Source organism: Scyliorhinus canicula, chromosome 12 (assembly GCF_902713615.1).
Source record: "Scyliorhinus canicula chromosome 12, sScyCan1.1, whole genome shotgun sequence".
Taxonomy (NCBI): Eukaryota; Metazoa; Chordata; class Chondrichthyes; order Carcharhiniformes; family Scyliorhinidae; genus Scyliorhinus; species Scyliorhinus canicula.
Genome location: NC_052157.1, coordinates 161,054,325 through 161,169,965, shown reverse-complemented (window position 1 = coordinate 161,169,965; position 115,641 = coordinate 161,054,325). Strand labels below are relative to the sequence as shown.

Sequence of the window (115,641 nt, the reverse complement as noted above, 5' to 3'; positions counted from 1 at the left end):
TCTTTCCAGTGAAAACATTCAACCTCTCCTCATAGCCAAGACTCTGGAGACCAGGCAACATCCTGGTGAACCTTCTTTACACTCTCTCCAAAGCTTCCGTGTCCTTCTGATAATGTGGTGACCAGAACTGCCCGCAATACTCCAAATGCGGCCTAACCAAGGTTTTATACAGCTGCAACCTGATTTCCCAACTCCTGTACCCAATGCCCCGGCTGATGAAGGCAAGCACGCCATATACCTTCTTCGTCACCTTGGCCACCTGTATTGTCACTTTTAGGGAACTGTGGACCTGCACACCCAGATCCCTCTGTACGGTAATGTTCCTAAGGGTTCTGCCATTTACAGTATAATTCATACCTAGATTTGATCCTCCAAAATGCGCCACCTCACATTTGTCCGGATTAAACTCCATCTGCCATTTCTGTGCCCAAGTCTGCAATCTATCTATATCCTGTTGCATCCTAAAATAATCCTCGGCACTATCAGCTACTCCGCTAATCATAGTGTCATCCGCAAACTCACTAATCAGACCACCCACATATTCCTCCAGATCATTTATATATACGACAAACAACAGAGGTCCCAGCACTGACCTCTGCGGAACACCACGAGCTACAGATCTCCATTCTGAAAAACACCCTCTAACCACTACTCTGCCTTCTGTAACCAAACCAGTTCTGTATCCATCTGGCCAGCCCACCCCCAATCCCATGTGGCAATTTAGTTTTTGTGCCAGTCTGTCATGTGGGACCTTGTCAAATGCCTTACTAAAGTCCATATAAACTACATCCACAGCCCTTCCCTCATCAATTTTCTTTGTCACCTCTTCAGAAAACTCAATCAAGTTGGAGAGACCTGACCTTCCCCGTACAAAACCATGCTGCCTGTCACTAACTCGTCCATTTCCCTCCAAACGTGCATGATGGAACCATCAATTCACCAGACACGTGTTTCCGATATGAATCTAGGCTTTAATCGACTTACTTCAGAGCCAGCCTGTTACCCGTTGATGAACTCTTAGTGAAACTCAGGCTGACTCTGGACAAGGGTATTTATACAGCGGCACTAGGGGGAGGAGTCATGGGCGGAGCCAAGGGTGGAGCCCAGTACAAGTTCCTGAGTACGCCCAGAGCTACTCCCCCTAGTGGTAGGATAGCGCTACTGCGCTTACAGAGACAGTGTGAATTATCATATATATATATACATATATTACATTCACCACATTGCATACATTCTGTCCCTCAGAATCTTTTCCAAAAGCTTCTCTACCACTGATGTCAGGCTCACCGGCCTATAATTTGCTGGATTATCCCTGTTCCCTTTCTTAACAAGGGAATAACATTGGCTGTTCTCCAGTCCCCAGGAGCCTGGCCTGTTAGGTTGTGAAGTCTAACGAGGTCGCAGCCCTGGTGCTGAGATTCTATAATCGAGGTCCTGCCTGCGATATGTAGCCACCTAAAATGGACGCTGAGCTGCAAAGTAAGCCAAGCGCTAAGACTGCAGGGAAAAAGGCAGTTTAGCCAAAACAGCAGTCTGCAAAGAGAGCATTTTGCATTCTGCAAGTAGCAGAAACCAGTTTGGGCTCAGGTGAGAAGACCTTAGTTAGGTGCAAATGGCAAAACGCTTTGCATACTAATGAGGCAATCAGACCTGAACACCCACACAATAGAAACATTTGACTCTGAATGGACACATTTGAACCAAGGCCCAGACATCGAGGCACCAGAAACCTCCAAACAAAGGGGCATAAGAAACGCCCCCCCCATCACGGAGACCCCCTCGCATTGGGGAATTCAAACAGTATCGATGAGGAATTGACCCAATAGATAACCAAAGGTAAAGCCCGCCCAAGAAGAGGGAAGGACATTGGGATCCCTATAAAAGACAGGGACCTCGTGTTGTCCGGTCTGTTGTTCCGTGCTCCGGCCCTGACCAAGACCTTGAAGCTGTATCCTGACTCCAGCCGTTGAGCACCAGCCGCCGAACCGTAAGTGCCAGTACGACGCTCGCTACGCGAACTAAGCCCGCTAAACCCCCCAGTGACCAGAACGCTTGCTGAAGGTTGCAGCCCAAGACCGGGACGAAGGCCTCGCTCCCTGACCTTGCCTGTTCCTGTTAGATAAGTATTCTGATTACTTTAGTTTAGTCATAGCTTAGTCTCTTAGTGTGTGCATGAGTATTTATTATAATTGTATAATAAATATTGATCGTTTGGACCTTACTAATCGGTGTATCGTCTTTATTACTTTGAACTTGACCTTGGAATACTCGTGACGGTGTCTATACGGCGCCTGGCGACTCCTGAGCTGAATAAATACATAGAACAGAGCCTAGTGGTGTTAAGCACTTGGAAGTTAATACACCCCAATAAACGCGTTTTGCACTCATAGCAAAACGTGCAACATTTAGTGGCGACATCCTGACGGGACACGGTTACAAGTGGTACCCCCACTCCGTCCAGGACCCTGAAATTTGAATTAGAACTCCAAATTACAGAGAAATTAAGAAAGCAAAGAAAATCACAAGTATTCAAGGTGTTCAAACTAATAAGCGTAATTCGGAAGTGTGTTTAGTGCATGCGTACTAACAGGGCTGTAAGGTAAAACTGAAAGCATTTTTGTTGCGACAAACCTTCGGTAGTTTTGTGAACGGAACATAGTGTAAGCCGTACCCGTTTCTTGAAACACAACCCCAGCAACCCCCTGTTCCAAATTAACTAAAAGAGAGTCAGAGAAAATGGCCATGCAGGCAATGGAACGTCTGATGGATCCAGAAAGGTTTGTGGTCGCAGCGACCAGCAGCAGTAGCAGGGTAGGTCAGTGTCCCACGTGGGAGCTGGAACTCCGCAAGTATCTGCAAGGAAAGGGATGGCCCCTTTGGAAAGAGTTTTGTTTGAATGAGGAGACAGGTCCCGGAAGTATAGGACATACTTGGTGGGAGAACCTCTCTCAAATTCACAAAAAGAACCTTAGTAAAGCACGTAAGCCGATGGCAATCGTGTCCTGTTTGGCACAGTTGCGAGGCACAGAGGAGGTCGTCAGGACGCTCCGGGCAGAATTAGAAGAAAGGAACCGAATGAGTAAGGTCGATGTCAGGGACATTGAAAGGGAAAATATGGATCTAAGAGGGAAGTTGGCAGAGAAAGGTAGAGAGGTGGATGATGCCAAGAGGGCACATCAGTCTTGTCTAGCCCATCTCAGCAGTTCCCAGACCCAGTACGAAAAGGCTTATCAGGACGTGCAACGTGCCGTTCTGATAAGAGACGAATCTGACAAGCAGGTAGAGGCTTTGCAGAGGAAATGCTCTGACCTTAAAGCAGCTTTGAGAGCACTCCATGCTGCAACCACAGAGCAAAGGCAAAGTACAGTAGACCACGCGAAATGCAGGAAACAGATTGCAGAGCTGCAATCGCTGCTTTCGGTGCAAAATGGGTTTCAAAGCACCTTTGGAACACAGTTAGATGGAGAAAATGCCCCAGATTGGCAAGAATTAAGTGAGACAGCGCAGCGTTATGTTCAGGGAACATGTGCGCCAGCAGCGCAACAGAAAAGGCAAGCACCCCCACCCCCCACAGATCAGATCATAACCGCACCCATGAATCCCGTAACCACGCAGAGAAAAGCTACAACAGAAGGCGCACCAGATATAACCTACACCACCCCCTTAACTGTAACCCAGCTCAGGGACGCATGTGAGAAGATCACTCCGTTCCTCCCCACCGCAGACCCCCACCAGTTCTTTGCTAAAGTAAAGCAACAGGCGACCATGTACGGCCTGGATGAGAGAGAGCAGGTCAAACTCACAGTTCTGAGTTTGGACCAATCGGTTGTAGCAGCCCTCCCCGACCCACAGAACGTTGGCGGAGGCACCCTAGAGGAAATGCACACCTCCATTTTAGATGCCATAGGGTATAATCGAGGTGACCCCGTAGAAGGACTTAATAAGTGCCGGCAGAAGAAATCCGAGCACCCCACAGCATTCGCCGGAAGGCTGTGGATCCATTTTAATGCAGTATTTGGCGATTTAAATAGAGCCCATTTGAACCGTGAAAACATGGTTAAATGGACGCGCACCATAATTTCACATGCAACAGAAGCAGGACAGAGCGCTTGCAACAGCTATGACCCCTCAGAGGAAGCCCATAATGAGAAGTGGGTCCTGAAAAGATTGTCCCGCATTTGGCAGCAATCCGTCCACAATAAAACAGCATTTATAAATCCCGAAGAGCAGGCAGATGCAGACATGAATCCAGTTAAAACACATCAAAACCCCGCATGTGTAAATGAGGGAAGGAACAGCCCACAGCAGATCAAGTCAAAGGAATGTTTTAACTGTGGACAATTAGGACATTACGCTCGAGAATGTCAAGCCCCCCCGAAACAGCAACAGAATCAGCCCACCAATGCCCCCCGAAGCAGCAATGAAACCAACAGCCCAGACCCCCCTCTCAGGGAACAGTACACAAGGGAACAATGCACCAGAGTGCCTGCTCCGCCTTATGTGCCTCAGGGGTCATGTTACAACTGTGGGCAGCCAGGACACTTCGCCCGAGATTGCAGGAGACCCCCAGCACCAGCTAGACCCGCCCCCAGATATGAAAGAGAACACCACCCACAGCAGCTACAAGGTCCCAGCTTCCCCATGCAAACTATGAGCGCTTACCCACCACTTCTCATGGCAGGGATACCTCAGCAATGCCAGTTCATTTTTGTTTCTCTCCTTCCTCCCTTCTTCGGTCACACTGCACTGGCTCCATATGCTAGTTACACCCCCAGCCAAATGTAATTTACAGTATCCTTCTGTCTGATGGAACCTGTACGATATTCGTTGCATGTTTGTTTGTATGTGTTTGTTAAATGTTCAGTGTTTAAATTTAAACAGCTTTTCACAGCCCCACGCCACCACTGATGGAACCTGCACGCATGTTTGTCTATCGTTTTATGTTTGTTTGTCTTTCAGGAATGTAAATGGTTCAGTTGGAGGATGGACATCTTCTTTTCAGTTGTAAGGATTGCGACCACCTCGCAAGCACGTTAGCTTGTCTGCCGAAACTTCTGAGAACTTCAGTTGTATCCTCTGGTGAACCGACACGGTTCACGACTGGTTCCCTGTTTTCAGATGAAGGAGCATCTTGGTTCCTCCATTGTTTTTAGGTGCCCCTCTATTCGGCGAATAGAGGCTGCAAATCCATGATAAACACATTCTTGCCCGTTTACTCCAGGTTACTCAGGCAGTGGACAAACGGCACTGAGGACCCGCCCTGTCTGAGAACCCACTTTGGTCAGCCAAGCTCGGGTATGGCACAGCACGCCCTACCCGGGGATCCCATCCAACTCGTACCCGTAGCGGCCCATACGCAACCCATTCGACCTTTCATTTCAAATTTGTTTTCATTTTTCGTTAGGCAGCCCTTAGGCCGCCATCCCACATGCTATTTACATCCGGGAACATTCGGATGGTAAACTAGCAAAGCCTGCGAGACGGCTCGCAGGAGAAGGATTGTTAGGTGTATTCTGGTCTTCAAATTCGCTTTTGAAAAAAAAAAATGAGGGGAGTCACAGGGTGTGACTTGGCCAGTCATTTTTAAAGGGTCAATTGGAATTTAAAAGACAGATGCACTAACAGGTAAAGATCTTAAACTGTGTATTGACAGATACTGTGCTTGATCCCATAGCTTTCGAAGGACGAGACAGGGATCGAAGCAAGGATTGTCCATACAGGAGGAAGAAAGAAGGAAGAACAAGTTGAAGATGATGGAAGCTCACCTATTGCTTTTAAATGTTATATTTGTATGGGTGGAAGCAAGACACGTTTCCCCCACAACCCCCACCGTAAATGTTTCCCTTACAGCCACTCCCCAGTGCTCAGCTCTGATCAGTGAGGTTCAGACCTGGTGCACAAAATTTATGACATGGTACTCCATGTCATACGTGATTGAATCACTGCTAGTGATTGCGATCCTCGCCATACTTGTACAGACCCTCAGGTTGAGGAAGTGGAAGAGGAGAGCCTCCCGTTCCTGCCCCTCCGTCTATGGAGTTCGATCTCCTATTTTCCGATTTCATCAATCCCCTTTGCCCCATGATGAATAAAGCACTCTGTAAATAAAATTCGACCCTGTATTATATTGTCCTATACTCGACTGCCGAGTTAGGAAGCGTGATGTTGTGGTGTGAATGGTTAAGGTTTTAGAGTGTGAGGAAATGTTTAAGTTAAGTTAAGGATAAGTGTGATAGGTAGAGGTTCCCAGTTTGGTAATGCATGTCCCCTTTGACATAGCGCCAAGTAGAGATGTAAGGTAAAAAAATTTTCTTCCCATAGTTTAAGATAGAGTAGCCCAGGAACTGGCAAGAGGTCAGGGAACACAAAGAAGGCAACCCAGATGCACTCAAGGCAACGTACATAGGTGATCCTTCACAATATTTTGATTGTGAGGATCACAAGGAGGGAATGTAGCCACCTAAAATGGACGCTGAGCTGCAAAGTAAGCCAAGCGCTAAGACTGCAGGGAAAAAGGCAGTTTAGCCAAAACAGCAGTCTGCAAAGAGAGCATTTTGCATTCTGCAAGTAGCAGAAACCAGTTTGGGCTCAGGTGAGAAGACCTTAGTTAGGTGCAAATGGCAAAACGCTTTGCATACTAATGAGGCAATCAGACCTGAACACCCACACAATAGAAACATTTGACTCTGAATGGACACATTTGAACCAAGGCCCAGACATCGAGGCACCAGAAACCTCCAAACAAAGGGCATAAGAAACGCCCCCCCCATCACGGAGACCCCCTCGCATTGGGGAATTCAAACAGTATCGATGAGGAATTGACCCAATAGATAACCAAAGGTAAAAGCCCGCCCAAGAAGAGGGAAGGACATTGGGATCCCTATAAAAGACAGGGACCATCGTGTTGTCCGGTCTGTTGTTTCGTGCTCCGGCCCTGACCAAGACCTTGAAGCTGTATCCTGACTCCAGCCGTTGAGCACCAGCCGCCGAACCGTAAGTGCCAGTACGACGCTCGCTACGCGAACTAAGCCCGCTAAACCCCCCCCGTGACCAGCACGCTTGCTGAAGGTTGCAGCCCAAGACCGGGACGAAGGATTCGCTCCCTGACCTTGCCTGTTCCTGTTAGATAAGTATTCTGATTACTTTAGTTTAGTCATAGCTTAGTCTCTTAGTGTGTGCATGAGTATTTATTATAATTGTATAATAAATATTGATCGTTTGGACCTTACTAATCGGTGTATCGTCTTTATTACTTTGAACTTGACCTTGGAATACTCGTGACGGTGTCTATACGGCGCCTGGCGACTCCTGAGCTGAATAAATACATAGAACAGAGCCTAGTAGTGTTAAGCACTTGGAAGTTAATACACCCCAATAAACGCGTTTTGCACTCATAGCAAAACGTGCAACAGATAACACAAAGATAGAAAGGCCGGATTAAAGTGGACTGACTGGGCCTCGCCTCAGTGTGAGGGTGTGACTGCAGATTGCGCTCTCTCCCGGTGAGATGGTGGGCCGGTCCTGGAAGCCACATCCTACTGCAATGGAGGCTGTCCCTTCAACCCTGCAGCTGTCAATTACATCGCAATGCCATGGGGGGGGGGGGCGCAACCTCAGGGTAAGGCAGTCAGGATTGAGGGAGGGGAGATATGGGGGGGGGGGAAGAGTTGAGGAAGGGGAGAGGTGGGGATGGGTGTTGAGGGAGGGGAGAGGTGGGGGGGTGATGAGGGAGGGGACAGGTGGGGGATAGAGAAGGGGAGAGGTGGGGGGGTGACGAGGGAGGGGAGAGGTGGGGGGGTGACGAGGGAGGGGAGAGGTGGGGGGGTGACGAGGGAGGGGAGAGGTGGGGGGGGTGACGAGGGAGGGGAGAGGTGGGGGGGTGATGAGGGAGGGGAGAGGTGGGGGGTAGAGAAGGGGAGAGGTGGGGGGTGACGAGGGAGGGAAGAGGTGGGGGGGTTGATGAGGGAGGGGAGAGGTGGGGGGGGTGATGAGGGAGGGGAGAGGTGGGGGGTAGAGAAGGGGAGAGGTGGGGGGTGACGAGGGAGGGGAGAGGTGGGGGTGATGAGGGAGGGGAGTGGTGGGGGGGTAGAGAAGGGGAGAGGTGGGGGGTGACGAGGGAGGGGCGAGGTGGGGGGTGATGAGGGAGGGGAGAGGTGGGGGGGTTTTGAGGGAGGGGATAGGTGGGGGGGTGTTGAGGGGGGATAGGTGGGGGGTGTTGAGGGAGGGGAGAGGTAGGGGTTGAGAAGCGGAGGGGTGTTGAGGGAGGGGAGAGGTGGGGGGGTGATGAGGGAGAGGAGAGGTGGGGGTGTTGAGGGAGGGGAGAGGTGAGGGAGGGGAGAGGTGGGGGGTGTTGAGGGAGGGGAGAGGTGGGGGTGTTGAGGGAGGGGAGAGGTGAGGGAGGGGAGAGGTGGGGGGGTGACGAGGGAGGGGAGAGGTGGGGGTGATGAGGGAGGGGAGTGGTGGGGGGTAGAGAAGGGGAGAGGTGGAGGGTGACGAGGGAGGGGAGAGGTGGGGGGTGATGAGGGAGAGGAGAGGTGGGGGTGTTGAGGGAGGGGAGAGGTGAGGGAGGGGAGAGGTGGGGGGTGTTGAGGGAGGGAGAGGTGGGGGGGTGATGAGGGAGGGGAGAGGTGGAGGGGAGAGGTGGGGGGGTGAGGGGAGTGGGGAGGGATGGCTTTGATAGGCTGGGTCGGTGGGATTTGATTGGCTCTTTCCACTTCACATCTACCTGGGCTTGAGGGGGGGGGGGGGGGGGGGGAGAAGAGAGATGGGGGGTGGGGCTGTAACCCTACCTATCCTGCCAGGATTCTGCACAGACATCACTGGTGATATTTCTGATGATTGAGATGTCTGAACAGGAACAGGTTGGCACTCAGCCCCTCTAATCTGTTCTGCTATTCAATAGGGTCATGGCTGATCCGATTGTAACCCCAGCCCCACATTCCTGCCCACCCCTGATAAACTGTCACCCCCTTTTTAAATCAAGAATCTATCTTGTGCAGCTTTTAAAATATTCAAAGACTCTGCGTCCACTGCCTTATGAGCAGCAGAGTTCAGGCAATCTCACGACTCTCAGAAAACATTTCTCCGGGCAGCACGGTGGCACAGTGGTTAGCATTGCTGCCTCACGGCACCGAGGTCCCAGGTTCGATCCCGGCTCTGGGTCACTGTCCGTGTGGAGTTTGCACATTGTCCCCGTGTTTGCGTGGGTTTCACCCCCACAACCCAAAGATGAGCAGGGCAGGTGGATTGGCCACGCTAAATTGCCCCTTAATTGGAAAAAATGAATTATAAATTATAAAAAACATTTCTCCTTGTCCTACTTTGAATGGCCGATCCCTTATATATATTTTTTTATAAATGTTTTTTATTGGGTTTTTGAACAAAGTATATTTACCGTTATGTACACAGAATAAGATATACAAGGGCGCACACACAAACATACCACAAAAAAAATAAAAAATAATGTAAAGTAACTGGTAAAATATTACGCACCAACTCAACAGCAGCAAATCTGTACAATTGGCAATATTATTTACAACACAAAAGTAGACATCTGTCTGTGTGTGTGGGGGGGGGGGGGGGGGGAGGAGAACTGGGGAGGTAGATATACATTTGGGTGCCGGAGAAACAATAACAGAGGGCAATAAGCGAATGGGTCTGGTGTTGGTGTTGTCACTTGCTTCTCCCGGACGGGTTTCGCTGCCGTGGCCGTCTCGCGTTCACCTCCGCTTCAGCCGTTCGTCCCGTCTTTCGCCTGGATTCTCCTTGCTCTCTGTTCCTGTAGATGCCAAGTTGTTATCGTTTCCCATGCCCTCCTTCCGCCTATCATTCCCCTGCCACCCCCCTGGTTCTCTATTGTTCCCAGTCTCCTCACTCTCCCCCCCCCCCCCCCTCCTGTGGTTGCCCTCTCTTTCCTCTTAGGTTTAGCTGCCCTCCCATCCCGTCTATCTCTCCCTCTCACGCCTTGGCTACTTTCCCCTGATTCTTGGCTACCTGGCTATTTTTCTGCTTGTACGTTGGCCACAAACAGGTCCCGGACCAATTGCATGAATGGCTCCCACGTTCTGTGGAAGCCGTCGTCCGACCCTCGGATGGTGAATTTGATTTTCTCCATTTGGAGAGATTCCGAGAGGTCGGCCAGCCAGTCTGCAGCTCTGGGCGGTGCTGCTGACCGCCAGCCAAACAGGATTCTACGGCGGGCGATCAGGGAGGCAAAGGCAAGGGCGTCCGCCCTCCTCCCCAGGAATAGATCTGGCTGGTCTGAAACCCTGAAGACCGCCACTATCGGGCATGGCTCCACCCTCACCACATTGGACATAGCCTCGAAGAAGGCTGTCCAGTACTCCGCAAGTCTGGGGCAAGACCAGAACATCCAGCAGAGGGCAGCAGAGCAGAGCTACTGATCAGCTGTTCTGGGGAAATTTGCATACGTGCAGTGCGGTCAGCCTAAGTTGAAGGTGGAGCTGCGAAGGAGACCCGAGGAGTTTGAGTGAAGGCAATCATCCAGCAGAGGGCAGCAGAGCAGAGCTACTGATCAGCTGTTCTGGGGAAATTTGCATACGTGCAGTGCGGTCAGCCTAAGTTGAAGGTGGAGCTGCGAAGGAGACCCGAGGAGTTTGAGTGAAGGCAATCATCCAGCAGAGGGCAGCAGAGCAGAGCTACTGATCAGCTGTTCTGGGGAAATTTGCATACGTGCAGTGCGGTCAGCCTAAGTTGAAGGTGGAGCTGCGAAGGAGACCCGAGGAGTTTGAGTGAAGGCAATCATCCAGCAGAGGGCAGCAGAGCAGAGCTACTGATCAGCTGTTCTGGGGAAATTTGCATACGTGCAGTGCGGTCAGCCTAAGTTGAAGGTGGAGCTGCGAAGGAGACCCGAGGAGTTTGAGTGAAGGCAATCATCCAGCAGAGGGCAGCAGAGCAGAGCTACTGATCAGCTGTTCTGGGGAAATTTGCATACGTGCAGTGCGGTCAGCCTAAGTTGAAGGTGGTTTGTGGAGAGGCTGTTGGCAAGAGACAGTTAAACCTGAAACACTTCGTGCGTGTTTCCCACCCTACCTCCTCCTCTAACCAACCCCCCCACCCCACGGTGGTTGGGAAGTGGGAGCAGGGGCCTGTCGTGAAGGTGAGTGAGTGCCTTTAAATTTGCTTAACTTTCAGCGGGAGCAGGGTTTGAGGTAATATCAGGTAAGCTCTTCCTTTCTTTTTCTTTTTCTTGTTTTTTTTTAAAATCTAGAGGTGATGTCAGGGAAGGCAGTACAATGCTCCTCCTGCAGAATGTTTGAGGTGAGGGACGCCGTCAGTGTCCCTGCTGATTTCATCTGTGGGAAGTGCACCCAACTCCAGCTCCTCAAAAACCGTGTTAGGGACCTGGAGCTTGAGCTGGATGAACTTCGGATCATTCGGGAGGCAGAGGGGGTCATAGATAGGAGCTTCAGGGAAGTAGTTACACCAAAGACTAGAGATAGATGGGTAACTGTAAGAGGGACTGGGAAGAAGCAGTCAGTGCAGGGACCCCCTGCGGTCGTTCCCCTGAGTAACAAGTATACCGTTTTGGATACTTGTGGGGGGGACGACTTACCACGGGTAAGCCATGGGGTACGGGCCTCTGGCACGGAGTCTGTCCCTGTTGCTCAGAAGGGAAGGGGGGAAAGGAGTAGAACATTAGTAATTGGGGACTCAATAGTCAAGGGCACAGATAGGAGATTTTGTGGGAGCGAGAGAGACTCACGTTTGGTATGTTGCCTCCCAGGTGCAAGGGTACGTGATGTCTCGGATCGTGTTTTCCGGGTCCTTAAGGGGGAGGGGGAGCAGCCCCAAGTCGTAGTCCACATTGGCACTAACGACATAGGTAGGAAAGGGGACAAGGATGTCAGGCAGGCCTTTAGGGAGCTAGGATGGAAGCTCAGAGCGAGAACAAACAGAGTTGTTATCTCTGGGTTGTTGCCCGTGCCACGTGATAGTGAGATGAGGAATAGGGAGAGAGAGCAATTAAACACGTGGCTACAGGGATGGTGCAGGCGGGAGGGATTCAGATTTCTGGATAACTGGGGCTCTTTCTGGGGAAGGTGGGACCTCTATAGACAGGATGGTCTACATCTGAACCTGAGGGGCACCAATATCCTGGGGGGGAGATTTGTTAGTGCTCTTTGGGGGGGTTTAAACTAATTCAGCAGGGGCATGGGAACCTGGATTGTAGTTTTGGGGTTCGGGAGATTGAGAGTATAGAGGTCAGGAGCACAGATTTGACTTCGCAGGAGGGTGCCAGTGTTCAGGTAGGTGGTTTGAAGTGTGTCTACTTCAATGCCAGGAGTATACGAAATAAGGTAGGGGAACTGGCAGCATGGGTTGGTACCTGGGACTTCGATGTTGTGGCCATTTCAGAGACATGGATAGAGCAGGGACAGGAATGGTTGTTGCAGGTTCCGGGGTTTAGGTGTTTTAGTAAGCTCAGAGAAGGGGGCAAAAGAGGGGGAGGTGTGGCGCTGCTAGTCAGGGACAGTATTACGGTGGCGGAAAGGATGCTAGATGGGGACTCTTCTTCTGAGGTAGTATGGGCTGAGGTTAGAAACAGGAAAGGAGAGGTCACCCTGTTGGGAGTTTTCTATAGGCCACCTAATAGTTCTAGGGATGTAGAGGAAAGGATGGCGAAGATGATTCTGGAAAAGAGCGAAAGTAACAGGGTAGTTGTTATGGGAGACTTTAACTTTCCAATATTGACTGGAAAAGATATAGTTCGAGTACATTAGATGGGTCATTCTTTGTACAATGTGTGCAGGAGGGTTTCCTGACACAATATGTTGACAGGCCAACAAGAGGCGAGGCCACATTGGATTTGGTTTTGGGTAATGAACCAGGCCAGGTGTTAGATCTGGAGGTAGGTGAGCACTTTGGAAACAGTGACCACAATTCGGTGACCTTTACGTTAGTGATGGAAAGGGATAAGTATACCCCGCAGGGCAAGAGTTATAGCTGGGGGAAGGGCAATTATGATGCCATTAGACATGACTTAGGGTGTGTTGGTTGGAGAAGTAGGCTGCAAGGGTTGGGCACATTGGATATGTGGAGCTTGTTCAAGGAACAGCTATTGCATGTTCTTGATAAGTACGTACCAGTCAGGCAGGGAGGAAGGGGTCAAGCGAGGGAACCGTGGTTTACCAAAGAAGTGGAATCTCTTGTTAAGAGGAAGAAGGAGGCCTATGTGAAGATGAGGCATGAAGTTTCAGTTGGGGCGCTTGATAGTTACAAGCAAGCGAGGAAGGATCTAAAGAGAGAGCTGAGACGAGCAAGGAGGGGACATGAGAAGTCTCTGGCAGGTAGGATCAAGGAAAACCCAAAAGCTTTCTATAGGTATGTCAGGAATAAAAGAATGACTAGGGTAAGAGTAGGGCCAGTCAAGGACAGTGGTGGGAAGTTGTGTGTGGAGGCTGAGGAGATAAGCGAGATACTAAATGAATACTTTTCGTCAGTATTCACTCAAGAAAAAGATAATATTGTGGAGGAGAATGCTGAGACCCAGGCTATTAGAATAGATGGCATTGAGGTGCGTAGGGAAGAAGTGTTGGCAATTCTGGACAAGGTGAAAATAGATAAGTCCCCGGGGCCGGATGGGATTTATCCTAGGATTCTCTGGGAAGCCAGGGAAGAGATTGCTGAGCCTTTGGCTTTGATTTTTAGGTCATCATTGGCTACAGGAATAGTGCCAGAGGACTGGAGGATAGCAAATGTGGTCCCTTTGTTCAAGAAGGGGAGTAGAGATAACCCCGGTAACTATAGGCCGGTGAGCCTAACGTCTGTGGTGGGTAAAGTCTTGGAGAGGATTATAAAAGATACGATTTATAATCATCTGGACAGGAATAATATGATTAGGGATAGTCAGCATGGTTTTGTGAAGGGTAGGTCATGCCTCACAAACCTTATCGAGTTCTTTGAGAAGGTGACTGAACAGGTAGACGAGGGTAGAGCAGTTGATGTGGTGTATATGGATTTCAGTAAAGCGTTTGATAAGGTTCCCCACGGTCGGCTATTGCAGAAAATACGGAGGCTGGGGATTGAGGGTGATTTAGAGATGTGGATCAGAAATTGGCTAGTTGAAAGAAGACAGAGAGTGGTAGTTGATGGGAAATGTTCAGAATGGAGTTCAGTTACGAGTGGCGTACCACAAGGATCTGTTCTGGGGACCGTTGCTGTTTGTCATTTTTATAAATGACCTAGAGGAGGGCGCAGAAGGATGGGTGAGTAAATTTGCAGACGACACTAAAGTCGGTGGAGTTGTAGACAGTGCGGAAGGATGTTGCAGGTTACAGAGGGACATAGATAAGCTGCAGAGCTGGGCTGAGAGGTGGCAAATGGAGTTTAATGTGGAGAAGTGTGAGGTGATTCACTTTGGAAAGAATAACAGAAATGCGGAATATTTGGCTAATGGTAAAATTCTTGGTAGTGTGGATGAGCAGAGGGATCTCGGTGTCCATGTACATAGATCCCTGAAAGTTGCCACCCAGGTTGATAGGGTTGTGAAGAAGGCCTATGGTGTGTTGGCCTTTATTGGTAGAGGGATTGAGTTCCGGAGCCATGAGGTCATGTTGCAGTTGTACAAAACTCTAGTACGGCCGCATTTGGAGTATTGCGTACAGTTCTGGTCGCCTCATTATAGGAAGGACGTGGAAACTTTGGAACGGGTGCAGAGGAGATTTACCAGGATGTTGCCTGGTATGGAGGGAAAATCTTATGAGGAAAGGCTGATGGACTTGAGGTTGTTTTCGTTAGAGAGAAGAAGGTTAAGAGGTGACTTAATTGAGGCATACAAAATGATCAGAGGGTTAGATAGGGTGGACAGCGAGAGCCTTCTCCCGCGGATGGAGGTGGCTAGCACGAGGGGACATAGCCTTAAATTGAGGGGTAATAGATATAGGACAGAGGTCAGAGGTGGGTTTTTTACGCAAAGAGTGGTGAGGCCGTGGAATGCCCTACCTGCAACAGTAGTGAACACGCCAACATTGAGGGCATTTAAAAATTTATTGGATAAGCATATGGATGATAAGGGCATAGTGTAGGTTAGATGGCCTTTAGATTTTTTCCATGTCGGTGCAACATCGAGGGCCGAAGGGCCTGTACTGCGCTGTATCGTTCTATGTTCTATGTGGGCGTGGTTGGCCAGGCCTCCTTGGCACCGTTCATATCTGTCCTCCACCTCCGGGAAGAACCTACTCATACGGGTTCTTGTTAAGTGGGCTCTATGTACCACTTTTAGTTGCGTCAGGCTGAGCCTTGCGCACGTGGAGGTGGAGTTGACCCTATGCAGTGCTTCGCTCCAGAGTCCCCACCCTATCTCCATCCCCAGGTCGTCCTCCCATTTCCTTCTTGTTGCGTCCAGTACGGTGTCGTCCCTATCTACCAGTCGGTCATACATGTCACTACAGTTCCCTTTATCTAGGATGCTTGCGTCCAGTAACTCTTCCAGTAATGTCTGTTGTAGTGGTTGTGGGTATGTCCTGGTCTCCTTTCATAGGACGTTTTTGAGTTGCAGGTACTTTAGCTCATTCTCCCTGGCAGCTGGAATTTCTCCGTCAGGTCATCCAGTGTTGCAATCCTGCCGTCCGTGTATAGGTCCCTAACTGTCAGTGTTCCTCCGTCCTGCCCCCACTTTTTAAAGGTGGCTTCGGTCAGCATTGCATGAACCTATGGTTGTTGCAGATGGGAGCTTTGTCCGACATTTCGATCCCTTATATTTAAGCAGTGACCTCTATTCTAGATTCTCCCACAAGAGGAAACATCCTCGCCACATCCCACCCTGTCAATACCCCTCAGGGTTTTATATGTTTCAATCAAGTTGCCTCTTACCGAACCTCTCCAATCTTTCCTCGTAAAACCCACCCATTCCTGGAATTTCTCTGAACTGCTCCCAACTCATTTACACCTTTCCTTAAGGATACCAATACTATCCACAATACTCCAGATGGGGCCTCACCAAAGTCCTGTACAACTGAATCATAATCTCTCTATTTTTGTATTCAATTCCCCTCACAATAAATAACGTTGTCAGCTTTCCTACTCACTGACTGCACCTGTATACTCACCTTTAGTGATTGATGCACAAAGACACCCAGATCCCTCTACACCTCAGAGCTCTGCAATCCCTCACCATTTATAAAAGCTTTATTCTTCCTGCCACAATGGACAATTTCACATTTGCCCACACCATGTTCCATTTGCCAGATCTTTGCCCACTGACAACCCATGTCCATTTTTAACCTCCTTACGTCTACTTCACTATTTACCTACCCGTCTTTGTCATCAGCAAATTTAGAAACCATACCGTCAGTCTTATGGTCTCGCCAACATTGTCCATGTGTCTGACACCTACAGGCGGGCAGGGTGCACTGCAGTCCTGTGGACCAGGATCTTGGTGCTGTGTTTGAGCTCTTTGTCGCCAAACACTTTTCCTCACATGGCTGAAGGCTGTGCTGCCACACTGGAGGTGATGTCGAGTTTCATCATCAATGTCTGGCCTCACCGAGGGGCGGGGAAATTATTTACGTTGTCCTCTGGCTTGTCGAGGATCTTTATAGTCGGGGGTGGGAATGTTGTGCAGTGGGGGCAGGCTGGTAGAGAACCATTGTCTTCCAGATGCATAGCCCAAGCCCTGTTCCTCCATCCGCCTCTGTTCATGCATCGACGATAGTTTGGAGCTCGGTCTCGTACGCAGGTGTGGTCAGCAGCTCAATGACAAGAGGTCGGAGTGATCTTGGCTCTGGAATGGAGAAGGCGTAGATTGAATAATTTCCCACTCTATCTGCAGGGTGGCTCCCCTCTGGCGATGGGGTGGAATGTTGCAGCGGGGAAGGTGGAAGCGTGTGCTGGTACGGTGACACAGCCTTGTTTACTGGCCTACGTATGGCTTACATGTGACTCCAGACCCACAGCAATGTGGTTGTCTCAGCAAAGCACTCAGTTCACAGGCAATTAGGGAAAGACAGGAAATCCTGGCCCAGCCAGCGACACATCCCATGAAGGAATTAAAACAGGCACCTGACCCTTGAGGAGTGAAAGCAGGGGGCACATAGGCCACCCCCACATTCTGGGAGAATCAGGAACTCTCTCCAGGAGGTTTGCATGTTGGAGTTCAAGATTGAGACAGATTTTGTGATGGATAGAGAGTGACGGAGCCAAGGTGGGTGAGTGGAGTTGAGGTCTAGAACATAGTGCAGGAGGCCATTCGGCCCATCAAGTTTGCACCGACCTACGTAAGCCCTCACTTTCCACCCTATCCCCATAACCCAATAACCACTCCAAACCCTTTTGGACACTAAGGGGCAATTTAGCATGGCCGATCCACCTAACCTGCACATCTTTGGACTGTGGGAGGAAACCTGAGCACCCGGAGGAAACCCACGCAGACATGGGAGAATGTGCAGACTCCGCACAGATAGTAACCCAGTGGGGTGCTACCGTGCTGCCCCAATGATCAGCCATGACCTGGCTGAAAGCCTCCTCTTGTTCCCTCGACAACTGCCCTTTCCCCACCTTTACAGGGCATCGGGCATCTTATCTCTCAGCCTCAGTACTGGGAACGGAGTTAGGTCAGTGAGGGCTGCACATTCCTGCTCTGATGTGACACTGCTCCCAGGTGCACTTACACACAGACAGAATGAGACACGATTCAGGTGCTATTGGACTTTGTTTTATTATTGCGTGAGTGAAACAATTAAAAAAATAGGTGACACTTTCTTCGAGAAATGAAAAAAAAAGTTTACAATATGAGCGAGTAAGATATTGATTCAGAGAGATGCAGAGAATATAACAGATTTCATGAAATAAACTCTCAGTAGAGGTGACGTCGGGGGGTACAGTGGGGGCGGGCGGGAAGGGGTTGTGGGGACTGTCGAGTGGGGGGGGGACACATTACTGAAACTCAGCCCTGAGATACAAACCTGGGTCTGGGTAATATAACACATCCAGATACCAGCCACAGAACCAAAGCCCATTAATAACAGGCAGACACACCCGAAGCCTATATCAGGCGGCCCAGGGTCATTTTTAAGCTGCGTCCCCAACACTGACGTTGCCAGACCCTCCTCCCACATTGACCTGCCCCGGCTGACTGGCGGGATGGGGGCAAAGGCTCTGAAACTACCCCTTCTGCCCTCCCCTCTTGCGCCACCACTCCATTCACCACCAACCACACTTCATTTCCTCATTAATATGCCTGTGCTTCTGGAGAACAGGGAATGCAGGCATGCTCCAGACTGGGGAGCTTGGGAGCATTTTATTGCACTTAAGACAACCAAATAAGTTAATGATACACTAATAAATTAACAAGAGTTAATAGGTTACTGATACATGAATGGAAATGAGGAAATAACTAAGAACAGCACATCATGGCCACTCGCTGGGAGAGATCAGATTGGTCGTCATCAAGAAACCACAATTAGGTTTTGGTCCAGACACACAGTATATTATTAACAGCACACAGCAAATTCTAACACTCAATATATTCTGTATGGGATAAAATTTAGTGCTTTGTCCTTTAAATTTCTTTGTCCGCTCACAATCAATTTCTTCTAGAAACATCTGAAGATTTGTTAGAAATCATCCTATAATTGCGGTGATGGGGATGGTTTATTGGATGAGCAGAGACATCTCTCAATGGCTGGGGGTGTTCGAGCCTTGGACACAGACTTCAAGAAGCTTTTCAAAAAGAGAAAGAAAAAAATTGAGGTCAAAATCAGTTAAAATTTCTCAAGCAGTTTCTCCCTCCCTACTACCTCCTTCAACTGGGACAGTTCCTGAAGGTGCTGACTCTCACTGGGACACAGTTCCTGAAGGTGCTGACTCTCACTGGGGGACAGTTCCTGAAGGTGCTGACTCTCACTGGGACACAGTTCCTGAAGGTGCTGACTCTCACTGGGACACAGTTCCTGAAGGTGCTGACTCTCACTGGGGTACAGTTCCTGAAGGTGCTGACTCTCACTGGGACAGAGTTCCTGAAGGTGCTGACTCTCACTGGGACACAGTTCCTGAAGGTGCCGACTCTCACTGGGACACAGTTCCTGAAGGTGCCGACTCTCACTGGGGGACAGTTCCTTAAGGTGCCGACTCTCACTGGGGGACAGTTCCTTAAGGTGCTGACTCTCACTGGGGGACAGTTCCTGAAGGTGCTGACTCTCACTGGGACACAGTTCCTGAAGGTGCTGACTCTCACTGGGGGACAGTTCCTGAAGGTGCTGACTCTCACTGGGGGACAGTTCCAGAAGGTGCTGACTCTCACTGGGGGACAGTTCCTGAAGGTGCTGACTCTCACTGGGACACAGTTCCTGAAGGTGCTGACTCTCACTGGGGGACAGTTCCTGAAGGTGCTGACTCTCACTGGGACACAGTTCCTGAAGGTGCTGACTCTCACTGGGACACAGTTCCTGAAGGTGCTGACTCTCACTGGGACACAGTTCCTGAAGGTGCTGACTCTCACTGGGGGACAGTTCCTGAAGGTGCTGACTCTCACTGGGACACAGTTCCTGAAGGTGCTGACTCTCACTGGGACACAGTTCCTCAACGTGCTGACTCTCACGGAGGTTCAGGAGCTTTCCATCTGCATTTCTCGCCTTAGTGTTTATTATGTGGTTAAATGTTGACCTCACTGAGTCTTTGTTCCGATTCTCACCCTCTCTGCTACTCCCCTCAGGCTCAGTAGTGATCTGGGCTGTGGGGTTTGCCCCGGCAGCCTAGGGTAATTGAACACTCACTTAGGCTCTTACCATTGAGGGCTCTAGGTATCTGTGCAAAGTCATACATTGGTCAGCGTGAGGCGGGCTAGCCCTGCATGGCTCAGAGGCATGTGACTCGAGATGACAGTACTTCTATGGCCCTACAGTCTCTCTGTCCCGCTCAGCTCCGGACCCTTCCTCAGTCTCTCTGTCCCCCTCAGCTCCGGACCCTTCCTCAGTCTCTCTGTCCCCCTCAGCTCCGGACCCTCCCTCAGTCTCTCTGTCCCCCTCAGCTCCGGACCCTCCCTCAGTCTCTCTGCCCCCCTCAGCTCCGGACCCTCCCTCAGTCTCTCTGTCCCGCTCAGCTCCGGACCCTTCCTCAGTCTCTCTGTCCCCCTCAGCTCCGGACCCTTCCTCAGTCTCTCTGTCCCCCTCAGCTCCGGACCCTCCCTCAGTCTCTCTGTCCCCCTCAGCTCCGGACCCTCCCTCAGTCTCTCTGCCCCCCTCAGCTCCGGACCCTCCCTCAGTCTCTCTGTCCCCCTCAGCTCCGGACCCTCCCTCAGTCTCTCTGTCCCCCTCAGCTCCGGACCCTCCCTCAGTCTCTCTGTCCCCCTCAGCTCCGGACCCTCCCTCAGTCTCTCTGTCCCCCTCAGCTCCGGACCCTCCCTCAATCTCTCTGTCCCCCTCAGCTCCGGACCCTCCCTCAATCTCTCTGTCCCCCTCAGCTCCGGACCCTCCCTCAATCTCTCTGTCCCCCTCAGCTCCGGACCCTCCCTCAATCTCTCTGTCCCCCTCAGCTCCGGACCCTCCCTCAATCTCTCTGTCCCCCTCAGCTCCGGACCCTCCCTCAATCTCTCTGTCCCCCTCAGCTCCGGACCCTCCCTCAATCTCTCTGTCCCCCTCAGCTCCGGACCCTCCCTCAATCTCTCTGTCCCCCTCAGCTCCGGACCCTCCCTCAATCTCTCTGTCCCCCTCAGCTCCGGACCCTCCCTCAATCTCTCTGTCCCCCTCAGCTCCGGACCCTCCCTCAATCTCTCTGTCCCCCTCAGCTCCGGACCCTCCCTCAATCTCTCTGTCCCCCTCAGCTCCGGACCCTCCCTCAGCTCCGGACCCTCCCTCAGCTCCGGACCCTCCCTCAGCTCCGGACCCTCCCTCAGCTCCGGACCCTCCCTCAGCTCCGGACCCTCCCTCAGCTCCGGATCCTCCCTCAGCTCCGGACCCTCCCTCAGCTCCGGACCCTCCCTCAGCTCCGGCCCCTCCCTCAGCTCCGGACCCTCCCTCAGCTCCGGACCCTCCCTCAGCTCCGGACCCTCCCTCAGCTCCGGACCCTCCCTCAATCTCTCTGTCCCCCTCAGCTCCGGACCCTCCCTCAATCTCTCTGTCCCCCTCAGCTCCGGACCCTCCCTCAGCTCCGGACCCTCCCTCAGCTCCGGACCCTCCCTCAGCCCCGACCCTCCCTCAGCTCCCGACCCTCCCTCAGCGCCGACCCTCCCTCAGCCCCCGACCCTCCCTCAGCCCCCGACCCTCCCTCAGCCCCCGACCCTCCCTCAGCCCCCGACCCTCCCTCAGCCCCCGACCCTCCCTCAGCCCCCGACCCTCCCTCAGCCCCCGACCCTCCCTCAGCTCCGGACCCTCCCTCAGCTCCGGACCCTCCCTCAGCTCCGGACCCTCCCTCAGCTCCGGACCCTCCCTCAGCTCCGGACCCTCCCTCAGCTCCGGACCCTCCCTCAGCTCCGGACCCTCCCTCAGCTCCGGACCCTCCCTCAGCTCCGGACCCTCCCTCAGCTCCGGACCCTCCCTCAGCTCCGGACCCTCCCTCAGCTCCGGACCCTCCCTCAGCTCCGGACCCTCCCTCAGCTCCGGACCCTCCCTCAGCTCCGGACCCTCCCTCAGCTCCGGACCCTCCCTCAGCTCCGGACCCTCCCTCAGCTCCGGACCCTCCCTCAGCTCCGGACCCTCCCTCAGCTCCGGACCCTCCCTCAGCTCCGGACCCTCCCTCAGCTCCGGACCCTCCCTCAGCTCCGGACCCTCCCTCAGCTCCGGACCCTCCCTCAGCTCCGGACCCTTCCTCAGCTCCGGACCCTTCCTCAGCTCCGGACCCTTCCTCAGCTCCGGACCCTTCCTCAGCTCCGGACCCTTCCTCAGCTCCGGACCCTTCCTCAGCTCCGGACCCTTCCTCAGCTCCGGACCCTTCCTCAGCTCCGGACCCTTCCTCAGTCTCTCTGTCCCGCTCAGCTCCGGACCCTTCCTCAGTCTCTCTGTCCCGCTCAGCTCCGGACCCTTCCTCAGTCTCTCTGTCCCCCTCAGCTCCGGACCCTTCCTCAGGCTCTCTGTCCTCCTCAGCTCCGGACCCTCCCTCAGTCGCTCTGTCCCCCTCAGCTCCGGTCTGTCCCCCTCAGCTCCGGACCCTCCCTCAGTCGCTCTGTCCCCCTCAGCTCCGGTCTGTCCCCCTCAGCTCCGGACCCTTCCTCAGCTCTGGACCCTTCCTCAGTCTCTCTGTCCCATGTTAAAGATGCTCCTGGAAAAAAAACTCTTTATGATCACCTGACCGTATATATTTTTGAGGTTTGCTGCCAGCCTGGATATTGCTGAGGAATGTGACAGTTAAATGTTAATCTGAACAGCAGAGTGACTCCTCGAGTCAGCACGTGTGGGATAATGTGGAGTGTCAAATCTCCTGTCAGGGTCTACGCTGGAGGATCTTACAGACTGCAAGAGCCAATTGATCAGAGTTTCACTCTGTCAGTCTTGCTGTAAACCCTTAAACAAAGATACACCTTGTTTAATTAAATGTAACTGCATTTTTCACAGTGGCAACATTTCAGAATTACTGCTGAATATTCACGGCGATTGTTGTATCTTTTAACAATTACAAACTTTCTATTAGATCCAAGACAGTCTAGAAGGTTAAAAAGTGACACGATACTTACAGCAAAACAGGAGATTGCTGCTAGTCATCAGTAGCCGTCAGTCCCCTAACCGGACCGTTCAAAATCATCTGGAGACAGAGAGAGAGAGAGAGAGAGAGGACCCTGGAGTAAAGTCATTACAGACACCCCCACCCAAACCTCGCCCCCAACCCCGACTCACCGCACCCCCCCGACCCCGACTCACCGCACCCCCCCGACCCCCACCCCCCAAACCCCGACCCCCACCCCCCCAAACCCCGACTCCGCCCCCCCAAACCCCGACTCCGCCCCCCCCAAACCCCGACTCCGCCCCCCTCAACCCCGACTCCGCCCCCCTCAAACCCCGACTCCGCCCCCCTCAAACCCCGACTCCCGCCCCCCAAACCCCGACTCCCGCCCCCCAATCCCCGACTCCCGCCCCCCAAACCCCGACTCCCGCCCCCCAAACCCCGACTCCCGCCCCCCAAACCCCGACCCCCGCCCCCCAAACCCCGACTCCCGCCCCAAACCCCGACTCCACCCCCCAAACCCCGACTCCACCCCCCAAACCCCGACTCCCCCCCCCAAACCCCGACTCCACCCCCCAAACCCCGACTCCACCCCCCCAAACCCCGACTCCACCCCCCAAACCCCGACTCCACCCCCCAAACCCCGACTCCACCCCCCAAACCCCGACTCCACCCCCCAAACCCCGACTCCGCCCCCCAAACCCCGACTCCCGCCCCCCAAACCCCGACTCCGCCCCCCAAACCCCGACTCCCACCCCCCCAAACCCCGACTCTGACCCCCCCAAACCCCGACCCCCCCAACCCCGACTCCGCCCCCCAAACCCCGACTCCGCCCCCCCAAACCCCGACTCCCACCCCCCCCAAACCCTGACTCCCACCCCCCCAAACCCCGACTCCCACCCCCACCAAACCCCGACTCCGACCCCTAACCCCGACTCCCGCCCCCCCAAACCCCGACTCTGACCCCCCCAAACCCCGACTCCCGCCCCCCAAACCCCGACTCTGACCCCCCAAACCCCGACCCCCCCAACCCCGACTCCCACCCCCCCAAACCCCGACTCTTGACCCCCCCAAACCCCGACCCCCCCAACCCCGACTTCCCACCCCCCTAACCCCGACTCCGGCCCCCCAAACCCCGACTCCGGCCCCTAACCCCGACTCCGGCCCCTAACCCCGACTCCGGCCCCTAACCCCGACTCCGGCCCCCAAACCCCGACTCCTGCCCCCCCTAACCCCGACTCCCCGCCCCCCCAAACCCCGACTCTGACCCCCCCAAACCCCGACCCCCCCAACCCCGACTCCCGCCCCCCCAAACCCTGACTCCCACCCCCCAAACCCCGACTCCGCCCCCCCAAACCCCGACTCCGCCCCCCAAACCCCGACTCCCGCCCCCCCAAACCCCGACTCTGACCCCCCCAAACCCCGTCTCCCGCCCCTCCAAACCCCGACTCTGACCCCCCCAAACCCCGACCCCCCCAACCCCCGACTCCCACCCCCCCAAACCCCGACTCTGACCCCCCCAAACCCCGACCCCCCCAACCCCGACTCGCCGCCCCCCAAACCCTGACTCCCACCCCCCAAACCCCGACTTCCGCCCCCCCAAACCCCGACTCCGCCCCCTAAACCCCGACTCCGGCCCCCCCAAACCCCGACTCCGACCCCCCCAAACCCCGACTCCCCGCCCCCCCAAACCCCGACTCTGACCCCCCCAAACCCCGACCCCCCCCAACCCCGACTCCCACCCCCCCAAACCCCGACTCTGACCCCCCCAAACCCCGACCCCCCCAACCCCGACTCCGCCCCCCCAACCCTGACTCCCACCCCCCAAACCCCGACTCCGCCCCCCCAAACCCCGACTCCGCCCCCCAAACCCCGACTCCGCCCCCCAAACCCCGACTCCCGCCCCCCCAAACCCCGACTCCGACCCCTAACCCCGACTCCCGCCCCCAACCCCGACTCCCGCCCCCCCCAAACCCCGACTCTGACCCCCCCCAAACCCGACCCCCCCAACCCCGACTCCCCACCCCCCCCAACCCCCGACCCCCCCCAACCCCCGACTCCCACCCCCCCAAACCCCGACTCCCACCCCCCCAAACCCCGACTGCCGACCCCCCCAAACCCCGACCCCCCCAACCCCGACTCCCACCCCCCCAAACCCCGACTCCCACCCCCCAAACCCCGACTCCCACCCCCCCCAAGACCCCGACCCCCCCAACCCCGACTCCCACCCCCCCAAACCCCGACTCCCACCCCCCCAAACCCCGACTCCGACCCCCCCAAACCCCGCCCCCCCCCAACCCCGACTCCCACCCCCCCAAACCCCGACTCCCACCCCCCCAAACCCCGACTCCCACCCCCCAAACCCCGACTCCCACCCCCCCAAACCCCGACCCCCACCCCCCCAAACCCCGACTCCGCCCCCCCAAACCCCACTCCGCCCCCCCCCCCCCCAAACCCCGACTCCCCCCCCCAAACCCCGACTCCGCCCCCCCCCCAAACCCCGACTCCGCCCCCCCCCCCCCCCCCCCCAACCCCCGACTCTGCCCCCCCCAAACCCCGACTCTGACCCCCCCAAACCCCGACTCCCACCCCCCCAAACCCCGACTCCCACCCCCCCAAACCCGACTCCCACCCCCCAAACCCCGACTCCCACCCCCCAAACCCCGACTCCCACCCTCCACACCCCCCCAACCCCGACTCCCACCCCCCCAACCCCGACCCCCCCCCAACCCCGCCCCCCCAACCCCGACCCCCCCAACCCGACCCCCCCAACCCCGACTCCGCCCCCCCTAACCCCGACTCCGACCCCCAACCCCGACTCCGCCCCCCCCAAACCCCGACTCCGCCCTCCCCCCATAACCCCGACTCCGACCCCTAACCCCAACCCCCGACTCCATGCCCCCCCCCAACCCCGACTTCCGCCCCCACCCCAACCCCGGACTCCCGCCCCCCCAACCCCCCGGCACGCCGGAGAGGACCGACTCACGCCCCCCCCAACCCCCGGACTTCCGCCCCCCCAACCACCGACGGACTCCGCCCCCTCCCCCAGACACCCCAGACTTCCGCCCCCCCCACCACCAACCCCTCCCGGACCTCCGCCCCCCCCAACCCCCGACTCCGCACCCCCCAACCCCCGACTCCGCCCCCCCACAACCCCCGACTCCTGCCCCCTCCCAACCCCCGACTCCCGCCCCCCCCTCCAACCCCCGACTCCGCCACCCCCCCAACCCCCAGCTACTCCGCCCCCCCCCCAAACCCCCGACTTCCTGCCCCCCCCCCCAACCCCCGACTCCGCCCACCCCAAACCCCCGACTTCCGCCCCCCCCCCACCCCCGACTCTCCGACCCCCCCCTCCCCAACCCCCGACCTAATCTACGCCCCCCGAACCCCCGACCTCCCGCCCCCCCCAACCCCCGGACTCCGCCCCCCCCCAACCCCGACTCCGCCCCCCCCCCAACCCCCGACTCCGCCCCCCCCACCCCCGACTCCGCCCCCCCCCAACCCCCGACTCGCCCCCCCCCCCAACCCCCGACCTCCGCCCCCCAAACCCCGACTCCGACCCCTAACCCCGACTCCCACCCCTAACCCCGACTCCCACCCCCCAAATTCCGACTCCCACCCCCCAACCCCGACTCCCACCCCCCAAACCCCGACTCCCACCCCCCAAACCCCGACTCCCACCCCCCAAACCCCGACTCCCACCCCCCAAACCCCGACTCCCACCCCCCAAACCCCGACTCCCACCCCCCAAACCCCGACTCCCACCCCCCAAACCCCGACTCCCACCCCCAAACCCCGACTCCGACCCCCAACCCCCGACTCCCACCCCCCACCCCGACCCCCACCCCCCAAACCCCGACTCCCACCCCCCAACCCCCGCCTCCCACCCCCCAAACCCCGACTCCCACCCCCCAAACCCCGACTCCCACCCCCCAACTCCCGACTCACCGCACCCCCCAACTCGCACCCACAAACCCCGACTTGCACCCCCCAAACCCCGACACCGCCCCCCCAAACCCCGACACCGCCCCCCCAAACCCCGACACCGCCCCCCCAAACCCCGACTCTGATCTTTTGATGCATCCTCATTATATTTACCCCTTTCCATCCCTCTGTGTTTGTCTGTCTTGGTGTGCTTGGTTCGAGGTTGGGACAGTAGAAGTAGGGGTAGTAGGTATTAGCTTGTTGTTACCCAGTTGTATTTGCTGCATATTTCATCATTATTGTTAAAATAAACAGTAATTATGTTACATTTACAAACCAGGTGACTGCAATTATTCGGTAGCCAAGGGCCAAAGGTTTTGGGAATTTTTATAAGAATTGTTGGTTAATTGACTGGTGTTGTGGCCCCGGGGCCTGTAGGGCTGGAATTGACCGTGCACTTGCCCAGGTTGGGGTAACACTGCGCAATGTACCTCCCAGATCTCCCACAGTCTTCACATCTCCCCCACACACAACAGAAGCTGCATTCTCTTCCCCCCCCCCCCCCCCAATAGACCTCAACTCGCACCAGAGCAAGATCCCTGGCAATGCCATTTCAAAGAAAAGTGGGAATTAAAAAATCAGATTGGTAGAGCACAGAAGAGGCCATTCTGCCCATCATAGCACACGTGTATCAGCAATAATAGGCCCATTATCTGGACTGCAGGCTTCCTGAGCTCTTTTTAAGAAAGGCACAGTTTAAAGAAGCTCACTGGTGATCAGAGTGGGGAAGGAAAGGGTGAGACACCTCCGTGCGGGAAAGGGACCGACTCTGTTGCCTCACAACGTGGGTGGGCAACCGGAACAAGACAGGTAGCCCAGGGAACTCAATCCCTGTTCTCACTTATTCTCAAGCTGCTGATATGACCAGATCCCAATGTTCCAGGTTTGGAAGGAACAGCAGCAGACATTCCAAGACAGCCCATTCCAACCCTCCAGGTCCAGGAAAGCCATACAGGACTGAAACATCTGACCTTGGTCCCTGGTCTCCAGGCGGTGAGGTGGGGTTGTCACCACGCCCTGAACCCCGGTGATGGTGGGGCCCAGCAGGTAGGGGAATGATGCCAAGGTGAATTCCACCAACTGGAGATGGTTTGGGTTGGCAGGTTGCTGAATATTTCTGATTTAACAGGCCGTGCTCTCAGGGCTCCACGGCCAATCTGAGCTCAGGCTCAACCCACCTCATCCAATTCCTTCTTGGTCTCCTCCTCCATGCGCCGAATGTCATCCATAGTAAGCCCGATCCACCTGTCCATCCAACAGAACAACTGCCGATGGAAGACTGTGAATAAACGTCTTTCTTGCTGCACTCAAACAGACAAAAAAAACAACTCAACAATCACAAACAAACAACTGGACAAGATTATTTTTCAATCTGAAGTCGATGCCCTGTGTCAGGCTCTAGCCGCAGCAGAATCATGGGGGTCACACAACGGAGCTCAGTCCACACGATGCACATTGATGTAGTGGTTCTAATAATTCCAGGGACTGGGCAATTGGCACTGCTCCACTGAGCTAATCGGGATATCTGCTTCATTTTAGTTCCAATTTTATTCTATCCACCAATAAGACTAGAACCTAATGGCAGGTTCTAACCAGAGAATGATAAAGCACGAGAGGAAACTATTCAACTCATCGCTTGTGCTGGCTCTTTGTGACAAGCTATCCAATTAGTGCCACAACTGTTTAAATCACACTTCTAAAAAGGTGCTTCACGGTAACATTAAAGAGAATTCAACACCGAACCACAGGAGGATTAGGACAATGACCAAATGCTTGGTGAAAGAGATGGATTTGAAGGAGTGTCTTCACGGAATAAAGTGAGGGATTTCCAGAGTTCGGGGCTCGGGCACCAACAATGCAGTGATCGACAAGGCCTGTACTTCCTCAGGAAATTTGGCATGTCCAGATTAACTCTTACCAACTTTTACAGATGCACCATTGAAAGCATGTCACAGCCTGTGGCCCCGTCACAGCCCGTGGCCCCCTCCCAGCCCGTGGCCCCCTCCCAGCCCGTGGCCCCCTCCCAGCCCGTGGCCCCCTCCCAGCCCGTGGCCCCCTCCCAGCCCGTGGCCCCCTCCCAGCCCGTGGCCCCCTCCCAGCCCGTGGCCCCCTCCCAGCCCGTGGCCCCCTCCCAGCCCGTGGCCCCCTCCCAGCCCGTGGCCCCCTCCCAGCCCGTGGCCCCCTCCCAGCCCGTGGCCCCCTCCCAGCCCGTGGCCCCCTCCCAGCCCGTGGCCCCCTCCCAGCCCGTGGCCCCCTCCCAGCCCGTGGCCCCCTCCCAGCCCGTGGCCCCCTCCCAGCCCGTGGCCCCCTCCCAGCCCGTGGCCCCCTCCCAGCCCGTGGCCCCCTCCCAGCCCGTGGCCCCCTCCCAGCCCGTGGCCCCCTCCCAGCCCGTGGCCCCCTCCCAGCCCGTGGCCCCCTCCCAGCCCGTGGCCCCCTCCCAGCCCGTGGCCCCCTCCCAGCCCGTGGCCCCCTCCCAGCCCGTGGCCCCCTCCCAGCCCGTGGCCCCCTCCCAGCCCGTGGCCCCTCCCAGCCCGTGGCCCCCTCCCAGCCCGTGGCCCCCTCCCAGCCCGTGGCCCCCTCCCAGCCCGTGGCCCCCTCCCAGCCCGTGGCCCCCTCCCAGCCCGTGGCCCCCTCCCAGCCCGTGGCCCCCTCCCAGCCCGTGGCCCCCTCCCAGCCCGTGGCCCCCTCCCAGCCCGTGGCCCCCTCCCAGCCCGTGGCCCCCTCCCAGCCCGTGGCCCCCTCCCAGCCCGTGGCCCCCTCCCAGCCCGTGGCCCCCTCCCAGCCCGTGGCCCCCTCCCAGCCCGTGGCCCCCTCCCAGCCCGTGGCCCCCTCCCAGCCCGTGGCCCCCTCCCAGCCCGTGGCCCCCTCCCAGCCCGTGGCCCCCTCCCAGCCGTGGCCCCCTCCCAGCCCGTGGCCCCCTCCCAGCCCGTGGCCCCCTCCCAGCCCGTGGCCCCCTCCCAGCCCGTGGCCCCCTCCCAGCCCGTGGCCCCCTCCCAGCCCGTGGCCCCCTCCCAGCCCGTGGCCCCCTCACAGCCCGTGGCCCCCTCACAGCCCGTGGCCCCCTCACAGCCCGTGGCCCCCTCACAGCCCGTGGCCCCCTCACAGCCCGTGGCCCCCTCACAGCCCGTGGCCCCCCCACAGCCCGTGGCCCCCTCACAGCCCGTGGCCCCCTCACAGCCCGTGGCCCCCTCACAGCCCGTGGCCCCCTCACAGCCCGTGGCCCCCTCACAGCCCGTGGCCCCCTCACAGCCCGTGGCCCCCTCACAGCCCGTGGCCCCCTCACAGCCCGTGGCCCCCTCACAGCCCGTGGCCCCCTCACAGCCCGTGGCCCCCTCACAGCCCGTGGCCCCCTCACAGCCCGTGGCCCCCTCACAGCCCGTGGCCCCCTCACAGCCCGTGGCCCCCTCACAGCCCGTGGCCCCCTCACAGCCCGTGGCCCCCTCACAGCCCGTGGCCCCCTCACAGCCCGTGGCCCCCTCACAGCCCGTGGCCCCCTCACAGCCCGTGGCCCCCTCACAGCCCGTGGCCCCCTCACAGCCCGTGGCCCCCTCACAGCCCGTGGCCCCCTCACAGCCCGTGGCCCCCTCACAGCCCGTGGCCCCCTCACAGCCCGTGGCCCCCTCACAGCCCGTGGCCCCCTCACAGCCCGTGGCCCCCTCACAGCCCGTGGCCCCCTCACAGCCCGTGGCCCCCTCACAGCCCGTGGCCCCCTCACAGCCTGTGGCCCCCTCACAGCCTGTGGCCCCCTCACAGCCTGTGGCCCCGTCACAGCCTGTGGCCCCGTCACAGCCTGTGGCCCCCTCACAGCCTGGCCACACCAGATTCAAAAACAGCTTCTTCCCCGCTGTTACCAGACTCCTGAACAACCGTCTTATGGACTGAACTGATCTCTTCACGCATCTTCTCTACTGAGTAGTACTACACTCCGTATGCTTCACCCGATGTCTGTATCTATGTATTTACATTGTGTATCTATGTATGTCCTGTGTTTTTCATGTATTGAACGATCTGTCTGGATTGTACGCGGAACAATACTTTTCACTGTACCTCGGTACACCTGACAATAAATCCAAATCAGGGGATGCTCAACATGTCAGAATTAGAGGAGCAGAGAGGGAGGAGACAGAGAGGGAGGAGACAGAGACAGAGAGGGAGGAGGGAGGGAGGGAGGGGGGAGGAGGCAGAGAGGGAGGAGACAGAGAGGGAGGAGGGAGGAGACAGAGAGGGAGGAGGGAGGAGACAGAGAGGGAGGAGGGAGGAGACAGAGGGAGGGGGGAGGAGGGAGGGAGGAGGGGGGAGGGGGGGAGGGGGGAGGGGGGAGGAGGGAGGAGGGAGGAGGGAGGAGGGAGGAGAGAGGCCATGGAGTAATTTATAAACAAGAATGAGAATTTGAAAAACAAGACACTGCTTGGCCAGGAGGCCATGCAGCGAGTGAATACAGGATTGACACGTGAACGGGACTTGTTGTGAGTTGGGACTCGGACAGAGTTTTTGATGAAGTCACAGTGGTCTGCCTCTGTGCCAGACTGCCTCCCACCCGCCCTTACTCAGCCACTCAGTCAGAAGATTGTGGGTGCGGCACCCCCTCCCAAATATATCTAGGTTAATACTTTGAGACATCAGTGACAGGCTGCTGCACTATCAGAGGTGCATAATACTGTGTTCACCTGGTATGGCAGCCAAAATGTGTCCCTCCCTTGGAGAAGCTGCAGGTTGGCCGATGATGCAGAGACTCGCGAGGCATTTGACAGAAGTGTTCAAACTCGGGCAGGGTTTTGACAGAGTAAATAAGGAGAAACACTCTCACCTGTCGGGAACCAGGGGTGATACAGATTTACAGATTGTGGGTAACTTTCAAAAGGACCAGAGAGGGGGAGGAGGAGAATCTGTTTTACGTGGCAGATTGTTGCGATCCGGAATATGCTGTCTGAAAGGCCGGTGGAAGCAGATTCAATAATGACTTTCAAAAGATAGTCAGACATTCCTCTGGGAGAAAAAAGATTCTGCAGGGAAACTGGGACTAATTGGATCGCTCTTGAAAGAGCTAGCACGGACATGGCCAGCCGAATGGCCTTGGTCTGTCCAATATTCTGGTAACCAACATAACCAACAAAACAGATCTCCTGACCATTTCCTGACCACTGTTAATGAAAACAAAACAGCTGCTGGGCCCTTCCTTCCCCAATCCAGATTGTTACACTGTGAAACACTCCAGTTACCCGTTCGATGCTGTGTAACTTCATCGCTTCACTCTCTCTGACATTTGGTTCCACCTGGCCCTATCCAGCAGCTATTGGCTCAGTGGGAATCTCACTGCTGTCCTCCTGCTCACTCACCTTCTGGATGAAGCTCTCCACTTTATTCTGAAGGCCCCACCATTTAAACTTCACCGTCACCAGTTTGTAAGCACACATGTGCGGCCAATCTCTCCTCTTTGCTAGTTCTTTCTGAAACAGAATGGGGAGAGATCAGTGGTGAGGGGACCCTGTTTTACTGTGGCGGATTTTAAAGGATTCAGTTTCAGGATCCCCATCACCCACAGCCCCGAGAAGAGATACAAGAGCTTTCCCGATTCATAGCGCTTCAATATCACAGTGTTCTTCCAACAGCCAATCGAGAAGGCAGGTGAAAGGGAGGGATGTTTTTAGTATCCAATCAGTCCTGGGAGTGTTTGATGGGGACAGTGTACAGGGAGCTTTACTCTGTATCTAACCCCGGGCTGTACCTGTCCTGGGAGTGTTTGATGGGGACAGTGTCGAGGGAGCTTTACTCTGTATCTAACCCCGTGCTGTCCCTGTCCTGGGAGTGTTTGATGGGGACAGTGTACAGGGAGCTTTACTCTGTATCTAACCCCGTGCTGTACCTGCCCTGGGAGTGTTTGGTGGGGACAGTGCAGAGGGAACTTTACTCTGTATCTAACCCCGTGCTGTACCTGTCCTGGGAGTGTTGATGGGGACAGTGTAGAGGGAGCTTTACTCTGTATCTAACCCCGTGCTGCATCTGTCCTGGGAGTGTTTGATGGGGACAGTGTAGAGGGAATTTTACTCTGTATCTAACCCCGTATCTAACCTGTCCTGGGAGTGTTTGATGGGGACAGTGTAGGGTGAGCTTTACTCTGTATCTAACCCCGTGCTGTACCTGTCCTGGGAGTGTTGATGGGACAGTGTAGAGGGAGCTTTACTCTGTATCTAACCCCGTGCTGTACCTGTCCTGGGAGTGTTTGATGGGGACAGTGTAGAGGGAGCTTTACTCTGTATCTAACCCTGTGCTGTACCTGTCCTGGGAATGTTTGATGGGGACAGTGTAGAGGGAGCTTTACTCTGTATCTAACCCCGTATCTAACCTGTCCTGGGAGTGTTTGATGGGGACAGTGTAGGGTGAGCTTTACTCTGTATCTAACCCCGTGCTGTACCTGTCCTGGGAGTGTTGCTGGGACAGTGTAGAGGGAGCTTTACTCTGTATCTAACCCTGTGCTGTCCCTGTCCTGGGAGTGTTTGATGGGGACAGTGTAGAGGGAGCTTTACTCTGTATCTAACCCCGTGCTGTACCTGTCCTGGGAGTGTTTGATGGGGACAGTGTAGAGGGAGCTTTACTCTGTATCTAACCCCGTGCTGTATCTGTCCTGAGAGTGTTTGATGGGGACAGTGTAGAGGGAGCTTTACTCTGTATCTAACCCCGTGCTGTACCTGTCCTGGGAGTGTTTGATGGGGACAGTGTAGAGGGAGCTTTACTCTGTATCTAACCCTGTGCTGTACCTGTCCTGGGAATGTTTGATGGGGACAGTGTAGAGGGAGCTTTACTCTGTATCTAACCCCGTATCTAACCTGTCCTGGGAGTGTTTGATGGGGACAGTGTAGGGTGAGCTTTACTCTGTATCTAACCCCGTGCTGTACCTGTCCTGGGAGTGTTGATGGGACAGTGTAGAGGGAGCTTTACTCTGTATCTAACCCTGTGCTGTCCCTGTCCTGGGAGTGTTTGATGGGGACAGTGTAGAGGGAGCTTTACTCTGTATCTAACCCCGTGCTGTACCTGTCCTGGGAGTGTTTGATGGGGACAGTGTAGAGGGAGCTTTACTCTGTATCTAACCCCGTGCTGTATCTGTCCTGAGAGTGTTTGATGGGGACAGTGTAGAGGGAGCTTTACTCTGTATCTAACCCCGTGCTGTACCTGTCCTGGGAGTGTTTGATGGGGACAGTGTAGAGGGAGCTTTACTCTGTATCTAACCCCGTGCTGTACCTGTCCTGGGAGTGTTTGATGGGGACAGTGCAGAGGGAGCTTTACTCTGTATTTTAACATGTAATAATAGGTCAAGTGAGCAGATGTTATTTACCTTCCAATTAGTGCCAAGTTTTCCACGACCTGTCTTGACGGATTTGTAGACTGCGGGATCTTCCTCTGGTTTGTAATCCTGGAATGATGAAAGGCCGACGGTTAGACTGGTCCCTGGCAACCTCATTTTAGACTGAGTTACACATCACCTCCAGAATTAGAATCATTGAATCAACGAATGATTTATAATGATAATAATGTTATTGTTATTTTAAACATCCCATTGTTTAAAATGGCATTTGGGGGGCCACATTCACGAGACCCTCTATTCCGCAAAGGCAGGTTGATCCTTGAATAAAGAAGGCAAATGGTATGTTGGCCTTCATGAAAATGAAATGAAATGAAAATCGCTTATTGTCACAAGTAGGCTTCAAATGAAGTTACTGTGAAAAGCCCCTAGTCGCCATATTCCGGCGCCTGTTTGGGGAGGCTGGTAGGGGAAGGATAGCGAGAGGATTTGAGTATAGGAATAGGGATGTTTTACTGTAATTGTATAGGGCATTGGTGAGGCCACACCTGAGGTATTGTGAGCAGTTTTGGTGTCCCTATCTGAGGAAGGATGTTGTTGCGATGGAGGGAGCGCAGAGAAGGTTTACCAGGCTGATTCCTGGGATGGCGGGACTGTCATACGGGGAAGGACTAAATTCATTGGAGTTTAGAAGAATGAGAGGGGATCTCATAGAAACTTAGAAAATTCTAACAGGGTTAGACAGGGTAGATTCAGAAAGAATGTTCCCGATGGTGGGGGAGTCCAGAACTAGGGGTCATAGTTTGAGGATAAGGGGTAAATGTTTCAGGACTGAGGTGAGGAGAAATTTCTTCACCCAGAGAGTGGTGAATCTGTGGAATTTGCTACCTCAGAAAGTAGTTGAGGCCAAAACATTGTGTAATTTCAAGAAGGAATTAGATATAGCTCTTGGGGCTGAAGGGATCGAGGGATATGGGGGAGGTGGGATCAGGGTATTGACCTGGATGATCAGCCATGATCATAATGAATGGCAGATCAGACTCGATGGGCCGAATGGCCTCCTCCTGCTTCTATTTTCTATGTCAAGTATCCCACCAGGCATTTGCTACCTGCTTGCTCGCCTCTTCTTTCCCCATAGTCATGTAATTAATTTCCTTCAATTAGTTATCCAGATCCCTTTTCAAAAGTTACTGTGGATAGCTTTCACTGCCCTTTCAGACAACACACTCCGGATCACTGCAACACGCTGCATCAAAAAAAAATCTCATTTTCCCTCTGGCCCTTTGTGAATTATATGACCATACAACATGGAAGTAGGCCATTCAGCCCCAACGAGCCTGCCCGGCCATTCATTAAGATCATGACTGATCTGTCTGAGTTTCTAATTCTTAATTTCCATTTACCCCCGATGACCTTTGATTCTCTTTCCTAACAAGAATCGATCAATCGGCAGCTTAGATATTCAGCCTGCACCGTCACCTGAGGCAGAGAGATCCAAAGTCGCATATTCCTCGTTTCTCCTATCTGTCCTCTGCCAAAAGCCAGGAGGAGCATCTTGCCAAGGTAAGGCAGAAACTGGGCATGTGGGAGCAACGTTCCCTCCCTTTGCAGGCAAAACCCTGGCCATCAGGTGTGAGGTGCTCTTGGTGTTGCTGTACTTTGCGGGTTTGGACCATGACCCGAACCTACGCCGCAGCAGCCACCCGAGCCATCTTCAAGTTTATCTGGAGATCCAAGATGGACCGTGTCTGAAGGGACACCATGTACAAATCTCTGGATAAGGGAGGGAGAAACATACCCAACGCCTCCCTCATCCTGATGGCCACCTTTGTGTGCAGCTGCATCAAGCTGTGCGTGGACCCCCGGTACGCAAACACCAAGTGTCACTACGTACTGAGGTTCTACCTGTCCCCGGTGTTACGGAGGATGGGCCTGGCCTCGTTGCCCTGCCACGCTCCGGTAGTTGGACCGTGCCGTATCACCTGTCCCTCGTGGAATAATCTGTTCAGAAAAACACCTTCAACCACAAGGCGATCAAGCAGTGGTCTGCACGTAATGTCCTCGAGGCCCTTCGGGAAGAGGAGGCTGTGGAGGATGTTGGATGGTTCCCTGAGCAGACTGTCAGAGTCATCTGGCAGAACGCCTCATCACCAGAACTGTCAAACAAGCACCAAGACCGAGCTTGGCTGGTGGTGAGAAGGGCCCTCCCCGTCAGATTCTTCATGTACACCCGAAGGCTCAGCACCGTCACACGCTGCCCTCGGAGTGGCTGTAGGGGAGATGAGATGGTCGCCCACCTCCTTGTGGATGTCCCTTTGTAAAGAAGGTCTGGAGAGAGATGCAGTGGGATTTGTCCAGGTTCATCCCGAGCAGCTCTGTGACACAGAACTCTGTGCTCGACGGACTGTTTCCAGGGACACACACCGAGACTTTTAGTTCTTTTAGACCTTGGAAAATAGGAGACAGGTTTAGATAAAGGATCTGGATCGGCGCACGCTGGGAGGGCCGAAGGGCCTGTTCCTGTGCTGTAATTTTCTTTGTTCTTTAAACATCAACTGCTGCTGGAAGGTCATCAACTCAGTGAAAGATGCTCTTTGGTCTGCCCGAAACTTGCTGATCTTCCAGTGCAAAGAATTATCCTCGGCCGAGTGTTGCAGACACCCAAGCCAGTCACGTGTTCTGTCGAGACTGGCCCCTTAAGGGAGGAGGGATGTAGTCCCTTAGGATATACTGCTCCAAAAAATTAGGTACAAAGTTTACAAACACTAGAAAAGACATCAGGGAAAACGAGTCCATCAAAAAGTCAATTGGTCCGGAGACCTCCCAGACCTTGCGGACCTCCGCAGCCCAAGATTGACATCCTTTGAGGTGGTCAGGTTGTCAGCAGTCGGTGTGACTTCAGGAGGCACCACCTCAATGACAGGAGGACTGGCCTGGCTGCCTTCCATAGGTACAGCTGGCTGAGTGCACCCAGGGGCCCTCTGCCCCCTTTGATCAGAAGCATTTACAGAGTTTCGACAACATCAGTGGAATTCTTGGCTCCAAATTGCCCCCCCCCCCCCCCCCCGACCCGACTCAAGTGGTCAACGTGCTTTTAGATAGTCCGTCCATTTACATTGACCACGTATGACACAGGCTCTGACTGGGCTGAAATCCATCCAGCTAACCAGGGCGGTCCCGAGGCAAAGTTAGAAAGCATCACTCTGTCCTCTGCCTGGAATGGCCCCTTGCCCCTCTGCCTGGAATGGCCCCTTGCCCCTCTGCCTGGAATGGCCCCTTGCCCCTCTGCCTGGAATGGCCCCTTGCCCCTCTGCCTGGAATGGCCCCTTGCCCCTCTGCCTGGAATGGCCCCTTGCCCCTCTGCCTGGAATGGCCCCTTGCCCCTCTGCCTGGAATGGCCCCTTGCCCCTCTGCCTGGAATGGCCCCTTGCCCCTCTGCCTGGAATGGCCCCTTGCCCCTCTGCCTGGAATGGCCCCTTGCCCCTCTGCCTGGAATGGCCCCTTGCCCCTCTGCCTGGAATGGCCCCTTGCCCCTCTGCCTGGAATGGCCCCTTGCCCCTCTGCCTGGAATGGCCCCTTGCCCCTCTGCCTGGAATGGCCCCTTGCCCCTCTGCCTGGAATGGCCCCTTGCCCCTCTGCCTGGAATGGCCCCTTGCCCCTCTGCCTGGAATGGCCCCTTGCCCCTCTGCCTGGAATGGCCCCTTGCCCCTCTGCCTGGAATGGCCCCTTGCCCCTCTGCCTGGAATGGCCCCTTGCCCCTCTGCCTGGAATGGCCCCTTGCCCCTCTGCCTGGAATGGCCCCTTGCCCCTCTGCCTGGAATGGCCCCTTGCCCCTCTGCCTGGAATGGCCCCTTGCCCCTCTGCCTGGAATGGCCCCTTGCCCCTCTGCCTGGAATGGCCCCTTGCCCCTCTGCCTGGAATGGCCCCTTGCCCCTCTGCCTGGAATGGCCCCTTGCCCCTCTGCCTGGAATGGCCCCTTGCCCCTCTGCCTGGAATGGCCCCTTGCCCCTCTGCCTGGAATGGCCCCTTGCCCCTCTGCCTGGAATGGCCCCTTGCCCCTCTGCCTGGAATGGCCCCTTGCCCCTCTGCCTGGAATGGCCCCTTGCCCCTCTGCCTGGAATGGCCCCTTGCCCCTCTGCCTGGAATGGCCCCTTGCCCCTCTGCCTGGAATGGCCCCTTGCCCCTCTGCCTGGAATGGCCCCTTGCCCCTCTGCCTGGAATGGCCCCTTGCCCCTCTGCCTGGAATGGCCCCTTGCCCCTCTGCCTGGAATGGCCCCTTGCCCCTCTGCCTGGAATGGCCCCTTGCCCCTCTGCCTGGAATGGCCCCTTGCCCCTCTGCCTGGAATGGCCCCTTGCCCCTCTGCCTGGAATGGCCCCTTGCCCCTCTGCCTGGAATGGCCCCTTGCCCCTCTGCCTGGAATGGCCCCTTGCCCCTCTGTGCAGCCTGTTGACCGGCCTGGGAGGCCGGATGTGCCTCGCCCTTCCCACCACATTAGGAAACGCAAAGTACAACCGGGTTTGGAGACAACAGTCCATGAGAAGCTCAGCAGTTGTGACCCCCATGGTGGCCTGGGGGGGGGGGGGGGGGAGCATTGTCTTCACTTCTGATAGTATGGGGTCTCTCTGATAGTATGGGGTCTCTCTGCGCCCAGCTGATAGTATGGGGTCTCTCTGCGCCCAGCTGATAGTATGGGGTCTCTCTGCGCCCAGCTGATAGTATGGGGTCTCTCTGCGCCCAGCTGATAGTATGGGGGGGTCTCTCTGCGCCCAGCTGATAGTATGGGGGGGTCTCTCTGCGCCCAGCTGATAGTATGGGGTCTCTCTGCGCCCAGCTGATAGTATGGGGTCTCTCTGCGCCCAGCTGATAGTATGGGGTCTCTCTGCGCCCAGCTGCCAATGTGTTCGGCTGACACAGGCAGGGTTTCTGGGAAGTTCAAAGCCAATATGATCTCTTGGGGTATTGGTAATGGCAGGGCGCTCTTCGGCAGGAGTTGGATCAATGTATCTATCTGCATTGGCAATCTGTGTGCCATGCTGGTGGTGGGAAGCAGAATTCTAGGCCGGCAGGAGCAAGGCCCAGCGTTGCACCCTAACCAAGGCTGTTGGCAGCGTCAGCTTGTCTTCCCTCAATGTCCCAGTAGTGACATTTGGTCGATTAGTATGTCAAATTGCTGTTGATACAAAATTAGTGGAATTTCTTCACATCATATAAAACTGCCACACCCTTCTTCTTGATTTGGGCATTGTTCTGTTCCGCATCGTAAAGGGTCCTCGAGGTAAAAGTGATGGGCAGAACCACCCCCCCATCTTGCGGGATAAACCGGCTCCTGCACCATAAGGAGACACATCACGTGAGCACGATCGGCTCGCCAGGGACGAAGTGAACCAATAGGTTTGAGGATTGTAAGGCTTTCTTCACCATTCGAAAAGCTTCTCCCTGGGGCCCCCTCCATCACCTCTGCTGATGCTCCCTTATTAGCTGGTGTGACAGTGCCAAGGTGGCTGAATCCAAAATTAATCTTCCATAATAATTTACCATAGCGAGGAACAATTTGAGCTCACTTACCTTTCTGGGCACTGGGGCTTCACGCAAACTTGTCGCATCAACGCAAAATCTTTAATAAGTCACAGTCTGAGGACGGGAAAGTACATTTGACATGTTTGAGACAGACCCCATGGGTCTGAAAATGTCTACCCCCCCCCCCCCCAACCTTAGGCTACACAAATGCTGGGGTGGTGCTGGTGACTAGGAAGACACCATGGAGACCATCGCCATGGTAATTCCTTACAGGTGATTTTCCATCACGTGCTGGAAAATAGCTCAGGCTGGAGCTGCACCCAATGGTAGGCTTGTGTACGGTAAGAGGCCCTTTTGGCAAACTTCTGGGATTCCTCGTCCAATTCTAATCGCAGGCATGCATGGCTGAGATCCAATTTAGAGTGGATGAGGCCCACACCACCTCGGTGTAGACGTCCTCGATCCGGGGGATCAGATACCTATCCACGTTGAAGCCTGATTTATGGTTAGTTCTTATCGAACGATCCAGTTTGGAAATATTGGTGCTGCCCACTCGGAGAACTGATTATGCCCAGACCTTCGAATCTCAAACTCCGTTTCAACCTTCTGATGCAGGGCACTGGTCTGATCCTGAAGAACTTGGGTGTTGAATCCAGATTGTCACAGATTTGGGCTTCAACACCTTTGATCCGGCCCAGTTCTTTGTGTAAAACGCCCTCATATCTCCTCAGCACATCACGGAGGACACCGTTGGAAATTGAAACAATTGAGCCTAATCTTCTGTAACCAGTCTCTGGCTGGGTTTGTGTCCTTCCACAACAACCAAGGTCATGTTGGCCTCATGGTCTTCATACTTCACTGGTGCTGGTGGTTCAGGGTATCACTGGTGGGCGTGAAAATCCTGGCTGTGGCTCAGAGTTCCATCATGGATACAGTTGAAAGTCTGCTTTCCCACAATGGTCACCGAAGCCCTGATGTTGACCGAAGCCCTGATGTTGACCGAAGCCCTGATGTTGACCGAAGCCCTGATGTTGACCGAAGCCCTGATGTTGACCGAAGCCCTGATGTTGACCGAAGCCCTGATGTTGACCGAAGCCCTGATGTTGACCGAAGCCCTGATGTTGACCGAAGCCCTGATGTTGACCGAAGCCCTGATGTTGACCTCTATTTCAAGGGGTCTGCGTTTACCCGTAGCATAATTTCAATTGAGATCATCGTTTTCAACTGGGCTGCATTCAACCGATGCATTGCAAGATCCTCTTCAGGGCTCTTCTCCGCTATGTTCAGTGGTGCTGTGGATTGCTGCTGCGGTTATTTTTTGCCTGGGGTGTTTTTCCCAGCGCAGTAAAGTGGGTGAATGAGACACTTGTGGTTGCATCGGAAACAGACAAGCTCCCGAATGTGGCAGGTCCCCTTGGGGATGGTCTCCCCCACAATGGTCACAGTCCACCACTGACACGGGGTGACAACCTTTCCTTCAACTCTGGTCCAGTGCCAAGGACCAAATCTGGGTCTCTGCTGCCCCTCTAGATCCTGTCGCGTACCTCGTGGCCATACTGTCTCATTCTTGATTGACCGCCCCTTTGGTCACGCTTTGGAGCTTGGTGGCGCCTTTTTGGTGCACTCGGTCGCTGGAGCTTATCTCAATCTCTCATTCCAACATTATGGTGGCTTTAGTCAGGCGTTTCTCTGGATCTGGATCCCACAAACCAGCCGATTGCACAGCATGTCACTAACTATGGCCCCGAACTCTGTGCTCAGCGAACTGGCGAAACCTGGCTATGAAAGCTGAGACAAACTCTTCATGGTCCCTCACCACATCTCAGAGTTAAACTTATAAACCTTGGAGAATAATTGAGGCATTGGGTTGAAGCTCTCTGACCAATTTCACTACCTGATCAAAGGTCTTCAAGTCAGGTGCATCCGGGGACATGATGTTCCAGATTAAATTATACGTTTGGGGCCCCGCAATCTGCCTCAAGTCTCACCTTCAGTTCGTCGGTAGTGGCGCCGTTCGATGCTCTGACTCCTATCTTCAGCCAGCCACTCCATCACCCGGGCTCGGTTTACCAATGATTGGCATTTTCACTCGCGGTCTGATGCTTCCCGACTCTCGTTGGAGCTTCTTTCCTTTCTGAACCGCTACTTCCTTCCTCCCCTCCGTTCACCACATAATGCCGGCTGCGACTGAACCTTTCACCTCATGGCCAATATAACAGGTCTGATCACTTCGGCTCCGGGGTTCGCATTTCCCGGGGTCCTGCGTAAACACCCTACCTGCTGGGATTTGCTCGCTCCCACGCGGTTGGGCTCAAGTCAGTCACGTGGTTTGTCGAGCCCGCCCCCTTAAAGGGGCCACACTACCACAGTTGTTCATTACTGAATAGAAGCATCTGAGTGCATCTCGACCTCTGGAGAAAATGCGAATATCATTGTACCTTCTTACAAGCTTTTTGTGATTCATGCACCAGAACACCCAGATCCCTCTGCATCGCGGAATTCTGCAGTTATTTCCATCCGAGTAAAACTCTGCTTTTTTATTCTTCCTGCCAAAGTGAACTTCACATTTACCCACATTGCACTCCACCTGCCAGGTTTTTACCCACTCACTCAAACTCTCGATATCTGTCTGCAACCTCCTTATGTCCTCTTCACAACATACTTTCCCACCTGTCTTTGTGTCATCTTCAAATGCAGCGACCATAACTTCACTTAGAACAGGTCCATCGGCCCTTGATGTTGTGCTGAGCACTGTCCGAAACCAAGATCAAGCTATCCCACTCCCTATCATTCTGGTGTGCTCCATGTGCCTATCCAATAACCGCTTGAAAGTTCCTAAAGTGTCCGGCTCCACTATCACAGCAGGCAGTCCATTCCACACCCTAACCACTCTCTGAGTAAAGAACCTACCTCGGACAGCCCTCCTATATCTCCCACCCTGAACCTTATAGTTATGCCCCCTTGTATCAGCTACATCCACCCGAGGAAATAGTCTCTGAACGTCCACTCTATCTATCCCCCTCATCATCTTATAAACCTCTATTAAGTCGCCTCTCATCCTCCTCTGCTCCAATGAGAAAAGCCCTCGCTCCCTCACCCTTTCCTCATAAGACCTATCCTACAAACCAGGCAGCATCCTGGTAAATCTCCTTTGCACCCTTTCCAATTCCTTCATCTAAATCATTTATATGAATTGCTAAAAGTTCACACCCCTGTAGGACTCCATTCAGCACATCCTGCCAATCAGAAACATTGCACAGGTTGACTGGAGTCACTGCAGTATTCCAGTTCGGTTCAAATCACAGCTCAGTCCAGGAGGCACTGGAACCTCATGTAACACAGTCTGAACGATAAAGGCTTATGGTGTAATACCACACTGCTACCAACAGGGAGCACCAGTGCACAACATGGGCCACTTAGCACCTCCTGACAATCAAAGGTACAACTCATCACTGCCACCTATTGGCAAGAAATATAGAACACGGGATTGGGCCTCACAAAGCAATATGCTGCCCCTGCTGGGAATCTGGAGTAACAGTGGGTCAGGCAGCTTCGGGAATCGAGAACAGACTTGGTTTCAGGTCCAACTGGTTAACACTACCACAAATATCAAACCAATAATTCAGGGTGATACACCCACTGAAGAGTGCGGCACTGTCAGAGGGTCAGTACTGAGGGAGTGCCTGCACTGTCAGAGGGTCAGTACTGAGGGAGTGCGGCACTGTCAGAGGGTCAGTACTGAGGGAGTGCTGCACTGTCAGAGGGTCAGTACTGAGGGAGTGCGGCACTGTCAGAGGGTCAGTACTGAGGGAGTGCCGCACTGTCAGAGGGTCAGTACTGAGGGAGTGCCGCACTGTCAGAGGGTCAGTACTGAGGGAGTACCGCACTGTCAGAGGGTCAGTACTGAGGGAGTGCTGCACTGTCAGAGGGTCAGTACTGAGGGAGTGCTGCACTGTCAGAGGGTCAGTACTGAGGGAGTGCTGCACTGTCAGAGGGTCAGTACTGAGGGAGAGCTGCAGTGTCAGAGGGTCAGTACTGAGGGAGTGCAGCACTGTCAGAGGGTCAGTACTGAGGGAGTGCCGCACTGTCAGAGGGTCAGTACTGAGGGAGTGCCGCACTGTCAGAGGGTCAGTACTGAGGGAGTGCCGCACTGTCAGAGGGTCAGTACTGAGGGAGTGCCGCACTGTCAGAGGGTCAGTACTGAGGGAGTGCTGCACTGTCAGAGGGTCAGTACTGAGGGAGTGCTGCACTGTCAGTGTTGACTCCTTTATGTTTCAATGTTAAGTGGTGGCTGCATCTGATCTCGCAGGCGGACAATGAAAGGACCGACAGTGACTATTTTGAAGATGAGTATGGGAGTGCCCCCTGGTGAACTGACCGTCAATCAGCATCCCAAATAACCTGGTCTTTATTTCATTGTTGTCTCTGGGAGCTTGCCAAGTGCAAACTGTTTGGGTTGCAAAATAAAAATGTATTTGCATTGGTATCAAGCAGAAATCTGGGTGTCCGAGGGAGACACAAAAACCCACAGAGGCTGAATCCAGGACAAGATGTCGGAACTGGGAAGCAGAAAACTGAGAACTGGTGGGTGGGTGGGTGGGTGCTAGGCCTCGGCCGCTGGGGAACTACGTCAAACTCAACTCACCCCAGAGTCGCTCTGTGCCGGGAGAAAACAAAAGAAGGAAATGGACACTAAACTTCCTCTCTGCTGTGTCATGGCCGGGACCAGAGCGACCTCTCAATCCTGCACAACACAGCGGTTTCCCAAATTCCAGCATATTTAAATGAAATGAAAAATGAAATGAAAATGGCTTATTGTCACGAGTAGGCTTCAAATGAAGTTACTGTGAAAAGCCCCTAGTCGCCACATTCCGGCGCCTGTTCGGGGAGGCTGGTACGGGAATTGAACCCATGCTGCTGGCCTGCCTTGGTCTGCTTTAAAAGCCAGCGATTTAGCCCAGTGTGCTGAACCAGCCCCATGGACTGGTTTAATCTCAGAAAGTAAGATACAACAATTTTGTTTTCTTCGTTCTCGGTGTTGAGAACATTGACACACGGTGTGGCTCCAGACATTCAGTTTCAACCCACTCACCCGAGCATGAATCTGGCTCCGGTCAGCAATGTCTAGGTGAACAACTTCAACATGTTTCCACGTGTTGGGTTCCAAACCGTGTACCTGCCGAGGGAGAGCAATGTGAACATTAAAAGTCATACTGGGTACAGTACTGGTGGGGACGGGTCTGTCACTGTATAACACTGGGTACAGTACTGGTGGGGAGGGGTCTGTCACTGTATAACACTGGGGTACAGTACTGGTGGGGACAGGTCTGTCACTGTATAACACTGGAGTCCAGTACTGGTGGGGACGGGTCTGTCACTGTATAACACTGGGGTACAGTACTGGTGGGGAGGGGTCTGTCACTGGAGAACACTGGGGTACAGTACTGGTGGGGACGGGTCTGTCACTGTATAACACGGGGTACAGTACTGGTGGGGACGGGTCTGTCTCTGTATAACACTGGGGTACAGTATTGGTGGGGACGGGTCTGTCACTGTATAACACTGGGGTACAGTACTGGTGGGGAGGGGTCTGTCACTGGAGAACACTGGGGTACAGTACTGGTGGGGACGGGTCTGTCACTGTATAACACTGGGGTACAGTACTGGTGGGGATGGGTCTGTCGCTGTATAACACTGGGGTACAGTACTGGTGGGGATGGGTCTGTCGCTGTATAACACTGGGGTACAGTACTGGTGGGGACGGGTCTGTCACTGTCTAACACTGGGGTACAGTACTGGTGGGGACGGGTCTGTCACTGTATAACACTGGGGTACAGTACTGGTGGGGAGGGGTCTGTCACTGTATAACACTGGGGTACAGTACTGGTGGGGAGGGGTCTGTCACTGTATAACACTGGGGTACAGTACTGGTGGGGAGGGGTCTGTCACTGTATAACACTGGGGTACAGTACTGGTGGGGAGGGGTCTGTCACTGTATAACACAGGGATACAGTGCTGATGGGGAGGGGTCTGTGACTGTATAACACTAGGGTACAGTACTGATGGGGAGGGGTCTGTGACTGTATAACACTGGGGTACAGTACTGATGGGGAGGGGTCTGTCACTGTAACACTGGGGTACAGTACTGATGGGGAGGGGTCTGTCACTGTATAACACTGGGGTACAGTACTGGTGGGGACAGGTATGTCGCTGTATAACACTGGGGTACAGTACTGGTGGGGATGGGTCTGTCACTGTATAACACTGGGGTGCAGTACTGGTGGGGACGGGTCTGTCTCTGTATAACACTGGGGTGCAGTACTGGTGGGGATGGGTCTGTCACTATAACACTGGGGTACAGTCCTGGTGGGGATGGGTCTGTCACTATAACACTGGGGTACAGTACTGGTGGGGAAGGGTCTGTCACTGTATAACACTGGGGTACAGTACTGGTGGGGATGGGTCTGTCACTGTATAACACTGGGGTACAGTACTGGTGGGGACGGGTCTGTCACTGTATAACACTGGGGTACAGTACTGGTGGGGATGGGTCTGTCACTGTATAACACTGGGGTACAGTACTGGTGGGGAGGGGTCTGTCACTGTACAACACTGGGGTACAGTACTGGTGAGGACGGGTCTGTCACTGTATAACACTGGGGTACAGTACTGGTGGGGACGGGTCTGTCACTGTATAATACTGGGGTACAGTACTGGTGGGGAGGGGTCTGTCACTGTCTAACACTGGGGTACAGTACTGGTGGGGACGGGTCTGTCTCTGTATAACACTGGGGTACAGTACTGGTGGGGACGGGTCTGTCACTGTATAACACTGGGGTACAGTACTGGTGGGGACGGGTCTGTCACTGTATAACACTGGGGTACAGCACTGGTGGGGATGGGTCTGTCACTGTATAACACTGGGGTACAGTACTGGTGAGGACGGGTCTGTCACTGTATAACACTGGGGTACAGTACTGGTGGGGACGGGTCTGTCACTGTATAACACTGGGGTACAGTACTGGTGGGGATGGGTCTGTCACTGTATAACACTGGGATACAGTACTGCTGGGGACGGGTCTCACTGTATAACACTGGGGTACAGTACTGGTGGGGACGGGTCTGTCACTGTATAACACTGGGGTACAGTACTGGTGGGGACGGGTCTGTCACTGTATAACACTGGGGTACACTACTGGTGGGGATGGGTCTGTCACTGTATAACACTGGGGTACAGTACTGGTGGGGACGGGTCTGTCACTGTATAACACTGGGATACAGTACTGGTGGGGACGGGTCTGTAACTGTATAACACTTGGGTACAGTACTGGTGGGGACGGGTCTGTAACTGTATAACACTGGGGTACAGTACTGGTGAGGACGGGTCTGTCACTGTATAACACTGGGGTACAGTACTGGTGGGGACGGGTCTGTCACTGTATAACACTGGGGTACAGTACTGGTGAGGGTGGGTTTGTTACTGGTGAGGGTGGGTTTGTTACTGGTGAGGGTGGGTTTGTTACTGGTGAGGGTGGGTTTGTTACTGGTGAGGGTGGGTTTGTTACTCACATTCTCTGTGTTTCCCATGTCAGGCTTGTGCCAAGTTTCAATTTTGAGCAGAAAGTCATCCTTCATATATTCGTTCTGTCGGATGAATATTGAAAGTGTTTAGGCTTCGAGTTTTCTTCCCAAATTACAGTAACAAAGAACTGAGCGCACACAGAGCTCTGCTGATTCAGGGGAAGGTTGCTGCACCTAGAGTGGGCAGACAACCCCAACCCCAACCCCTCCCTGGTCCAGTTTCACCCTTTCTCCTGTTGCTGAAATACAATGTCATCCTCTTTCTGCAGTGTCCAGTTTCAGGTCACTGATATTCCACCGGGTTGCTGCGCAAGCAGCCACCTCACGTGCGTACGAGGCTGTGAATGGCATTGGGGGCTTCAACTGTGGCAGGGTTGGGGGTCACAGCCAGGGCTGCACCATGCCACCTCTTGCCTTTTGAGGGATGGAGGGAGGAGCAGGGAGGTGGGAGACTGGGCTGTGACGGAGCTGGGAACTCGGGAAGCAAGGGACGGCTCTTTGTCATCTTTCCCTTCCCACCACTGACCTGGAGACCCCCTCCCCACACTCCCTGACCTGGAGACCCCCTCCCCACACTCCCTGACCTGGAGACCCCCTCCCCACACTCCCTCCCCACACTCCCTGACCTGGAGACCCCCTCCCCACACTCCCTCCCCACACTCCCTGACCTGGAGACCCCCTCCCCACACTCCCTGACCTGGAGACCCCCTCCCCACACTCCCTGACCTGGAGACCCCCTCCCCACACTCCCTGACCTGGAGACCCCCTCCCCACACTCCCTGACGTGGAGACCCCCTCCCCACACTCCCTCCCTACACGCCCTGACCTGGAGACCCCCTCCCCACACTCCCTGACCTGGAGACCCCCTCCCCACACTCCCTGACCTGGAGACCCCCTCCCCACGCTCCCTGACCTGGAGACCCCCTCCCCACGCTCCCTGACCTGGAGACCCCCTCCCCACTCTCCCTGACCTGGAGACCCCCTCCCCACATTCCCTCCCCACACTCCCTGACCTGGAGACCACCTCCCCACACCCCCTGACCTGGAGACCCCCTCCCCACACTCCCTGACCTGGAGACCCCCTCCCCACACTCCCTGACCTGGAGACCCCCTCCCCACACTCCCTGACCTGGAGACCCCCTCCCCACACTCCCTGACCCGGAGACCCCCTCCCCACACTCCCTGACCTGGAGACTCCCTCCCCACACTCCCTGGCCTTGGGACCCCCTCCCCACACTCCCTGACCTGGAGACCCCCTCCCCACACTCCCTGACCTGGAGACCCCCTCCCCACACTCCCTGACCTGGAGACCCCCTCCCCACACTCCCTGACCTGGAGACCCCCTCCCCACGCTCCCTGACCTGGAGACCCCCTCCCCACACTCCCTGACCCGAAGGCCCCCTCCCCACGCTCCCTGACCTGGAGACCCCCTCCCCACACTCCCTGACCCGGAGACCCCCTCCCCACACTCCCTGACCTGGAGACCCCCTCCCCACACTCCCTCCCCACACTCCCTGACCTGGAGACTCCCTCCCCACACTCCCTGACCTGGAGACCCCCTCCGCACACTCCCTGACCTGGAGACTCCCTGACCTGGAGACCCCCTCCGCACACTCCCTGACCTGGAGACTCCCTCCCTACACTCCCTCCCCACACTCCCCGACCTGGAGACCCCCTCCCCACACTCCCTGACCTGGAGACCCCCTCCGCACACTCCCTGACCTGGAGACTCCCTCCCTACACTCCCTGACCTGTAGACCATCTCCCCACACTCCCTGACCTGGAGACCCCCTCCCCACACTCCCTGACCTGGAGACCCCCTCCCCACACTCCCTGACCTGGAGACCCCCTCCCCACACTCCCTGACCTGGAGACTCCCTCCCCACGCTCCCTGACCTGGAGACCCCCTCCCCACACTCCCTGACCCGGAGACCCCCTCCCCACGCTCCCTGACCTGGAGACCCCCTCCCCACACTCCCTGACCCGGAGACCCCCTCCCCACACTCCCTGACCTGGAGACCCCCTCCCCACACTCCCTGACCTGGAGACCCCCTCCCCACACTCCCTGACCTGGAGACCCCCTCCCCACACTCCCTCCCCACACTCCCTGACCTGGAGACTCCCTCCCCACACTCCCTGACCTGGAGACCCCCTCCGCACACTCCCTGACCTGGAGACTCCCTGACCTGGAGACCCCCTCCGCACACTCCCTGACCTGGAGACTCCCTCCCTACACTCCCTCCCCACACTCCCCGACCTGGAGACCCCCTCCCCACACTCCCTGACCTGGAGACCCCCTCCGCACACTCCCTGACCTGGAGACTCCCTCCCTACACTCCCTGACCTGGAGACCATCTCCCCACACTCCCTGACCTGGAGACCCCCTCCCCACACTCCCTGACCTGGAGACCCCCTCCCCACACTCCCTGACCTGGAGACTCCCTCCCCACACTCCCTGACCTGGAGACCCCCTCCCCACACTCCCTGACCTGGAGACCCCCTCCCCACACTCCCTGACCTGGAGACCCCCTCCCCACACTCCCAAGTTCTTCCTCCTGGTTTTCCAACTCCCTATCGGAATCAAAGAGGTGCACGTGTTTCTCAATGTTAATTGCTCTGTAACCAGTTTTATTCTGTACAGAGGGGGGCCCATCATAATTTTCCCAAGTATAATGGACATTAGTTTTTCTAAAATTCAATCTGGAAGTTAGGGTGCATGTTAGGCATGGTAACTCAGCTAAATGGGGTTTTCTTTGTGCTGGTATCTGCCAGTTGGGGAATTCAGTCAGACCTACTCAGGATCAGCTCTCTTTCCCCAAGCACGTTTTGGGTTTTTGGTTGGCCCACCGATTGGGGTTTCCTTATCGGAGATTGTACAAGAGCGGAAGGGTCTAAATTCTCAAGCAAACAGGGATGTTCCTGAAGAAAAACACTGCCTGCAAGAGGGTCTGAAAAGTGCTTTGTGATGGTTCTCCTGAGGCAAAGCACCTGGGGATTGAACTGTTTCAATCCAAAGGGCTCAACTGGCATCGTAAAGAGTCGGTTTTAAGGCCGACTATTTTGATACTCATGGTGCAGATTTGCTATTTGATATTCAAACACATGAATCAGGAGCGGGAGGCGGCCTCTCAGCCCCTTGACTCGGCTCCACCATTCAAGAAGATTGCGGCTGGATTGTGAGCTCAACCCTACATTCCTGCTGACCCCCCCCCCCGACAACCTTTCACCCCTTTGTTAATGAAGAATCAATCCAGCTCTACCTTCAAAATATTCAAAGATTCTGCTTCTACCGCCTTTTCAGGAGTTCCAGAAACTCGCCACCCTCCGAGAAAAAATTCCTTCTCATCCCCGTCTTAAACGAGCAACCCTTTATTTTTAAAACAGTGACGTGGTATATGAACCCCAAGATGTGCAGGTTCGATGGGGTTAGAGGGATAGGGAGGGAGAGGGGTCCTGGGTCAGGTGCTCTTTCAGAGGGTCAGTATAGGCTTGATGGGCACAATGGCCTCCTTCTGTGCTGTAGGGATTCTAGAACAAATCATTGAAGAGGCAGGTTGTTCAGAAATCTTCTGAGACAGTGGAACTCTCAAACAGACGTCCCCTCAGCCCACTGCAGCTGACAGCCTCCACTTGCAAATGGCCTGGCCGCCACTGGGAATCCCCCATCTCTTCCCCAACAGTCTGAGAATGTCTCGGTGCCGATCACAGGGAATGGGTGAAGAAAGTAGCAGACGTAAATTTAAGGAGATATTAGATAAACGTGATGGAGAAGGGAATGGAAGGTTCTGCTGATAGATTTTGATGAATAAAGTTGTTGGGGGGGGGGGGGGGGGTCGCGTGGTACGGACTGCACGAGCCAAATACCCTGTTTCTGCGCTGTACGTCCTGGGAGTTGAGGGAGTTCAGTGAGGGGGTGCTCCTGTGGTGAGTATAGGGGGTTCAGTGAGGAGGGGGGAGGGGAGGGGGGGAGGGGGAGGGGGGAGGTCCTTGGCTTTTGCTAATTTCTTCACCCTGTCGGAATTGATTCTGCTCTACTGCAGGGGAGAGAGCGAGTGTTTGGTGGGTGGGGGGGGGGGGGGGGGGGGGGAGCGAGTGTTTGGTGGGGGGGAGCGAGTGTTTGGTGGGGGGGGGGGAGCGAGTGTTTGGTGGGGGGGGGAGCGAGTGTTTGGTGGGGGGGGGGAGCGAGTGTTTGGTGGGGGGGGGAGAGCGAGTATTTGGTGGGGGGGGGAGCGAGTATTTGGTGGGGGGGGGAGCGAGTATTTGGTGGGGGGGCTGCAGGGAGGGTGGGGGGGCTGCAGGGAGGGGGGGGGGGGCTGCAGGGAGGGTGGGGGGGCTGCAGGGAGGGTGGGGGGAGCGAGTGGAGGGTGGAGGGGGCTGCAGGGAGGGTGGGGGGGGGCTGCAGGGAGGGTGGGGGGGGCTGCAGGGAGGGTGGGGGGGGCTGCAGGGAGGGTGGGGCTGCAGGGAGGGTGGGGGGGCTGCAGGGAGGGTGGGGGAGGGCTGCAGGGAGGGTGGGGGGGCTGCAGGGAGGGTGGGGGGGCTGCAGGGAGGGTGGGGGGGCTGCAGGGAGGGTGGGGGGGGCTGCAGGGAGGGTGGGGGGGGCTGCAGGGAGGGTGGGGGGGGCTGCAGGGAGGGTGGGGGGGGCTGCAGGGAGGGTGGGGGGGGCTGCAGGGAGGGTGGGGGGGGCTGCAGGGAGGGTGGGGGGGGCTGCAGGGAGGGTGGGGGGGGCTGCAGGGAGGGTGGGGGGGCTCACTGACAATGGCACTGTGGTACAGCAATCACACAGGAACATAGTGCTGGTAAGGGACAGTATAGTGAGGGGGGATTGACACTGTTCTCTGTAGCAAAGAGCAAGTATCCAGACGGCTATGTTGCTGACAGGATTTCTGGCTCAGGGTTATAGAGAAGGAGGAAAGGATCAGGTTTCTGTGGTCGATGTAGGTGCCATGGCACAAGCAGGACAAAGTAGGATGTTCTGCATCATCAGTTTGAGGAACTTGGCACCAAATTAAACAGAACCTCAAAGATAATAATTTCTGGATTATTACCACAGTCTGTTGCAATTGGCAGAGGGCACACAAGATTAGACACACAAATCCGTGTTTCACAGGCTGGTGTGGGGAGCAGTGGGTTCCGGATTGTGGGAAACTGGAAGCAGTATTGGAGAAAGTGGGGGCTGTACCATTGGGAATATCTATACCTGAACCGTGCCTGGGGCTGGTATTCTAGCTGCACAAACTAGAGAGGGGTTTAAAATAAGAAGGGATCAAATTTGGGAAGATGAGGTAAACCAAGAAGAGTGGAGGCAAGACCAGTGGGGAAGGCATTAAAGTGAAAAATGGTGAACAGTCCATGCCAGGGAGGGTCATGGAGGAAGGTAATAAACGGTCAGGTACAGATTCTGGATCGAAACACACACTGCATCAAAACAAAACAGGTCGCACAAATAGAAATTAATCAATAGGATCCGATAAGCATTACAGAGGCATGGATTGGGACCCGAATATTGAAAGATATGTGATACTTAGGAAGGACAGGAAGTTAAGAAAAGGCACCGGGATGGGGGGGGGGGGGGGGGGGCTAGGGCTATTAAATAACAACGGTACCAGCCCACCAGGCAGGATTACCCAAATTCAGGAAACTGAGATGTTGGAGCAGTCTAGGCTGAGATGAGAAATTACAAAGGCAAGAGGTCACTTGTGGGAGTGGTGCACAGACCCCCGAATTGTAACCACACAGTGGGACAGAGGATAAAAGAGATAATTGGAGTTCAGCAGAACGTTACGATGATAATTGTGGGGGATTTTAATCTGCACATAGATTGGGGACATTAGATGGGCAAATGTAATGTAGGTGGAGAGTTTGTGCAATTTTTTCAGGATAGTTTTTTAGGTCAGCACGTTCTGGAGTCAATCAGAGAGCAGGCTGTACGAAACTTGGTAGGGTCAATGAGATGAGATAATATGCGATGAGATAGGGTTAATTGATAACCTCAGTGAAGGCACCCCGAGGTAGCAGTGATCATAATATGATTGAGGATCGAGAGACAGAGAGGAGTGGATCCCAAGGCTCGCATTTTAAACTTAAAGAAGGACAACTATGGGAATGAAAGCAGAGCTAGCGGAGTAGCGGAGTAAACTGACACTGTGGTTAAGGTACAGACTGGTAGTGAGGCGGATATTTCAGAATATACACAAAATAATTCCAAGGGAGGACCCACCATCTGCGGTTCACTATAAAAATTAAAGATGGTATCAAACCCTAAAGAAAAGCATATAATTGCACCAAAATGGATACATCAGATGACTGGATATAATAGAAAGCACATGAAAGAATGACAAATTGATTAATAAGAGGAAAAATGATAAATCAGGAAATGGGAGGGAGGAACTTAGGAACATTACAATCACCGGGACACAATAGAATTCCTAAAGTGCAGAAGGAGATCATTCGGCCCATCGAACTTGCACCAATCATCCGAAAGAGTACCGTACCTCAGCCCAATCCTGCATCCTATCCCCGTAACCCCACCTAATCTGCACATCCCTGGACACTAAGGGGCAATTTAGCATGGCCAATCCACCTAACCCGCACATCTTTGGACTGTGGGAGGAAACCGGAGCACCCGGAGGAAACCCACGCACACACGGGGAGAACGTGGAGACTCCGCACAGACAGTCACCCGAGGCTGGAATTGAACCCAGATCCCTGGCGCTGTGAGGCAGCAGTGCTAAGCACCGTGCCACCCACATGGCAGTGGCATTGGGTATATTGTTGGGTCTGAGGGCTGACAAATCCCCGGCTTCATTCTAGAGTAAGTGGTTTGGGGGATAGTTGATATATTGGTTTGAATTTTCCATAACTCCCTAGATTTGGGGAAAGTTCCATTAGATTGGAAAACAGCAAATGTAATTCCTTTGTTCAAAAAGGGAGGGAGACAATGCCAGTTAGCTTAACATCGGTCTTAGGAAAATGTTAGAAGCTATTATTCAAGACTTTTTAGCCAGTCAGAGTCAACATGGGTTTTGTAAAAGGGAAATTATATTTAACCAATTTATTGGAGTTCTTTGAAGGAATCACATGTGCGGAGATAAAGGGGGGAGGGGGGCAGTGGATGTACTGTACTTAGATTTCCAGAAGACATTTGATAAGGTGCCATATAAAAGATTATTGTGGTAAAATAAATCTCATGGGGTAAGGGGCATGGATTAACGATTAACTAACAGGAAACAGAGTGGGCATAAACGGGTAATTTCTGCTTGGCAGGGTGTGACTAATGTTGTGCCACTAGTTGAGCTGGGGGCTCAACTTTTTACAATTATATCAATGACTTGGATGACGGGACTGAAGGTACAGTTGCTAAATTTGCTGTTGGCCCAAAGATAGGTAACGAAGTAAATTGTGAAGAAGATGTAAGGAGGCTGCAAAGGGACACAGATAGGTTAGGTGGGTGGCAAAAATCTGGCAAATGGAGCATAATGTGGGCAGAAATTGTTTATTTTGGCAGGAAGAATAAGGAATTAAGCTTATTATCCAAATGCTGAGATTGCAGAGCTGTGAGGTGGGGTGGGATCTGGGAGTTCTAGTGCATGAATCACAAAATGTGAGTATCCAGGTTCAGCTAACAGAATGTTACTGTTTACTGTGAGGGGGAATTGATTACAAAAGTTGGGAGGTTATAATTCAGTTGTACAGGACATTGGTGAGACCACATCTGGAGTCTCACTATTTAAAGGAAGGGTGTAAATGTGTTAAAAGTTGTTTAGAAACTCCGAGGGCAAGGAGGGTCTTTTTGGAGCGGGGCAGGGGTAGAGGGGGGCTGGCACTGCCCAACCTCTCTGGGTACTATTGGGCAGCTAACGTCTCGATGGTACGTAAGTGGGTAATGGATGAGGAGGGGACAGCATTGAAACGGATGGAGATGGCGTCCTGTGGAGGCACGAGCCTGAAGGCGCTGGTAACGATGCCGCTGCCGCTCCTTCCAACGAGGTACACCACGAGCCCGGTGGTGGCGGCTACCCTCAAAATTTGGGGGCAGTGGAGGCGACACAGGGGGGAAGTGGGGGGGGCTCGGTGGAGGCCCCACTGCGGGGGAACCACCAGTTTGTCCCAGGGAACATGGATTGCGGGTTCCTGGGGTGGCACAGGGCGGGCATTAGGAAGTTGGGAGACCTGTTTATCGACGGGAGGTTCGCGAGCCTTGGTGAACTGGAGGAGAAGTTTGAGCTCCCCCCGGGGAATATGTTCAGGTACCTTCAGGTCAAGGCGTTTGCTAGGCGACAGGTGGAGGGGTTCCCTTTGCTGCCCACGCAGGGGGTGAGGGATAGGGTGCTTTCGGGGGTGTGGGTTGGGGATGGGAAGGTGTCTGACATCTACCAGGTAATGGAGGAGGTGGGGGAGGCGTCGGTAGAGGTGCTGAAGGCTAAGTGGGAGGTGGAGCTGGGGGAGCAGATTGAGGAGGGGACATGGGCGGACGCCCTGGAGAGGGTGAACTCCTCCTCTTCATGTGCGAGGCTTAGTCTCATCCAGTTCAAGGTGCTGCACCGGGCCCACATGTCCGGATCTAGGATGAGTAGGTTCTTTGGGGGCGAAGACAGGTGTGTCAGGTGTTCGGGGAGTCCAGCGAACCATGCCCATATGTTCTGGGCATGCCCGGCACTGGAGGAGTTCTGGAAGGGGGTGGCGAGGACGGTGTCGAGGGTGGTGGGATCCAGGGTCAAGCCAGGCTGGGGACTCGCGATATTTGGGGTTGGGGTGGAGCTGGGAGTGCAGGAGGCGAAAGAGGCCGGTGTCTTGGCCTTTGCATCCCTAGTAGCCCGGCGGAGGATCTTGCTGCAGTGGAAGGATGCGAGGCCCCCAAGCGTGGAGACCTGGATCAATGACATGGCGGGATTCATTCAGCTGGAGAGGGTCAAATTCGCCCTGAGGGGGTCAGTACAAGGGTTCTTTAGGAGGTGGCAGTCTTTCCTCAACTTTCTGGCTCAGCGATAGGGTACTAGGTCAGCAGCAGCCCGGGGGGAGGGGGGGAAAGGGGGGTGGGTTTCTAGGGGGATAGTGTTTAAGTTAATTTGCTTATTGTTAATTTATTTTGTTGTTTATTGGGGTTGGGGGGGTTTGTTATATGCGTTGTTACAGGTGCCGGGGGGGGGGGGGGGTTTATTACTATTATTGTTATTATTGTTTTGTTGATATATATTTTTCAAAAAATTCCAGTAAAAATTATTTTTAAAAAAAAGTTTAGACATCCAGCACATCCAGACATAGGAACAGCTTCTTCCCCACAGCTACAAGACTCCTCAACGACTCCCCCTCGGACTTATCTGTTCCCTGTATGAACACTATTCACGACGCCCTATGCTGCTCTTGCTCATGTATTCACTTTGTTTGGTCCCTTGTTACGCACTGTAACCAATCACTGTTTGTCGATGTACCATTTGTCAATGTTCTCTGTCGATTATTCTTTTGTCTACTATGTCCGTACTGTGTACGTTCCCTTGGCCGCAGAAAAATACTTTTCACTGTACTTCGGTACATGTGACAATAAATCAAATCAATGAATCAATCAATCAGAAAGAGTTCATTAGACTAATTCCACGACTGAGGAAAGGTTGGACAGGTGAAGCTTGTATTCACTGTAATTTATAAGTGGCGTCTTGATTAAAAACTCCAAGATCCTGAGGGGTTTTGACAGGGTGGATTTGGAGAGGATGTTTCCTCTTGTGGAAGAATATTAAACTAGGGGTCACTGTTTAATAATTAGTTTTGCTTGTTTAAGACAGACGAGGGGAATTATTTTTCTTTGGAACTCTCTTCCTCAAAAGCCGGTCGAAGCAAAATCTCGGATTATTTTTAAGGCAGAGCTCGATAGATTCTTGATTAACAAGGGGCGGAAAGTCAGTTATCGGGGAGGAGGAGGGAATGTGGAGTTGAGGCTACAATCACGGTCTTGTTTATTGGCAGGGCTGGGTCGAGGGGCCCGAGTGGTCGATTGCTGCTCCTAATTTTGATTGTTTGATGAAGTGGAACTCCAGAGGACGAGGTCCGATAACTAAAATCAGATCCCAGCCCTGCCCCATCCTGCAGATGTAGTCACCGCCATCGACCGATTCTTCAAGAGACACTCACCGTAATGACTGGAGTCAGCAGCACAGAGCGACATAGGAGAGAGAGAAGAAGGGAGTGTAAATACATTGCAACATTGGCAGGAACAATACATCAGAGAGCGGCTCATGAGCCTGGCCGTGTCAACAACCCCATCAACAGCTCGAACCACAATCACTTCACAACATAGATGTAGCACCATTACAAATTAAACCCAACCAATTTGAACTAACGTTTCCATAAAGTGCTTGAAAACACTTTTGTCTGAAAAAGTCCTTTTGGCCGTTAACTCTGTCTCTCTCCACTGATGCTGCCAGACCTGCTGGGTTTTTCCAGCATTTCCAATCTCCAGCTTCACGGTATTTTGCTTTCATTTTAGAATGAATATCTTCTTTGGTTTTTACTGATTTTCTCAGGACCTGGTCGCCCCCAGCATTGACTGCCTTCCCACATTGCCCGAAGGGTCAGTACTGGGGCCACTGTGGGACGAGGAACAGTGACGTACAAGGGCGACAGGCTCCCTTCCCCCTGGAGAACCAGAGCTTTTATTCTTCATGATGGTTTGACAGCTTTCAAGGTCTTTTTACTCGATGCAAACCCAAGAATGGCCAAAGTTACGGAATCCAATCCCTCGATGGGTTTTGAACTCTCAATCGCCGAGGTCTTGGTCAACATACTTTATTGAAGAGGTGTGGGTGCTGCTTAAAACGCAGCCTTTTGTTTTTTTTAAAAACTGCTTTTGAAGGCCACCTCACACTCGCCTGGGAACCACAGCAGATTTGATGCTCAGGGCCCTGGATCAAAACCAAACTGAGTGACAGGAGGCAGATTAGGCGGATTTTCAACCTCTGCCCTCTCCAAAGAAAGATGGGGAGGGGCACACAACAATACCCGAGGTCCTGGTTAACCCCAATAAACTGCACAAGCAACCTTTTATCATGTACAGTATTGATTAAACGGACATAAATATACCTATCTACTGCCCCTTTCCCAATTCCCCCTAACTACCCCCACTCTCTACACACACATGTCATGGGTCAGTGTTTAGAGAACCCCAAAGTGTATCATGGAGTTCACCTGACCCACAACTTTTAATAGATTGTGGTATGGGGAGCACACAGCCCACTCTACAGGTGTGGTACAGCAGAAATGGAAAAGTATTTTTTTTAAAGCAAAACAATGTTTATTCTATGAACTCAAGTTAACCTTTTAAAAAACATACAGTTGCCCTTAGCAACCATCAATTCAAATACAACCCCCAAAGAATACAACACTAAGTAATCCTTTAAGCTTTCCTTGTACCATCCATACAACTTAAAACACCTTTTACCAGAAGCGCATTATGTTTACATTCACCACTGAGAACATTTATAATTCTGAATTCACCAAATGATCACAAGATAGTCTTTTCATGGCAGAGAGATCAACAGTACACCTGCTGTCTGGCTTCAGCTCCAACACTGAAAACAAAACTAAAACACACCCTGCAGCAAACAGCCTAAAACTAAAGTAAAAAGCAGACAGACAGCCCAGCTCCACCCACTCTCTGACATCACTGCAGTAGTAAACACCCATTTCTTAAAGGTACCCTCACTCCAGATATTTATATACACACCCATTTATAAACACCCATTAAAGGTACTCTCATGACACACACCACACACATGGCGGGGGGGGGGGGGCAAGAAAATAATAAAAGGATTAGGATCTTTGATGCCCTGGGATGACTTCCAGGCAATGTTGTTCCGAAGTTCAGCTATCGTTTAGATACTTTTTCCTTCCAGGCTGGAGGTGATAGTCTCTGGCACGGTTGCCTCCTTCTCTTCAGACTCAGCATCATTTCGAGAGAGAGTGAGAACGAGCGGTCCTTTCATTTCCAGGGTCTAAACGCTTCTGCCCAGTTCTCTCAGAAAGCACCATGCAGGAACCAGTCACTGAACGTTGTCAAGCAGAACACTGTCCGTGAGAAACAGAGTCCCTCCAAAGCTGGTTCCTGAGGTCCACTCAGTGTCCAGGAGTCTGACTATAAACAAAACCTGGCAACAGTGTCCCCTGACAAGCAGGCTGCTTCAACCTGGAGTCTTCTGTTTAAAGACACATTCCGATTATGGGTCCATGGACCAAATTAATACAATAAAACATAAAATAAATGGGAACAAAGAAAATAGACAGGAAGGACTTTTACAATATAAATGGGCCGCATTCTCCCAAGTGAGTGATGAGAACCCTCACACGGTGGAAGAGCGAGCTTTGGGTTCAAGGCCTCTATTTAACAATACATGTTCTTACTGCAACATACACCTCATAACAGGAAGCGGTACAAGAAGATAAGAACAGAAGAACTAGGAGCAGGAGTCGGTCATCTGGCCCCTTGAGCCTGCTCCGCCATTCAATAAGATCATGGCTGATTTTTTTGTGGACTCAGCTCCACTTACCCACCCTAACCCTTGATTCCTTTACTGTTCAAAAATCTACCTCTGTTTGCGTTAAAAACATTCAGGCAGGGAATTCCATAGATTCACAACCCTTTGGGTGAAGAAGTTCCCCCTCAACTCAGTCCCAAATCTACTCCCCCATATTTTGAGGCTATGCCCCCTAGTTCTAGTTTCACCCGCCAGTGGAAACAACCTGCCCGCATCTATCCCATCTATTCCCTTCATAATTTTATATGTTTCTAGAAGGCCCCCCCCTCATTTTTCTAAATTCCAATGAGTATAGTCCCAGTCTACTCAGTCTCTCTTCATAAGCCAATCCTCTCAAATCTGGAATCAACCTAGTGAATCTCCTCTGCACCCCCTCCAGTGCCAGTACAGGAGGCAGCTCACCATCACCTTCTCAAGGACAACTAAAGGTGGGCAATAAATGCTGGCCTAGCCAGCAACACTCACCCCCCCGCAAATTAATTTTTAAAAGTAATAGTCGAGGCTGCCACACTAAAGCAATCCCAAGGAAGTGCTGCACTGTCAGAGATGCTGCTCGAGGGGTGAGCTGTGAAACCGATGCTGCCCCCGCCCCTTGTCCGGGGGGGGGGGGGGATGATAAAACATCCCAGAGCAGCACGGGATGAGCAGGTTACACATCGCACTGCTACTTGAGGGACCAGGCCGTGCACAAACAGGTCAGCTGCATTTGCATACATTCCCGTTACTGCTCTGCAAACTTATTCAGCATCCAAAATAAAAGGAGGCGAGAGGCCCCTTCACATTTTATAAAAGGTCTTCTCTGCTCAAGTTCTGATCTAGTTTGCTCCTATCGGCCTGCAGGCTTAATGAAATATTTACACGGTTCTGAAGTGACACTATTATCCCACACTGCAGGGATCCAGTATCGCCTCACTGTCATGGCAATGTCACATTCCACCAGCGCTGCACTACAGCTGATAAATTAAAGAGGAGTAAGGAAGCATGCAGGTCTGGCATCTTTGTTACCTTTGCTTTATCTGTGGCAGATTAAACTTCAGGAGAACAGAGAGTAAGGCAAGGTTAATCACCATCACTCATTTCAGACAATCGTTTACAATGGGCAGCAGCAGGTGAGGATGTTTGCAGCTGGTTTTTAGTCAAGTGTTCTTAAAGGGGCAGCGTTCGCCTGGAAGGTGACATTGGTGGGCTGGGCTCCTGTCTAAAGGCAGCAGAACTTTGGAAAAGGATCCATTTAAAGGGAACTAAAATGGTTTCAGTTTATAACAATACGATTTGGAAATCAGTATAATTGTCGATCGCCCTGCCCTCACCACCCACCTCTGCCCCAGTCCAATGCACAGGATCGGAAGGAGTTCCACTTACCAGTTCGGCAGTACGGATACGCGTTCCACGCCTTCTCGTGCACATTCAGAGCTCCCTCGGGAGCCAACATCTGCACAAATCTGGGCACCTTGCTGAAAGAACAACATGGTTACTGCTTCTCACCTCTCACCTTAAAGATAAGTTTAGGATGGATGTCAGCAGCCTTCCTGCACTAACGATGAGATGAACAAATAGAAGCGGCTTCTAGTTAAAGCACCAACGCTGAAGATCGTGGCGGCACTTCAGAAACTGTTGGAACGGGGGGCAAACTGGAGGGTCTTTTTGGTTGGATGGGTCATGGTGAATTGTGTGGCCTTCTTTACATAGAAACTGGGAGCAGGAGGAGGCCGTTTAGCCCTTCGAGCCTGCTCCCCCATTCATTATGATCATGGCTCATCATCCAACTCAACAGGCTAATCACGCCTTCCCCCATATCCTTTCATCCCCTTTACCCCAAGTGCTATAACTAACTGCTTCCTGAAAAAATACAATGTTTTGGCCTCAACTACTTCCTGTGGTAATGAATTCCACAGGCCGACCACTCTCTGGGTGGAGAAACTTTCACCCCTGTTCTAAATGGTCTACCCCGTATCCTCAGACTGTGACCCCTGGTTCTGGACACACCCCACCATCAGGAACATCCTTCCTGCATCCACTCTGTCCAGTCCTCGTGGTATTTTTGAGCTTTCTATGAAATCCCTGCTCATTCCTCTGAACTCCAGAGTCCAAATCCTTACATTCTGGTGAACTCCAGCCAGCTTTAGTGTCTTATCTTATCATCAACACCCAAGAGAAATCATAGAATCCTCACAAACATATGAATTAGGAGCAGGAGTCCATTCAGCCCCTCGAGCCCGCTCCGCCTCTCTATAAGATCTCAGTTGTGGCTTCAATTCCACTTTCCAGCCCGACCCTAATAATCTTCAAACTCTTTGTCAGTCAGGGATCTAACTAGCTCCACCTTGACCTGCCTCCACCAGTCTCGGGGGGATAGAAAGAGAGTTCCAAAGATTCACGACCCTCAGAGAAAATAATTCTTCTCATTCCATTCTTAAATAGGCGACCCTTACTTTTAAGCGTGTCCCCCTAGTTCTAGACTCGCCCACAAGAGGAAACATCCTTTTTTCGAAATTCACCCCGTCAGGATATTGTCGGTTTCAAAAAGATCAACTCTCGTTCTTCTAAACTCCAACAGATACAGACCCAGCCTTTCCTCACGAGATAACTGCCGACTCCCACAGCCCAGGAATCGAGTGAACCTTCGCTGAATGGCTTCCAGCACATTGCCGTCCTTCCTCATATAAGGAGACAAAAACTGTACACAGTATTCCAGATGTGGTGCCACCAATACCTTGTAAAACTGCAGCAAAACATCCCAACTTTTATGGAGAATATACAGAGTTAGTGTTGAGTGTGTATGGTAACCGTTTCTCTCTGTACAGATGCTGCCGATCCTGATCAGCCTTTCCAGCATTTTCTGTTTTTGTTGCGAATTCCAGCATCTGCAATATTTTGCTTGTATCCTTACTTTTATATTCCTTTGCCCTGTCAATCAGCAAAGACACTCCATCTGTCTGCCTAACCACTTGCTGTACCTGCAAACTAACGTATTCTGATTTATGTACCAGGGTACCCAGATCCCTCTGTACCAGGACACACCCAGATCCCTCTGTACCAGGACATCCAGGTCCCTCTGTACCAGGACACCCAGGTCCCTCTGTACCAGGACACCCAGATCCCTCTGTACCAGGACACACCCAGATCCCTCTATACCAGGACATCCAGGTCCCTCTGCACCAGGACACCCAGGTCCCTCTGCACCAGGACACCCAGGTCCCTCTGCACCAGGACACCCAGGTCCCTCTGCACCAGGACACCCAGGTCCCTCTGCACCAGGACACCCAGGTCCCTCTGCACCAGGACACCCAGGTCCCTCTGCACCAGGACACCCAGGTCCCTCTGCACCAGGACACCCAGATCCCTCTGCACCAGGACACCCAGATCCCTCTGCACCAGGACACCCAGATCCCTCTGTACACCCGATCTATCTCCATTGGAACAACATTCTGTGTTTCTATTCTTCCTTTCAAATTGGACAGGTTCACATTTTCCCCACATTATACTCCAGCTGCCAAAACTATGTCCCCTTTGTAGACTCCTCATGCCCTCTTCACTGCTTACTGCCACACCTATCTTTGCCTTATCAGCAAATTTAACAACTGCACCGTTGATCTCACACGGCTTTGAGAGAGTTCACCATGTCCCTGCCCAATGCCTTAGAGTTGGACAAAATGCATCATAAACAGTGAGCTGGAACCACATCAGAACTTAACCTCACCCAGGGCAGCATGGTTGCACAGTGGTTAGCTCTGCTGCCTCACAGCGCCGAGGTCCCAGGTTCGATCCCAGCCCCGGGTCGCTGTCCGTGTGGAATTTGCACATTCTCTCTGTGTTTGCGTGGGTTTCGCTCCCACAACCCAAAGATGTGCAGGATAGGTGGATTGGCCACGCTAAATTGCCCCTTAATTGGAAAAACGAATTGGGTACTCTAAATTTCTTTTTTTAAAAACCTCACCCGACTTTCACTCTAGGCTCTGGGCCTTTTACACCCACTCAAGCAGGTAGATGGGGCCTGGGTTTGACGTCTGAATGATGGCACCGCCCTCAGTACTGCACCAGAGTGTCAAATTGTATTCGAGCCCTGGTGGGAACAATGTATTACCCCACCTTTCTCCACGGCACACATCGTCCTTCTGTCTGCATTTTACTTACGGCAGTTACTGCATAGCAATGCGTTACACTTAAAATTCACGTACAAGACACGTGAGGAACATCCAGAGATACAACAGGTACTACATAAAGCCAAGGCCTTTGTTCCTCCCATATAGCTGTCCTGCTGCTGTGTAAGCTGTTGCAATGCATGGTCTTTGATTGGAAATTATAATCGCCTCAATTTACCCTCCTTCCTGCACAGTAACTTCAGAGGGGCAAGATAGAATGGGGGGGGGGGTCGAAATGATGCTTCCAGTCCACTGCTCTGGTGCCTCAGGACATCCTGCCATGAATTCAATTTACACACCTTTTCTTTTTTAACAGAATGTCATGATATGCAAACATTCAACCAATGAACACTCAGAATAGGACACAAGCAATGGGCAGTCAGGACACTCAGAGGTGGCATCACCACAAGGGGGCATGACATAAACACTATAAAAGGGATGAGGCACTCACACCCTGCCTCTTTCCACGGACACATCTAGAGAGTTAGACAGGGCTGATCAGCAGCATCAAACCCCAGCACGTGGCTTAGAGCAAGCTGGTACAGTTAGACTGAGTTACTACAGTTAGATTAGCAGAGAGTCAAACTCATTTGAGAACTGTGTTAATAGTTCAATAAACGCGTTGAACTCATTTCAGAGTCTGGAGCATCCTTTAGTTAAGACTGCATCAAGTAGCAGCCTGTGTTACCCGAAGCAGCATAACGCAACACAGAACACTGAGCATCATTGATTCCAAACACTGCTAATAAGATAACAGGAGGTGGTTAGACAGCTTCGGGAGAACATATACAGGCGCCTGAAGGTTTACTGGGAAGGAACAGAAGGAAACTCTATGGGGCCATCTTCAATGACTTGTGTAGATATACACCAAGGTCCCTCTGATCCTGCACCTCCTTCAGAGTTTCTCCGTTTATTTTATACTGTTCCTCCATATTGTTCCTGTCAAAATAAATCACCTCACATTTCTCTGCATTGAACTTCATCTGCCACTTGTCTGCCCAATCCACCAACATGTCTATGTCCTTCTGAAGTTCAAGATTGTCCTCATCACAGGCAATTTAGTGTGTCCAATCCACCTACCCGGCACATCTTTAAGTTGTGGGGGTGAGACCCACGCAGACACGGGGAGAATGTGCAAACTCCACACAGACAGTGACTCAGGGCCGGGATCAAACCGGATCCTCAGTGCCTAAGGCAGAAGTGCTAACCACTGCGCCACCGTGCCTCCCTATTGTCAGTAACCCTGTGGTCACTGCTCTCGTGGTCCTGCTTTTTAATTCCCTTCCCATCTCCCTTGAATCTGTATTCAGGGCCTCATCCCTTTACCTATCCTTGCCATTGGTCCCAATGTGGACCATGTCCTCTGGTGTTCACCCTTCCCCAAAAGAATCTCCTGCAGCCACTCAGTGACATCATTGACCCAGGCACCAGGGAGGCAACACACCATCCTGGGGTCACGTCTATGGCTGCAGAAACACCTGTCTGCTCCCCAACTATGGAATCCACTTTAGCACTTCCACTCTTCGTCCTCCCCTCTTGTGCAGTTCAGGTACCCCTGGTTCCATGGACTTCTTCGCTCTTGTTACAGTCCTCTGAGGAACCATCTCAGCTGGGCTGCCTGGAATGTTTGTGAATTCCATATTAAATTCTCATCAGAAATTACTGATATTCCTCTCAAGAGGGTCAGGTCCAGTAACATGGTGGATGGCAGATCAGCAGGGAGCAAATCTGCAATACATAGCAGGTTACTGGGTACCCAAATTAGTGATAATAAGCATTAAACCAGGGCGATTAAATAATTTGATACATCAGCCCTTCTCCATAACTCGCCTCTCACACTCAGGCTCAGCAACATACTCCAAAGTAATGCTCACGTACCCTGCTAGCTTTCAAGGGGAGGCAATGGCGTAGTGGTATCATAATAATAATAATCTTTATTAGTATCACAAGTAGGCTTACATTAACACTGCAATGACGTTACTGTGAAAATCCCCTAGTCGCCACATTCCACCGCCTGTTCGGGTACACACAGAGGGAGAATTCAGAATGTCCAATTCACCCAACGTCTTTGGGGACTTGTGGGAGGAAACCGGAGCATCCGGAGGAAACCTACGCAGACACAGAGAGAACGTGCAGACTCCACACAGACAGTGACCCAAGCCGGGAATCGAACCTGGGACCCTGGCGCTGTGAAGCAACAGTGCTAACCAGATTATCTAGTCGTTACCACATTGCTGTTTGTGGCAGCGTACAATGTGCAAAGTGAGATAATAAAAAAATTAATGAGCCAGATGGTTTTTTTCTAACAATCAATGATAGCTTACTAAATTTAGCGTACTCAATTCATTTTTCCAATGAGGGGGCAATTTAGCGTGGCCAATCCACCTAGCCTGCGCATCTTTGGGTTGTGGGGGTGAAACCCACGCAGACACGGGGAGAATGTGCAAACTCCACACGGACAGTGACCCAGAGCCGGGATCGGACCCTGGATCTTGGCGTCGTGAGTCAGCAGGGCTAACCACCACGCCCTTGCAATCAATGATAGTTGCCATGGTCACAGTTACTGACTAGCTTTATATTCCAGATTCAAATGGTCCAGTTGCTGGGTGGGATTTGCACTGGGCCCAGGCCCCAGGGTTACTGGGTCAATACTATAGTCACTGTGCAACCAAACCACAACCTGCTGCAGAGCCTGGATGGTGCTCAGCAGGTTCCACCCCCATCTGCACTTACCGCTGGAGATGGTAGATCTTGTGTGTGTATTGTCCCTTCTCACCGTCTTTCTCGTACGGCTCGTTCTTTAACACTTCAACACCTTCGCCGCCGCCAGTCTCATTCTTACTTGCCTCCGCTACGGAGTATAATTGTCCCACCTGGTACTGTAAGGGGGGGGTGAAAGCAAAAGGCCATAAGACATAGGAGCAGAATTAGGCTACTCAGCCCATCGAGTCTGCTCCACCATTCAATCATGGCTGATATTTTCTCATCCCCATTCTCCTGCCTTCTCCCCATAACCCCTGATCCCCTTATTAATCAAGAACCTATCTATCTGTTTTTTTTTTTTATTTTAATTTTTTTTAATTTAGAGTACCCAATTATTTTGTCCAATTAAGGGGCAATTTAGAGTGTTCAATCTACCTACTCTGCACATCTTTGGGTTGTGGGGGTGAAACCCACGCAGACACGGGGAGAATGTGCAAACTCCACACGGACAGTGACCCAGGGCCAGGATTTGAATCCGGGTCCTCAGCGCCATAGGCAGCAATGCTAACCACTGTGCCACCGTGCTGCCCTTCTATCTCTGTCTTAAAGACACTCAGTGATTTGGCCTCCACAGCCTTCTGCAGAGTTCCAAAGATTCACCACCCTCTGGCTGAAGAAATTCGTCCTCATCTCTGTTTTAAAGGATCGTCCCTTTAGTCTGAGATTGTGTCCTCTGGTTCTAGTTTTTCCTAAAGTGGAAACATCCTCTCCACGTCCACTCCATCCAGGCCTCACAGTATCTTGTACGTTTCAATAAGATCCCCCCTCAGCCTTATTAACTCCAATGAGTACTGACTCAGAGTCCTGGAGTAAGAGTTGAATTGTTTTATGCAGTCTGTCTTTTGGATGAAAGTTCCTGGGCATCTGGCACACATCACTGCCTCATACAGACACACTCACAGCTCAAATGGAAATATGCAACAAGACACTTTGCATCCAGCTGAGGAAAAATAAAATTATATCTTGCGTTCTTTTGCTATCTCGGGGTGCGTTATTGCTTTAAAGTCACCAGCTAATTTATACACAGCTAGGTCCTCACTAACAGCAATGTGAAAATGACCAGAGAATCTGTTTGGCATTTAGTTTTCAAAAAATAAATTTAGAGTACCCAATTATGCGGCACTCCCTCAGTACTGACCCTCTGACAGTGCGGCGCTCCCTCAGCACTGACCCTCTGACAGTGCGGCACTCCCTCAGTACTGACCCTCTGACAGTGCGGCACTCCCTCAGTACTGACCCTCACTCCCTCAGTACTGACCCTCTCGCTGCCTCAGTACTGACCCTCTCGCTCTCTCAGTACTGACCCTCTCGCTCCCTCAGTACTGACTCTCTCGCTCCCTCAGTACTGACCCTCTCACTCCCTCAGTACTGACCCTCTCACTCCCTCAGTACGGACCCTCTCACTCCCTCAGTACTGACCCTCTGACAGTGCAGCACTCCCTCAGTACTGACCCTCTGACAGTGCGGCACTCCCTCAGTACTGACCCTCTGACAGTGCGGCACTCCCTCAGTACTGACCCTCTGACAGTGCAGCCCTCCCTCAGTACTGACCCTCTGACAGTGCTGCACTCCCTCAGTACTGACCCTCTGACAGTGCAGCACTCCCTCAGTACTGACCCTCTGACAGTGCAGCACTCCCTCAGTACTGACCCTCTGACAGTGCACCAACCCTCTCACTCCCTCAGTACAGGCACTGGCTGTGCCAGCCTGGAATATGTGCCCAGGTCTCGGAGTGGAGTTTTTGACTGAGGGAGACCTTCAAAGTAACGGCTAAAATTATTTAGCCAACAGGAGCTGGTCATAACCTGCGGAATGTTAACATTAACCAGCCAGCTTCTCCAGAAATACTGAGTCAACACATTCCCACATCAGCTGCAATGCAAAGGTCAATCCTTGGAAAACAATGTTTCTTGGCTTGTATACATGTGACAATGTTTCTGGTGGGCAAGTGAGGATTAATGGCGAGCTGGAATTGGAGATCTCACACACCGTTCTGAATGATAGCTCTCATCTGATTAGCGTAGTCCCAGTTGCAAGCCTGGCTTTACCTTCTAATAACATTAACCTGATCCCTAAACCCCTGCCACTTACTGCAGCTCAAATTCTAAATAGAACCATTGTCAGAGGTCGCAACTGATTGTATAATTTATATCACATCACGCAACGGACCAAATTTCACTTGCATTTGACAGTTAAGTGTCTACTTAGTCTGCTGTCTGTCCAGTCCGCAGTTTCCACTGGCAACCTGCAAACCGTATTGCCCTCTAATCAAGTAGGGAATTGGTGAACTTCTTCACAAACATCTCATGATGAACCACGGAAAATGACCCTTTAACAGAGCTTTTGGAAGTTAGGGTTGAACCACTTTCAGATAAAGTTCTCCCAACTCCATATAACCTCATGCTGTACCTGTCCTGGGAGTGTTTGATGGGGACAGTGTCGAGGGAGCTTTACTCTGTATCTAACCCCGTGCTGTACCTGTCCTGGGAGTGTTTGATGGGGACAGTGTAGAGGGAGCTTTACTCTGTATCTAACCCCGTGCTGTACCTGTCCTGGGAGTGTTTGATGGGGACAGTGTAGAGGGAGCTTTACTCTGTATCTAACCCCGTGCTGTACCTGTCCTGGGAGTGTTTGATGGGGACAGTGTAGAGGGAGCTTTACTCTATATCTAACCCCGTGCTGTACCTGTCGTGGGAGTGTTTGATGGGGACAGTGTAGAGGGAGCTTTACTCTGTATCTAACCCCGTGCTGTACCTGTCGTGGGAGTGTTTGATGGGGACAGAGTAGAGGGAGCTTTACTCTGTATCTAACCCCGTGCTGTACCTGTCCTGGGAGTGTTTGATGAGGACAGTGTAGAGAAAGCTTTACTCTGTATCTAACCCCGTGCTGTACCTGTCCTGGGAGTGTTTGATGGGGACAGTGTAGAGGGAGCTTTACTCTGTATCTAACCCCGTGCTGTACCTGTCCTGGGAGTGTTTGATGGGGACAGTGTAGAGGGAGCTTTACTCTGAATCTAACCCCGTGCTGTACCTGTCCTGGGAGTGTTTGATGGGAACAGTGTAGAGGGAGCTTTACTCTGTATCTAACCCCGTGCTGTACCTGTCCTGGGAGTGTTTGATGGGGACAGTGTAGAGGGAGCTTTACTCTGTATCTAACCCCGTGCTGTACCTGTCCTGGGAGTGTTTGATGGGGACAGTGTAGAGGGAGCTGTGCTCTAACTAACTGGAGATGCATGCGACCCAGGAGGCAGGATTGAATATCTTTAATGGGAGTGATACATATTGCCCTGTTTATACACTCCTGAAGTTGATTACCTTGAATAGAGTCTGGAACTATCTGGAAGGTCAATCAGGTTTCAGCAGCAGATTGCTGGGAGCAGCTTCTCTGTCTAAACGACAGGCAGCTGATCTCAAACTGGGATTTGACGTGATCAGGGAGAGAAAGTACAGATTGTGTGCAATATTTCTAAATCGGAGATCCCTAAAGCTATCAGAGGACAGGCAGGTTATTCCTGTCCCCTCGTTCTCAGGAGTTGACCTCTTTAATCACCATCAATCTGCATTGTGAAGGATCACAGACACCATGGGACTGACATTAGGCTGCTGCAATGTGGATTGAGGCTACCTCGAGTAAATCCATTGTGCTCCGCAAATATAAACTCCTGGCCTGAGATTGGAAAATTTTATTCCTCCGATTATCTCCTTCCTGCCCTAACTGAAGGCGAGGTGTGCAGCCCCATAGGCACAGGCTGGCTTCCAAACCACATCTCAGCACAGCTTGTACGCAAAACAGTCAGACCCTCAAGCTATTCAACCACAGAAGGCATCGCACAGTTTTGAGTGATCCAGTTCTAACCTGGTGATACTTTTTTAAAATATAAATTTAGAGTACCCAATTACTTCCCCCCCCCCCCCCCCCCCCCCAATTAAGTGGCAATTTAGCGTGGCCAATCCACCTATTCTGCACGTCTTTTTGGGTTCTCAGGGGTGAGACCCCGCAGAGACAGGGAGACTGTGCAAACTCCACACCGACAGTGACCCAGGGCCGGGAATGAACCTGGGACCTCGGCGCCGTGAGGCAGTAGTGCTAACACTGCGGCACTCCCTCAGTACTGACCCTCTGACAGTGCTCGTTTAGCACAGGGCTAAAATCGCTGGCTTTGAAAGCAGACCAAGGCAGGCCAGCAGCACAGTTCAATTCCTGTACCAGCCTCCCCGAACAGGCGCGGAATGTGGCGACTAGGGGCTTTTCACAGTAACTTCATTGAAGCCTACTCGTGACAATAAGCGATTTTCATTTCATTTCATTCACTTTCTTCATTGCTGCAAACTGTTCTATGAATAACCTGTGCTATAGTCTGTACCTGACTCCCTTTGCTCACCTTGACGAGCACAGGAGATCTTTGCTTACTCCGCACCACACAACTGCCACGCTATATAATCAGTGAGAGAATGACAATGCTTTCCTGAACGAGAAAAAACAGAATTTCTGACGCACCCTTCTCAGCCTCCACTCAGTGGCAGAAAGAGTTTGATTCAATAACAGACAAGGAATGCTGGCTTCTCTCTCTGCCTGTGTGAGCTGCTTCTCATCTGCTTGGCTGCACACAAAGCTCATAACAAAGAACCATAGTAGCACAACTGGCCATCAGGGCATTAAACCTGGTGACATGACACGTGGACGAGATATTTCTTCAACAGCAACCACTCTGTAATGCTCTGGCAAATCCTTAGCAGGTAAGACTGGCAATGCCAGATGGTGACAATGTATTGGTTGCCTCTCCTGAACTCTATCGAATGAGCCGAACCAGAAAATGCGCTTCTGAGCGAGGGCAGAGTTCATAGAATCATAGAGTTTACAGTGCAGGAGGCCATTTGGCCCATCAAGTCTGCACCGGCCCTTGGAAAGAGCACCCGACTTAAGCTTACACACCATCCTAGCCCCGTAACCCCCACTTAACCTTTTTGAACACTAAGGGGCAATTTAGCATGGCCAATCCACCTAACCTGCACATCTTTGGACTGTCGGAAGAAACTGGAGCACCCGGAGGAAACCGCCACAGACACATGATCGAGTTTGAAGATTGGCTGCCATGCTTTAGCAAGCTCGATTTGGAGGCTGGATGTATCAGGCTTGAGGGAGCACAGAGTATCCGACCTTCAAGGCCAAGGGTGGGTGGGGGGAGTATCCGACGGCCTCCGACCACTGACCCTTCCACCCAACTTCACATCAACCATCCACCCATCGCCCTGCCATGGTTCCACTCATCTTCATTATAAAGGAGGTCAGGCACGTCCCAAAAAGCACTCCCTTCCCATAATCACCATGCTCTGGATATGGTCGTAGAGGTGCCACTGGGGTCTGCGCGAGAACCTGGGGGTATTGATTCCTGTGTTGGGGTGGGCCAGGTTTGACACTGTAGTTGGTACCCTGTTGCCCCCAGGGGCTTTGGATATTCCTGCTTGAAGGGGCATATTAGGGACCTCTTGATAGAATCATAGAATTTACAGTGCAGAAGGAGGCCATTCAGCCCATCGAGTCTGCACTGGCCCTTACAAAGAGCACTCAAGCCCACACCTCCACCCTATCCCCATAACCCAGTAACCCCACTTAACCTTTGTTTTTTGGACACCAAGGGTAATTTAGCATGGCCAATCCACCTAACCCGCACATCTTTGGACTGTGGGAGGAAACCGGAGCACCCGGAGGAAACCCACGCACACACGGGGAGAACGTGCAGACGCCGCACAGACAGTGACCCAAGCTGGGAATCGAACCTGGGATCCTGGAACTGTGAACCAACAGTGCTAATCACTGTTACTGTGCTGCTGGGTTTCATATCTTCGGTGTACCGGGGCCTGGGGTTGAGCCGAACCCTATATTTTGGTTGACTTCCTGTTACCTCCCTTTGCAAAGGGGGGGGGGTGGGGGTGGAATGCGTTCTTGGTTGAACAAGCAGCTTTTTCCTCTTCCTCATTTTTGGGTGGTCGGTGGGTGCCAAGGCAAATATGGAATCAGGGCTGGGCTCTGGTCCTTTTGTGATCCTGTAGTTAACTCCTGGTAGCTCTCGCTCTTTATCCTTTTCTTGGGAAATCCTGAAGACATTGATCATAATCTGAACATGTTTTTTATTTTTATAGAATTTACAGTGCAAAAGGAGGCCATTCGGCCCATTGAGTCTGCACCGGCTCTTGGAAAGAGCACTCTACCCCCTATCCAAGGTCAACACCTCCACCCTATCCCCATTACCCAGTAACCCCACCCAACACTAAGGGCAATTTTGGACATCAAGGGCAATTTATCATGGCCAATCCACCTAACCCGCACATCTTTGGACTGTGGGAGGAAACCGGAGCACCCGGAGGAAACCCACGCACACACGGGGAGGATGTGCAGACTCCGCACAGACAGTGACCCAAGCCGGAATCGAACCTGGGACCCTGGAGCTGTGAAGCGATTGTGCTATCCACAAGGCTGTTGTTGCTGCTCCTCTCTGTATAAATGTATGGAATGATGTTGGTTCTGTATCGGGCCCCGAGTCGTGTCGTGTGGTTATATATGCAGCTCCCCTTTAGAACTGGGGTTTTCATGGATTTTCTTGTTTTCTTTTCATTTGTAAGGGTGGGTGGGAAGAATCCGGTGTTGGTTCCTGGATGGCTCCAGACGGGTTTGGTATCCGAGGAGAGGAGGCTGCGGTGCGTGATTGGTACTGCTCAAGTTGAGGGAGATATATATGTATTGGTGGGTGGGGAAAATTTGTCCGGAACTCTGGTCGTAACTGTGAGCAGAAGCTTCATGGGAGGGTGTGCACCATTTGACCTGTTTTCATGGCTTCATCATGTTTCTCCCTTGGTCTCTGCTGTTTTAAAAAAATAAATTTAGAGTACCCAATTCTTTTTTTCCAATTAAGGGGTATTTAGCGTGGCCAATCCACCTATCCAGCACATCTTTGGGTTGTGGGGGTGAAACCCACGCAGACACGGGGAGAATGTGCAAACTCCACATGGACAGTGACCCAGAGCCGGGATCGAACCTGGGGCCTTGGCGCCGTGAGGAAGCAGTGCTAACCACCCTCTGTCTCTGCTGGGTTAGAGAGGCATCTCACTAGCTCCAACGATTGTGTCTGTATTCATGTTGAGTCAACCTCATGATGCCATCATCTTCACCAAAGGAGACAAAATGGACTGTGGGAACTGTGGAACTGTCCCTCGCCAGGAAGATCATCGCCCAAATCCTCACTAGCCACCTTCGCCTAGTCTCTTCTGGAAAGCCAGTGACATGGAGTTTCCTAGGTGGACAATCATCCTCGTTAGCGAGTGATCATCAAAGAAGAATGGTTCCAGTATTGCCATCTGTGTCCTGGTCAATATCCATGATAATAATAATCTTTATTATTGTCAAAATTAGGCTTACATTCTCACTGCAATGAGGTTACTGTGAAAAGCCCCTAGTTGCCACATTCCGGCACCTGTTCAGGTACACAGAAGGAGAATTCAGAATGTCCAATTCACCTAACAGCACGTCTTTTGGGATTTGTGGGAGGAAACCGGAGCACCCGGAGGAAACCCAGGCAGACACGGGGAGAACATGCAGACTCCACACAGACAGTGACCCAAGCCGGGAATCGAACCTGGGTCCCTGCCACAGTGAAGCAACAGTGCTAACCACTGTGCTACCATGCCGCCTTAATGTAGAGTGCCCAATTCTTTTTTATTCCAATCAAAGAGCAATTTAGCGTGGCCAATCCACCTACCCTGCACATCTTTGGGTTGTGGGGGTGAGACCCACGCAGACATGGGGAGAATGTGTTAACCACTGCACCACCGTGCTGTCCCTTCATACCAACAAAAATAAATCAACTGTCCATTCATATCATTGGCCCTTTGTGGGATCTTATGCAAATTGGCCAGTACATTACAATGATACCTGAACTGGAGTGACCATTTAATGTATTGCTGGAACAGCCATGATAGGTCAAATGCCCACAGTCTGAGCTGTAACGTTCTATGATTCAGTTCCGCATCTCACCTCAGCCTCCATAAAACATTCATGATTTAAATAAAATCTGTGTCACTAAATTTCTCTGTGGTGTCTTGACTGGCTCAAGTATTTAATGAAAAACATGCGAATGATGCCAATAGCCTGGAACAGGTGGGAAAGGGGGCTGAAAATCTCCCACTGCAAAATGACTGAACAGGTGGCAAGTTGGAGAATTAGAAATGCTCCAAATTGCTGGCATTTTAGTTGGGGCAATGTGAGCCACTTTGCAAAGCTGTCAAAGGCGGCTCTGAAAAATGGGTTAGTGGCACCTGTGATGTACTCACTTTTACAGTTTCATGGCACTATAAAGTTTTGACATATTATACAGTGGACTCTCTGTAATTAAGGCTCATGGCACAGCGAGCGAAAGATAATCAGAGCTCTAATCATAAATACCACACAAGCTCAGAAGGGATGGACTTAATAGTATTATACAACCCAGAGACTGTAGCATTACTTGGGTTACATAAATCATAGAATTTACAGTGCAGAAGGAGGCCATTCGGCCCATCGGGTCTGCACCAGTCCTTGAAAACAGCACCCTACCCAAGGTCAAACACCTCCACCCTACCCCCATAACCCAGTAACCCCACTTAACCTTTGTTTTTTGGACACTAAGGGCAATTTAGCACGGCCAATCCACTAACCCGCACATCTTTGGACTGTGGGAGGAAACCGGAGCACCTGGAGGAAACCCACGCACACACGGGGAGAACGTGCAGACGCCGCACAGACAGTGACCCAGCGGGGAATCGAACCTGGGACCCTGGAGCTGTGAAGCAACTGTGCTAGCCACTGTGCTGCCCCAAAGGGTAAATGGTTACCAGCAGTGGTTAAGACGACACTTGCCTTTACTAGCCGAGGAATAGCGTTTAAGGGCTAGACTGTTGTGTGCATTTCTGGAATCCACATTACAGGAGGGATGTGACAACACTGGAAAGGGTGCAGAGGAGATTTACCAGGATGTTGCCTGGGCTGGAGCGTTTTAGCGATGAAGGTAGATTGGATAGATTGGATAGACTAGAGCGGATGAGACTGAGGGGGGATATGATTGAGATGTATAAGATAATGGAGGGGCACAGATAGAGTAGACAAGAAGAAACATTTCCCCTTGGTGGAGGGATCAATGACCAGGGGGCAGAGATTTAAGGCAAGGTCTAGAGGGAGGTGAGGAAAAACATTTTTACCCAGAGGGTGGTGGGAGTCTGGAACTCTCTGCCTGAAAGGGTGGGGGATGCAGACCTCTATAACTAGGAAAATAACCCTGCCTCTAGTCCCCTGCATTAAACATACCAGCATATTTTTGCCTCACCAATACACAACTTAAGATCTAAAGCATCTAAATAAAAGGTGTTGCTATGGAGGAGATGAGTGAACTTAGAAAAGTTTTTCCTGACACGATTTCTGGTCAAAGGTCACAGGCCTGAAAGGTTGACTGTCTCTCCTTCGATGCTGCCAAACTTTCAGAGTATTTCCAGCATTTTGTGTTTTTATTTCAGGCTTCCAGCATCTGAAGTATTTTATTTTTGTGTTGGGAGTAATCGTGTCCAGCTCCAGGTACAACCCCTCAGGAAGGATATATTAGTCTTGGGAGGACATGGAGTACAGATTTACCAGAATGATATCAGGGCTAAAAGGCTTCAGTTATGAAGAGAGGTTGTATAGACAAGGCTCACATTTCCTGGGCAACATGGTAGCACAAGTGGATAGCACTGCGGCTTCATAGCACCAGGGTCCCTGGTTCGATTCCCCGCTGGGTCACTGTGCGGAGGCTGCACGTTCTCCCCGTGTCTGCGTGGGTTTCCTCCGGGTGCTCCGGTTTCCTCCCACAGTCCAAAGACGCGCAGGTTAGGTGGATTGGCCATGATAAATTGCCCTTAGTGACCAAAAAGGTTAGATGGGGTTATTGGGCTACGGGGATAGGGTGGAAGTGAGGGCTAAAGTGGGTCGGTGCAGACTCGATGGGCCGAATGACTTCCTCCTGCACTGTATGTTCTATGTTTTCTATGTTCCTTTGAATGTAGAAGAGTAAAAGGCAATCTACTCAAAATATTTAACCTGATCTTGAGGATGAGATGGGGTAGAGAGAACTCCTTTCCTCAGGTAAGGAACTCCACAGAGTTCAGCTAATCAGGAGTGAATCCAGGAGGTACATTTTCACACAGGCTCACAACAGAAATCTATCACAAAAGGTTGGAGATTGGTAGAGACCCATGGACTTTTCAAGATTCTCAAGGAATTTGGAGCAAAGAGAGGTAACTGGAGTGGAGATACAGGTCAGCTAGGCTCAGGGCAGCACGGTAGCATTGTGGATAGCACAATTGCTTCACAGCTCCAGGGTCCCAGGTTCGATTCCGGCTTGGGTCACTGTCTGTGCGGAGTCTACACATGCTCCCCGTGTGTGCGTGGGTTCCGTCCGGGTGCTCCGGTTTCCTCCCACAGTCCAAAGATGTGCAGGTTAGGTGGATTGGCCATGATAAATTGCCATTAGTGTCCAAAATTTCCCTTAGTGTTGGGTGGGGTTACTGGGGATAGGGTGGAGGTGTTGACCTTGGGTAGGGTGCTCTTTCCAAGAGCCGGTGCAGACTCGATGGGCCGAATGGCCTCCTTCTGCACTGTAAATTCTATGAATGGGCTAAATAGTTCCCCAAATGGGATGCCACAGTGGCACAACGTTTAGCACTGCTCCCTCATGCCGCCAGGGACCCAGGTTGAATTCCGATTTCGGGTCACTGTCTGTGCGGAGTCTGCAGGTTCTCCCCATGTCTGTGTGGGCTTCCTCTGGGTGCTCTGACTTCCTCCCACAGTCCAAAGATGTGCAGGTTAGGTGGATTGGCCGTGATAAATTGCGCGCCCCCCCCCCCCCCCCCCCCCATTCAATGATGATTCTCAAACAGTGAAAAGGTAACACATCTCACCAACCCTGCTTCCCCACCTCTTCATTCTCCCTGTAACTAACCTAAAGGTGAGGAAAGGTCCTACCTCAGTCGGGAGTGAATCACTCCAGGTAGATGCCAGGCAATGTGGAAAATTGCCCATGTGTGCCCTGTACACAAGAAACAAGACAAACCCAACCCAGCCAATTGCCGCCCTATCAGGCTACTCTCTACCAAGCAGCACTTACTCAGCAATAACCTGCTCACAGACACTCAGCAATAACCTGCTCACAGACACTCAGCAATAACCTGCTCACAGACACTCAGCAATAACCTGCTCACAGACACTCAGCAATAACCTGCTCACAGACACTCAGCAATAACCTGCTCACAGACACTCAGCAATAACCTGCTCACAGACACTCAGCAATAACCTGCTCACAGACACTCAGCAATAACCTGCTCACAGACACTCAGCAATAACCTGCTCACAGACACTCAGCAATAACCTGCTCACAGACACTCAGCAATAACCTGCTCACAGACACTCAGCAATAACCTGCTCACAGACACTCAGCAATAACCTGCTCACAGACACTCAGCAATAACCTGCTCACAGACACTCAGCAATAACCTGCTCACAGACACTCAGCAATAACCTGCTCACAGACACTCAGCAATAACCTGCTCACAGACACTCAGCAATAACCTGCTCACAGACACTCAGCAATAACCTGCTCACAGACACTCAGCAATAACCTGCTCACAGACACTCAGCAATAACCTGCTCACAGACACTCAGCAATAACCTGCTCACAGACACTCAGCAATAACCTGCTCACAGACACTCAGCAATAACCTGCTCACAGACACTCAGCAATAACCTGCTCACAGACACTCAGCAATAACCTGCTCACAGACACTCAGCAATAACCTGCTCACAGACACTCAGCAATAACCTGCTCACAGACACTCAGCAATAACCTGCTCACAGACACTCAGCAATAACCTGCTCACAGACACTCAGCAATAACCTGCTCACAGACACTCAGCAATAACCTGCTCACAGACACTCAGCAATAACCTGCTCACAGACACTCAGCAATAACCTGCTCACAGACACTCAGCAATAACCTGCTCACAGACACTCAGCAATAACCTGCTCACAGACACTCAGCAATAACCTGCTCACAGACACTCAGCAATAACCTGCTCACAGACACTCAGCAATAACCTGCTCACAGACACTCAGCAATAACCTGCTCACAGACACTCAGCAATAACCTGCTCACAGACACTCAGCAATAACCTGCTCACAGACACTCAGCAATAACCTGCTCACAGACACTCAGCAATAACCTGCTCACAGACACTCAGCAATAACCTGCTCACAGACACTCAGCAATAACCTGCTCACAGACACTCAGCAATAACCTGCTCACAGACACTCAGCAATAACCTGCTCACAGACACTCAGCAATAACCTGCTCACAGACACTCAGCAATAACCTGCTCACAGACACTCAGCAATAACCTGCTCACAGACACTCAGCAATAACCTGCTCACAGACACTCAGCAATAACCTGCTCACAGACACTCAGCAATAACCTGCTCACAGACACTCAGCAATAACCTGCTCACAGACACTCAGCAATAACCTGCTCACAGACACTCAGCAATAACCTGCTCACAGACACTCAGCAATAACCTGCTCACAGACACTCAGCAATAACCTGCTCACAGACACTCAGCAATAACCTGCTCACAGACACTCAGCAATAACCTGCTCACAGACACTCAGCAATAACCTGCTCACAGACACTCAGCAATAACCTGCTCACAGACACTCAGCAATAACCTGCTCACAGACACTCAGCAATAACCTGCTCACAGACACTCAGCAATAACCTGCTCACAGACACTCAGCAATAACCTGCTCACAGACACTCAGCAATAACCTGCTCACAGACACTCAGCAATAACCTGCTCACAGACACTCAGCAATAACCTGCTCACAGACACTCAGCAATAACCTGCTCACAGACACTCAGCAATAACCTGCTCACAGACACTCAGCAATAACCTGCTCACAGACACTCAGCAATAACCTGCTCACAGACACTCAGCAATAACCTGCTCACAGACACTCAGCAATAACCTGCTCACAGACACTCAGCAATAACCTGCTCACAGACACTCAGCAATAACCTGCTCACAGACACTCAGCAATAACCTGCTCACAGACACTCAGCAATAACCTGCTCACAGACACTCAGCAATAACCTGCTCACAGACACTCAGCAATAACCTGCTCACAGACACTCAGCAATAACCTGCTCACAGACACTCAGCAATAACCTGCTCACAGACACTCAGCAATAACCTGCTCACAGACACTCAGCAATAACCTGCTCACAGACACTCAGCAATAACCTGCTCACAGACACTCAGCAATAACCTGCTCACAGACACTCAGCAATAACCTGCTCACAGACACTCAGCAATAACCTGCTCACAGACACTCAGCAATAACCTGCTCACAGACACTCAGCAATAACCTGCTCACAGACACTCAGCAATAACCTGCTCACAGACACTCAGCAATAACCTGCTCACAGACACTCAGCAATAACCTGCTCACAGACACTCAGCAATAACCTGCTCACAGACACTCAGCAATAACCTGCTCACAGACACTCAGCAATAACCTGCTCACAGACACTCAGCAATAACCTGCTCACAGACACTCAGCAATAACCTGCTCACAGACACTCAGCAATAACCTGCTCACAGACACTCAGCAATAACCTGCTCACAGACACTCAGCAATAACCTGCTCACAGACACTCAGCAATAACCTGCTCACAGACACTCAGCAATAACCTGCTCACAGACACTCAGCAATAACCTGCTCACAGACACTCAGCAATAACCTGCTCACAGACACTCAGCAATAACCTGCTCACAGACACTCAGCAATAACCTGCTCACAGACACTCAGCAATAACCTGCTCACAGACACTCAGCAATAACCTGCTCACAGACACTCAGCAATAACCTGCTCACAGACACTCAGCAATAACCTGCTCACAGACACTCAGCAATAACCTGCTCACAGACACTCAGCAATAACCTGCTCACAGACACTCAGCAATAACCTGCTCACAGACACTCAGCAATAACCTGCTCACAGACACTCAGCAATAACCTGCTCACAGACACTCAGCAATAACCTGCTCACAGACACTCAGCAATAACCTGCTCACAGACACTCAGCAATAACCTGCTCACAGACACTCAGCAATAACCTGCTCACAGACACTCAGCAATAACCTGCTCACAGACACTCAGCAATAACCTGCTCACAGACACTCAGCAATAACCTGCTCACAGACACTCAGCAATAACCTGCTCACAGACACTCAGCAATAACCTGCTCACAGACACTCAGCAATAACCTGCTCACAGACACTCAGCAATAACCTGCTCACAGACACTCAGCAATAACCTGCTCACAGACACTCAGCAATAACCTGCTCACAGACACTCAGCAATAACCTGCTCACAGACACTCAGCAATAACCTGCTCACAGACACTCAGCAATAACCTGCTCACAGACACTCAGCAATAACCTGCTCACAGACACTCAGCAATAACCTGCTCACAGACACTCAGCAATAACCTGCTCACAGACACTCAGCAATAACCTGCTCACAGACACTCAGCAATAACCTGCTCACAGACACTCAGCAATAACCTGCTCACAGACACTCAGCAATAACCTGCTCACAGACACTCAGCAATAACCTGCTCACAGACACTCAGCAATAACCTGCTCACAGACACTCAGCAATAACCTGCTCACAGACACTCAGCAATAACCTGCTCACAGACACTCAGCAATAACCTGCTCACAGACACTCAGCAATAACCTGCTCACAGACACTCAGCAATAACCTGCTCACAGACACTCAGCAATAACCTGCTCACAGACACTCAGCAATAACCTGCTCACAGACACTCAGCAATAACCTGCTCACAGACACTCAGCAATAACCTGCTCACAGACACTCAGCAATAACCTGCTCACAGACACTCAGCAATAACCTGCTCACAGACACTCAGCAATAACCTGCTCACAGACACTCAGCAATAACCTGCTCACAGACACTCAGCAATAACCTGCTCACAGACACTCAGCAATAACCTGCTCACAGACACTCAGCAATAACCTGCTCACAGACACTCAGCAATAACCTGCTCACAGACACTCAGCAATAACCTGCTCACAGACACTCAGCAATAACCTGCTCACAGACACTCAGCAATAACCTGCTCACAGACACTCAGCAATAACCTGCTCACAGACACTCAGCAATAACCTGCTCACAGACACTCAGCAATAACCTGCTCACAGACACTCAGCAATAACCTGCTCACAGACACTCAGCAATAACCTGCTCACAGACACTCAGCAATAACCTGCTCACAGACACTCAGCAATAACCTGCTCACAGACACTCAGCAATAACCTGCTCACAGACACTCAGCAATAACCTGCTCACAGACACTCAGCAATAACCTGCTCACAGACACTCAGCAATAACCTGCTCACAGACACTCAGCAATAACCTGCTCACAGACACTCAGCAATAACCTGCTCACAGACACTCAGCAATAACCTGCTCACAGACACTCAGCAATAACCTGCTCACAGACACTCAGCAATAACCTGCTCACAGACACTCAGCAATAACCTGCTCACAGACACTCAGCAATAACCTGCTCACAGACACTCAGCAATAACCTGCTCACAGACACTCAGCAATAACCTGCTCACAGACACTCAGCAATAACCTGCTCACAGACACTCAGCAATAACCTGCTCACAGACACTCAGCAATAACCTGCTCACAGACACTCAGCAATAACCTGCTCACAGACACTCAGCAATAACCTGCTCACAGACACTCAGCAATAACCTGCTCACAGACACTCAGCAATAACCTGCTCACAGACACTCAGCAATAACCTGCTCACAGACACTCAGCAATAACCTGCTCACAGACACTCAGCAATAACCTGCTCACAGACACTCAGCAATAACCTGCTCACAGACACTCAGCAATAACCTGCTCACAGACACTCAGCAATAACCTGCTCACAGACACTCAGCAATAACCTGCTCACAGACACTCAGCAATAACCTGCTCACAGACACTCAGCAATAACCTGCTCACAGACACTCAGCAATAACCTGCTCACAGACACTCAGCAATAACCTGCTCACAGACACTCAGCAATAACTGCTCACAGACACTCAGCAATAACCTGCTCACAGACACTCAGCAATAACCTGCTCACAGACACTCAGCAATAACCTGCTCACAGACACTCAGCAATAACCTGCTCACAGACACTCAGCAATAACCTGCTCACAGACACTCAGCAATAACCTGCTCACAGACACTCAGCAATAACCTGCTCACAGACACTCAGCAATAACCTGCTCACAGACACTCAGCAATAACCTGCTCACAGACACTCAGCAATAACCTGCTCACAGACACTCAGCAATAACCTGCTCACAGACACTCAGCAATAACCTGCTCACAGACACTCAGCAATAACCTGCTCACAGACACTCAGCAATAACCTGCTCACAGACACTCAGCAATAACCTGCTCACAGACACTCAGCAATAACCTGCTCACAGACACTCAGCAATAACCTGCTCACAGACACTCAGCAATAACCTGCTCACACACACTCAGCAATAACCTGCTCACAGACACTCAGCAATAACCTGCTCACAGACACTCAGCAATAACCTGCTCACAGACACTCAGCAATAACCTGCTCACAGACACTCAGCAATAACCTGCTCACAGACACTCAGCAATAACCTGCTCACAGACACTCAGCAATAACCTGCTCACAGACACTCAGCAATAACCTGCTCACAGACACTCAGCAATAACCTGCTCACAGACACTCAGCAATAACCTGCTCACAGACACTCAGCAATAACCTGCTCACAGACACTCAGCAATAACCTGCTCACAGACACTCAGCAATAACCTGCTCACAGACACTCAGCAATAACCTGCTCACAGACACTCAGCAATAACCTGCTCACAGACACTCAGCAATAACCTGCTCACAGACACTCAGCAATAACCTGCTCACAGACACTCAGCAATAACCTGCTCACAGACACTCAGCAATAACCTGCTCACAGACACTCAGCAATAACCTGCTCACAGACACTCAGCAATAACCTGCTCACAGACACTCAGCAATAACCTGCTCACAGACACTCAGCAATAACCTGCTCACAGACACTCAGCAATAACCTGCTCACAGACACTCAGCAATAACCTGCTCACAGACACTCAGCAATAACCTGCTCACAGACACTCAGCAATAACCTGCTCACAGACACTCAGCAATAACCTGCTCACAGTCACTTAGTTTGGGTTCCGCCAGGGTCACTCAGCTCCTGACCTCATTACAGCCTTGGTTCAAACATGGACAAAAGAGCTGAATGCCGGAGGTGAGATGAGAGTGACTGCCCTTGACATTAAGGCAGCTTTTGACCAAGTATGGCATCAAAGAGCCCCAGCTAAACTGGAGTCAATGGTGTCATGTGTGAGTACCTTTAAGAAATGGGTGTTTATAAATGGGTGTGTATATAAATATCTGGAGTGAGGGTACCTTTAAGAAATGGGTGTTTACTACTGCAGTGGTGTCAGAGTGAGTGGAGCTGGGCTGTCTATCAGCTTTTTACTTTTTGTTTTAGTCTGTTTGCTGCAGGGTGTGCTTTAGCTTCGTTTTCAGAGCTGGATAGCTGCAGTCACAGCCAGAAGGGGTATGAATCTCTCACTGTAATCTAAAGACTGTAAATCGATTCTGGTGATTTAAAACTAATAACAGCAGTGACTTTAACCTGATGTGCTTCTGGTCAAAGGTGTTTTAAGTCTTATGGATGCGAAAAGGAAAGCTTAAAGGATTACTTAGTGTTGTATTCTTTGGGGGTTGTATTTGAATTGATGGTTGCTAAGATGTTCACTGTATGTTTCAAAATGGTTAACGTGAGTTCATAGAATAAACATTGTTTTGCTTTAAAAAATATTTTTCCATTTCTGCTGTACCACACCTGTAGAGTGGGCCGTGTGCTCCCCACACCACAATCTATTAAAAGTTGTGGGTCAGGTGAACTCCATGATACACTTTGGGGTTCTCTAAACCCTGGCCCATAACAATGGGAATCAGGGGGAAACTCTCCACTGGTTGGAGTCATCCCCGGCACAAAGGAAGATGGTTGTGGTGGTTGGAGGTCAATCATCTCCGCTCCAGGATATCACTGCAGGGGTTCCTCAGGGTAGTGTCCTCGGCCCAACCATCTTCAGCTGCTTCATCAATAACCATAATAAGGTCAGAAGTGAGGATGTTTGCGGATGACTGCACAATTTTCAGCATCATTTGCAACTCCTCAGGTAATGAATCAGTCCATATCCAAACGCAGCAATACCTTGACAATATCCAAGTTTGGACTGACAAGTGGCAAGTTACATTCATGCAAGGGCCAGGCAATGACCATCTCCAACAAGAGAGGATCTAACCATCACCCCTCGACATTCCATCGCTGAATCCCACACAATCATCATCCTTGGGAGGGGGGGGGTTTACCATTGATCAGAAACTGAAATGGACCCAGCCACAGTAAGAATGTGGCTACCAGGGCAGGACAAACACTATGAATCCTGTGACGAGTAACTCACCTCCTGATCCCCCAAAGTCTGTCCACCATCTAGAAGACCAAGTCAGGAGTGTAATGGAACATTCTCCACTTGCCTGCATGAGTGAAGCTCCAACAAAACTCAAGAAGCTCAATACCATCCAGGACAAAGCAACCCGCTTGATTGCTCCTCCTTCCACAAACATTCAAACCCCCCCCCCCACCACCGATGAACAGTGGTAGCCGTGTGTACCATCTACAAGATGCACTCACCAAGGTTCCTTAGACAGCACCTTCCAAACCCTCGACCACTACCATCTAGAAGGACAAGAGCAGCAGATACCTGGGAACCCCACCAGCTGGAGGATCTCCTCCAAGTCACTCACCACCCTGACTGGGAAATATATCGGCCGTTCCTTCACTGTCGCTGGGGCAACATCCTGGAACTCCCTCCCTAACAGCACAGTGGGTGTACCTACACCTCAGGGACTGCAGTCGTTCAAGAAAGCAGCTCACCCACCACCTTCTGAAGGCCAACTAGCGATGGGCAATAAACATTGGCCTAACCAGCGACGCCCACATCCCGTAAATGCATCAAGAATTTAAAAAATCTCTGTGCAGCTTATCACAAAGGGGTTGGGTTGCTTTGGGAGAGGTCAGCTCAGTGAGTGAATGGAATACAGGAGAAACAAAGATATGGTCTTTCTATTTTTAATGTGGTTAAACACTGATTGATGTACCCGATTAACAATGTGGTGTGAGTAAAAGTGATGTATCTGAGGAGGAGAAATGAAAATGGCAACATAAACTAAATGGTAAACTTTAAGAGTGGGGCAGAAGCAGAAACACACAAGGTTTCACACACAATCTTTGAAAGAGGCAGTTGAAAAGAGAGAAGTTGTGTAGGCTGTTGGGAAGCTTACAGGATCCTGGGGTTCAAACAAAGAAACCGAGAGCACAAAAAACCAAGGAAGTCTCACAAAATCCTCAAAGCACTGGTTAGGTTTCAACATGACGGAGGTCAATCCTGGGTGGAAAGTTCTCGGAGAGGGTGCGGAGGAGATTTACCAGGATGGTACCGGGGACCAGGGACTTAAGTTAATGTGGAGGGAGTGGAAAAGCTGGGATCGTTTCACCCGAGAACAGAAATTGTCGCGGGAATAGATGCTTAATGGAGGCTCATGAGTGGTTTTGAAACAATAGCAAGAAACTGCGTCTGGTGGCAGAGGTCAGTTATCAGCAGACACAGACTTATGGTCAATGGCAAAAGCAGCAGAGAGGATTCCAGTCATCCAAAAGCACATTTAATAGTAACTTTCCAAAGGAAATTTGGCATTTGTTGAAAAGAAAACATTGGGAGAGCTATGGGAATAAAGAGCAGTGGAGTGGCACTAACTGGATGCACTTTCACGGAGCTGGCCCACACACACAACAGGCCGAGTGGTTTCCTTCTGCAGACTTCTCCAAAAATAAACTTCCTAGCCAAATTCCGAATCAGCATCAAAGGTGGCTGCAGGCAGCAGTGAGGAGCAATTGGTGGTGAGTAAACAAATCTTAAATATAACGTGATTGTGGTGATGCGCATTACACAACTGTCATTATCTTCACTATTAGTGCGGTCCTTATACAGGCAGCTTGCGGTAGGGGCTGATTAATAACGGTTTCAGACCAGAAGTTACTATATTGACCGCATTCATTCCTTCCACATATCGAGGTGGGAAAGATGTCCAGTTAGATAGTGTCGTCAAAAACATTTGAGAAACAAATGAATGTGATAGGGAAACGTTTGGGTTATTTTGCATGGATGAAATTTCATTGGGCTGAATGGACCTTCTTTAGCCAGAGCTCCCTGGCGATGTTTGCAAGCTGGTAGTGGGGTGGGATGATAGGCCACTCATTCACAATACAGGTTTGACCATTAGTGATTCTAAACAGGATGTGTGAGCGTTGCGTTGACAACAGATGTCAGGTAGAGCAGACAATGGAGAATCAGACTGAATATAGAAGTGAAAAAACGCAGCGGAAAAGCGAGCAGAGAGCATGAAAAGAGACCAGCAGCTAACATAAAAGATGATCCCAAGGTCTACTGGTAGCATATAAATAATAAAAGGGTGGGAAAAGAATGAGCAGGGCCGATTAGTGATACAAAAGAGAACTTGCAGGAGGCAGGAGAAATAGCTGAGTTATTAAACGAGCACTTTGCATCTGTCTTTACAAAGGAAGATGTGGAGATGCCGGCGTTGGACTGGGGTGGGCACAGTAAGAAGCCTCACAACACCACATTAAAATATGACAGGTTTATTTGAAATCACTGGCTTTCAGAGCTTTGCTCCAGGTGAAGTGACCCGATGAAGGAGCAGCGCTCCGAAGTGATTTTAACCTGGTGTTGTGAGACAAGTTATTTACCCAGAGGGGAGGTAACTGGGACACTCGAGGAATTTACAATTGAGACGGAGGAGGCGTTAGAAAGGTCATCTTTACTTCAAATTGATAAGGTGCCAGGACCCAATGAGATGCATCCAAGGGCACTGATGGGAGTGAGAGTAGGAATTTCAGAGAGACGAGAGATAATCTTCCCGTCTTCTTCAGACACCGGGATGATGCCGGAGGATTGGAGAATTGAGAATGTCACACCCTTGTTCAAAAAGGGAGCGAGGATAAAGGCAGCAACGACAGATTAGTCCGTTTGACTTCAGTGGTAGGGAAACTTCTGGAAACTACAGTTTGGGACAAAGTCCATAGTCACTTAGACAAGTGCAGGATAATTAAGGAAAGCCAGCATGGATTCATTAAGGGAAAATCATGTTTAACTACTTGCTGGAGATTTTCTGAGCAGGTAACAGAGAAGGTTGATAAGGGCAATGCTGTTGATGTGATGTATATGTATTTTCAAAAGGTATTTGATACAGTGCCACACAACAGACTTGAGAGCACAATTCTAGCTCACGAAATAAAAGGGAAAGTAGCCACTTGGATAAGGAATTGGCCGGGAGACAGGAAAGAGAGAGGAGTGCTGCATTCAGACAGTGCGGTCCTGCCCCGACCCTCCGACACTGCAACACTTACTTAGCACTGCACTGAGATTGTCGGCCTGGGTTATGTGCTGTGGTCTGGAGTGGGCCTTGACCTCCATGAACACCACCCACTGAGCCTCAGGTGACACTGCAATGCGAGGCAATAGTGCACCATGTATAATGCTTTCCAATCCGATATCCATCTTTGGTGTAATAACCTTATTTAACATCCAACATTAACTGCTAGGTTCCCCGCGATGAGATTGCAAGAGTGTGGATATCGGGACTTTATTAATCTACGATTGAAAAGACGATCACAGCATGAACCGCCTCCATTGGGAAAGGGGAGAACCGGAAATCGGGATGGAAAAGGAGAGCAAGAGAACGGGGCAGAATATTATACATCTGCATTACACCCCTGCCCCCACAGTTACTGTGTATGCGTGGGAGTTAGCGAGTATAATACAAAAGGTCAAAACAAACAAGTGAACAAATCCAGCTTAGTGCTGCTGGTCACTGCAATCAGCTGAGCAACAAAACATGAAGTTGGCGATTCAAATTGTAACACACAAAGAATAGAATGACAGCACCCTGGGAAAAGTAGTAATCTAAGCAGATAAACCCAGGATTACTCTCTTTAATTCTCTTTTGGGTATTTGAGTTTTGTTACAGTCCACTCACTGATCTCCCAGCTGCAGTTACAGCTGAGATGATTCTTTGGGCAATTTTATCTTTGCCACCCATTAAAGCGCTGGTCTCTATTGCACGATTGCTTGAAAATTAAAAGCTTGTGAACGCTTATGTAAGTTCGAGGACTTTAAAATGAGCAGTCAGTTGGATTTCCTTGGCATTTTACTGGTTAGAGGCTAGCCAGCATTATAGATGGAGTTTGACAGGGCTCATTGCAGAGGGCCAGGAACTAGGTGTCGGAGAATGCAGCAAGGTAGAAGCCCTGTTACATCACCTATAACCGACAGTGTATTAATCACCTAATTACTGGAGAAGGATCACAGAATTGTTTCTGTGCAGAGGCAGGCAATCATTCAGTCTATCCTGTCTGTGTCTGTACTGGCTCTCTGAACGAACAACTCACCCTGTGCCATTTCCCCCGCCTCTCCCAGTAACTCTACACATTCTTCCCATTCAGATAACAGTCTAATTCTCTGTTGAAAGCCTCAATTCAATCTGCCTCCACCACACTCACAGACAGTACATTCCAGGCCCTAACCACTCGCTGTGTGAATCTGCCTCCACCACACTCACAGGCAGTACATTCCAGACCCTAACCACTCGCTGTGTGAACCTGCCTCCGCCACACTCACAGACAGTGCATTCCGGATCCTAACCACTCGCTGTGTGAATCTGCCTCCACCACACTCACAGACAGTACATTCCAGGCCCTAACCACTCGCTGAGCGAAAACATTTCTCCTCAAGTCACTTTTGCTTCTTTCACTAATTATTTTAAATCTGCGCCCTCTCGTTAACGACCCTTTCCCGAGGGGAAACCATATGCTTCATCTCTCAACCTGCCTCGGCACAGTACACAAAGCAAAGAGGGTGAAGTGAAGAATCAGGGAAGGACTGGGAGGAATTTCCAGTTGATCGGGAAGATGATTAAAACATTTCATTGAGATATGAAAATTGTAACATGATATATTGTGAACTTTACTTCAAAAGTAGAATCAAAAGGACCCAAATGAAAGTTAGTAACAAGTAACAGGTAATAGAATATTTATTTCCCAAAGCAAAGGTACTGGGGGTTTTACAAAATATACTCCAGTGAGTCAGAGGATTTGAAGGATCAGTTTAGAAAAAATAAAAAAGTCTTGCATTTCTAGAGTGCCTATCATGACCTCCATAATCTTTTTTACGGTCAGTGATTTTGAAATGTAGTCTAATCAGTGCTTTCAAAATACTTCTTCCCTAAACCCAGTTGGCAACTGGGCGATCTTCAGGGCCCACGCCACCTTCACTTACCCAGTCTATCCTGAGTCAAGGCAGCGTTTGGGATACTAAGGTGCGAGAGGGGGGGAAAATCATCTAGTTTTCCGGATTTTAAACACCAACCAGTGGCCCCTGATGCAATGAATTAATGTCAGCATTGAGCGAGGACGGGATCAGACATACCTGTGATTTCCTATCTGTAAAGGTTCACTGTGTAGGGTTACATATGAAGAATAGTTACTCATAAGAGACACTGAGGGCTGCCAACAACTGTGAACCTGTATTCATGGTGGGACTCTGCCTCGAGGAAAAAGAGAAGGAAGATCGAAGGGAGGATATTACAGGGAGAGAGCCGTATGTGGTTCTTACAAATAAAACAGCCTTTAGTCTGAGGATAGCGATATGCAAATTTTGATTTAGAATAGGCTTAAATGCAATTCAATTACTTTTTTAAAAAAATATTTAGAGTACCCAATTCATTTTTTCCTATTAAGGGGCAATTTAGCGTGGCCAATCCACCGACCCTGCACATCTTTGGGTTGTGGGGGTGAAACCAACGCAGACACGGGGAGAATGTGCAAACTCCACACGGACAGTGACCCAGAGCCGGGATCGAAACCTGGTCGTCGGCGCCATGAGGCAGCAGTGCTAACCACTGTGCCACCTGGCACAGGTTGTTTTCCAAGTATTAGGTGGTTTGCTATGTATAAAGAAGTGGGCAATTCAGAAACCCTCCAGGTGGTTCGCACAGTTGCTTCACAGCTCCAAGTGTAGCCATCTGGGATGGCCACTTCCAGAATACAAAATGGATGTTTGCAAAGGCTATAGGAAACTATGGACAATGCTAAGAAAGCAGGCAGGCACAGAGCCTGGATGCGTATTGGAACTCAGCTCCCAGACGAGACTGAAACTGTAGGTCAATTAGCATATTGATAGCCCATCTCTGGGAACAAAGGAATGACATTCGAGTAACCGATACCAAGGCAGACACCCCGGCGCCAGAAAGACACAAACAAAGCCAGGCCAACGGCCACCAAAGACATGCCCAGCCATCAGGGCACCCACCCCTTTATTGGTCAAGATCAATACGAGTGATCAAGATACGGCCCAATTCATCGGGGCCAAGTTCAAGGCCGGCCCAAAAGCGCGTTAAGCCCCTTCGGGTAAAAGAAGAAGCCTCCGAGAGAGAATTGCTCTCTTGGACTCGGCTCTCAAAGCGGAGAGACCCGTCCACCAGCTGCAGCAGAAGCAATAAGTCCAAGGTCAACGCTCGCTATCAGACGGACGACCTTAGCTGTTCTCCTGTTACCTCCTCGAACCCAACAACCTCAGATCCGAACAACGGCCATTGTTTCTCTGACTGAGTGGGCACCCAAAGTCAAGTATAGGCGTTAGAGATAGTTTAGTTTGTGGTATTTTGTGCATGAGTAGATATTACTGTGCGTGTAAATAAATAGTATTGGCTTTGAACTAACTAACTGGTGCATTGGCTCTTTGATCAGTATTCAGGTTTGAACCTTGTGGCGGTATCGAAAGATACCTGGCGACTCTAGAGCAAACGTAATTAGGATTAAGGGAGGCGACTATATTGACCGCTGTATTTATAACCAGATAAACAGAGCAACATTTACTGGCGACTCTGCCGGGACTCGACCTAGAAGTGGCCTAGTCAGTCTGAGAGAACCCAACATTTGAATTAGAATCCAATTGGAAAAAGAAAACGACAAGTGTAAGACCGATACTGATCAAACCATCAAGATTCGGAAGTGTGTTATTTGCATGTGTACTAACAGGGATATAAGGTGAACCTGAGAGATTTTGTTGCATAAAACTGTCGGGAGTTTTGTAGGCCGGAAATTAGCGTAAGCTGTACCCGTGTTTACATCACCACTTTATCACCCCCTGTTCCAAATTCAGTAGAGGCCCCAGAGATAGCGAGAAAAACTGGCAATGAAGGCAATGGAACGCCTTATGAACCCCCAAGAATTCGAGGTCGCAGCGACCAGTAGAGTAGGACAGTGTCCCGTATCGGAAGAGAAAATCAGAAAGTACCTCAAAGGGAAAGGATGGCCCCTTTGGAATGAATTCTGCGCGATTGATGAAACAGATCCTGGAAATATAGGGCATACTTGGTGGGAGAACCTGTCAGAGATTCACAAGAGCAGCTTAGGGAAAGCTCGCAAGCCAATGGCAATCGTATCCCGCTTGGCACAATTGCGAGGCACAGAGGAGGTCGTGAGGACGCTCCGCAGAGAGATTGAGGAGAGAGACAGGAATAGTGAAGGAGATGTGAGCGAATATGAGAGAGAGAACAGGGAACAGAGAGAGCAGTTAGCGGCGAGGGACAAAGAGGTGGCTGATGCCAAGCGGGCACACCAATCTTGACTCGCCCATTTGAGTAGTTTTCAGTCCCAATATGACAAAGCCTACCAAGACATGCAACGCACGGTATTGGTAAGACAGGAGACCGAACAACAGGTTGAGCAGTTGCAGAAACAGTGTAACGACTTAAAAGCAGCCCTACGAGCACTCCACACATCCACGACGGAACAAAGGCAGAGCTCGGTACACCACGCAAAGAGCCGGAACCAAATTGCAGAACTGCAATCTCTGCTTTCTGTTCAGAATGGGTTCTAAACAAGTTAAATTTGGCCAGGGTGGTGGAGCAAATGAAGGGAGAGTTTCGGAGATGGGATGCACTCCCGCTGTCGCTGGCAGGGAGGGTGCAGACTGTAAAGATGACAATCCTCCCTAGATTTCTGTTTATTTTTCAGTGCCTCCCGATCTTTATCCCACAGTCCTTCTTCAAAAGAGTTAACAGGATGATCATGAGCTTTGTCTGGGCAGGAAAATCCCCGCGGGTGAAGAAGGCGATGTTGGAGAGGAACCGCAGCGAGGGAGGGCTGGCTTTGCCGAGTCTGATTAATTATTACTGGGCGGCCAACATCGCTATGATAAGGAAGTGGATGGTGGGTACGGGGTCTATTTGGGAGCGGGTGGGGGCGGCTTCGTGCAGGGGCTCCAGCTTGGAAGCCCTGGTCACGGCTCCTCTACCGCTGCCACCAGCCAAGTACTCCACCAGCCCGGTAGTGGTGACGACCCTGCGGATATGGGGCCAGTGGAGGAGGCATGTTGGGGAGATGGGGGCGTCTGTCTGGGCGCCAATCTGCGACAACCATCGGTTTGCCCCCGGCAGAATGGATGGGGGGTTCCGAGTATGGCGGCGGGCGGGGGTGGGAAGGGTGGGTGATATGTTCCTGGAAGGGAGCTTTGCGAGTTTGAGGAGAAATTTGGGTTGGTAAGGGGAAATGATTTTAGGTACCTACAGTTGCGGGACTTTGTTCGTAGACAGGTCCCATCTTTCCCACGCCTCCCGCCAATGGGGATCCTAGACAGAATAGTCTCTAGGGGGGGAAGAAGGGGAAGGTAGAGTCTCGGGTATTTATAAGGTGCTCATGAGGAAGGGTCCCAGACAGAGGAACTGAAACTTAAATGGGAGGAGGAGCTAGGCGGGGAAATGGAAGACGGGCGGTGGGCAGAGGCCCTGAGTAGGGTAAATTCGACCGCAACATGTGCTAGGATCGGGCTGATTCAATTTAAGGTCGTTCACCGGGCCCATATGACGGTGGCTCGGATGAGCAAATTCTTTGGGATAGAGGACAAATGCGCTAGGTGCACGGGAGGACCAGCGAACCACGTTCACATGTTTTGGGCATGCCCTAAGCTGAGGGGGTACTGGGAGGGATTTGCGGGGATCATGTCCCGGGTGCTAAAAACAAGGGTGGTGATGAGTCCAGGGGTGGCAATTTTTGGGCCTTTGCTTCCCTGATAGCCCAGCGACGAATACTATTGGCGTGGAGGGACTCAAAGCCCCCGAAGACTGAGTTGTGGCTTGCGGACATGTCGAGTTTCCTGGGTATGGAAAAAATTAAGTTCGCCTTGGTATGTTACGATTGAAGTATTGGAAGTACATGGATGTTTGCACATTTTTGCCTTTTTTGCTTTCTTTCTGTTGATGTTTGTAACTGTTTACAAAGCCAAAAACTACCTCAATAAAATTGCTTATTAAAAAAAAGAATGGGTTCTAGAGCACGTTTGGACCCCAATTAGACCAAGAAAACTGCCCCGATTGACAGGAGTTAAATGAAACAGCCCACAGATATGTACCTGGCACATGTACACAGGAAAAACCCCATAAATGAAAAGCACCCCAACCCCCGACTGCACATGCAGAACACACCCCTATGAACCCTGTCACCACACAGCGCCAGGCCACAGCAGAAGGAAACCCAGATTTCCTATACACTACCCCATTAACCGTCACTCAATTAAGGGACACGTGTGAGAAGATTACACCGTTCCTACCCACATCGGACCCCCACCAGTTCTTTGCAAGAGTAAAACAGCAGGCGACCATGTACAGCCTGGATGAAAAGGAGCAAGTGAAGCTCACAGTTTAATCCTCGACCCTTCAGACGTGGCAGCCCTTCCCAACCCACAAAATGTAGGAGGAGGCACACTCCAAGAAATGCACACAGCGATCCTGGACGTGATTGGCTATAACAAAGGAGACCCCGTAGAAGGCTTAAACAAGTGTAGGCAGACAGAGCACCCCACAGCGTTTGCTGGAAGCTTGTGGATACATTTTACTGCGGTGTTCGGAGAGTTAGCACGTGACCATTTGTCCCCAGATAATATGGCCAAATGGACTCGAATCCCTGTCTCTCATGCGACAGAGCCAGGACAGAGAGCTTGCGCACATTACGACCCCTCAGACGAGGCCCACAACGAGAAACGGGTTTTGAAAAGATTGTCCCGTGCTTGGGAGCAGTCCATCCAAGGTAAATCAGCGTATGGTTAAGCAGAGGAAGAGCAGGCAGACATGTATCCAGTTATGGCGCACCAGAACCCCGCATGGGTAAATGGGGGCCAGAACGGCCCAGGGCAGACCAAATCCCAGGAGTGTTATAATTGCGGCCAATTAGGACACTTCGCACGAGAGTGCAATGCGCCCCAGAAGCAGCAGAGAAACCAGCAGACAGGCACCCTAAATAGGAATAGGGCAAAGCCAATTCACAGTGTTAGCGCCCGTTCTGATACCCCAGATATGAACGGCACCGAGTGACGGTGTTCGGACTCCCCAACTTGGGTCTGCGACACCCTTTGGGACAAATCCAGTAGACCGGTAGTGGCAGGCACACTCCGAGGACACCCCGTGGAATTTCTTTGGGACACAGGAGGGTCCCGTACCACGATAAATTCCTCCACATTGTTTCAGCGAGACACATGGCCCACCACGGACACCATTACTCTCAGCAGTTTTACAGGGCACATACAGCAGGGACACATCACAGCCCCTGTAGCCATTCAGATAGGGAACATTAAAACAAAACACCCCGTAGTTCTGGTCGACCTACCCCAGACAGCCGAACACATTTTAGGAATTGATTTTATGAGCTCTCACAATCTATCATTCGACCTCGTAAATGTGTGGAAAATGACAAAGGCAGATCGAGCCCCCGCCACGCTCACAGTTGGAGATTATGAAAATAGGATCAGCGCAGTAGGAGACTTCTGGTTCGACCCTCGAGCCATTAGTCAGAACAAAGAAGTTAGGGGAGTCCTGCAGCAACACAAAGCAGCATTTGCACAGCACAAGCACGACTGTGGCAAGATCGCTGGCTTGGTGAATATTACAGGTCCTGACCCCAGACACCCAAAGCAGTACGGTTTTCCCAAGAAGCAGAGGAAGAAATCTTTAAAATGATACAGAGTCTGCTTGATCAAGGTGTACTCCGATCAGTAGCCTCCACGAACAATGCCCCAATTTGGCCTGTCAGGAAACCCGATGGATCATGGCGACTGACCATTGATAATTGGGCACTAAATAAAGTAACCCCAGTAGCAGCCCCCACCGTAGCCACAAGTTCAGAGACCATGCTCAAACAGGGACCACAGTCAAAACAAATTTCGGTTTTGGACATTAGCAACGGCGTTTGGTCCATTCCATTGGATAAAGCGTGCCAATACAAATTTGCATTCACATTCCAGGGACATCAATATACGTGGACGTGCCTTCCACAACTCCCCCTCCATTTTCCACCGACAGCTGGCTAAATGGTTTAGCAAATTTTTCGCGACTCGATTGTCTGGTCCAATATGGAGATGACTTGCTACTACAGACTGACACAAAGAAAGAGCACATTTTGCTTCTCGAAGAACTATTAGGACTCCTACAACAAATTGGCTGTAAAAGTGAACCCCAAGAAGGCCCAGATTTTACAGGACAAAGTGATTTACTTCGGAACAGTAATCACACACGGCAAACACGAGATCGAGCAGAAAAGAATCGGCTCGATCGTCAAATTACCCCTGCCCCACAATGTCACAGCCCTCCGGTCATTTCTAGGACTGTTTGGCTACTGTAGAAACCACATCGACGGTTTTGCCACAAAGGCAGCGCCCCTATCCGAACTTCAAGAAGCAGGCACCTTGGGAATGGCTTCCACATCACACGGATGCCGTGGATGTTTTAAAAAGAGCCCTCAGCACAGGTTACAGGTCCCGGACCCACTCCCCCCCCGTACGCAATTGAAGTTGCAAGCACCGACTGAACCCTTTCGGCCGCACTCCTCCAAGAACGATATGATCGTTTAGGCCCTGTGGCATACGCCTCATGTGTGTTAGATCCAGTCGAGCAAGGATTTTCTGCCAATGAGAGGCACCTGCTCGCAGTTTTTTGGGCAGTACAGTACTTCACCTACATTACAAGACTCAACCCCATCACCATTCTCACTGAACACACCCCAACACAACTCCTACTCGATGGTAGACTTAAGGATGGCAGAGTCAGTCAATTCCGTGCAGCCCGTTGGACCCTTCTCTTACAGGGACGGGACATAACAGTTAAGAGGACAAAGACCCATACTTTCCTCGCTGATAATCTACAGTATGCAGGCACCCCACACAAATGTGAAATCATCTCCACTAAACACAACACAGGACCCTTTATACCCAAGTCAGCTCCCCCGAAACCAGGAACTTCACCCCAGAGACCCCAGCCCACAGAAACATGTGCATCCCTTAGAATCTACGTGGATGGCTCCTCCACAGTTTTAAACGTCAAAAGGATTATCGGTTGCGGTATCTATGTAGAGGACGCGCAGGGACGCGCATTAGAAGATATTTCGTTAAAATTGGCAGGACATTTAGGCTCGCAGGCAGCAGAACTGGGAGCCATGGCGTACATTGTAGACCACCATGACTAGTTTCCCACCCCAGCCGACATATACTGACAGTCAAAATGTCTGCAACAGTTTAACCGAATTCCTACGCCACGGAATCTGTAGTAGGGCAGCAAATCATGCTCGCTCTACACAACCCCAGTTAATTCCTCTCCCCCAAATTTGCCGGACCGTACTCCATCTCTGACAAAGTCAGCCCCTCTGTAAACAAGATCACATATCCTAATGGCAAGTCTGCGCGGTTCCACACAAACCAGCTTAAGGCTCGCAGAATAACCATTCACACCACGTGTGTGTGTGTGTGTGTGTGTGTGGCAAGAACCCGCGAATTCCCAAACCGACACTGCAAAGAGGGAAAGTCAGAGGGGGCCTGGCTCTACCAAACCTACAATACTACCACTGGGCAACGGCAGAAAGAGTGAGGGGATGGGTACAAGAACCCGACACAGATTGGGTACAAATGGAGGAGGCATCCTGTAAGGGAACAACCCTCCGGGCCCTGGCCACAGCAACACTCCCATCCTCCTCAACAAGGTACACAACGAGCCCAGTGGTAGCGGCCACGTTGGGAACATGGAGCCAGTTGAGACAGCACTTCGGGATAAACAAAATGTCCCTTATGGCCCCCATCTGCGGCAATCACAGATTCCCCCCAGCCATGCTAGACACCACCTTCAAAAGATGGAGGCGACACTGGACAAACTGACAAGGAAGTGGAAACTATCAAGAGGACAAGAATGGAGACACCTCCAAATAAAGCACTTCCTCCGCAAAGAGACAGTAGGGTACCCCGGGGCCCCAGAAAGCACACTAGTAGAGGACCTGATAGGTACAAGCAGCGAGAAGGGGGGGGGGGGGCTACATGGGAAAATATACGGACAGCTACTGGACAGAGCCCGAACACCACTGGACAGGACCAGACAAAAATGGGAGGACGAACTGGGGACAGAGTTAGGATGGGGACTCTGGAGCGAAGCACTGAGCAGTGTGAGCTCCACCTCCTCCTGTGCAAGGCTCAGGGGGGATATCACAGACCGATCCAGAGGGCAGCAAAATGTACATAGTTATTCAAATGAAGGAGAAAACAAAACTCTCAGCAAAATAAAGCAAATTAGCGTGGGCAAGAAAAATGTAATGTATATAAGTAACAACTGTTTATAAATGAGAAAAGCCAATAAAAAGATTTTCAAAAAAAGATTTGACCCAAATTACCATTTAATGAAGTTAAACGCCAGTGAAAGACAAACGTGAATGGGAACGGATCACTCACCTCATCCACAGAGACCGGCAGGATTATCCGACTGCAAGAGAATAAATAAACAAATAAATATTGGCGCGCTCAAAACAGAACACACAGGCCACCAGTTTCACACTTTCCCCCTCTCTGATCAAACACAGCCCCATCCTCTCAACATAATTTTTCATTCTATCAAATTGAAATTTGTCACAAAACCCCTTCCATGGCCGATCCTGCTAACTTATTCCACCTGCCACCTCCCCCCCCCCCCCCCCCCCCCCCCCCCCGCTTCATCAAACCTGGTGACTGGGAGGAACATTCTCCATGACACCTGGTCAAGGTGCTACATCAGGCCATTCAAGCCTATACCACAGTGCTAGTGTTTCTCCACATTAGCCTAATCTCCCCCTGTCCTCTATCCCTCATCGCCTCATGTGTTTATTCAGCTTCCCCCCGAATTGTGTCTATTCACCTCGAGCACACCCCGCCACAGCGAGTCCCGCATTCTCCCCACTCCCCGCGGGGCCAGCGTCGCGTCCTCCCCGCGGGGGCCAGCGTCGCGTCCTCCCCGCGGGGGCCAGCGTCGCGTCCTACCCGCGGGGGCCAGCGTCGCGTCCTCCCCGCGGGGGCCAGCGTCGCGTCCTCCCCGCGGGGGCCAGCGTCGCGTCCTCCCCGCGGGGGCCAGCGTCGCGTCCTCCCCGCGGGGGCCAGCGTCGCGTCCTCCCCGCGGGGGCCAGCGTCGCGTCCTCCCCGCGGGGGCCAGCGTCGCGTCCTCCCCGCGGGGGCCAGCGTCGCGTCCTCCCCGCGGGGGCCAGCGTCGCGTCCTCCCCGCGGGGGCCAGCGTCGCGTCCTCCCCGCGGGGGCCAGCGTCGCGTCCTCCCCGCGGGGGCCAGCGTCGCGTCCTCCCCGCGGGGGCCAGCGTCGCGCCCTCCCCGCGGGGGCCAGCGTCGCGTCCTCCCCGCGGGGGCCAGCGTCGCGTCCTCCCCGCGGGGGCCAGCGTCGCGTCCTCCCCGCGGGGGCCAGCGTCGCGTCCTCCCCGCGGGGGCCAGTGTCGCGCCCTCCCTGTGGGAGCAAGTCCCACATTCTCCCCCCCCCCCCACTCCCCGTGGGAGCGAGTCCCACATTCTCCCCCCCCACTCCCCGTGGGAGCGAGTCCCACATTCTCCCCCCCCACTCCCCATGGGAGCGAGTCCCACATTCTCCCCCCCCCCCCCACTCCCCGTGGGAGCGAGTCCCACATTCTCCCCCCCTCCCACTCCCCGTGGGAGCGATTCCCACATTCTCCCCACTCCCTGTGGGAGCGACTCCCACATTCTTCCCCCCCACTCCCCGTGGGAGTGAGTCCCACATTCTCCCCCCCCCCCACTCCCCATGGGAGCGAGTCCCACATTCTCCCCACTCCCCGTGGGAGCAAGTCCCACATTCTCCCCACTCCCCGTGGGAGCAAGTCCCACATTCTTCCCCCCCACTCCCCGTGGGAGTGAGTCCCACATTCTCCCCCCCCCCCCACTCCCCATGGGAGCGAGTCCCACATTCTCCCCACTCCCCGTGGGAGCAAGTCCCACATTCTCCCCCCCACTCCCCATGGGAGCGAGTTCCACATTCTCCCCCTCCCCCCACTCCCCATGGGAACGAGTCCCACATTCTCCCCCCCCTTCCACCCCCCCCCCCCCCCCATGGGAGCGAGTCCCACATTCTCCCCCCCCACTCCCCATGGGAGCGATTCCCACATTCTCCCCAGTCCCCGTGGGAGCAAGTCCCACATTCTCCCCCCCCACTCCCCATGGGAGCGAGTTCCACATTCTCCCCCCTCCCCCCACTCCCCATGGGAACGAGTCCCACATTCTCCCCCCCCTTCCACCCCCCCCCCCCCCCCCCCCCCCCCCATGGGAGCGATTCCCACATTCTCCCCACTCCCTGTGGGAGCGAGTCCCACATTCTCCCCGCCCCACTCCCCATGGGAGCGAGTCCCACATTCTCCCCCCCCACTCCCCGTGGGAGCGAGTCCCACATTCCCCCTACTCCCCGTGGGAGCGAGTCCCACATTCTCCCCACTCCCCGTGGGAGCGAGTCCCACATTCTCCCCACTCCCCGTGGGAGCGAGTCCCACATTCTCCCCCCCCCCACTCCCCATGGGAGCGTGTCCCACATTCTCCCCCCCTCCCACTCCCCGTGGGAGCGATTCCCACATTCTCCCCACTCCCTGTGGGAGCGAGTCCCACATTCTCCCCCCCCACTCCCCGTGGGAGTGAGTCCCACATTCTCCCCCCCCACTCCCCGTGGGAGTGAGTCCCACATTCTCCCCCCCCACTCCCCGTGGGAGTGAGTCCCACATTCTCCCCCCCCCACTCCCCGTGGGAGTGAGTCCCACATTCTCCCCCCCCCCCCCCACTCCCCATGGGAACGAGTCCCACATTCTCCCCCCCCACTCCCCATGGGAGCGGTTCCCACATTCTCCCCACTCCCTGTGGGAGCGAGTCCCACATTCTCCCCCCCCCCAATCCCCGTGGGAGCGAGTCCCACATTCTCCCCCCCCCACTCCCCGTGGGAGCGAGTCCCACATTCTCCCCCCCCCCCACTCCCCGTGGGAGCGAGTCCCACATTCTTCCCCCCCCACTCCCCATGGGAGCGTGTCCCACATTCTCCCCCCCCCCACTCCCCGTGGGAGCGAGTCCCACATTCTCCCCCCCCACTCCCCATGGGAGCGTGTCCCACATTCTCCCCCCCCCCACTCCCCGTGGGAGCGATTCCCACATTCTCCCCACTCCTTGTGGGAGCGAGTCCCACATTCTCCCCCCCCACTCCCCGTGGGAGTGAGTCCCACATTCTCCCCCCCCCCCCCCCCCACTCACCGTGGGAGCGAGTCCCACATTCTCCCCACTCCCCGTGGGAGCAAGTCCCACATTCTCCCCCCCCCACTCCCCATGGGAGCGAGTTCCACATTCTCCCCCCCCCCCCCCCCCACTCCCCATGGGAACGAGTCCCACATTCTCCCCCCCCACTCCCCATGGGAGCGATTCCCACATTCTCCCCACTCCCTGTGGGAGCGAGTCCCACATTCTCCCCCCCCCCCCCACTCCCCGTGGGAGCGAGTCCCACATTCTCCCCCCCCACTCCCCGTGGGAGCGAGTCCCACATTCTCCCCCCCCACTCCCCATGGGAGCGTGTCCCACATTCTCCCCCCCCCCCACTCCCCGTGGGAGCGAGTCCCACATTCTCCCCACTCCCCGTGGGAGCGAGTCCCACATTCTCCCCCCCCCCCACTCCCCATGGGAGCGAGTCCCACATTCTCCCCACTCCCCGTGGGAGCGAGTCCCACATTCTCCCCACTCCCCGTGGGAGCGAGTCCCACATTCTCCCCCCCCCCCCCCACTCCCCATGGGAGCGAGTCCCACATTCTCCCCACTCCCCGTGGGAGCGAGTCCCACATTCTCCCCGCCCCACTCCCCGTGGGAGCGAGTCCCACATTCTCCCCACTCCCCCTGGGAGCGAGTCCCACATTCTCCCTACTCCCCGTGGGAGCGAGTCCCACATTCTCCCTACTCCCCATGGGAGCGAGTCCCACATTCTCCCCACTCCCCGTGGGAGCGAGTCCCACATTCTCCCCACTCCCCGTGGGAGCGAGTCCAACATTCTCCCTACTCTCCGTGGGAGCGAGTCCCACATTCTCCCCCACTCCCCGTGGGAGCGAGTCCCACATTCTCCCCTACTCCCCGTGGGAGCGAGTCCCACATTCTCCCCCCTACTCCCCGTGGGAGCGAGTCCAACATTCTCCCTACTCCCCGTGGGAGCGAGTCCCACATTCTCCCTACTCTCTAGGTAAAGACGTTTCTCCTCAGTTCCCCAGTGGATTTATTAGTCTCTGTCTGATATTCATCAGTTCTGATGAGGTCTAGTCAGCAAAGGTTAACTCGGTTTCGCTTGCCACAACCTGTGTATTTCCAGCATTTCCTGTTTTTCTTTCAGATTTACAGCACCAGATTTCATGCTTTATTTAGGACTTCCAGTTGCGGACTCTCTCACAATCGGAAACATCTCCTTTCCATCTGCCCTATTAAACCATTCACAATTTTAAAGACCTCTATCAGTTCACCCCTCAATCTTCCCTTCTCTTTTCAGAGCAGAGCCCCTGAACAGTTGAGAGTTGCAGCCCCCTCCCATCCGGGTCAGCTGTCCTTCAAGATGGCAGTGTAGGGGAATCTCGGCTGCCCTCTAGTACACTGTCCACATGCGAGAGCTAACGTCACACAGACTATTGGACTGCAGGAAGCATCACAGATCACGTCGATCCAACTCCCCGTGAGTGCGCACAGTCCGTCAGAGTTTACCAGCACAGAGTAACGGAACAGTGGTCAGAAACAGGAACTAGTCACTTTTCCTTTGCCGAATTTACAGCAAGCGAGGGGCTCCTGATCGCGAATCACTCGTCCACACACACAAAACCCTGTCAAGCCATTGGAGCTTCACCCGACTGGGCTCCCAACTTCCAAAGCTAAACTTGCTCCCACCGGGTCACATCCCTCAGCATTGGGTGAGTATTATAAGCGAGCACACAGGGGCAACACATTAGGATGGAGGCAGAGGTGCCTTGGGTAAACCCAACCACCGAAACAAGGTCACATCCTCACCCAATAGCCAGACCGACCCCCACAGTGCCGTTAGGGACAGATCATCTCAATAACCATTCCAATGGAGAGTGCATGTGAACTTTTGAGCTTGATTTTTAAAACAGAAAGCAGTGTTTTCTCCAATAACTCAAGCATCAGTTGTGTTTCAGTGGGTCCCACTGACTCCCAAGTCCGAAGCCTGTGGCCTCAAAACCTCGCCACAGGCTTCAGCACATTAACCAGACTGACACTCATAGGATAGTACTGAGGGAGTGCCGCACTGTCAGAGGGTCAGTACTGAGGGAGTGCTGCACTGTCAGAGGGTCAGTACTGAGGGAGTGCCGCACTGTCAGAGGGTTAGTACTGAGGGAGTGCTGCACTGTCAGAGGGTCAGTACTGAGGGAGTGCCGCACTGTCAGAGGGTCAGTACTGAGGGAGTGCCGCACTGTCAGAGGGTCAGTACTGAGGGATTGCTGCACTGTCAGAGGGTCAGTACTGAGGGAGTGCTGCACTGTCAGAGGGTCAGTACTGAGGGAGTGCCGCACTGTCAGAGGGTCAGTACTGAGGGAGTGCTGCACTGTCAGAGGGTCAGTACTGAGGGAGTGCCGCACTGTCAGAGGGTCAGTACTGAGGGAGTGCCGCACTGTCAGAGGGTCAGTACTGAGGGAGTGCTGCACTGTCAGAGGGTCAGTACTGAGGGAGTGCCTGCACTGTCAGAGGGTCAGTACTGAGGGAGTGCCGCACTGTCAGAGGGTCAGTACTGAGGGAGTGCCGCACTGTCAGAGGGTCAGTACTGAGGGAGTGCTGCACTGTCAGAGGGTCAGTACTGAGGGAGTGCCGCACTGTCAGAGGGTCAGTACTGAGGGAGTGCCTGCACTGTCAGAGGGTCAGTACTGAGGGAGTGCCGCACTGTCAGAGGGTCAGTACTGAGGGAGTGCTGCACTGTCAGAGGGTCAGTACTGAGGGAGTGCCGCACTGTCAGAGGGTCAGTACTGAGGGAGTGCTGCACTGTCAGAGGGTCAGTACTGAGGGAGTGCCGCACTGTCAGAGGGTCAGTACTGAGGGAGTGCCGCACTGTCAGAGGGTTAGTACTGAGGGAGTGCTGCACTGTCAGAGGGTCAGTACTGAGGGAGTGCCGCACTGTCAGAGGGTCAGTACTGAGGGAGTGCCGCACTGTCAGAGGGTCAGTACTGAGGGAGTGCCGCACTGTCAGAGGGTCAGTACTGAGGGAGTGCTGCACTGTCAGAGGGTCAGTACTGAGGGAGTGCCGCACTGTCAGAGGGTCAGTACTGAGGGAGTGCCGCACTGTCAGAGGGTCAGTACTGAGGGAGTGCCGCACTGTCAGAGGGTCAGTACTGAGGGAGTGCTGCACTGTCAGAGGGTCAGTACTGAGGGAGTGCCGCACTGTCAGAGGGTCAGTACTGAGGGAGTGCCGCACTGTCAGAGGGTCAGTACTGAGGGAGTGCCGCACTGTCAGAGGGTCAGTACTGAGGGAGTGCCGCACTGTCAGAGGGTCAGTACTGAGGGAGTGCCGCACTGTCAGAGGGTCAGTACTGAGGGGGTGCCGCACTGTCAGAGGGTCAGTACTGAGGGAGTGCCGCACTGTCAGAGGGTCAGTACTGAGGGAGTGCCGCACTGTCAGAGGGTCAGTACTGAGGGAGTGCCGCACTGTCAGAGGGTCAGTACTGAGGGAGCGCCGCACTGTCAGAGGGTCAGTACTGAGGGAGTGCCGCACTGTCAGAGGGTCAGTACTGAGGGGGTGCCGCACTGTCAGAGGGTCAGTACTGAGGGAGTGCCGCACTGTCAGAGGGTCAGTACTGAGGGAGTGCCACACTGTCAGAGGGTCAGTACTGAGGGAGTGGCGCACTGTCAGAGGGTCAGTACTGAGGGAGTGCCGCACTGTCAGAGGGTCAGTACTGAGGGAGTGCCACACTGTCAGAGGGTCAGTACTGAGGGAGTGGCGCACTGTCAGAGGGTCAGTACTGAGGGAGTGCTGCACTGTCAGAGGGTCAGTACTGAGGGAGTGCCGCACTGTCAGAGGGTCAGTACTGAGGGAGTGCCGCACTGTCAGAGGGTCAGTACTGAGGGAGCGCCGCACTGTCAGAGGGTCAGTACTGAGGGAGCGCCGCACTGTCAGAGGGTCAGTACTGAGGGAGTGCCGCACTGTCAGAGGGTCAGTACTGAGGGAGTGCTGCACTGTCAGAGGGTCAGTACTGAGGGAGTGCCGCACTGTCAGAGGGTCTGTACTGAGGGAGTGCCGCACTGTCAGAGGGTCAGTACTGAGGGAGTGCTGCACTGTCAGAGGGTCAGTACTGAGGGAGTGCCGCACTGTCAGAGGGTCAGTACTGAGGGAGTGCTGCACTGTCAGAGGGTCAGTACTGAGGGAGTGCTGCATTGTCAGAGGGTCAGTACTGAGGGAGTGCTGCATTGTCAGGGATGGAGTCTATCAGAAGGGATGTTAATCCGAGGCCCTGGCTGCCCATTTAGATGGGCCCATTTTCCTAAGAGTAGGGGAGTTATCCAAAGTGCTTTGGACAATATTTAACCTTCAACCAACGCCTGATCATTTGCCAAACTGTTGCTTGTGGGGGTTGGTGTCGAGGTTGGCTGCCATGATCAATACATTGCACCAGTGAATATACCTCAAAAAATATTTATTTGACTGGAAAGCGCTTTGAAATGCTGCGACGTTATGTGAAGCGCTTCAGAAATGGGTGAAAAGCGCTGTGTTTTTATAGATCATAGAATTTACAGTGCAGGAGGCCATTCGGCCCATCGAGTCTGCACCAGCCCTTGGAAAGAGCACCCTACCCAAGGTCAACACCTCCACCCTATCCCCATAACCCAGTAACCCCACCCAATACTAAGGGCAATTTTGGACACTAAGGGCAATTTATCACGGCCAATCCACCTAACCTGCACATCTTTGGACTGTGGGAGGAAACCGGAGCACCCGGAGGAAACCCACGCACACACGGGGAGGATGTGCAGACTCCGCCCAGACAGTGACCCAAGCCGGAAATCGAACCTGGGACCCTGGAGCTGTGAAGCATTTGTGCTATCCACTATGCTACCGTGCTGCCGTGTTGGCTGCGCTGCGCTTCCTCCGATTACTGAATACCGACGGATGTCTGTTAACGACCACGTGGGGAGTATTTCGGAGATCCAATGTGAGCGTGTCAGACTTTTTCTCCTCGAATTGGAATCTTTGTTTCAAACCTAATCGTCACCCGGGCCTAGTCCGTGGTTTCTATTCTGTGGCACTAGGCTAGATGACGACATTTAATACCGCTGCAGTTTGGGTATAAATGTGATCTCTGCTGTGTAGCAGCTGTATCTGGGATTGCTTCCTCAGAGACTGGTGCAGTACGGCACCAGGCAGTGAGACAGGGAGGAGGCACTAGTGCAGATCACCACAATTGTCTACATTAAACAGATCACTAGAAATCCCACATCCAGTTTGAAGATCAGGTGCGCTAACTGCTGCCCGTCACGCGGTTTCGTTATTGCCACACAGAGCAGGAGGTGCAGTATTTCCATGGCTCCGGGTGATAACCTTGGGCCAGTTTGGAGATGCCCTTGTGACTATTGGCAGAAATAAGGAGCAAGCCCATCAGCTGGTGACGGTCAGGCAGTCTGTACAGCCATGGGAAAGATGCAGCATCATCAATGCAGACGTTGGCAGGATTCTGCTTCTGTGAGTCACTCGGTTTGTGTTCTTAGTTCTGACCACCTCCAGCTCTTCCTGAAAGTACACAGGGTTTGACAGAGGAACTCACCAATGTTCACACATCAACACCTGGTGAAAAGACCAAATTTCTATTTGCTCAGAAAGTCAAACAGGATCCAACAGCTTAGACCAGTTGAAGAGCTGGCTGGCAGCTTGAATACAAAGCAGCAGCCAGGAAGGCTATAACCACCCATCCAGTCTACCTACCATTCAACAGGATTGAGGCTGATCTTCAATCACAACTACAATTTCCCCGGGCCCCACATTTTCTCAGAGTCCAAACATCTATCAATCTCAGTCCAGGATATATTCGGTGATTGAATATCCATATCCCATTGGGCTAGAGAACACCAAACATTCAGAATCCCCTAAGAAACCATACTGTCCCCATCAAACACTCCCAGGACAGATACAGCACGGGGTTAGATACAGAGTAAAGCTCCCTCTACACTGTCCCCATCAAACATTCCCAGGACAGGTACAGCACGGGGTTAGATACAGTGTAAAGCTCCCTTTACACTGTCCTCATCAAACACTCCCAGGACAGGTACAGCACCGGGTTAGATACAGAGTAAAGCTCCCTTTACACTGTCCCCATCAAACACTCCCAGGACAGGTACAGCACGGGGTTAGATACAGAGTAAAGCTCCCTCCACACTGTCCCCATCAAACACTCCCAGCACAGGTACAGCACGGGGTTAGATACAGAGTAAAGCTCCCGCTACACTGTCCCCATCAAACACTCCCAGCACAGGTACAGAACTCCTTTCATGCTGAGAAAAATATCTCCAGCTGTACCAGCAACATTTTCACGCATCAGTTGTATCAAAGAGATTTGAATGATTGATAGAATGCCAAGTTTAACATGACTTAAATTGTCCCCAAGACACTTCACGGCGTTAATTAGAAGAATCACAGAAGGACAAATGTAGAGGCCGTTCTGTCCAACATGCCGGTGCTAGCTCACTTCAGGAGTTGTCCAATTATTTCCATTGTCCAGCTCATTCTCCATATCTACGTTGTTTGCTTTTTCTAATTACTACTGCTGCTTTGCGGAACAGGCCAAACGGTGAATGGGATTTTGCAAGAGACACAGGCTTCAGAAATAACCGATTAGAGAATAAAAGAGGGACCATGTGATAGCCAAAGGTCCAGGGAGAGAACACAAAACTTTATCATCATTCACGGTTTATCATGGGCGAAATTTTGCATTGCTATTGCCTCAATGCTGTTAATGATTGGAGGATTGGTGAAGTCACACGGGATCAGGGGTGAGCTGGCAAGATGGATACAGAAGTGGCTAGGTCATAGAAGGCAGAGAGTAGCAATGGAAGGGTGCTTTTCTAATTGGAGGGCTGTGACTAGTGGTGTTCCGCAGGGATCAGTGCTGGGACCTTTGCTGTTCATAGTATATATAAATGATTTGGAGGAAAATGTAACTGGTCTGATTAGTAAGTTTGCGGGTGACACAAAGGTTGGTGGAATTGCGGATAGCGATGAGGACTGTCAGAGGATACAGCAGGATTTAGATTGTTTGGAGGCTTGGGCGGAGAGATGGCAGATGGAGTTTAATCCGGACAAATGTGAGGTAATGCATTTTGGAAGGTCTAATGCAGGTAGGGAATATACAGTGAATGGTAGAACCCTCAAGAGTATTGACAGTCAGAGAGATCTAGGTGTACAGGTCCACAGGTCACTGAAAGGGGCAACACAGGTGGAGAAGGTAGTCAAGAAGGCATACGGCATGCTTGCCTTCATTGGCCGGGGCATTGAGTATAAGAATTGGCAAGTCATGTTGCAGCTGTATAGAACCTTAGTTAGGCCACACTTGGAGTATAGTGTTCAATTCTGTTCGCCACACTACCAGAAGGATGTGGAGGCTTTAGAGAGGGTGCAGAAGAGATTTACCAGGATGTTGCCTGGTATGGAGGGCATTAGCTATGAGGAGCGGTTGAATAAACTCGGTTTGTTCTCACTGAAAGGATGGAGGTTGAGGGACGACCTGATAGAGGTCTACAAAATTATGAGGGGCATAGGCAGAGTGGATAGTCAGAGGCTTTTCCCCAGGGTAGAGGGGTCAATTACTAGGGTTAAGGTGCGTGGGGAAAGGTTTAGAGTAGATGTACGAGGCAAGTTTTTACACAGAGGGTAGTGGGTGTCTGGAACTCGCTGCCGGAGGAGGTGGTGGAAGCAGGGACGATAGTGACATTTAAGGGGCATCTTGACAAATACATGAATAGGATGGGAATAGAGGGATATGGACCCCGGAAGTGTAGAAGATTTTAGTTTAGACGGGCAGCATGGTCAGCAGAGGTTTGGAGGGCCGAAGGGCCTGTTCCTGTGCTGTACTTTTCTTTGTTTTTTGTTCTTTTGTTTTGATTGAACCGTCGGCTGCTGAGAGCGGGTTCCACCATATCTACTCTTTAATCATCAACCACACAGGCATTTCCAGAACACACAATGCTTTCCTGTCAGCTGCCACTCCCATATATGTGGCTGTTTTTTTTAAAAGAAAGGCTGTTAGTTTCTCTCAAACAATAAAGTCATCAGCAAATCTCCCACAACAAGGTCATTTCAAATGTTTCACTTCCTGACTGCTTAAAGGCAGCTGTTAGCTTCAACCGAGAGCGGGGTGACCCAGCCCGGGGTGACCCAGCCCGGGGTGACCCAGCCCGGGGTGACCCAGCCCGGGGTGACCCAGCCCGGGGTGACCCAGCCCGGGGTGACCCAGCCCGGGGTGACCCAGCCCGGGGTGACCCAGCCCGGGGTGACCCAGCCCGGGGTGACCCAGCCCGGGGTGACCCAGCCCGGGGTGACCCAGCCCGGGGTGACCCAGCCCGGGGTGACCCAGCCCGGGGTGACCCAGCCAGGGTGACCCAGCCAAGTTAACAATCAACCACATTGCTGTGGGTCTGGAGTCACATGTACATTGGAGCAGGTAAGGACATTCGTGAACCAGATGGATTTTTAATGACATTCGGTGATAGTTTCAATGTTGTCATTATCGAGACTAGCTTTACCATTACCATTTACCAAGACTAGCTTTAGCATTACCGAGACTAGCTTTCAATTCCAATTTAATTAGTCGAGTATAAAATTCCACCAGCTGCCTTGGTGGGAATTGAACCCCCGTCTCCAGAGCAGTCACCTGCGCCTCTGGATTCCTAGTCCAGTGACATTACTATTAAGCCATCAATGATTGGGATTTTACCAAATTTAATATTTCCAAGTTTGCGGATGACACAAAGCTAGGCGGAATGGGAGTTGCGGGGAAAATGCAAAGAGATTGCAATGGGACCGAGACAGGCTGAGTGAGAGGACAAGAACATGGCAGATGGAATACAATGTGGAAAAGTGAGAGGTTATCCACTCTGGTAGGAAAAACAGAAATGAACAGTATTTCTTAAACCTTTCCACCCTCTATGCCCAGAGGGAGTTGGCTGTCCCTGTTCACGAGTCACTGAAGGCAGGAGTAAATAAGTCTTGCTCCAACTATCTGGAGCCTTGGCGACACCACATCTGGAGTACTGTGCACACTTTAGGTCGCCTTACCAAAGGAAGGATATATGTGTCAGAGGGAGAACAGCGGAGGTTCACCAGACTGACCCTGGGGATGATGGGGTTGTCCTCGGAGGAGCGATCGAGGAGACTGGGCCGGTATTCTCTGGAATTTAGGAGAATGAGAGGGGATGTCAGAGGCACACAACATTCTTACAGGGTAGATGCAGAAAGAATGTTTCCTCTGGCTCTGAGGTCTAAAGTCAGGGATCACACACTCGGAATAAAAGATAGGCCAATTCGGACAGGGACGAGAATGATTTTTTCACTCAGGTTGGTAAATTCTCTACTGCAGGGGCTGTGGCGGCTCAGTCAGGCTCGAGGGGCCGAATGGCTTCATCATGCTCTTTTTTTTTTTTAAATCACACGACGTGGACATCGCTGGTCAGGTCAGCATTTATTTCCCATTCCTAATTGCCCTTCAGAAGGTGGTGATGAGCCGCCTTCTTGAACCGCTGCAGTCCCCGAGGTGTAGGTACACCCACTGTGCTGTTAGTGAGGGAATTCCAGGATTTTGCCCCAGCGACAGTGATATAGTTCCAATGATGAGTCTTGGTGGTGGGGTTCCCAAGTATCTGCTGCCCTTGTCCTTCCAGATGGCGGTGGTCGTGGGTTTGGAAGGTGCTGCCGAAGGGGCCTTGGTGAGTTCCTGCAGAGCATCTTGTAGATGGAAAAAACGGCTATAACTGTGCATCAACGGTGGAGGGAGTTAATGTTTGTGGAAGGGATACCTATCACACGGGCTGATTTGTCCTGGATGCTGTTGAGCTTCAATACTGTCGTTGGAACTGTACTCATCCAGGCAAGTGAAGAGTATTCCATTACACACCTTCAGTATCTGCGGAGTCATAAATAGAACATAGAACAGTACAGCACAGAACAGGCCCTTCAGCCCGCGATGTTGTGCCGAGCAATGATCACCCTACTCAAACCCATGTATCTACCCCATACCCTTAACCCAAGAACACCCCCCCTTAACCTTACTTTTTAGGACACTACGGGCAATTTAGCATGGCCAATCCACCTAACCCGCACATCTTTGGACTTGTGGGAGGAAACCGGAGCACCCGGAGGAAACCCACGCACACAGGGGGAGGACGTGCAGACTCCGCACAGACAGTGACCCAGCCGGGAATCGAACCTGGGACCCTGGAGCTGTGAAGCATTTATGCTAACCACCATGCTACCGTGCTGCCCAATGGTGAACATTGTGCAGTCATCAGCGAACATCCCCACTTCCGACCTTATGATGGGAGGGAGGTCATTGATGAAGCAGCTGAAGATGGTTGGGCCCAGGACACTACCCTGAGGAGCTCCTGCAGTGATGTCCTGGTGCTGAGATGATTGACCGCCAACCACCGCAACCATCGTCCTTTGTGCCGGGTATGACTCCAATCAAAGGACGGTTGCCTCCACCCCCCCCCCCCCCCAATAGTTTCTCTGCATTAAGCCTACTGAATCCTTTACACAAGAGTGCTAAGGAGGAGCTCATTTTGCATTAGAACTTTCTTTGCTTCAGGGTAGAGAAAGGAAGAGGATTCAGAGGACCAGCGCTGGACAGAATGGAAACTGCCAGGGCAGGGGTTAATTGGAGAATGCTGTGAATAAGAGGTGTGGATGGTGAAGGCCTTGGTCTGTTTGGAGGTGCTGCGCATCTCAGAGTTTCAGGACTAGGGCTGGGTTAGAACGGCAGCTTGGAATACAAGATAATCTTCACCACGTTCTGGCTGTGATCAAAGTAGCAGCAGATCATCCGACACATAAGAAGCATTTAGAAAAAATGATAATTTAGCTTCCAATAAAGGAGAAATAGGCTCAGCATACGTCAAGAATTTCACACCACAGATTCTGTGCATGACTCAACATCGATGCCTTGGCAGAGATTCAGTCTACACTGTCTACTCTCCAACATAAAAGCAATAGACAAGAATGTAACACCAGAGTTCAGATCAAGCAACTGCTTCTTACTGAAGGACTTTTTAACAACATTTCCAAGGGGCAATTTAGTGTGGCCAATCCACTGACCTCGCACATTTTGAGAGTTGTGGGGGTGAGACCAACGCAGACACGGGGAGAATGTGGAAACTCCACACGGACAGTAACACGGGGTCGGGATCGAACCTTGGAGCCGTGAGGCAGCAGTGCTAACCACTGCGCCACCGTGCTGCCCTCTGCTGAAGGATTATGCAGAATCCACAGATGTCCTTGTATGGGATGTATCAAGATGGTTTACCAAAAACAACAGCACCAAGTGAGTGCCCCTTTCTGAAATATCCGACGATCAAATCCCTGCAATTGTGCTAGAGGTCCAACAGAGGCGCAGCGTTGTGGTTAGCTGCCACCTGCAGCCAGGCACAATTCTGCCAGTTGCAACTTCGACGCCCGCATCGCACCAGGGCACAACTCGGTCGCTGTATAACACCGGGGTACAGTACTGATGGGGACGGGTCTGTCACTGTATAACACTGGGGTACAGTACTGGTGGGGACGGGTCTGTCACTGTATAACACTGGGGTACAGTACTGGTGGGGACGGGTCTGTCACTGTATAACACTGGGGTACAGTACTGGTGGGGACGGGTCTGTCACTGTATAACACTGGGGTACAGTACTGGTGGGGACGGGTCTGTCACTGTATAACACTGGGGTACAGTACTGGTGGGGACGGGTCTGTCACTGTATAACACTGGGGTACAGTACTGGTGGGGACGGGTCTGTCACTGTATAACACTGGGGTACAGTACTGGTGGGGACGGGTCTGTCACTGTATAACACTGGGGTGCAGTACTGGTGGGGACGGGTCTGTCACTGTATAGCACTGGGGTACAGTGCTGGTGGGGACGGGTCTGTCACTGTATAACACTGGGGTACAGTACTGGTGGGGACGGGTCTGTCACTGCATAACACTGGGGTACAGTACTGGTGGGGATGGGTCTGTCACTGTATAACACTGGGGTACTGTACTGGTGGGGACGGGTCTGTCTATAACACGGGTACAGTGCTGGTGGGGACGGGTCTGTCACTGTATAACACTGCGGTGCAGTACTGGTGGGGACAGGTCTGTCACTGTATAACACTGCGGTGCAGTACTGGTGGGGCCGGGTCTGTCACTATCACTGGGGTACAGTACTGGTGGGTTTGGGTCTGTCACTGTATAACACTGGGGTACAGTACTGGTGGGGACGGGTCTGTCACTGTATAACACTGGGGTACAGGTCTGTCACTGTATCACACTGGGGTACAGTACTGGTGGGGATGGGTCTGTCACCGTACAACACTGGGGTACAGTACTGGTGGGGACGGGTCTGTCACTGTATAACATTGGGGTACAGTACTGGTGGGGACGGGTCTGTCACTGTATAACACTGGGGTACAGTACTGGTGGGGACGGGTCTGTCACTGTATAACACTGGGGTACAGTACTGGTGGGGACGGGTCTGTCACTGTATCACACTGGGGTACAGTACTGGTGGGGGCGGGTCTGTCACTGTATAACACTGGGGTACAGTACTGGTGGGGAGGGGTCTGTCACTGTATAACACTGGGGTACAGTACTGGTGGGGAAGGGTCTGTCACTGTATAACACTGGGATACAGTACTGGTGGGTACAGGTCTGTCACTGTATAACACTGGGATACAGTACTGGTGGGGATGGGTCTGTCACTGTATAACACTGGGGTACAGTACTGGTGGGGAAGGGTCTGTCACTGTATAACACTGGGATACAGTACTGGTGGGTACAGGTCTGTCACTGTATAACACTGGGATACAGTACTGGTGGGGATGGGTCTGTCACTGTATAACACTGGGATACAGTACTGGTGGGTACAGGTCTGTCACTGTATAACACTGGGGGACAGTACTGGTGGGGACGGGTCTGTCACTGTATAACACTGGGATACAGTACTGGTGGGTATGGGTCTGTCACTGTATAACACTGGGATAAAGTACTGGTGGGGACGTGTCTGTCACTGTATAACACTGGGATACAGTACTGGTGGGGACGGGTCTGTCACTGTATAACACTGGGATGCAGTACTGGTGGGGACGGGTCTGTCACTGTATAACACTGGGGTACAGTACTGGTGGGTACAGGTCTGTCACTGTATAACACTGGGGTACAGTACTGGTGGGGACAGGTCTGTCACTGTATAACACTGGGGTACAGTACTGGTGGGAAGGGGTCTGTCACTGTATAACACTGGGGTACAGTACTGCTGGGGATGGGTCTATCACTGTATAACACTGGGATACAGTACTGGTGGGGACAGGTCTGTCACTGTATAACACTGGGGTACAGTACTGGTGGGGACGTGTCTGTCACTGTATAACACTAAGAATGGCCAGTTACGCTCACATTTCGACACCAATTGCTTGCCAGAATGTACCCAATTATTATTTTTCTCCCCAACTGAAGAGCAATTTAGCATGGCCAATCCACCTACCCTGCACATCTTTGGGTTGTGGGGGTGAAACCCACGCAAACACGGGGAGAATGTGCGAATTCCACACGGACAGTGACCCGGGGCTGGGGGAGAACCGGGGACCTCAGCGTCATGATGCAGCAGTGCTAACCACTGTGCCACCGTGCCGCCTGGAGATTGCGGAATTTGATGTGAATGATAGATTGGCTTGAGACTTTACAAACTGATATTAAACAACAATGGAGCTTTGTCCCCAACAATGCCAGGCTGGATGTACGCTTGAATAGTGGTTTCATTACTGGACCAGTAACCCAGAGGCCTTGGGCCATGATGTACAGACACCACTTCTAATGCTGCAACTTTTAAATTGATTTTGTCAAATAAATCTGAAAGTGTGTCTCAGAACGGCACCCGTGTCTGGTCTGGTCTATGTGACTCCAAACCCACAGTAATGTGACTGACTCTTCATTGCCCCTTGGAATGACAGCACAAGCCACCCTTGTTACACTAAAGCAGGAGACTCCCCACCACCTTCGCAAGGGCAATTAGGGAATGGCCCCAAATGCTAGATGCAGCCAGCAGCATAATGTCTTATGGAGAACAAACCCAGGAACTCTGCGCTGCAGCACCCCCCCCCCCCCCCCCCCCCCCCCCCCCCACACCGGACAGGGTAATCTCCCCCACCCAATTTCAATCCAGCTGTGTTGGGTCGCAGCATGTTTCAGAGGGAGGGAGACCCAAATCGGGGACCAATCGTCCTCGTTTAACGGGGCCTTTGGCCTCTTTGCATGGAGCCATCGTGCTGA

At 52.4% G+C, this 115,641-nt stretch overlaps 1 protein-coding gene across 2 annotated transcripts; it reads right to left on the bottom strand.

Annotated features, from left to right (window-relative positions):
• Nucleotides 1-17,658: 17,658 nt before the first annotated feature.
• LOC119975152 (phosphatidylinositol transfer protein alpha isoform-like) lies at nt 17,659-98,851 on the bottom strand. 2 transcript variants are annotated; one of them, XM_038814732.1, is made up of 12 exons: nt 98,817-98,851; nt 98,551-98,581; nt 66,388-66,533; nt 60,875-60,966; nt 57,114-57,121; nt 46,980-47,054; nt 44,503-44,586; nt 33,926-34,003; nt 31,932-32,042; nt 27,774-27,896; nt 22,625-22,692; nt 17,659-18,681 (listed from the first exon to the last, which is right to left on the bottom strand). In XM_038814732.1, exons 1-11 carry the CDS (start codon nt 98,834-98,836, stop codon nt 22,645-22,647), a joined length of 816 nt encoding a protein of 271 aa, XP_038670660.1. In that variant the 5' UTR covers nt 98,837-98,851; the 3' UTR covers nt 17,659-18,681; nt 22,625-22,644. The 2 variants fall into 2 exon arrangements, with proteins under 2 accessions (XP_038670660.1, XP_038670661.1); XM_038814733.1 differs by lacking the exons at nt 98,551-98,581; nt 98,817-98,851 and adding an exon at nt 98,493-98,511.
• Nucleotides 98,852-115,641: the final 16,790 nt, after the last annotated feature.

Bases quoted from the DNA above. Each gene is read 5' to 3' on its own strand.
- LOC119975152 (XM_038814732.1), bottom strand. From the start codon at position 98,836: ATGTTCCTCCCAGTCACCAG. The intron at 44,587-46,979 runs GTGAGTAACAAA...CTCCCTCGGCAG, and splicing joins ACATGGGAAACACAGAGAAT to GTACACGGTTTGGAACCCAA. The intron at 22,693-27,773 runs GTGGGTTGAGCC...CTCTGTCTCCAG, and splicing joins CCAAGAAGGAATTGGATGAG to ATGATTTTGAACGGTCCGGT.